The sequence below is a fragment of the Somniosus microcephalus genome, unplaced genomic scaffold (genome assembly GCF_052327205.1).
Source record: "Somniosus microcephalus isolate GS21.2 unplaced genomic scaffold, FLI_Smic_1.0 scaffold275, whole genome shotgun sequence".
NCBI lineage: Eukaryota > Metazoa > Chordata > Chondrichthyes > Squaliformes > Somniosidae > Somniosus > Somniosus microcephalus.
In genome coordinates, this window is record NW_028225462.1 from 463 (window position 1) to 144,641 (window position 144,179).

The following is a 144,179-nucleotide window of genomic DNA, read 5'->3' on the forward strand; positions in this document are numbered from 1 at the left end:
AAATGCTAACGGAAAACAGCTCCTGCAGCTCTGTCGAAGCCTGGGTCTGTACATTGTCAATGGTAGGTTATTGGGAGACTTCCTAGGAAGATCCACCTATTGCTCACCTCTTGGCTTCAGCACCGTAGACTATATGATTACAGATCTAGACCCATCCTCTTTCAGAACATTCACAGTCAAACCACAAACAACACTGTCAGACCACAGTCAAATTACTGCATATCTTGAAAGGACAGAAACAACCAACACAGAAACACAACCCAGTAAACTGTGCAACATTAAAAAATCTTACAGATGGGCCAAAAACAGCACGGAAAAATACCAGAAAGCAATTAGCAACCAAACAACTCAAGCTCTCTTGGACACCTTTCTGGAAAATACATACACACACAATAAAGAAGGCGTAAACCGGGCAGTGAATAACCTAAATAATATTTTTGATAATTTGGCATCAATGTCAAACTTGAAAGTTCGCAAGAACAAACCCAAAACAAAAAACTACGAAAAATGGTTTGACTCCGATTGCCAGAACATGAGGAAAAAACTCAGAAAAATATCAAACCAAAAACACAGACAACCAGAAAATGAGGAATTACGCCTTACTTATTGTCAGGCACTAACACAATACAAAAACACACTCAGAACCAAGAAAGAGCAGTATATTAAGAATACATTCATCTCCATTGAGGAATCCATTGATTCCAATTGTTTCTGGGACAACTGGAATACATTACACAAAAAACAACACGACGAATTGGCCATTCAAAACGGAGACACATGGGAAAACCATTTTGAAAAATTATACCAGAAAAACACACTAAGCCCAGAGCAATACCAAATATGCGAAAAACTGGCAAAGCTAGAATTTGCCATAAAAGATAACCAAAACCCGATAGACCCCATAATATCTGAAAAAGAGCTAATTGAAAAACTCAAAGACCTGCGACCAGGAAAAGCTTGCGGTGCAGACGGCATCCTAAGCGAGATGATTAAACACACGGATGATAAAATGAAATTGGCTATACTGAAACTCTTCAACTTGGTTCTGAGTGTCGGTTACTTCCCTGATATCTGGAACAAAGGACTCATAACGCCCATATACAAAAGTGGGGACAAAGTTGACCCAAATAACTATCGAGGCATCTGTGTAAACAGTAACCTGGGGAAGGTTTTCTGTAGTATCATAAACAAAAGACTTATAAACTTCCTTGAGGAGCACAATGTCTTGAGTAAAAGCCAAATTGGATTCCTACCAAACTATAGAACATCAGATCATATCTTCACCCTACAGACCCTAATTGACAAACATGTTCATCAAAACAAAAGCAAAATTTTTGCCTGCTTTATAGATTTCCAGAAGGCTTTCGATTCCATCTGGCACGACGGTCTATTCTTGAAACTTATTGAAAGTGGTGTAGGGGGAAAAACATATGATGTAATTAAATCAATGTATACAAACAATAAATGTGCAGTTAAAATTGGAGACAAAAACAAAATACTTCCCACAGGGGCGTGGTGTGACGCAGGGCTCGCCCATCTCACCGACACTCTAATATTTACATAAATGAGTTGGCAAAACTACTTGAACAATCTACAGCACCCGGCCTCACCCTATATGAATCCAAGGTTAAATTCCTCCTCTATGCAGATGACCTGGTTCTGCTGTCACCAACTAAGGAGGGTCTACAGCAGAACCTGGATCTGCTGGAGTCATTCTGTCAGACCTGGGCCCTGACAATAAACCCCCAAAAAACCAAAGTCCTTGTGTTCCAGCAAAGATCCAGACATCAGGGACCCAGAATAAATTTCACACTAGGAACAACTAAAATCGAACAAACCACTAACTACACATACTTGGGCATAAAAATCAGCTCTATGGGAAATTTTCATCTGGCTGTGAATGAACTGAAAGAGAAAGCTAGAAGGGCTTTCTATGCCATTAAAAGATCAATCCAAATAGAAATCCCAATTAGCATTTGGCTCAAAATTTTCAAATCAGTAATTGAACCAATTGCACTCTATGGCAATGAGGTGTGGGGACCGCTAACACAACAAGAATTTGCAAAATGGGACAAACACCCAATTGAGATCCTGCATGCAGAATTCTGTAAAAGTATCCTCCGGACTCAAAGGAAAACTATAAACAATGCATGCAGGGCAGAACTAGGCCAATATCCACTAATAATTACTATCCAAAAAAGAGCCACCAAATTTTGGAAACACCTAAAAATGAGCAACCCCCACTGCTATCATTACGAAGCCTTGAAATGCCAAGAGAGGACCATATAGAAGAATACCCTCAGTCAACTAGTCCTGGGACTCAGTGAAGCAACCACTAACACTACTAACAATAACCAGCCCCAGGACAGTGACATCGTAGCACAGAGAATTCGACCCAACACAATTGTCACTAAGCAAAAGGAAAAATACCTGTCATATTGGGCAGAAACAACAAAAACCCAAAACAAACTCAATTGCTACTTGGCCCTAAACAGACAATACAACATGGCTGAATACCTGATCATGGTAAAGGATAGCAAACTGAGAAAAACCTTGACAATGTACAGACTTAGTGAACATAGCCTGGCGATCGAAAAAGGCAGACACAGACAGACCCGGCTACCAAGAGAGGACAGGATATGCTCTCACTGCAGTCAGGGAGTGGTGGAGACAGAGATGCACTTCCTCACAGCTTGTGGAAAATATCAGGGCATCAGGGAGAATTTCTACCAAAAATTCTCACAAATATGCCCTGAATTCAGAAATTTGAATGACGACCAAAAACTCTCATACCTACTAGGGGAACAGAGAAACTGTGTAACCTTAGCGGCACACTATGTTACAGCTTGCCATAAACAGAGGGACAACCAGTAAATCTAAGAAGAGTATATACAAATTATACGAATGTATATTTATACACTCAGGGATATATCTGTTTATACACTGTATGAATAGATCTGCGTTTATGTGTTCAACCATAAATGTTTTTCGATGCTTTGGCAACATAAGATGTACCTTATCATGCCAATAAAACGATTTGAATTGAATTGAATTGAATTGACTGGGTGAGAGAGAGACAGGGGCAGGGAGAGATAGGGAGCGAAACAGGGGGAGAGAGCGACAGAGGAAGAGAGACAGCAAAAGAGGGAGAGAGAGAGGTGTGAGGGTCCAGAAACATCTAGTCCATTCCCGGTGACTAAGTGGCGGCCGTACTTTGGAACAACACAGGTGGAGGTGCAGCACATGTACAATGGCCGCTAGAAGTGGGCTAAAGCAAATATGTTTTAAGCCAGCGGTGAAACAGAAATGAGAATTAAAAAAAAATAATTCAGGAAGTTGTTTAAAGCCGGAAAAAAATACAGGAAAGTTATGTTGCATGTCCTGCAGTAAGTTCCAGTTAAATTTTTGAAAGAGTCTATCAGGGTTATTTAAATCATGTTGTGAAATAGGGGAAAAGTTTGTGCCCCTGTTTGTACCTCAGTGTCTGAGAAAGACGAAGGGAACGGCAGCAGAAAAAGAGGAAACAACTTCTCCAAAACTGATCCCAACTCATCGCCAAGGCTGGGGATAGATAACTTCGCCGCCTTCTTATCCACTTTCTTAATTGAGCTCCGTCTGGAATTAGAAGGGGTTTTTTGTTGTATGTTTAACAACAGCTTTGAAGAGGGAAAGAGAAACTGGGAGCAACTTCTTCTGTCAAAGCTGCAATGAGACTTGAAAGAATTTAAAGATTTTTAATGGACTTCACAAAAAATGAGTGTTAAAAGCACTTCCCCCACCCCCAAGTTTTCAATAAGATTTTGGAAGAAACAGAAGCAAAAATCAATGTTCCCCTCATCTAAACAAGTTTCAACCAGGTCTTGAAGCCCAAATGCTTTTAAAGAGGGTCTGAAATGCTTAAAACATTTTAAAATTAAAATTTCTCAATATTTGATTTTGAATGATCGACTGAAGCGAGTAGCTTTACACAAACATGCAACCATGCTGTTGAGGGGCGAGGGGCAGGGAGGATTTGTAGGAGTTACATATTACTTTTTACTGACTTTAAAAAAAATATCATTAAGACGTTTAGGAAGAGATCCAAAAATGGGGAAAAACACAAACCATTTTATTTTGTCTGTCGTTTTATAGCCCTAACAAGTCCCAGGACTAATGTAAATATAGATTTCCTCTTAATCGTTTAGTGGCATGTTAATAGAAACACGAGTTATGTAATGATGTATAAAAATTGCAGGAAGCTACTTTAGAAGAAACTACTATTTGTTTACCGAGAAAGACACAGAAAATACTTAGATTAAACTGATAATGTACAATTTTGATTTGGTATAAATGTTTGAAATAGGAGATTCAAAATTGAGAGTACAATTAAGTTTGTTTCCCACTAGTTAATTGGTAAGTAACTAAAATAATTCAACACTTTTCGTGATAAGAGCAGGGGTGAAGATGGTTTGAGAGAAAGACATTAGGAGTGAAATTTGTAAATTAACATCTTTATGTCAACATATTAATAAATATTTCCAAGTCAGTCTGATTGGTTCTTCTGTCCAGGAAGAAAGATAGAAACATAGAAGATAGGAGCAGGAGTAGGCCATTCGGCCCCTCGAGTCTGTTCCGCCATTCAATGCGCTCATGGCTGATCATCCAAATTCAGTACCTGGTCCCTGCTTTCTCCCCATACCCCTTGATCCCTTTGGCCTTAAGAAATATATCTAACTCCTTCTTGAATATATTTAATGTATTGGCCTCTACTGCCTTCTGTGGTAGAGAATTCCACAGGTTCACCACTCTCTGGGTGAAGAAATTCCTCCTCATTTCTGTCCTAAATGGCCTACCCCTTATCCTTAGACTGTGACCCCTGGTTCTGGACTCCCTGACCATCGGGATCATCCTTCCTGCATCTAGTCTGTCCAGTCCTGTCAGAATTTTATAAGTTTCAATGAGATCCCCTCTCATTCTTCTAAACTCCAGCGAGTACAAGCCTAATCGTCCCAATCTCTCCTCGTACGTCATTCCTGCCATCCCAAGTATCAGCCTGGTGAATCTTCGCTGAACTCCTTCCATGGCAAGAACATCCTTCCTCAGATAAGGCGACCAAAACTGCACACAATACTCAAGCTGTGGTCTCACCAAGGCCCTGTACAACTGCAGCAAGACATCCTTGTTCCTGTACTCAAACCCTCTCGCTACGAAGGCCAACATACCATTTGCCTTCTTAACCGCCTGCTGCACCTGCATGCTTACCTTCAGCGACTGGTGCACAAGGACACCCAGGTCGTGTTGCACTTCCCCTTCTCCCAATCTATTGCCATTCAGATAATAATCTGCCTTCCTGTTTTTGCCACCAAAGTGGATAACCTCACATCCACAGATGGATGTTTATTTCTGTTAAATCATTGCTTTTCCTGCTTTTTGTTTTTAATTCAGTGCCACAAATTGTGTATGTGTTTTTCTGCACTTGTGACTAAATGCTGCATTTCTGACATATTACATGGCGGGTGTGCTGGTTCAAGAAGACCACGTTTATTAATGGAAGTGATTGAAGTTGGAAATACAGATACCCGTTTTTGTTCAATTCTTTTTACTGCTGTGAACTAAAGAACTACAGCACTTTATACTCGTTGGTTGTCTGGTTGCATTGTGATTAATATTCTAATTACATATCTGGACGTAGAGCACGTCAGCGCCACAGGAAAGCTGCTGCTCCTGCTGCTCGTGCAGTCATTGCTATAGTGACATGAGGGATGGGCTAATACATTGAAAACTTTAAAATTAATACTAATTGCATGAATAGATATGCCTCTTTCAGCTCACCTTGGGCTATTTGATTGTTTGTCGATGCGTAACTGTGTAACTGAGTGATGTTTCTGAAGTGTTAATGCATTATTCAGTTCTTTTATATCCCAGTAATTTCTGACTAATTTTTTTTTTTTTTTTTTAAATAGAGTTTGTACATGACGAATGAAAAGCTTTTCATTAATTCTACCGTAAACAAATTTGCAGATGGGCATGTAAATGACAAATGAATTTCAATATAGATAAATATGAGGTGGTGCATTTTGGTAGGAGGAATAAGGAGGCTACTTACTCCTTGGAAGGTAAGAGTCTAAATGGGGTAGAGGTGCAAAGGGATCTAGGGGTATAGATTCACAAATCATTAAAAGTAGCAACACAGGTTAAAAAAGTCATAAAAGTGCAAATAAAGCACTGGGGTTCATTTCTAGAGGAATAGAATTCAAAAGCAGAGAAGTTATGTTAAACTTGTATAGAACCTTGTCTGATTGTCTCATGATTTTGAGACGGTGGGGTGGCAATATGGCATTACTGCATCTATGCTTCTAAGTTGTTGTAAATGTTGTTGTTGTTGTAAGATCTGCTCATGCACGAAAAGGTCGTGCTCAAAGGAGTTCGTGGCCCGCTCAGTACAAAAAGAAATTAGAGGGAACATTGATTGTAGCTCCCCTGTATAACTACATTTGTGATTGTGCTGAGTTTTTATCTGCTTATATATGTGACTGTTGTATGAGCTCATTGGATAGTGCTCGCAAGTGTGACTGAAAATGCATTAGAACATTCTGTTCATTATTAAATGACATAGAAACATAGAAGATTGGAGCAGGAGTAGGCCATTTGGCCCCTCGAGCCTGCTCCGCCATTCAATGAGATCATGGCTGATCATCCAAATTCAGTACCCTGTCCCTGCCTTCTCCCCATACCCCTTGATCCCTTTAGCCTTAAGAAATATATCCAACTCTTTCTTGAATATATTTAATGAACTGGCCTCCACCGCCCTCTGTGGCAGAGAATTCCACAGGTTCACCACTCTCTGGGTGAAGAAATTCCTCCTTGTTTCAGTCCTAAGTGGCTTACCCCTTATCCTTAGACTATGACCCCTGGTTCTGGACTCCCCGGCCATCAGAAACATCCTTCCTGCATCTAGTCTGTCCAGGCCTGACAGAATTTTATAGGTTTCGATGAGATCCCCTCTCAATCTTCTAAACTCCAGTGAGTATAAGCCCAATCGACACAATCTCTCCTCATACGTCATTCCTGCCATCCCAGGTATCAGCCTGGTGAACCTTCGCTGCACTCCTTCCATGGTAAGAACGTCCGTCCTCAGGTAATGAAGGATATTAGCTCTGATGATGTGGAATCTGTATGGGTATAATTGAGAAATACTAAGGGGAAAAAAACGTTAGTGGGAGTGGTATATAGACCTCCAAACAGTAAGGCGGAGGTTGGGGATGGCATTAAAAGGGAAATTAAAGAAACATGCAATAAGGGCACAGCAGTCATCATGGGTGACTTTAATCTACATATAGATTGGGCCAACCAAATTAGTAACAATACTGTGGAGGAGGAATTCCTGGAGTGTTTACGGGATGGTTTCCTGGACCAATATGTCGAGGAACCAACCAGAGATCAGGCCATCTTAGACTGGGTATTATGTAACGAGAAAGGATTAATTAGCAATCTTGTTGTATGAGGCCCCTTGGGTCGGAGCGATCATAAGATGATCGAATTCTTCATTAAGATGGAGAATGAAGTAGTTGACTCAGAGACTAGGGTCCTCAATTTAAATAAAGGAAACTACGATGGTCTGAGGAGCGAGTTGGGTAGGATTGATTGGGGAATGGCACTCAAAGGATTGACGGTGGATAGGCAATGGCAAACATTCAAAGACCGAATGGATGAGCTACAGAATTTGATCATCCCAGTTTGGCATAAAAATAAAACAAAAAAGGTGACTCAACCGTGGTTAACAAGGGAAATTAGGGATAGCATAAGATCCAAGGAGAGGACATATGTAGATTAAAGTCACCCATGATGACTGCTGTGCCCTTATTGCACGCTTCTTTAATTTCCCTTTTAATGCCATCCCCAACCTCCGCCTTACTGTTTGGCGGTCTATATACCACTCCCACTAACATTTTTTCCCCCTTAGTATTTCTCAATTCTACCCATACAGATTCCACATCATCAGAGCTAATATCCTTCATTACAATTGTGTTAATCCCTTCTTTAACCAGTAATGCTACCCCACCTCCCTTTCCTTTTTGCCTATCTTTCCTGAATATCGAATACCCCTGGATGTTGAGTTCCCAGTCTTGGCCATCCTTGAGCCACGTTTCCGTAATCCCAACCAAATCGTATTCGTTTATCTCTATTTGCGCAGCCAATTCATCCACCTTATTACATACGTGCTATTGTGACATACAATTAATAGGGACACAGGAATTTGTGGATTCAACAACAACAACAACTTGTATTTATATAGCGCCTTTAATATAGCGCTTCACAGGAGCATTATCAAACAAAATTTGACACTGAGCCACATAAGGAGATATTAGGATAGATGAGGTAGGTTTTAAGGAGCATCTTAAAGGAGGAGGGAGAGATGGCGAGGTTTGGGGAGAGAATTCCAGCGCTTAGGGCCTAGGCAGGTGAAAGCATGACCGCCAATGGTGGAGCGATTAAAATAGGGGATGTGCAAGAGACCAGAATTGGAGGAGCGCAGATATCTTGGAGGGTTGTAGGGCTGGAGGAGATTACAGAGATAGGGGCAAAGCCATGGAGGGATTTGAAAGCAAGGATGAGAATTTTAAAATTGAGGTGTTGCTGGACCAGGAGCCACTGTAGGTCAGCGAGCACAGGGGTGATGGGTGAACGGGACTTGGTGCATGTTAGGATAGGAGCAGCAGAGTTTTGGATGAGCTCAAGTTTATAGAGATAATAGACAAAACAGAGTGGAAGTGAGCGTGTATAATCACAAGTCCAGCAACCATTTATACTGTACACTTCCAAACAGGTCCTGGAACAAAACATTGCACAGCAGTAGATTTACTTTATATCGTGAGTGACCTGGAGCCAAGGATTTATTACATATATAGACTGCCAGAGCTGGTATAAATGGGATATAACCCTGCTCAATGGATTACATTGTGACAGAAGAAAAAGCCATACCAGTGCTAAAAACTACTAGCTAGTTCTGAAATGAGGAGTTGTGGTTCAAATTCGCTTGGAATTTCCATGGGAATTTCCCTCCATAATTTCAGACGAAGATCAGTGGAAATCCCAGAGAAATGGCGTAAAACGCTGTTTATGCCACTTGTCCAGGGTTTCCACCCTGGACAAATGGCACAAAAGTTACAGTGGGAGATCGGGAAAACCGTACGTAAATTCTCCCTCTATTTCTACTGCTGTAGTACTTCAAGAATATTATTTGTTCTTTTGTGTATTGTTCATGGTAAGGTCCCGTATAAGAGATTAGCGTGCAAAATTAAAGCACATGGGATTGGGGGTAAGGTACTGACTTGGATAGAGAACTGGTTGGCAGACAAGAAGCAAAGAGTTGGAATAAACGGGTCTTTTTCCAAGTGGCAGGCAATGACTAGTGGGGTACTGCAGGGATCGGTGCTAGGACCCTAGTTATTCACAATATATATTAATGATCTAGACGAGGGAACTAGATGTAATATCTCCAAGTTTGCAGATGACACAAAGCTGGGTGGGCGTGTGTGCTGTGAGGAGGATGCAGAGAAACTCCAGTATGATTTGGACAGGTTGGGTGATTGGGCAGATGCATGGTAGATGCAGTATAATGTGGATAAATGCGAGGTTATCCACTTTGGTGGCAAAAACAGGAAGGCAGATTATTATTTGAACGGCAATAGATTGGGAGAAGGGGAAGTGCAACGAGACCTGGGTGTCCTTCTGCACCAGTCGCTGAAGGTAAGCATGCAGGTGCAGCAGGCGGTTAAGAAGGCAAATGGTATGTTGGCCTTCATAGCGAGAGGATTTGAGTACAGGAGCAAGGATGTCTTGCTGCAGTTGTACAAGGCCTTGGTGAGACCACACCTTGAGTATCGTGTGCAGTTTTGGTCGCCTTATCAGAGGAAGGATGTTCTTGCCATGGAGGGAGTGCAGCAAAGATTCACGAGACTGATACCTGGGATGGCAGGAATGACGTATGAAGAGAGATTGGGTCGATTGGGCTTATATTCGCTAGAGTTTAGAAGAATGAGAGGGGATCTCATTGAAACATAAAATTCTAACAGGACTAGACAGACTAGATGCAGGAAGGTTGTTTTCAATGGCGGGGGAGTCCAGAACCAGGGGTCACAGTCTAAGGATAAGGGGTAAACCATTTAGGACTGAGATGAGGAGGAATTTCTTCACCCAGTGGTGAACCTGTGGAATTCTCTACCACAGGAGGCCGTTGAGGCCAATTCATTAAATATACCCAAGAAGGAGTTAGATATATTTCTTAAGGCTAAAGGGATCAAGGGATAAGGGGAGAAAGCAGGGACAGGGTACTGAATTTGGATGATCAGCCAGGATCTCATTAAATGGCAGAAGAGGCTCGAGGGGCCGAATGGCCTACTCCTGTTCCTATCTTCTATGTTTCTATGTAAGTCCGATAATACACTGTTAAATAATGACAGGAGCACTATTCCATGTAATGCACAATGTATTACTCTGCAGCTGAGCTGGAGCTGTGCTTAAGTGATCTGTCCCTTTAAGGTCACCAGATATAAATGCTGTAAGTATACATAGCCTAAGACAAAGTTTAATTGCTGTATGGTGAGAGAAGTTTGCAGACTGGAAGATGCTTGTAAAGTTTCTAGCTTCTGTGGTAGCAAAAAGATTAGGGGGGTACAGTGGGGAAAGTGGACGGCCCCAGATGGCAACTTTTAATGAAGGGGGTAGCAGGAGTCAACAGAGGAACAAAGACCAGACAGCATGACGAGCAGCAGGCAGTGCAATAATGAAAATAGCACAGGGACCCGATAGACCTGGACGTCATGGCGAGGAGTACCTTGTCGTGATCATCTCTAGCCAATCAAAGGTAAGTATAGGCAATACAGCACTGTCGCAGTGACACCCAGCATGGAGGTTCAGCTATGAGGCTGACTCAGCACGGCATTAAAATGGGAGGAAAACTGAAGTGTGACAGAAATATTGTGACAGCAATAGTGGAGGTGCTACAGTTGGCCTCAAGTCACAACACAGTAACTCCTGCTAAAAGTGTGCATGCATGGATGCATACCAAATGATAAAAGGAGCAAGCTTGGCTATAATATGAACATACGAACAATGACAGACAGGTAAAGACCCTCTGGTCCATCGAGCCTGTCCCACACAATTGTGATACCCTGTGTATATCACTATATATACACCCCACCCAAAACCATGTGATCCCCTGGGAGAGGCAAAAAAACAGATTAAAAAACCCAGGCCAATTTGGGGGGGGGGGGGGGGAAATCTGAGAAATTCCTCTCCGACCCATCTCAGCCACTACCCACACAATACCAGCCTGCTGACAATCACTGTCCAGGCTCCCATATGAAGAATGGCAGGCTGGCTGACTGGAGGTCTGCCACCGTTTCTATGATCATACCCCCATATGTACCACTACTTTCAAGATAAGAAATGATGGGAGAAAAAAAAGTTTCATATTGACTAAACAAATACATTTTTGTACATAGTCCTATACTGGACTAGCTATGAGATTGCTTTTGCAATGTAAATATTATCCTGTGTTACATGACATTGAGGTTAACACAGTATGTTCACTAATAGTCTCAGCACTAAATGTTCCACCCACCCTTTTCACCAGAATGTAAAATGTGTGTTTATATTTCCTGTGTCAAATATTTGTATCTAAATGTGTTAATTCATATATAATAATGCAGCCACTACTGAAGCCATCATTCTTGAGCTTGTGCTTGTGAATAATGAGAGACAATTATTGAGTAATCTGCTCCCCCGACCCCCTCCTTGCAGTCTCTATTTTTTTTTAAGTTTGGAAGGGGCATTTGATTTTCACTCTATTGGGAACAAGGGTCTTTTGTTAGCTGCTTTCAGATGATTATTAAAATAATAAACATGTGTGGAAGTAACATTCTCAATACACCATGATTTTCTGTACTGTGTTACAAAAATAGAAAGTACAATTCATGGCACAAAATAAATCATTCGCATTGCTCTTTCTCATATATGTTAAAAGATCTTATAATAATTTGGCTCCTGTTCTTACATAATAAAAGCTATGCAGGGAACTCCAGAGGCAGTCACTTCATTAAGAAAAATGAATTCACTCATTTAACTTACAAATTTAGATGGGACCATAATTTGCAGACCGATGTTCATTTATTCAATAATCTGATGATAATACAGTCCAGTTGTTCCAGATCTGGATTAGGTTTTACAAACCAAACTAGAAGGCTTCCTCCTCCACACTTGCCCCCAAAACCACTATGCTCAAGTATTGTTGAAATGGCTTGAAAACATGCATTTCCCTCTGGGAAATGATTCACCTCACGATTATTTTTTTTTAGTACAAACCACTAACGAAAGCAATTTCTCTAAATGTAGAAAAGGGTACAATAGCCTGCAGACATTGGCCTAGAAATTGGGTTGGGGTGCCAAAGTGGCGCAAAAGTCGCCTGAGCACAGGATTTAGCGCAGCGTTCGAGGCTTTAGCGATCGTCAGATATTCAGTTTCATTGCTCCTCGAGGGACACGGGGCGAGGCTCAAGGTGCTCCGCGTCCCTCTTAGGGCGCTGAAACTGAATATCGCAGCGCAACGTGCCGCAGCGCCACACGCTGTGGCACGGCACGCTGCGGTACTGCAGGCCTTCCTCCCACTGTTAAGGGGGAGGTGCCTGCAACAGCGTGATCCCCGCTCTCGAGTGCCGGCAAATGAGCCCAGCACCAAGGAGAAGTGCCAGGCTCTCGGGAAACAGCCGGCAATGCTGCGGGGGGGTGGTTAGGAGGTCGGGGACGGAGATGCTGGCAGGCGGCCGCCCCGCACCTCCACCTTAACTTGCGCTGCTGCCGGCACAGTAAGGCCCCATGAACCGGGCGCGGGTAGCGAGTGGCGCAACTGCGGCGTTCGCTACCAAATATCGCGAACGGGGCACTGCGCACACCGATGACGTCATCGGTGGCGGCGCAGCGCAAATGCCTAACACCACCATTAGCGCTCCTACTGAATATTGCGGGAGGTGCAGCCAGTGGTGCTACAGCCACTGACTGCCTCTTTAGGCGCTAACAGGTGGCGCTACTCACCCAATTTCTCCCCCATTATGTTTTCCCAGAGATAACAGAGTCGTGTACCTTGGGGGGCTCAGATTACAGAATTGGAAGGTTTAACGACATTCCTACCTGTGCTGAAAATAGAGCCACAGGGTTATATAGATGGTCGTTTTGTAATATTTCTGATTTCTATCCAATATGCTGTGGATAGTTCGATGTTGCTACATTACTCATGATACAACAACAACAGCAACAACAACTTGTATTTCTAACAGACTCTCAGTTTCATTTTACCACTAATGTTGAAGAATGGGATTCAAGGTTATTTTGATGATAACTTCCTGTCCAGTGGCAATTAACTTGAAAAAAAATCACATTATGCAAGATCTTGAAAATTAGGGTTAACGTGTTAATTCAATTTTCAAGATAATTGATGGTGGACAGGAAGTTGTTGAAAAGCTTTGATGGTTTCCAAGAAATGTAGAATATAAGTTCTAGATAGCAGTATTACAAACACTGTCCTTGAGTGCTGAATTCCTCTCTGTTGCGCAAGTACTGCCTGTCTCCATTCTTGAAATACCCAACTCCTTTCAATGCAATATAACAATATATGATCAACAGAACATTCTGGTCTCATTTACATTTACTCTTTCTACACCCCCTACAACTGCCAGGATCAAATTCATGACATCTGTCTTCACTACAATGGCCTCCAGCTGCTGCAGTCTGTTGTGTCATAAAATATATAAGGGAACAAAATCCTTGTGTATTCCTTTCAGTTAAGCCCATGCACTAACGAATGGTACTTTGAAAGAATCCTGGAAACAATTCCACTGAATCTTACACATCACAGCAGTCTCAAGGCGGCATCAGGGTGGAGAATGGTTCTTCAAAGCGACACTTTACGCACTCAATAAAACCAAAATAGTTCCTCATGAGTGACACAGAATTTAGTGTCAAGAAGTGAGGACTGCCATATAACTAGGATAATCGACCAGCTCTGAGAATGAGCTGTAAATATAGGTTTGGACCAACATAAGGGTGTTACATTTCAACAGCCATGATACTGATTTTACAGGTCAGAGGCAGAGCACTGTTGCAAACCCAAGTGTCCATTTGTTGATCATTTGTCAGCTTAAAAAAAATATAGTTTACCTGCAGCACAAATAAAGTATCTGATTGTTGTACACCAACAAAGACTGCAAATTGACCAAATAAAAGAAAGTCAAACTCAATATCAGATCCACTTGTAGCTTCTAATCATTGATCATTACAGCCCATATCTGTGTATATATTATGCATATACACATATACAATAATGTTTAATTGTTAGAATTAGATTAAAATGGATTTCTTTGTACATTAAAACAGTTTTAAATGATACAGCGACAAAACTAGATCTAATAAAACTTGTTTACTGATCATTAAGTGCAACACAACATATTCAGACTGAATATACTTTAAAGACATGAGCAACATTCCATGCTTCCAGTTTTTAAAACAATTTCCAGAAGTGTTTGCTATATAACAAGTGCAAGAACGGGTTTCCTGGTTGCAGCTTGCTCTGGTTGATTTTTTTTTCTTTATTCGTTTACAGGATCTGGGCGTCGCTGGCAAGGCCAGCATTTATCGCCCATCCCTAATTGCCCTCGAGAAGGTGGTGGTGAGCCACCTTCTTGAACCGCTGCAGTCCTGTGGTGAAGGTACACCCACAGTGCTGACTTTGTCGCAGTGGCTTGCTAGGTCATTTCAGAAGGCAGTTAAGAGTCAACCACATTGCTGTGGGTCTGGAGTCACACATAGGCCAGACCGGGTAAAGACGGCAGATTTCCTTCCCTAAAGGACATGAGTGAACCAGATGGGTTTCTACGACAATCCGGTAGTTTCATGGTCACCATTACTGATACTAGCTTGTTAATTCCAGATTTTTTTTAAAAATTAACTGAATTTAAATCCCCCAGCTACCGTGGTGGGATTTGAACTCAGTCTCCGGATTATTACTCCAGGCCTCTGGATTACTGGTCCAGTAACATAACCACTATGCTACTGTACCCATAGTTTTCAAATGAAACAATTTTATTAAAATCCCATACTGAATTTTTAAATATTCTTACAATGATTAGGATTGAAAAATGACTGTGGTAGGAAGCAGAAAGTGGTGGTTAATGGAAATGCTCTGTGTGGGAGGAAACACAAATGGAAATCTGGAAAGGTCCAGTCTGGGTCCTCTGTTGTTCACAGTATTCATAAAGATTTGAGGAAAGTACGTCTTGTATTGCAAAATTTGCAAATGATAGCAAGCTAGGTAACCAGGTGACAAATATTGGGAGATAAAAATTGTTCAGAGAGGCCGATACTCATTAAACAGAAGGAAACGCAGACTGATTTTAAAGTGCTAGTTTAGGTCAGAGCAGTAATTTGTGGGATTGGATGAAGTCATTTGTTGATGGCTCTTTCCTCCTACTTGGAGGGGGCGGTGGAAGAAACAAGAAAGTGGAGTAGGGACGTAAGCAGGGTGTCTTTGGGGCTGAGTTGGATCAAAGATGATACATGCCTGATGATGGAAGATTGGAACCAAGTCAACCCTCTGTGGCAGACTCAGCAATATGAGACCTGAGCCAGAAAACCGGCAGTACTCCCAGGGCACTGTTGATGACTCAACACTCATCCTGGCTCATTAATGGGGCCTGGAGAGTTAGACCCATTACTTGGGGGATGGGACTCTTCCCTTTTGTATTTGGATAATCCTATAAACCAATACCCTAGTGAGTCGGATAATATTAGCTAGATAAACAGTAAGAAGCTTAACTGTGCTTTGCACTGGTAGGCTGTGCAGTTTTAACTGCTTAAACTCCAGCAGTAGCCTTGTGCACTTTGGAGTGCCCCTAAAACTTGGATCTTGCCAACCCGCATCCGCGCTCTTGATTACTTAAATAAGTGGGCATGTCCTTTCAGAGAAATTGTACACACTCCATATTAGACAAACAGAATTTAGAGATTCTTTCCAGTGTGGCACCCTCTACAGGGGATCTGTGGCGTGTGAGAGCAGGGAAAGCAACACCGTGTCACTTCAACCAATCAGATTGAAGAATCCTCATTGAGACATGCAGGCTGGAATTTTACCGGCACTGAGAGAATGAGATCGGAGGCGGGTCAGCTGTGAAAATGGAAATGATTGACAGTGGGTAGTGTGGTGTATGTGCCTTTAAGAGCCCCTGTGTACTGTAATGCCGGTAGTGGCCACTCGGGCTATATAAGCCTGTATAGTGTCTTGTATCTGTTAGTTCACCTCCAGACTTTGTTCAGTAAACACCTGTAAACCAACTCCTGCATTCCGTGTCTCCATTAACACATGGATACAACAGTGGCGACGAATTGGAAACGAACTTACCTGCAATTCGGCAGCACCTCAAGGAGATCGATTCCTCAGACGAAGGTTGAAGAAAAAAAAAGAAAAAACTGTGGTTTCACCAGCTAGCCGGGCTGGTGGCAGGTACTGCAATAATCCTTCCTGGGCGGCAGGCTGGGGCTCGATCGGCTGGCTCTGCAGCGGGGCCGAGCAGCGGAGGCGGAGGCAAACAGAGACGGAGGGTGGAGCACTCGGGAGATGGCCAGCGCTGCAAAGCAGGTCGGCGTTCGGACCAAGCAGAGGGAGGGAAAAGTCCCAGAGAGTCCGGCGGGAACGAGTCTCCAACTATTAAAAAATCTGTATAAATAAAAACCGTGGAGAACAGCGTTGTCAGCAGCGGCAGCGGCGGGAGGCGCCATTTTTTCTTGGCAGGGAAGAAAGGAAAGCGCGGGAGGCGCCATTTTTTTTTCAGGATGCCTAAGACTGGCAATATTACTGCTTTCGATAGTGATGTAGAAGATTGGACCACATATGTGGAAAGAGTGGAGGTATATTGCACAGCAAATGAAATAGAGGATGATAAAAAGGTATCGGTACTTCTAAATCTAATGGGCGCAAGGACATACGGGCTGTTACGAAACTTAATCACTTCAGCCAAACCGATGGACAAGAATTTTAAGGAGATTGTTGATACCCTACAGGAGCACTTAAACCCAACACCGCTGCTGATAGCGGAACGATTCAAATTCTTCAGGAGGAATCAGCACAAGAATGAAAGTAACGCTGATTACCTCACCGAATTAAGAAAGCTGTCAAAGCACTGCCAATTCGGGGCAGGACTGGCAGATTCTCTACGAGACAAATTCGTCTGCGGTCTCCTAAGTGAAGGAACACAGAAAAGGCTACTTTCTGAGAAAGATTTGACACTGGACAAGGCTTTCAGTGTGGCTGTATCATACGAAGCAGCAGCAAGAGGAGCTGCAGAGATACAGCAAAAGCCACAGGACTTCGGCACCCATAAAATTACACAGTGTTTCGAGAGATGTTATCGCTGCGGCAGATCCACCCATGACCAGAGGGACTGCTGGTTCAAGGACAAAGCATGCAGGCAATGCGGAAAGATGGGACACATTGCACGTGTATGCCGATCTGGAAACAAAAAATCCACTGACAGAAAAAAAATCAATAAGGAAAAGGACAGAAAGGTACAAATGATGACGGACAGTAGCTCCGAAGACCAGAAGAGCGATAGCGACTCCAGAAACAAGAGACTAAAGCTGTCTCAAATTACATAATGTAATTGCCAACGAAGATTACCAGACCATTTGGGTTACCCTCACGATAGCGGGGTGCCCAGTTAAAATGGAGCTAGATACAGGATCAGCTCTGACCGTCATAAGTCGACGGGATTACGAGCGGCTATTTCCGCATATACCTTTGAAAGACACATCCATTATCTTGAAAACATATACGGGGCAGAAAGTATACCCCAGAGGGAAAATAAGGGTGCCTGTTGTATACAACGGCAAGGAAATACAGAAGTTGTATTTATATGTTCTGCAAGATGGTGGTCCACCGCTGTTGGGACGTGAATGGATCAGGAAGATACGTTTAGACTGGCACTCCATTCAGGCACTGATGGTGACCAGTAAGAAAAAAAATTATGATGTCATACCTGAACGATTAAAAGACATCTTGGCCAACGCCAAAGAAGTGTTTCAACAGGAACTAGGAACCTTGAAAGGCATCACCGCCTTGATAAAAGTGGAAGATGCGGCAATTCCCAAGTTTTTTAAGGCAAGGCCGGTGCCATATGCAATTCGTCCAGCAGTCGAGGCAGAGCTGGAGAATTTGGAAAAGGCAGGCGTGTTATCCAAGATAGATTGGAGCGAGTGGGCAACACCCATCGTCCCGGTCATGAAGAAAACGTTGAATAATGATAAATCTGAAGAACAGAGAAAAATTCGCATCTGTGGGGACTTCAAGGGTAAACCCGGTCCTTCACACGGTACAGTATCCTCTTCCGAGGATAGAAGATATTTTCGCCTCACTATCCGGAGGGAAACGTTTCACCAAAATTGACTTGGCGCAGGCATATCTACAGATGGAGGTTGAGGAGGCCTCTAAAAAGTATCTCACAATAAACACACACAAAGGCCTGTACCAGTACAATCGACTGGTTTTCGGAGTAGCATCAGCTCCAGCTATCTGGCAAAGAGCTATGGAGCAAGTCCTGCAAGGGATTCCGGGGACTCAATGCTACCTAGACGACATCCTTGTAACAGGAGAAAACGACAACGAGCACCTTGCCAATTTGGAGCAGGTGCTCACGAGGCTGAGAGAACGGGGCCTACGAGCAAATCGCCCCAAGTGCGAATTTTTCCAGAAACAAATATCATATTGTGGCCACATAATTAATGAAGAAGGGTTGCATAAGTCACCTGAAAAAATTGAAGCGGTCATAAAAGCCCCAGCACCTGAAAATGTCTCACAATTAAGGTCGTTCCTGGGATTGATAAATTACTATCATAAATTTTTACCGAACTTGTCAACTGTTCTGCACCCTCTTAACGAACTGCTACAAACGGGAGTAATTTGGAAATGGAGCGAAGACTGTAAACGTGCCTTCCATAAATGCAAAGGCTTGATCACGTCCAAGGAAGTTTTGGCTCATTACAACCCATCACTGCCAATCAGACTGGCGTGCGATGCATCCCCTTACGGCGTAGGAGCGGTATTATCGCATAGATTCCCTGATGGCTCGGAGCAGCCGATAGCTTCTGCATCACGCTCATTGAACTCAGCTGAGCGTAACTATGTCCAGATCGACAGGGAAGCACTCAGCCTGGTATGGGGAGTGAAGAAATTCAACCATTACCTACACGGACAAAAATGTACCTTGTTGACTGACCATCAACCCCTCGTCTCCATATTCAACCCTAAAAAGGGCGTTCCCATTATGACAGCGCAAAGGCTACAGAGGTGGTCCCTTTTCCTAGGGGCACACCAATATGACATAGAATACAAAGGATCAAAACAGCATGGAAATGCTGACGGTTTATCGCGTCTACCGTTGCCAACGGTAGAAGAGGCACCTACAGTGGACCCAGTGGAGATGTTCCACTCAACCATAGTGGAATGTCTACCAGTAACAAATTCTACCATTGAAAAGGAAACGAGAAATGACCCGACTCTCTCACGAGTCTACGATTTAACGGTGAAGGGATGGCCAGCACATGGCGAACCACTGTTGCCAGCATTCTCGCAAAGAGAACAGCTGTCAGTGTGCCGAGGAACCTTGATGTGTGGATCCAGAGTGGTGATTCCACCCAAACTCCAGGATAAAGTGCTAAAGGAGCTTCACGAGGGGCATCTGGGTGGAGTGAAAATGAAGAACCTAGCCAGAGCGTTTGTGTGGTGGCCAGGTATCGATGGAGACATCGAAGAAATGACCAAGGGCTGTCTAGGATGCCAGAAGGTCCAAAACGCCCCACCACAAGCCCCTCTACATCCATGGGAGTGGCCCTCATCTCCATGGCAAAGGGTACACATCGACTTTGCTGGTCCATTAATGGACTCAATGTTCTTAATCGCGGTTGATGCACACTCCAAGTGGCCGGAGGTAATAAAGATGTCCTCCACCACCACAGAAAAAACCATCACAGTATTAAGGACCATATTTGCCAGGAATGGGCTGCCTGAACAGATCTGTTCTGATAATGGACCGCAATTTGTGTCCGAAGAATTCAGGAAGTTCTTAAAAAACAATGGGGTTAAGCACTACACGTCCGCCCCATACCATCCCGCCACCAATGGATTGGCTGAAAGGTTTGTCCAGACCTTCAAGAAGGCCATAAAGGCCATGGGTAATGAAGACATAAATCTACAGCATAAGGTAGATAACTTCTTGTTTGCATACAGGAATGCAACACATGTGGTTACAAACCAAACTCCCGCCATGATGTTTTTCAATAGAAGACTAAGATGCCGGCTGGATTTGATCAAGCCAAACATCAGAAGGGACGTAGGGAACCGGCAATTTCAAGGCATGAATGAAAGGCCAACTAGAACCTTCCAGGTAAGTCAACAAGTTTTGGCCTGGGACTACCGTACCGAGAAATGGCAGCCTGGAACTATTTGCACATGACTAGGACCGCTGATGTATACCGTGGACATTGGAGAAAGCATAATAAGGTGCCATGCTGACCAGATCATAGAGTCATCCGAAAAGGGACAACCTACACCACAACTCTATACGCCTAATGATGAAGCAGAGATACCCATAGTATCTACCTCCGATCCGGTGATACTGGAACCAGATGAACCCAACACTGGCATTCAAGCCAAATCGACCTTGCCAAAAGAACCTACTACACCACCGAAAACTACTACACCACCGAGGCGTTATCTGGACCGAGTCAGGAAGCCTCCAGAGAGACTGACTTATAATTGATTAACTGCAGCAAATGTGTAGATTATTGTTCTTGTAAACATGTTAATTAATGATTACTTAAAATGTTATGTACTGGTTGTCTAAAAGGGGAGGAATTGTGGTGTATGTGCCTTTAAGAGCCCCTGTGTACTGTAATGCCGGTAGTGGCCACTCGGGCTATATAAGCCTGTATAGTGTCTTGTATCTGTTAGTTCACCTCCAGACTTTGTTCAGTAAACACCTGTAAACCAACTCCTGCATTCCGTGTCTCCATTAACACACGGATACAACAGGTAGGGAACCCGCTGTCAAACCGCCTCCATGCGAGTCTCCCAGGTGTCGGGTCTGTCAGCACTGAACAGACCCGACACCAAGCGGCGGGGGAGGTAATTGACATCATTAAATGCATTGTTAAGAGGCAATTAAGTCTTATTTAAAGCTTACTTTTATATTTTTAGAGTTCACCAATGGCTTCCCCGCTGCTCGGGGATCACATCAGGTAAGGAGGTCGGGTGTTGTGTCAGCATGGGATGATTTACTAACTTGACAGCTGCAAATAGTCTATAAGAACTCCCATTTCATAGGTCTTCACTTTCCAAGGTTAGAAGCTGTTGCTTACTGCATTTGGAAGACAGATTGAGCTTTATGCAGCTAGCAAGTGTTTGGAGCAAACTCTCTATCCAGTGCCACCTCAATGGAACAACCTCTCTCACCGCTGACAGATCGCTTCTGTCATCTCAACTTCACCTGCCATCTATTCCATCAGCATCGATGCCCTTGAAAAAATCTCACCTTGGTCCTCAGAATCCCACCACGATCAGCCCCAACACCAGCATCACCAGGCACACCAGCATCACCAACACCAACCTTCTCCGCAATCAACTGATGCTGCACAGGACACAGGGCATCAGCACCTGACCACATTGCTGCCTGGGACGTCAGGGATGGCCTCACCACGGCCACATTTACTTCACTTGATGCTGTACACCCTGGCTGCCACATTGTAATGAAATCTGTTTGTCTTGCCTGTATTCGTTTTGCACTCATGTATATTACCCTGCCCCACACAGTGTATAGTTTCACTTCCTCTTTCCTGACTAACCTGGAAGGTTCCAGGTCTTGGCTCTTGGCTCTGCCCCTGACTTCTCTTACTTAAAGATCCCAGGATCTGTATGACTCATTCCTGTGAGCCAGTCGGGGTGTTGAGATGTTAGCTCTGACCTTAGTGATTAAAAGCCAACTTGTTAAAGTCTATAACTTCTAGTTTTGTGGTTATTGAAGGCACATCAATTTTAATCACTAAAGAATACTAGGATGGATCGACTCCTAAAACCAGAGCGTCTGGACTTGGATCCACATTCTGCTGAAGCATCAAATCAATTTGGACACTGGCTCAAATGCTTCGAACTCTTCGCGAGGGCCTCATCCGCTAGCGAGGTAGATAAACTGAGTCTACTGACTACTCGCGTTAGTCATCGGATTTATTCGTTCATCCGGGACGCCACCTCTTACACGGAGGCCATCACTATCCTGAAGGCCCAATACCAGAGGCCAGTAAACGAAGTGTACGCCAGGCATCTGCTGGCTACACGCAGGCAGCGACCTGAGGAATCAATGGACGATTTCTTACAGGGCCTAAAGGACTTGGTCCGGGACTGTAACTGCAAGGCCGTGACGGCCAACGTGTACTCTGACGAATTGGTCCGCGATTCCTTCATCACGGGCCTCAAATCGAATTATATCCGGCAGAGACTGCTGGAGAAGGAGGTCCTGGACTTAAAAAAGGCAGTGGCCACTGCGCGATCGCTGGACGTGGCCCAGAAAAACTCTGACTCTTATTCTTCCGGCCATGCGGCCCTCACCACCTCGTGCGCGCCGAGCGGGCCGCCATCTTGGAATCAGCCATCTTCCCCATCCAGGTCTCAGACCAGCTCTACACCGCCGGAGTCCCCACACAGAAGTTTACCCAGGAGTCCTACTACAGCGGCAATGTCTCGAGGCCCGAAATGCTACTTCTCCTGGCCAGGCCAAGCACCTGAGACAACGATGCCCAGCGAAGGACGCTACATGCTTCAAATGTAAGAAAAAGGGGCATTTTAGCAAAGTCTGCAGGGGGAATCCGATTTCCAACTCCGTCACCGCCTCATGCGTGCCGTGCGGGCCGCCATCTTGGGATCCGCCATCTTTTCCCGACTCAACGGCCGCCCAGGGCCCAACAGTGGCTTCGATCACGGTGGATCAATCCAGGCCACACCCGTTGACAAAATCCATGATGGACATACAGGTAAACGGGAATTTAACGAAATGTTTAATTGACTGTGGGAGTACCGAGAGTTTTATCCACCCTAGCCTGGTACGGCGGCACTCATTAACGGTAACCCCTACATGGAGCAGAATTGCTATGGCTGCTAAGCCCCACACTTCGGACATTTTGGGCTACTGTGTGGTAACACTGACTGTAAAAGGCACGGACTACAAGGATTTTAAACTCCTCGTGATGCCAGAACTCTGTGTTAATGTAATCTTGGGCCTGGACTTCCAGTGCCACCACGAAAGTGTCACGCTAGCATATGGCGGGTCCCAGCCGCCACTCACAGTTTGTGGCCTATCAACCTTAAAAATCAGCCTGCCTTCTTTATTCGCTAATCTCGCTCCGAACTGTAGGCCCATAGCGACCAAAAGTAGACGGTACAGTCTGGAAGACAGACACTTTATCAAGGCGGAAGTGGACAGGCTCCTGCGGGAAGGCATTATTGAATGCAGTACCAGTCCGTGGCGTGCCCAAGTAGTCATAGTTAAAAATAGCGAAAAGAAACGGATGGTAATTGACTACAGCCAGACTGTTAATATTTATACCCAGCTGGACACCTACCCTTTACCCCGCATATCAGAAATGGTCAACCAGATTGCGCAATACCGAGTCTTCTCGACTATCGACCTCAAATCCGCGTATCACCAGCTCCCCATTAGAACGGAGGACCGCCCATACACCGCCTTTGAGGCAAACGGACGCCTCTACCATTTTCTCAGAGTGCCCTTCGGGGTAACAAATGGGGTCTCGGTCTTCCAACGTGAGATGGACCGCATGGTTGACGAGAATAAACTACAAGCTACCTACCCCTATCTGGACAATGTCACTATCTGCGGGCACAACCAGCAAGACCACGATCTAAATCTTGCGAGATTTTTAAAAACTGCCCTAAAGCTGAATCTAACCTACAACGAAGACAAATGTGTCTTCAACACAACCCGTCTCTGTATCCTCGGCTGTGTGGTGGAAGATGGGGTAATTGGACCGGACCCTGACCGATTACGCCCCCTAAAGGAACTGCCCCTGCCACACAATCCCAAAGCTTTAAAAAGGTGCCTGGGATTTTTTTTCGTATTATGCCCAATGGGTGCCCAATTACTCTGATAAGGCCCGACCCCTCATTAAATCGACGTCCTTCCCACTATCAGCTGAAGCTCGGGAGGTTTTCACCAGTATCAAACAGGACATTGAAAGGGCTGCACTTTGTGCAGTGGACGAAAGCATTCCCTTTCAAGTCGAAAGCGATGCGTCAGACTTTGCCTTAGCTGCGACCCTCAATCAGACTGGGAGACCTGTGGCCTTCTTCTCCCGAACCCTTCAGGGACCTGAAATCAGGCACTCTTCTGTCGAGAAGGAGGCACAGGCTATAGTGGAGGCAGTGCGGCACTGGAGACACTACCTAGCCGGCAAACGTTTCACCCTGCTCACCGACCAGCGGTCGGTGGCTTTCATGTTTAATAACAAAGGGGGAAAATCAAGAATGACAAAATACTCAGGTGGAGGATCGAACTATCCACGTTCGACTATGATATTATGTACAGGCCGGGAGCCCTTAATGAACCCCTAGACGCCCTATCGCGGGGAATGTGTGCCAGCATTCATACGGACAAATTACAGGGTCTCCACAACGACCTCTGTCACCCAGGGGTCACCCGACTATACCATTTTATAAAGTCCCGCAATCTGCCCCACTCCATCGAGGAGGTCAGGGCAATGACCAGAGCCTGTCGCATCTGTGCGGAATGCAAGCCTCGTTTCTACAGGCCTGACCGTGCACACCTTATCAAAGCCACACGGCCATTCGAGCGCCTAAGTCTGGACTTTAAGGGACCCCTTCCCTCTGCCGACCGTAACGTATACTTCCTCAATATCATCGATGAATATTCCCGCTTCCCCTTCGCCATTCCCTGCCCAGACATGACCAGTGCCACGGTCATCAAGTGTCTCTGTAATCTATTCTGCATGTTTGGCATGCCGAACTACATACACAGCGATAGGGGGACGTCATTTATGAGTGACGAACTGCGCCAGTTCTTGCTCTCAAAGGGGATAGCCACTAGCAGAACCACTAGCTACAACCCCCGGGGTAATGGGCAAGTGGAAAGGGAGAATGCTACTGTTTGGAAGGCTGTCACGTTAGCCTTAAAGTCAAAAGGCCTTCCGACCTCCCGCTGGCAGGAAGTCCTCCCAGACGTGCTCCACTCCATAAGGTCTCTGTTATGTACAGCCACTAACGCTACCCCTCACGAAAAGATGTTCGTTTTCCCCCGGAAATCCACCTCGGGCATATCTCTACCCGCGTGGCTGATGTCTCCGGGGACAATACTATTGCGGAAGCACGTGAGAGGCCATAAAACGGACCCCCTTGTGGAAAAGGTACAGCTCCTCCATGCAAACCCTCAGTACGCCTATATCGAATACTCTGACGGGTGAGAGGACACTGTTTCCATAAAAGACCTCGCTCCCTCGGGGAGCGGAGAGAACGATGAGAGACTACCTGAGGAAGACCTACACCAAAAGGAGACAGGACGCCCAGAGGTATCAATACCCAACTTTAACCTGGAGGACACTGCAGATAACCTGGAAGACACTGCGGAGGCCCGGACAGCGGAGGAACCAGAATCCACTCCCCTAGAGGCACCCCAACCGGCTTTGCGCCGATCACCGAGAACCGCAAAACCTCCTGACAGACTCACTTATACCAACTTTTAAGAAACATCACCCCGATGGACTAAATCTAAAGAAGAGGTGAATGTAATGAAATCTGTTTGTCTTGCCTGTATTCGTTTTGCACTCATGTATATTACCCTCCCCCACACGGTGTATAGTTTCACTTCCTCTTTCCTGACTAACCTGGAAGGTTCCAGGTCTTGGCTCTTGGCTCCTGGCTCCGCCCCTGACTTCTCTTACTTAAAGATCCCAGGATCTGTATGACTCATTCCTGTGAGCCAGTCGGGGTGTTGAGATGTTAGCTCTGATCTTAGTGATTAAAAGCCAACTTGTTAAAGTCTATAACTTCTAGTTTTGTGGTTATTGAAGACACATCACACATGATGCGCCAGGTTGGCACCACCCCACACCAACACCATAAAGCATCCCTACAATGTCCAAGCCATTCCTTTCACACTCATCACCATTGCGGGGGGTACCATTATGTCTCACCAGTCACTGCAACTCACTAAGCCACTTCCAAAGGTGCACACAAATCTGTCCAAGAACGCAGTGTTGAAAATAAAGATTTCAATGTTTGACAGCACATTAACAGAAACTTCACATGAACATTGGCTAAAACACTTAAGTGCTTATCCTTGTGTGTTGTTAGTTGGTATGCTTGCAGTAGGATGGGGGTGAATGTGAGGGGTGGCTAGTGAGATGGGGAAGTGATAATGTAGATAGAGAGAGATTGGTGGAGGTGCAAGGTAAGTTGGTGTGAGTGAAGATGTGCAGGAGTAGGGTAGGGAAGGCAGAGTGATGGGGATGTGATGGGGTTGAGTGTGGCTTTGCAGTAACATTTCGTGATCTACTGAGATCATTGAAAGGTTTGCGTCACTGCAGCCTGGTCTTCCGGATGATATCCCTGCTTGTGCCCTCTTGTGCAATGTGCAACCAGGCTGTGTTGGTCTCCTGGAGAGGTCTCTTCCGCCCATGGGAAGGGAAGATAACCTTCCTGCGTGCTGTGACTCCCTCCATAAGCATATGGAGGGAGTCATGGAAGAGCCTGGGTGCAACCATGTGCCGTGCTTGTCAGTGTTTGTAGCACCTCAATGCTGTAGAACACTGACAGCAGAACTGTCAAAATCAGTTTGGACATGGTCCCTTTAAGGAAACCGGCTGATGACGCGTCACCAAATGATGTCATCAGACCCACTTCCCTTTAATTGGCTGAGAACCTCGCTGGGCGAGCTTAACAAGCCCCATCAACGTAAAATCACTTCAACAGAGCGGGATGGAGCAGGCAGTGGGCTGGGACTGCGCTACCGACCCCGGCTGCCTCGGACCCGCCTCAGTCGGTGAAATTGCAGTCGCAGAGTCTAAACCAGGAAGTATAAATTAGAATAAAGTATACATTTTTTCAGGCGGCAGCTGTTGATGATTCTGCCATCCCCATTTGCAACATTTAATCACTCCTGCCTTCCACCCTATCACAGACTGTCTCTTTTGTTCTTTCCTCCCCTCCCACATTACAACAGTGACTACACTCCAAAAGTACTTCATTGGCTGTAAAGCACTTTGAAATGTCCGGTGATCGTGAAAGGCGCTATATAAATGTAAGTCTTTCTTTCCCCCCTTTCCCTCCCCCTGCACCTGCTTAAAATCTGTTACATCTCTCACTTTTTCCAGTTCTGATGAAGGGTCACAGACCTGAAACGTCGTTTCTCTCTCTACAGACACTGCCTGACCTGCTGAGTGTTTCCAGCATTTTCTGTTGTTATTTCAGTATAAATTAGGATATTGAATTCAATGTAAAATCATGTACAGAAAACTAAATAGAGGGAAAGCTCCAATAATTAAATTCTGAAGGAATGAGACTCCACACTTGTAAAATTAAATTTTTAGTGCCAGAAAGGTTGTTTGGCAGTAATTAAGACTTATCACGCCATTAAAAGTTCACTTACACCTGAATGCACCAGCCCTAACATTTTCTGGCGTGTTCAGTGGGTAACTGGTGGGTAAGTACCACAACTTTACGCCCTTCATATGTTTTAATGCCGAGTCTCTCGGTGAGGTACTGGTGTAGCGAAGCTTGTGGAGGAGCTGGACAACTCAGACAGCAACTTCCTGATTTCCACATTTAATTGCGCATGTAAGGAGGCCGGAAGTTGCTTTCTGATTTACTCCATAGTAATGGTGAGCGCCGATAGCCTCACCACTATTCCTATCACAAAATCTGGGCAATGTGTTGCTGTAAGTTACATGCACAAAACTAGTGTTGGCAGGTTTTACAACAACAACAACTTGCATTTATATAGCACCTTTAACGTAGTAAAACATCCCAAGGCGCTTCTTCTTCACAGGTGTATTATAAGACACAAAATTTGACACCGAGCCACATAAGGAGAAATTAGGGCAGGTGTCCAAAAGGTAGGTTTTAAGGAGCGTCTTAAAAGGAGGAAAGAGAGGCGGAGAGGTTTAGGCAGGGAATTCCAGAGCTTAGGGCCTTGGCAACAGAAGGCACGGCCGCCAATGGTTGAGTGATTATATAATCAGGGATGCTCAAGAGGGCAGAATTAGAGGAGCGCAGATATCTCGGGAGGTTGTGGGGCTGAAGGAGATTACAGAGATAGGGAGGGGCGAGGCCATGGAGGGATTTGAAAACAAGGATGAGAATTCAGTGGATTAGCGATTTAGTAAATTTAGAAAATTTTGAGGTTTTCGTGCGTGAAATCCAGAATTGGTCTCAAACATCCAGGGTGGTTTTGTTTTTTAGCCAGTGCTGCTCTGTAACCTGTCGGTCAAGGTGTCAAAGTATAACTTGGAGTGCCTCTACTTTGGAATTTCCAACATAAAGCTTTTTCTTCATGTACAGCATTACTGAGACCAGGAGCTCACTGTGTGGAAAACCCTGTTGTAGCACCAGCACACCATTCTTAAGTGTAACAATTTCAAATACTGAATCATGCTACAACATTACTAAATAAAAAAATAAATTAAATACATAGTACCTGTAGCACACTTCAGAAAAAAAAAATTAAAGGTTCAGGTTGTCAAGTTGTAAAGAAGCCAATACATATTTGATCCATTTGCTTTGTTTGAATTGTACTATGCGCCTTTTAACATATAGTGTCTAGAAATTGGGGTGAGGCGCCAAACTGGTGCCAAGTTTGCCTGGGCGCAGATTTTTGCGCAGTGTTCGGAGCAGTAGCGATCGTCAGATATTCAGCCTCAGTGCCCCTAGAGGGAGACGGGGCGCGGCTCAAGGCGCTCCGCGTCCCTCTTAGGGCGCTGAAAGTGAATTTTGCAGCGCAACGTGCCGCAGCGCACGCTGCAGGCCTTCCTCTCATTGTTAAGGGGGAGGGGCCTGCAGCAGCGCGAACCCTGATCGCGAGTGCCGGCAAAAGAGCCCGGCACTGTGGAGAAGTGCCGGGCTCTCGGGAAACAGCCGGCAATGCCGCGGGGGGGGGGGGGGGGGATCTGGAGGCCGGGGACAGGGGTGCTGGCAGGCGGCCGCACCTCCACCTTAACTTGCACCTCTGCCGGCGCAGTAAGGCTCCATGAACCGGGCGCGGGTAGCGAACGGCACAACAGCGGCGTTCGCTACCAAATATCGCGATCGGGGCGCGAATGGGGTGCTGCGCACACCGATGACATCATCGGTGGCGGCGCAGCGCAACAGGCTAATGCCACCATTAGCGCCCCAGCTGAATATCGCGGGAGGCGCAGCCAGTGGCGCTACAGCCACTGGCTGCCTCTTTAGGCGCTAACAGGTGGCGCTACTCGCCCAATTTCTCCCCCCTAGTGTCTTGTTACAGCAGAAACCGTAAGTTACTTTATGTTCCCCTTGTCCTCACCTTTCACCCCACCAGCCTCCACATTCAACGGATCATCCTCCGGCATTTCCGCTACCTCCAAAGTGATCCCACCACCAAACGTATCTTCCCCTCCCCTCCCCTTTCAGCATTCCGCAGGGACCGCTCTCTCCGAGACACCCTAGTCCACTCCTCTATCACCCCAAACAGCCCTTCCCCTTCGCCTGGCACCTTCCCGTGCAAGCGGAGATGTAACACCTGCCCCTATACCTCCCCCCTCCCCACTGTCCAGGGCCCCAAACACCCCTTCCAGGTGAAACAGCGATTTACTTGTACTTCTCGCAATCTAGTATACTGTATTCGCTGCTCACGATGCGGTCTCCTCTACATTGGGGAGACCAAACGCAGATTGGGTGACCGCTTTGCGGAACACCTCCGTTCAGTCCGTAAGGGTGACCCCGAGCTTCCGGTCGCCTGTCATTTCAATTCACCGCTCCATTCCCACTCGGACCTCACCGTCCTTGGCCTCTTGTACTGTTCCACGGAAGCTCAACGTAAACTCGAGGAACAGCACCTCATCTTCCGATTAGGCACTCTGCAGCCTTCCGGTCTCAATATTGAGTTCAACAATTTCAGATCATAACCTCGGCCCCTATTTCATTTTCACTTATATTTTTCCACTCCTTTCCTTCCCCCCCCCCTTTCCTTTTGTTTCTCTCTCACACCTGGCAGCTATCTTTTACCCTGCCAGTACACTTTACACCTAATCACAGCCTATTACCATCTCGTCTAGCTTCTAATCTCTTTTACTTCTTTTGGTTCTTTTATTCTTTTGTCCGATCGCAGCCCTGCCTTCGATCTAGTTCCTTTTCTCTCCAGTTTTGAAGAAGGGTCAAACCCGAAACGTCAACTCAAATTTCTCTCCACGGATGTTGCCTGACTTGCTGAGTTTTTCCAGCATTTTCTGTTGTTATTTCGGATTTCCAACATCTGCAGTATTTTGCTAAGTTACTTTATGTACTACCTCTGGCTGTTTAGATAGTTTTGTAAAGTTACTTTATATACTTTACAAAACTATCTAAACAGCCAGAGGCAGTACCATTCTGCAATTCAGAATTGAACAGTGCCCTCTAGAGCTAGAAAATGTAAGAACAAAATGCAAAAGAAACAAAAGATAAAAGTCCACTGATTAAATCCCAAATCTGTGCCTGCCTTTTCCACAACTCCGTTTGAATCTCTTCAATCAAATTTCTGCCCTTGCCACAGCACCGAAGTGGCCCTAATCAAAGTTATTTAGGACTGTGGTGCATCATTTTCCCCACCGTCTTCTCTGCTGCCTTTGCGTGTCAGCCATACCATCCTCTGCCAACACCTCCTTGTAGTGCCGCTCAGTGGGACTTTGCTAGTTTCCACTCTATACAACTGTAGCCAGAGCATCTCCAGCAATGGTTTCTCTTCCCACCTCCACACCGTTGCTTCTGGAGTCCACCAAGGATCTATCCATGGCCCCCTCCTCTTCCTCATCTACATGTTGCCCCTTGGCGATATCATCCGAAGACATGTGGTGAACTTCCACTTGTATGCTTACAACACCCAGTACTATCTCTCCACCACTTTCCTCGGCCCTTCCACTGCTTCTGTGTTGCCAGACTGCTTGTCCAACGTTCAGTCTTGGATAAGCAGCAATATCCTCCAGTTAAACATTGATAAGACTAAAGCCATTGTCTTTGGCCCCACCACTAACTCCACAACCTTGGCACCGATTCCATCCTGCTCTTCAGCCACTATCCTAGGCTCAACCAGACTATTTGCAGCTTGGATGTCCTATTTGACTCCGAGTTGAGCTTCCAACCTCTTATCCTCTCCATCACAAAGACTGCCTACTTCCACCTCTGGAACACCACTTGCTTTTGCCCTTGCCTCAGCCCATTTGCCATCCTCATCCATGCTTATGTCACCATCAAACTCCACTCTTCCAATGCTTTCCTGGCTGGTTTCCCATTATCCAGCTCATCAAAAACTCTGCTGCCCATATCCTTTCCCACACCAAGTCCCATTCACCCATCACCCCTATCCTTGCTGACCTAGATTGGGTTAGGGTTAGGGTCCCCTAATGCCTCCAATTTAAAATTCTCATACTTGTGTTTAAATCCCTTCATTACTTTGTCCCACCCTACATCTGTAACTTTCTCCAGCCCTATAACTCCACGCTCTCTGGTTCTCTGACTCTGGCCTCTTAGGCTTTCCCATTTCTCTCTGCCTCACCATTGGCAGCTGTGTCTTCAACCACCTAGGTCCTTCGCTCTGGAGTTCCCTACCTAAACACTTCCTACTCTCCACCTCCTTCTCCTCCTTTAAGACCCTCCTTAAAACCCACCTCTTATACCAAGCTTTTGGTCACCTTTACTAAATAGCTCCTTTGATTCAGCATCCATTTTTTCCTTACACCTTTGCAAAATACCATGGGATTTTTTTTCTGCATTAAAAGCACTATATAAATGCAAGTTGTTAATAGAAAAAATCTGAAATAATTAAGAAAAAAGTGTATAGGAGGCAAATATCCAAAAAGGAAAAGCTAGGTTAATGTTCTAGGTGTAATGCTACATCAGAACTCCAGTCACACCTGAAGCATTAACCTAGCTTTCTCTCTCATTTTCTAAATGATCTATTTTTATTACAGAATGAACACTATCCTTTTTGATAGCATGTATCTGGTTAACATTGAGTTCCACAGCATTCTATTATCATTAATAATGACCTGAACAATAGCTTGGTCTCTTTAGATTTTACTGACCTTAATTGTTTCTTTATGGCAAAAATGTAGTACTTTTTGAGGAAGTGACCTTTTCTGCACTTATCAGCAACAAGAAACCACTTCTGAGGAGAAGAGAGTTATGAACAGCAGGAACATTGGCAGAAAAGCTAGTGTAGCCACAGCAAAGGATAGCATGAGATCCCAAAACATTCAGTAAGTCAAATATTTCATGTTGGTCCATTAAGAATGTGTACTGTGCTCAGAGCCACAATCATTTAACAGTTTCAAGTAGAAATCAACACCACATTTGCATTGGAGACCTTAAATATTACAACAATATGATCTGGTGGTCAACAAGCTAAGTTTCAAAATGTGGGTTTGTACCCAGAGTTCCCAACATTAGCTTAGCTGGGGAGGCCATTACAGTCAATCACAGACAAAGACAGACCCATTGCCAAATACTGTAAATCCAGACATTTACATCGTCAAATACATTTTGCTATATTTGCACATTAAAATTTATTGCAAATATTTTTCAGAAAAAAAGAACTTGCAGTTATATGGCACTTTATCACATCCTCAGAATGTCCCAACATGTTTTACCACTGAAATAACAACAGAAAATGCTGGAAAAACTCAGCAGGTCAGGCAACATCCGTGGAGAGAAATTTGAGTTGACGTTTCGGGTCGAACCCTTCTTCAAAACTGGAAAGAAAAGAAATTAGATCGAAGGCAGGGCTGCGATCGGACAAAAGAAGTGAAAGAAACAAAAGAGCTAGACGAGATGGTAATAGGCTGAGATTAGGTGTAAAGTGTACTGGCAGGGCAAGAGATAGCTGCCAGGTGTGAGAGAGAAACAAAAGGAAAGTGGGGGGGGGGGAAAGGAGTGGAAAAATTACAAGAAAAAAATGTGTAATAGGGGCCGAGGTTATGATCTGAAATTGTTGAACTCGATATTGAGTCCGGAAGGCTGCAGAGTGCCTAATCGGAAGATGAGGTGCTGTTCCTCGAGTTTACGTTGAGCTTCCGTGGAACAATACAAGAGGCCAAGGACGGTGAGGTCCGAGTGGGAGTTGACGTTTCAGGTCGAAACCCTTTTTCAAAACTGGAAAGGAAATAAAATCGATCGAAGGCAGGGCTGCGATAGAACAAAAGAAGTAAAAGAGACATTAAGAGGTATTCAAAACCAGACGAGATGGTAATAGGTAACAGTTTAGAAAAAGGGTTTCGACCCGAAACGTCCTTGGCCTCTTGTATTGTTCCACGGAAGCTCAACGTAAACTCGAGGAACAGCACCCCTCATCTTCCGATTAGGCACTCTGCAGCCTTCCGGACTCAATATCGAGTTCAACAATTTCAGATCATAACCTCAGCCCCTATTACACATTTTTCCTTGTAATTTTTCCACTCCTTTCCCCCCCCCGCCCTTTCCTTTTGTTTCTCTCTCACACCTGGCAGCTATCTCTTGCCCTGCCAGTACACTTTACACCTAATCTCAGCCTATTACCATCTCGTCTAGCTTTTTTGTTTCTTTCACTTCTTTTGTCCGATCGCAGCCCTGCCTTCGATCTAATTTCTTTCCTTTCCAGTTTTGAAGAAGGGTTCGACCCGAAACGTCAACTCAAATTTCTCTCCACGGATGTTGCCTGACCTGCTGAGTTTTTCCAGCATTTTCTGTTGTTATTTTGGATTTCCAACATCTGCAGCATTTTGCTATCGTACTAATGTTTTACCACTGAAATGCAGTCACTGTTATTATTTAGGCAAACCTGGCAGCCAATTTGCACATAGCAAAGTCCCACAAACAACAAATGAATGCTTATATTTTTTTCCACCCCTTTGTTTTGGGTCTTCCCTCCCCCCCCCTTTCCTTTTTGTTCTCTCTCCCACATGGCAGCTGTCTCTCATCCTGCCAGTACACTTCACACCTAATCTGAGCCGTCTTTTGTCTCCACGTGTCCTATTAGCATCTCGTCTGGTTTTGAATACCTCTTAATGTCTCTTTTACTTCTTTTGTTCTATTGCAGCCCTGCCTTCGATCTATTTTATTTCCTTTCCAGTTTTGAATAAGGGTTTCGACCCGAAACGTCAACTCTAATTTCTCTCCACAGATGTTGCCTGGCCTGCTGAGTTTTTCCAGCATTTTCTGTTGTTAAATGAACGAAGCACCACTTAGTCTGTTTTTAGTGGTGCTGGCTGAGGGATAAATGTTTGCCATGACACTGGGAGAACTACTCTTCTTAAAATAGTGCCATAGGATCTTTTGCACCCACCTAAACTGGCAGGCATGGCCTTGGTTTAACAACTTATCCAAAAGACAACACCTCCAACAATGCAGCACTCCCTCAGTACTGCACTGAAGTGTCAGCCTAGATTAGGTGCCACATCCATACTGGGCTTGAAGACACAAAAAGATAATTTTGTGCAAATGAGCTGGAAGTCTCAGATTGCATTATATATTCTATGGGCTAATATTTCCCAATATACAGTACTGACAGATAGCTGGCAGTAGGTTGTTTGCCCATTCACATGACTGAGTAACATGGCTGCACTTTTAAAAGGCTATTATCACACTTTTGAGTAGACTCAACTCGTAAAACAGTCTGGAGTCATCAACTCAGGTGTTGCTCCACTAGATTACTGGCTGCAACAGGTTTGTGATGAAGATAATCTGCTACAATGCAAATTTGTACAAAGCAATTTCCTTATCTTAGATTTTACTAAAAATAAGTAACAGCCACACAATCAGTGGTGAAGTGGCAATTTTAGAAGTGGGTATATCTGAGGAAGGATGTCCTTGCCATGGAAGGAGTGCAGCGAAGATTCACCAGACTGATACCTGGGATGGCAGGAATGACGTATGAGGAGAGATTGGGTCGATTGGGCTTGTACTCACTGGAGTTTAGAAGAATGAGAGGGGATCTCATTGAAACTTATAAAATTCTAACAGGACTAGACAGACTAGATGCTGGAAGGATGTTCCCGATGGTCGGGGAGTCCAGATTCAGGGGTCACAGTCTAAGGATAAGGGGTAAGCCATTTAGGACTGAGATGAGGAGGAATTTCTTCACCCAGAGAGTGGTGAACCTGTGGAATTCTCTACCACAGAAGGCAGTAGAGGCCAATTCATTAAATATATTCAAGAGGGAGTTGGATATATTTCTTAAGGCTAGGGGGATCAAGGGATATGGAGAGAAGGCAGGAACAGGGTACTGAATTTGGATGATCAGCCATGATCTCATTGAATGGCGGAGCAGGCTCGAGGGGCCGAATGGCCTACTCCTGCTCCTATCTTCTATGTTTCTATATTGTATAAGCAACCTCCCCAGGAAATGTTGATGGTTGATACTTTGTTTGGTGCATTTTTCAACATTTTGGAGTAGACTTTATGGCCCTGAAATTCCATGGGGGTTCTCCTGGTCCCCCACTGTGACTTCACTGGTGGGCTGACAAAACCCCCAGGGATCCCTGAAAGAGTTTATGCTGTTTCCGTGTTTCTGTCGGCCTACCACCGAAGTTATGGCGGGAGACAAGGAGAACCCGTGCGGAATTTCAAGGCCAATGCATCTATCTATAGTGCACTTCCTGTCTACGAAACCTTACCTTCTATTGTCACATTTTGTTACACTTTTGTGTCAACTTTCTAAATTGCTGTGTTCCACTTTTAGAATGGAAGCAGCCTATATAAAGTTGTCGTGCTGCCTCCTGCCTTTGGTGGCACTATAACACCAAGTTTTGCATCTCCCAGCTCCTCAGCCTGTACTTCAGAGAAATTCATATATTCCAACCAACCTCCACTTCTTTGCTTCCCAAATAGCTGTACATTTTGCTATTTAACTATAAGTCTATTATATTCCGTCACAAAACATTCCACCTCAAAATAAATTGAAAACTCCTGTCGGGTTTCTCAAAGGGAAACCCATTTAAAAACTGTCGACATTTACCTGTGATGCCTGCAATTGGCCGATTGTCATGTTAAATGTGTCAGAGATATTGATCAGAAAAGCAAGAGGTGTTATAAAGAATGAACGGTTGTTAATTTCCCCGCAGTCCTGCACACTGGCCAATTGCTCAGCACAACAGGTAACGTAAGGAAGCTTAAATACCTCCTTTCTAACCTCGCAAAGTTTAGATGGACATTCAGGTAAATGCATAAGCATAGCCTCGTGATGCTTAACCCAGTCCCTCCCCCCCCCCTCCCAACATCTCATGTTGACAGCCATAAGACTGAGCGTGGTTTCTGTATTCTTAATGTGTACCAACCCTTAGGGATGGTAGTCCTGCTAGCCAATGAACGCATCAGTCGCTGATCATTGGGACAGATAGGAGTGGAACCATTAGAGAGCAGTGCCAGGGAGATGGACCAGAAAATAAAGATGGGCATGGTGGACAATGGACTAAGTGGCAGAGAGGTCGAGGAGGATGACGAGGCGCAGAGAAATATAGTCTACCATGCAAAAATAGTCACACCAATGGTTTCAATTATTGTGAATGCTTATTTCCTAATCAAACCAATATCTGTATATCTAAGTCAGGTCTTATTAGTATAAGTAGGGTGATATTCTTATTAATGTAATAGAATGTTTTAGGTAGCTTTTTTATACACTTTTTCTCCCCAGTTGTTTTGGCAATGCACTACCTACAGCTGGTAAATGCTCCAGTTGGCTGGTCACTGTGAGATTACACAATTCTAACTGTAAACAGTGCAGTTTATCCAGCCCATGATGCTGCCTAAGATGGGAGAAGGCTGTGTGGGTGTATAGTGCTAACTTTCTGGGAATCAATCAACAGAGGTCAGAATTCATTACCAACACACCTGCAGTCATCTTGTTCAAGAAAGAACATGCTCTTTAACGCCAACGTGTTGTGTTCCGAAGTTAACTTCTTGCCCTTCACCTGCAGAAAGTGCTGGCGAAGGCGTTTGGTGCAGCTGCCCAACCCTCCTGCAAGAATAGTTACTGGCTCCAAATTCACAACAGGAACAAACAGGTCAAAATTATTACACATGGCTTTTGAAGAAACAAAACAGAAACTATTATACCTACTAAATACATAATAATGTTTGTTAATTAAGGGAACAGGTTGTGTTATTGAAGAGCTTATCTGTCATTATGAATATGGACAATCCCAAATGTTAGTATAATGTATTTTATAGGCGTCACTGTGCAAGTGCCACCACTAGATGGCAGTACAAGTAAAGCAAACGAGTCTGTCTCTGGTTTAAATCATAAATCCATGAATCCATCTATCAGTTTGAATAATTTGTTATTTTTCATGTTATGAGGAGCAATAGAGATTAGATAGATTTTCACTGAAAACTGTATTCTGTTCTTTAATATACATATGTATAATAAACCAGCTTGTTGGTTTACAACTTACCTCAATGAACTAGAGTACTGATTTAAGTCCACTTTCCTGATGATAGGAGAAACGTATGTTGGGCGCATGCAAAGTCATAGTATCCGGTATGCACGAGAGGCTTCATCATTACTGTAGTGTATGTACCCGTCTACCCTTAAGGAAATTATTGTATGTAACCGTTCACCTTTAAGGGAACTACTTTAAGTGTGGCACTACTTGTTTGGCTTCTGTATACTGTAATACCGACAGTGACCACACCAGTATATAAGTGTTGTGACAGGATAACTGGGGCAGATTCGCCCGGACCTTCGAATAGTAAAGACCTGTTTGTTGTTATTTCTGAAGTCTGTGTATTTATTAACTGCACAACCCACAGACTTTACAATTACAACCCCCCAGAACGATTAGGGAGCAAAGGTAAACTGCTTATTGTAAGGGGTGTGGGGTCCCCTTACAGGAGAGACCTCTGTCACTGAATCCAAGTGACTAGTGCAGACCCAAAACACAATGGGTTACGGTGTGTCCATGCTGTGGTCAGGGCATTAGTGGCAGTGCATTCATTCACACATTTTATGGTGGGTTGCATTTCTCACCATGGTGAGGAGCCTCTGGTACCTGCTGATCTCAAGGCAAGGGGCTTAAACCCATGCTCATCAGTTGTCTAATGATCAACCAATGGTTAACCTGCTGGGGTACAAAGGAGGTAAGCAAACGTCTTTTTGAGGTTGAGTTGTGGCTCCAAAATAGTGCCTGCTGATAGATGTATGGAACCGAGTGAACCCTTGGTAGAATTGGTAATCAAGGGCAACAGAAAATGCTGGAAAAACTCAGCAGGCCAGGCAACATCCGCGGAGAGAGAAATAGAGTCAATGTTTCAGGTCGAAACCCTTTGTCTGGTAATCAAGGGCACTTGTGATGATTGATCAGCCAGCCTGGCTTAATAATAGAACCTGGAGACCTATCACTAGGATCTGAGATTCTTCCACTTTGCTTCAGATTACCCTTCAAGCCTAGTGGATAGGGTGGTCCTGACTAGACAAGCAGCAAGATTACCAGTGCTTTCTGGTGATTAGGCTGTGTGGCTTTCAGTGGTTAAGCTCCAGCAGTAGCCCTGTGCCAATGTAGACACCTTTAAGCCTTCAGAAGTTTCTGCCAAACCTGTGCCTAAAGTCTCTAGACCTGGAGTGTATCTATACAGGGAGAGAATTGATACTCTATTACCAAACAATCAAAAACTACCTGTGTGGATTTCTTAGTAACTCAGTTTGTAGATTTAAACTTGGAAATGGGATTCTACGTGTATTAGACACCCAGCAGATGGTAGAAAAAAAATCAAGTGCCTTATTTGCTCAGTTACTGGTTTGTAATGGAAATATGACTGCATTCCAGTCTTGGTTAGAGTTACTGCTTCATGAACAGGATCTGTAAGCAGGCAGGTCACTTTCAATTCTATGGAAGTGGCAGGGTATTTGAGTGCTTTGTTGGTAGGGTTGACTACATTTTTCGCATCTAAAGTATAGCAGCATTAATGCTGAAGCAGAGTTTGCACCACTTACTAGTCTTTCTGTAGTCATAGCAGCCTTGTGGAGGCTTCCAGGGCCTGCTCTAGGCACCTGTGTATCTTGCAGCTGTACAAGTCCTCCTTAGTTGCAAAATGCACGCAGATCAGCTATTTAGCAAGTGGATGAACACAACTAACATGCAGCACCGATAAGCTGCACATGGGCCTGGGGAGTGGAAGAATGTCTTATACAGCATACTGATCAGCTGCTTAGGGGCCGAGAAAGTAAAGGCACACACGGATGGGGTTGTGCCATTAGGAGAGATCACTGGAAGAAAAAGGCACAGTTGGGAGAATTGAGAGATCACTGGTAGCAACAGTAAAAGCACCAGAGTCAGAGAGTAGCAGAGGGGAAAGCAACAAACACAGGGAGAAAGTAATTGATGAGGGGGAGAGACAAGAAAAAATACAGGAAGAGTAATAGAGATACTTCTATTGACCACATAAAAACTAGGATTCAGGTAGTGTCTGTCCAGGCCTCTGAGATTGATAGAGACAAGTACAGGAAACTTTCGATTTACCGGCACCTAAATAAACGGAAATCTCGGTTAACCGGCAAAATTCAGGAGTAGGTTCAGGTAACTTTTATTACTTGCCTTCCTCCATCTGTTGCTGTGCAAGGGTGTGGCTGCAGCTGTTGCTAAGCTACAGAGACGCTTGCAACTTGTGGCCATTGTTCTGAACCTGTTGCTAAGCAACAGGGTTTGTTGCTTTATACGGAGCTCTCAGCTCCGTATCTTTTACTATAGCTTTCAGTTATCCGGAATTTTTGATGAACCGGCACCACGTCGGTCCCGTCCGTGCCAGATAAAAAAAAGTTTCCTGTAGATCTTGTTTGAATATAATTGGGAGCCCCTGCCTTATGTGCTGTGCTCCAGACACCCTACAACAGTCCACTCCTTCAGTGCTGTACTACTGCAGGCTGGGGAATGGGGATTCCACTGCACAGCTCCTGTAAGGGGTCCCAATTGCTTGTACACACATTCTTATAAACTGATGCAAACTGTAAAAGGTCTGATTCAGATCAACAAAAAAGGAAAACAGACCAAATATTTTTGTTCAAAGTACTGACTTTTTTCTAGTGAGACACTGATTTGACTTCTTCAAAAATATTTATCATCAACCAAAAAGTTTACAAAACAAATACATACACAGGATATCAAAATACATAAGTACAACAGGTATTGATCCAATATTCTAGCACCTCCCCCTCCTTTAACTGACCCTGTGCTAAAGGTATATGACATTCCCCATTCACTTTGTCTTTAGTTATATTTTTCAAAAGCTTTCCTGAGGAGGTTCAATATGTTATCATTTTCTGCCCCAAAATATTTAACCCCAAAATCAGTTTAACAAAATCTAAATTGTTTTAACATTTCAAAATTGACCACCCAGGGAATGTTTGTCCATGAGGGTACAATCAGGTGAGGTGGTGTTTCAACTGATGAACCAAATAACATTTCCTGAAGTCCAGAAGATCAAAGCCCCCAGAATCTATATAAACAATCAGTCTGCTCCATTTTATGTTTAGCTTTTCTGTACCCCATATTATAAAAATCCTATCTATCCATTTGAAACAGCTTTCAGAGTGCAAGAGGAAACAAGTCCAAGATATTCATTTTAAGCCTCACCCATATCATAAGAGGCTACAGAAACAAGTCCTCAATCTTGCCGGTAAAGTCAATTATATTAAATCTCATTGCTTAACGCCATAGCAGAATCAACTTCTGATCCAAATTTCATACCATCAAGCAGGCATTGAGCAGGGCGGTTACTCCAGTTACCCAGGACTCCCACCCCATACAGTGACCTGACAGTGGCACTGGAGTGGTCTAGCAAGCTAAATAGAGCATCTGCAGGTATTTTGTGATTAAAAAGAAATACCAAAGGGATATTTCATGGAGTTAAACCGCAGGAAGATTCCCATTACCTTAGGTTGTCTTTTGTAAAAGTTGCTAATGGCTCCAATAACAGCACAAAAACCATAGGTAGAGGGATGAATCCAATTGATAAAACACCATTCTGAAGCCAAGCCTCCTTGGGGTAGAATGTAAATAAACAAAGTCTATCCAGTCACAGGCAAAGCACAGGTAAACTTACAGCTTATTAACACACGCAGGCCCATAAAAAAATACCTTGGCTGATCATAATCAGCTACCGACATATATTGGTTTGGTTTATAAACTTTATCTGCACTCATAAACATAGCCTTTAAAAGGCTGTCTTCCTGATGAAAATTGCAAGGTGAAAAGATCAACCTCTATAGCAATATTTGAGTTCCACTGTCCTGGACAGTCCCCTTTGTTTAACATTTTTTCATCTTTCTTTAATGAATCAGAAACATTTTAAAAGATTAGGCACTAGTTGCAATCAAACTTCATTACAGCAAACTAGTAAAGACCAGCAAAGCAACTCATGCTGCTGAAGCTGGAGCCCCTCCGGGATTATTGTAAATACACAAAGCGTTCCTGCTGATATTACCAAAAGAATTAGATTTTTTTAAATATAGTTCTGCTATTTTTACAATTGTACAAGCTTTAATGTAATTAAATATGTTGACAGCTCCTCTTTAAAACAATGTCTGCATTGTGCTCAAGATTTCTGCATTTACCAGCTGCTGGTAACTGAAGGCACAAAAGATACCATTAAAATCCACTCTGAATGTCACCGTCTAGTTTTCCCCTGTGCTGCATTATCCATATATGAAGAGTGAATGAACTCCCAGAGCTGTTTGGCATTGTTGGCATTCCCTACGATTTCCGCTAATTGTTCCTGGGAGATTGTCACGAGTTCAGCAATGCTTCTCACGTGGCTCATCAGTGCCCGGCAGTTTTTAGCATTCACTCCAGGCATTTTCAGCAAGAAGTCCTGTGGACCTGGATTGTATCTATCCGACTCAGAGACAATTTCAGAATCGGCTGTGACAGCCATGGCGGTGGCTGCATCAGGTTCGGGACGGTTTTGTTTCAGCTCCTCAAACAATTCAGCAGAGACATGTGGGGAGGGGCACCAGAGAATACGCAGTTTGGGAAAGTGAAGAGTCAACAGGGCGAGTTTGGATGTAATGTCATTAATGGAAATCTCTTGGTATACAGATCCTCTGGAATTCAGGGAAAAAGGCTTGTTGGGGTCAAATTCAATCAAAAGAACTGGCCGCTTATAGTACCGCGACATGGTGATGCTCTGAGTGTACAGGCGACCATTGTTCAAAGAGCCGATCAGATCACTTACACTCTTGCGTTCAACACAGATGTCAGGAGTCAGAATGTAGTCGCCAACCTCCAAGGTGACTGGATCAATGTCGATGCCACGCTGATGTATCAGGGAAGGAAGTTCACTGCGAAATTCCCGTATATCCACTATAATGCGATGCTGCTCTTTCTTCTGACCCTGGCCACCTACATAAAGACAATCCAAGCAAAAAGACAGAAGAGGAGAGAATCTATCAATTTTGACTTCCATGACTTAAAAAAAAAAATCTTTAATTGTCACTGTACCTATGCCTAAATTTGCTTGTGTAGTTTCGTCAAATTTAATTAAATTTTTAAAAAACAATTTCTCCCTCTTACAACACACACCATTTCCTTGGCTGGGCAGGGTAGCAGGAAGAGACTAGGCAATGTGCACCCAGGTTTCTGCTAATATAGTTCTTGTCTAGCTGATAAGGTGGTACATAAAAGTGGCATAGCCCTCCATTTTTCTCTCCCACTTTGTATAGAAGCCTGTGGCATCTCCCCCAGTAGCATTATCAAGATTAGGAATTTGCCATCTGACAACAAACCTGCCCCCTGATAACTGTATGGCATAACTCACTGGGGTACGAGTGTTCTGTGCCACTGGGGCATCCTAGTGCAGTCGTACAATCCCACATGGAACACAGTGCTACATGGGCTACAAAAAGCCAATAAGAGGGGCAGAGTCCTACTTATGAAAGAATTAGATTTGTTTTCTTTTAACAGTGGGTTCTAAGCAGTGTTCGAATAACTGCTCATGTTATCCGGCAAGGCACTAAACTGTCACCAGACTGTGACATTAGAAAAATTGTCAGGGGTGGGTGAGAAGTACATTTCACTACCAATTATAAAAGAATGTATAGATTTTTAAATTATTCATTCTCAGGATATGGGCGTCACTGGCAAGGCTGGCATTTATTGCTTATCTCTAGTTGCCCTTGAGAAAGTGGTGGTGGGCATTCTTCTTGAACTGCCGTAATCGGAGTAGTGATGGTATTCACGCAATGTTGTTAGGAAGGGAGTTCCAGGATTTTGGCCCAACAACAATGAAGGAATGGCAATATATGTCTAAGTCAGGATGGTGTGCGACTTGGAGTTAGTGGTGTTCCCAGTTACCTGCTGCCCTTGTCCTTCTGGTTGGCGACGATCATGGGTTTGGGAGGTGCTACCGAAGAAACCTTGGCGAGTTGCTGTAGTGCATCTTGTAGATAATACACACTGTAACCACAGTACGCCAGTGGTGAAGGGAATGGATGTTTAAGGTGGTGGATGGGGTCCTGATTAAGCAGGCTGCTTTGTCCTGGATGGTGTCGAGCTTCGAGTGTTGTTGAAGCTGCACTCATCCAGGCAAGTGGAGAGTATTCCATCACACTCCTGACTTCTGCCTTGTAGATGGTGGAAAGGCTTTGGGGAGTCAGGAGGTAAACCATTCGCTGTAGAATACCCAGCCTCTGACCTGTTTTAGTAGCCACGGCATTTATATGACTGGTCTAGTTAAGTTTCTGGTCTATGGTGACCACCCAAGATGTTGATGGTGGGGGATTCAGCGATGGTAATGCCACTGGTGGTTACGCTCTCTGTTGTCGGAGATGTTCATTGCTTGCCACTTGTGTGGCACAAATGTTACTTGCCACTTAACAGCCCGAGCTTGGATGTTGTCCGGGTCTTGCTGCATGTGGGCACGGACTGCTTCATTATCTGAGGAATTGCAAATGGCACTGAACACTGTGAAATTAACAGTGAACAGCCCCACTTCTGACCTTATGATGGAGGGAATTATCCTGATTACTAACCTTTCTGATTCAGATCCTCAAAAAAGGAAATAAAGAAATCGCCGAGTTTACACAAACCTGCTTTCCGCGTATCTGTAGTAGCAGTCGGTGGGGCAATATCTCGTGCAAGATCTAGGTTCGAGTCATCTCTTCCCTCTCTCTCTTCAGGGATAACCATTATTGCCTTCTCCCTAATAAATTTCAGGGTAGAAATTTGTAACAATTAAGAATAATTCTCATCAAGTAAAGAAAATGTTACTCATTACTGTAAGGACATTAAAAAAAAATCAATTGCATTAGTCAGTTAAGACCTGGCAGATTCAACAAATCGCATGTACCTGAAGTTAACAGCAGAACAGTAAAGAATCTAAGGTTCCATTGAGGGGCTTTTAAAAAAAAAATCAGCAAAAATTTTAGATACAGTATACATCGAGAAAAATAATTATGATAAAAGGAACTTCACAGAATGACTCATTTATAGTTTCCAATAAAGGCTCATCGAAAGCCTGCAAGAAAATGCATTGAAGCGTTCGCCTGCTATATATATATAAAATTATTATATATATATATAGGCTGTGAAATCTACAGGAATACCCAGAAAGCTGAGAGAGCAGACAAGATCCAGCCTTACTACTTGTTGTAGGGAGTGAAGTTGTAGGAAATGGAAATAGCTTTCAGATTTTTATTAGAAGACCATTCAAGCTGATGCAGCTTTCCCAGTATTCACTGTTACCTGGAGCTGCTTGTGAGGGATGCTGTTATTTTTACCAAATTAACAGTGGTTTTCTCTGTCAATCTTTTATTTATTTATTTATTTTTTGGCAATTAAATGAAATGGGCTAAATAGTTTAACGAAAGCTACATCGGAGTCATTCTCACAAAAATCAAGGGCAAATCAGTCATCACCACCCTTTTATTCAATTTAATTTTACAAAGTGTTTTGTTCACACCATCGACTCTATTGAGGCTGCATTTCCGTTAATTTACCTAATCAAATGCTCAAAGGCCGACTTCTCCTTTCTCAGATTGGTCAGGTATCGCTGTTCTTCTGCAGAGCCTCCATATATTAGGAAATAAACCCTGAAAAAAAGATATTAAATGGAGCATCAGCCTTTCAGGCACCACATATGCTTAATGATTCATGTTGAAACATGTACACAACTGCTGCTTAGGTTACGAAAAAGGCGGAATATTGAAGTTAAATTGGCTCGTCACTCCCTTTCACTCAGCTGTGCTACTCCCACTTTAAGTGTTCGGATTGCCTCATTAACTTGGTGCAAAACTGAAGTGATGATACTGATGGAAATAAAATTGATCGCCAGGCTGCTGGAAAGAAAAACATTTTCCAATTTATTCACATGAATGAGTGGGAGAGGAGGAAGGCGCACACAGAAACAGATATTCTAAAAGGCTACACAATTTCAAAGAATTTACAGCACGGAAACAGGCTGTTCGGCCCAACTGGTCTATGCCGGTGTTTATGCACCACACGAGCCTCCTCCCACCTTACCTCATTTAACCCTATCTGCATATCATAGAGTCATAGAGTCATAGAGTTTTACAGCACAGAAAGAGGCCCTTCGGCCCATCGTGTCTGTGCCGCCCATCCATCCCTGTCCAGTCTAATCCCATTTTCCAGCATTTGGTCCATAGCCTTGTATGCAATGGCATTTCAAGTGCTCATCCAAATGCTTCTTGAATGTTGTGAGGGTTCCTGCCTCTACCACCCTTTCAGGCATTGAGTTCCACATTCCAACCACCCTCTGGGTGAAAAAGTTCCTCCTCAAATCCCCTCTAAATCTCCTGCCCCTTACCCTGAATCTATGCCCCCTTGTTAGTGACCCCCCTACTAAGGGGAAAAGTTCCTCTTTGTCTACCCTATCTATGCCCCTCATCATTTTGTACACCTCAATCAGGTCCCCCCTCAGCCTTCTTTGCTCCAAGGAAAACAACCCCAGCCTGTCCAGCCTCTCTTCATAGCTGAGGCGCTCCATCCCAGGTAACATCCTGGTGAATCTTCTCTGCACCCTCTCCAAAGCAATCACATCCTTCCTATAGTGAGGCGACCAGAACTGCACACAGTACTCCAGCTGTGGCCTCACCAGCGTTTTGTACAGTTCCATCATAACCTCCCTGCTCTTATATTCTATGCCTCGGCTAATGAAGGCAAGTATCCCATATGCCTTTTTAACCACCTTATCTACCTGTTCCGCTGCCTTCAGGGATCTATGTACATGTACACCAAGGTCCCTCTGACCCTCTGTACTTCCTAGGGTCCTACCACTCATTGTGTATTCCCTTGCCTTATTTGTCCGTCCAAAATGCATCACCTCGCACTTTTCAGGGTTAAATTCCATTTGCCACTTTTCCGCCCATCTGACCAACCCGTTTATATCGTCCTGTAGCCTGAGGCTTTCCTCCTCACAATTTACCACCCCACCAATTTTCGTGTCATCTGCGAACTTACTGATCATACCTTTTACATTCTCATCCAAATCATTTATGTAGATCACAAACAAGGGACCCAGCACCGATCCCTGAGGTACCCCACTGGACACAGGCTTCCAGTCACAAAAGCAACCTTCGACCATCACCCTCTGCCTCCTACCACTCAGCCAGTTTAGGATCCAACGCGCCAAGGCACCCTGGATCCCATGGGCTCTTACCTTCTTGACCAGTCTCCTATGCGGGACTTTGTCAAAAGCTTTACTGAAGTCCATGTAAACCACATCCACAGCATTTCCCTCATCCACCCCCCTAGTCACCCCCTCGAAAAATTCAATCAGATTTGTCAGACATGATTTACCCTTGACAAAGCCATGCTGACTATCCCCGATTAATCCTTGCCTCTCCAAGTGGAGACTAATTTTGTCCCTCAGAATTTTTTCCAATAATTTCCCTACCACAGATGTTAGGCTCACTGGCCTGTAATTCCCTGGTTTATCCCTGCTACCCTTCTTGAATAATGGTACTACGTTAGCTGTTCTCCAGTCCTCTGGTACATCCCCTGTGGCCAGAGAGGTTCTGAAAATTTGTGTCAGAGCCCCTGCAATCTCCTCCTTTGCCTCCCACAGCAGCCTGGGATACATCTCGTCTGGGCCTGGGGATTTATCCACTTTTTGGCCTGCTAAAACCGCTAGCACCTCCTCCCTCTCGATGCTAATATGTTCAAGTATGTCACAGCCCCCTTGCCCGATTTCTATGTCTGCATCGTCTTTCTCCATAGTGAACACAGATGCAAAAAATTCATTTAAAACCCCGCCTACATCATCTGGCTCTACACACAGATTGCCACTTTGGTCCCTAATGGGCCCTACCCTTTCCCTGGTTATCCTCTTGCCCTTAATATACTTATAAAACATCTTAGGATTTTCCTTTATTTTGCTCGCCAGTGTTATTTCATGGCCCCTCCTCGCCCTCCTAATTTCTTTTTTAAGTATGCCCCTGCATTTTTTATACTCCTCTAGGGCTTCTTCCGTCTTTAGTCTTTTGTAACTGCCAAAAGCCCCCCTTTTATTTCTAATGCATTTTTGTATATCCCTTGTCATCCAAGGTTCCCTTTGCTTGTTGGTCCCACCCTTGACCTTTACAGGAACATGTTGGCGTTGTACTCTCTCTATTTCCCTTCTGAAAGTCTCCCACTGTTTTGATGCGGATTTTCCTATAAGTAGCTGCTCCCAGTCCAATTTGGCCAGATCCTGCCTTATCATATTAAAATCGGCCTTCCCCCAATTTAGAACCCTTATTTCCGGGCCGTCTTTGTCTTTTTCCATGACCACCTTAAATCTCACCGAATTGTGGTCACTGTCGCCAAAATGCTCTCCTACTGACACTTCCACCACTTGCCCGGCTACATTCCCCAGAATTAGGTCCAGTACCGCCCCCTCTCTTGTAGGACTTTCTACATGTTGGCTCAAAAAGCCTTCTATTCCTTTCTCCCTCGTGTACTTATCTAGCTTCCCATTAAAGGCATCTATGCTATTTGCCTCAACTACTCCCTGTGGTAGCAAGTTCCACGTTCTATTCAGTCTCTGGGTAAAGAAATGTTCAGCATTAGGAACAGAAGACGGTACAGAAAGTACAGAACAATGAAAACTGTCCACAAAACAGCAGGTCAAGGGTAAAGTGCTGGTGGGGGGTAGATGCTAAATAGTTCCCAAGTTAGACTTTTATTTTAACCCTACTTCACTTTCCCCCCCCCCCCAATGCTGGACCATTTCAGCATGAGTCATAAACCAATGAGAAGAGCCAGAACTATAGAAATTAATAAATCAAGCTGGATCAGTGGTATCCATTAAGATTGGAGCACTGAATTAAATACAGAATGGTTGGAAAGAATTTTGATTTGCAGTTACAAATGACATGCAGAATCTATGGAACTAGTCCTGTGGCACCAAGTAATTTATGTTCCTTATTAAAGCTTTAAGTTTTCCATGTATATTGAATTAATGCAGTGAGCTGCTACAGTAGTACTGTACCGATTATTTATTGCTGGGCTGAACTACCATGAGCACAATTTAGCGATAAAAACCTCACATCTCAGATTCTGTGTTTGCTGACAGCTACAAATGAACATGGTACTGCTGCGGAAGAAATAATGCCCGAGTCAATCTGAAGATTCCTTATTCACTGTAACACAGCTTCCAGGCAATAGGACTCCTATATTTATTTTCCTGCAAGATAACAAACACGTTGCAGAGTTGGGCGGTAATGATGATAAGAGGTGCAAGATGCTCCTACTCATTTCTGGAGTCCCAGATGAAAATTCATCCTAGTGATGGTAGACGGTTACTGATGGTTGCTAAAGTTGGCTACAAAAAGGCAGTCTTAGTGGCACAGTGTTCTGATGTCCAAACATAATGCTGATGCAAGTGAAGTACATACACATGGTAGTGGTTTGGCAGGGGAGGAGGGTGTGTGAGGAAAAAATAATGATAAAAATAGAATGGGAAGGTGTTTGGAGTCACTCTTCTAAAACTCATCACCCATTACCATACAAATGGGAGCAGGCTCTGGCCTGCTTTCTCAGACAGCAAACAGATGTATGGATCACATCTGGCAACTTCAAGATCATTTAACTTAAAACAATGCATAGTTTGTGCAATATATAAAATATCTTGCCATCTTCAAATTAAGAATGGTGTGAGAAAGTAGTGTTTTCTTTTCATACCAAACGAAAACCGTACATTTTTCACTGCCCATTTCAGGCACCCATTTATTCTAATGAGACAAATAACAAGTCAGCGGAAAGCAGATATGGAACTAATGAGGAAACTGAATTTTAAAAATTCTAACTTACTGAGGACTCCAGTGGATTTAAAGACGTAGGGCCGGATTTTCTGATTGGAGGCTTCCTGCGTGTGGATGCCTCCGATCGGGAAAAATCTACGAACTTACCTGCTGGCTCCGTAGGTCCCGACACTTCCGATCCTGGGCCTCTCCTGGTGTGCGTGCGCAGAGGCCCTGGTATCCCAGGGGCGCAGGTGGTTCGCAAGTGTCCCTGGGATCACGTGGGCCATGGGGAACCAAAGAAGGGAATCTCCCTTCACACTTTTGACAGGTCTCTACACATAAATCTGTCAAAAGTATGAATGGGGATCACATTAAATAGTTAAACATTAAATACATTTTTTTAAATCACGTATTTAAAATTAGTTAAAATTACATTAAATTAAATATTTTTAACAAAATTTTAATTTTGAGAAAAATAATTAAAGTTTTTTACAGGGCTAAAAATAAAGTTACCTTTTTAAAAAAAAGTATTTTAAAATTATAAATGAGTGAAATTTTTTTAAAAACTTTAAAAAAACTTTTATGCTGGTAAAAGCAGGCCTTACGTCTGCTTTTACCAGGCTTAAGATTTTTTAAGGTTTTCAGTGGGCGGAGGTTGTGCAGAAAGCGGAACTCTCCCCCCCGCAGAGGCCCTTCTCCGGGCAGGCGGGGAGGATCTGTCAAGAGAATTCTTGACAGATCGGAAGTGTCGGTTTTCAGCGCATGCGCTTCGCATGCCTGGAACCTACACTTGCGAGGTCCCTACGGTGTGTACACAGCTCGTACCCACCCGTGGGGGTCGGAAAATCCGAGCCATAGTATTGGACTAGCAACCCACAGGTTGCGATATCAAATCATATCACTGCAAATTGTGAAACAGAATTCAATGAAACAGGGTAATTTTCTAGCACCAGAAAGAAAATGACAATGAAAACTGCTGGCTTGTTGTAAAAACCCAATTGATTCACTAATAAAAAGAAAGAACTCCCATTTATATAGCGCCTTTCATGACCTCAGGATGTCCCAAAGCACTTTACAGACAACATAGCACTCTAGAAGTGTAGTCACTGTTGTAATGTAGGGAAGGCTGCAGTCAACCTGCGCACATCAAGGTCCCGCAATCAGAAATGAGATAAATGATCAGACAAGCTGTTTTAGGGGTGTTGGGTTAAGGGATAAATATTGGCCAGGACACCAGGAGAACTCCCATGCTCCACTTTGAATCGTGCCGTGGGATCTTGTACATCCACCTGAGGGGGCAGACGGGGCCTCAGATTAACGTCTCATCCGAAGGACTCCCAACAGTGCAGCACTGAAGTGTCAGCCTGGATAACGTGCTGAAGTCTCTGGAGTGTGACTTGAACCCACAAGCATCTGACTCAGAGGTGAAAGTGCTACCACTGAGCCATAGCTGACACCTACCCTTCAGGAAAGGGAATCTACTACCCCGACCTGGCATGATTTGCACATGACTAGGCAACAAAAATGAGAAAACTGAACAAAAGAAGATTCAAAATTACTTTAGGACTCCAGTGGATTTCAAGATATGGTACAATAGTCTAACGGCTATGGTACTGGACTAGCAACCCACAGGTATGTGCTCAAATCACATCATGGAAAGTTGTGAAACTGAATTCAAGAACCCACTACCCTTACCTGGCATGGTTTAGATGTGTCTTTAGTCCACAAAATGTGGTTGACTTTTAATGCTCTATGAAGTGGCCTAGCAAGCGACTCAGCTGTAAAAGAAATTGCTTTGAAAAGGAGGTGGCAATTAGGGATGGGCAATAAACCTTGCCAGTGTCACCCACATTCTGAGAACAAATAAAAAAGATAAACATCATGCTTAAAATGCCTGAAAATTAGACCTGAATTACCTAAGAGGCTTGCCAGGCCTGCTTGCCCTGTAAATCTCAAGCTGGCGAACGAACGTCAGTTCTGCATCGTACAGTACAACATAACGGGGCTCGATTTCATGTAGTACACGTGACAGACTATATGGATCACTGCAGCCCTGTAATGGATGGATGATAATGAGTGGCTCCTTTAGGATTCCATAGCAGGCATCTGTTGGCAGATTCAGTATCACACCCTCAGATTCAGTTTCCTCAGTGCTGGCTTCCAGGCTAACACTTTCTTCATAGTCCTCTTCCTCCTTGTCTTCCTTTATCTTCTTAGAACCTTCATCATTTTCTCTTCCTACCATTTGAGTCAATGTCAGTTCTGGTTTCTTCCTGTTTTTACCATTTTTAACAGTCTCTGCTTTTGCTTTCTTCAGTTTGGGCCCATTGTCAGATTTCAGTCTCGCCTTAGATTTGCCAGGCTTCCTGTCTTTTATGCAGGTTGTCCTCACATCCTCTGCCTTCTCATTCTTCTCAAAGGTTTTATCATACAGCCTCATTAACAAGTCTTCCGCTCCAACAGTGATGTACTCCTTCAGCTGAGCACAGGTTCGATCGTCACTGGCACAGATCAGCACATGACCTACAGGCAGCAAGAGAAGTAGCTTCTGCAATCACTCATCTCATCCATTGTGAAATACTTACAAACAATATCATGCCAATTATGTGTGTGTATATGTGTCTATTTCAGAGGGAAGTGTTTGGAGATGGTTTGTAGTGCATGGTTCTGTGGGCAGAAATTCCTATTCCAAAGCTATTCACCAACATTGTGCAAACTATCAGTGAGATTACTGACACTGTTAAAACAATAAAACTCAATTACCAGATCAAAACTTCCCATGTTCCAGCTCAGTGATGCAAATAATGCCTATAACTTTAGTTGTTACATATGAAGAACATAAAAAAAAGTAATGGATGAGAAACTGCTATTTGGTCCATCAAAGCTTGTCCTTTAGTGCATTAACTCTCTCATCGAGGAATCTAATCGAATTTTAAATAACCTCAATGTTTTTGCCTTGCCTCTTACCTTGCTTTCTAGATAATTCCAAATATTTACCATTACAAGTTTTCTTGATATCTGTTCTAATTTCACATTCCATTAATTTCCATTTGTGCCCAGTTCTACTGTTTTACTGTTCTTTTTGAACTATATCTGAGTTTACATTATCTAGGCTACTTAATATTTTACATACTCTAGACGATGACATATTCCCTTAACTGCCTTCATTCTAAACAGTAAAGTTTAAGCTTCTCCAAGCAGTTAAAAGACACTATAGTGGAGGGGATTGTACATTTAATGTAAGAATGAAGCAGATGAACCAATGGCCACCCTCACCTGTATCTATCTCTGATCTTATCTTTCCTCATCCCGTTTAAATTGATGATCAATCCTGTTGCACTTCTCTACCGTTTCTAAAGCAAATACTGTATATTGTTTTGTGGCGTGGGCACCAAATTGAACACAGTACTCCAAGTGTGACCTGAGCAGTGAAGCTTTAGCAGAACTTCTGTCAACTTATACTCTGCTTCTTAGCCTACAGATGATTACATTTTATCAGCTTTTTAATTGCTTTGCTACATTGAGAGATTTGTAAATGGAAATAATACTGTACCTGTTTTTACACTAAGCTATACAACTCCTACTAACATGGATTGTCCAGGTTCATAATATAATGGCTTTACCAGTCAGCTACCTAATTTGATCCAATTAGGCCCACCTCATTGTGGGAGCATGGAGCGTGCACGTTTATGCAGCAAATGTCATTGGTATAATTTATATTCCAGCAGCAGGTGCTAAAAAAAAATGCATGAATCTCATGTGCAATAAAATGAAATGTGTTTTATATAAACATGTACCCGACTCATTAATCATTTAATTCTTTTGAACAAATCCAATTTTCGTCCACATTTCAAGTACAATTTCTCTGCACATCCCAGTCCCAGCTGTCCCATAAAACCTTTCAAAAGCCTTAAAACATTTGATGTAGAAGTCTGCACCATCTGGAGTTGTCATTCTCACAGGGTTCCTACAATTACTGTCAATACATGCATTCTGGAGTTAGGCAAATGAAAGGGAGGTGTTCAATTCTTCCAGCTGTTCTGGCAGCTTACCTGAGTCTGTCAGTGCTTCATTGGGCTCATTTTCTCTTTTGATCTCTGTTAGCACTTCACTCAATGCTTTCCACTTTGGGTTCGTCTCCAGGACGAGCTCCTTCTTTCCCTCTAAACAAAGTAAAACATGAATATAATGGTTCACTCAAGGCAGCAACAGCTTCAACCAGTGTTCCAGTCATTCTGTCTTTAACTCCCTGAAGGTATTGATTGTTTTTGGAAGATATGTAATTCCCCCTTTTCTCTGTCTGCTGAGCTATACACCTACAGCAGCCAAGGCAACAGGTGGGTGACCCGCTTCTGTTTTTGACAATGTTGCTCTTTATCTGACCGCTAGGAGTCATGTAACGGTGTCCTTTTGGTGGCTCATGTTCTAAGTTTCCCTCCCCCTCTGTATGGAGGTATCTGGCCTTCACTTGGCATCACCTCATTGCAGCACTGGATGTTAGGAAAATTCAACCTGTAACCCTGTGCTCTAACTAACATGCTGGCACTTCCAGCACATCGCACACTGCAGTGCCTTCTGCCATTTATTATTTCAAAACTGCCGATGGAATAATCCAGGATCAAATCCTACAAGACTTGTGCCCTTGAATTCTCCTTGTAAAAATGAATCCAGTCAGGCATTTTTAAATCACTTCTTTGAAAGTGAAAAAGAATTACTTGTTTTTTTGCTATGGTCTTCCTGAAACTTTGAACGAATAACAAATGCAGAGCAATGTCTACTGGAGAAAATCACTAGGACTCTCTTCAGACGTGATTTAGGGCTGGATTTTCTTCTGCTGTCTGCCCAAAATCAGGCAGATAGTGGTACAGGATGATGGAAAGTTGGACGGTGAGGCATACTGTTGTGCCTCACCATCCGACCTCTGCCAGCTCCTTCCCTGCCCACTGCCTGCAAATTGTGGGGGCCGGGTCTCCAGCCACTTTCCCTCCTGTTTGCTCATGTCACCACTACATCCCCACAGGAAAATGATGTCGGCCCCAGAAGCAGCCGTACTGGCCCAGAGGCCTCCCTATGGAGGAAGAGGGCCTTGTAGCGGCCTGCACTCCTTCCAGTCTGGCCCCCACTTACCTTGTTTGTTCCGTAGAGAATGCATACTCTCTCCACGGAAAGGCATCCCACCTACCTAAAGACCAGAGAGCGTAGGTGCAACTTGGCAGAGCATGGGGTACTGAACTTTTGACAGCTAAAAGTGTACAGTCTACCAACACAGTAGTGGTCAGCTTCCCACTGCCTGTCCAGTCATGTGCACCTAATGGCTTGGGTGGGCAACGTTAACTGGAGCAGAGTGGGAAAGAATTCCAAACCCAAGTAATCAGTCTCTCATAAGAACATAAGAAATAGGAGCAGGAGTAGGCCAATCGGCCCCTCGAGCCTGCTCCACCATTCAATAAGATCATGGCTGATCTGATCCTAACCTCAAATCTTCTATCACTGTGCATCCACCCGAACCCATGTGATCTCCCGGGAGAGGCAAAAAACCAGATAAAGACCCAATGGCCAATTTGGGAGAAAAAAATCTGGGAAATTCCTCTCCGACCCATCTAGGCGATCGAAATTCTTCCAGGAGATCACTCTGTCCCTATATTTTCTACAGTACTTACCTTCTGTAAAGGCGATCTCCACCCCAGCCAGGAACAGGAATAAAACCATCTCCTGAAATCTAACACAGAATTAGAACACAGTAGGAGCAGAACCAGGCTACACGGCCCCTGGGCCCACTCCACTACCTACAGGGCCATGACCATTCCGAACCTAGACTCATGTCCAATTTCCTGCCCGCTCCCCGTAACCCTTAATTCCCTTTACTTCTAGGAAACTATCTATTTCTGTTTTAAATTTATTTAATGATGTAGCTTCCACAGCTTTCTGGGGCAGCAAATTCCACAAACCTACCACCCTCTGAGTGAAGAAGTTTCTCCTCATCTCAGTTTTGAAAGAGCAGCCCCTGACTCCAGATTCTGTAAGTGAGCCAGGCTGGCTGGTCAATCATCAAAGGTGCTGCACACCTGCCTAGCTCGGGTATCAAATTACCGAGTCTGGCAAACTTTCATTGCTAGGTGTGTCGTCTTGAAGCCACCTTGACCCCAAAGAGACCTTGAGGATAGGCACTAGTCAATCACGAAGCATAGGTTTGAGCCTTTGCTAGATAGATTGCAGGCACAAGAAGCTCCTCACGAGCAGAATGGTGGGCGGCATGACCGACCATAAAATGTGTTAGTGCATTGCCACCATTCTCCTGACCACAGCATGCCGAAGAGTGTCCACAGAACACAAAATGAAGAAACAACTGGGAATCAGGATTTCTCACTCTCTGCAAGTTAAAGTTTTACTTTTTCCTGTAACCAAAAAGTAATCCTGGAAACATACAAAAGTTTTCCACAGCAAGCAGCCACAAGAACACCAACTCATTTGAAGCCTTCGAGGCAGCAGTGACGTCAATTATATACACACACACCTGTCTTGTCCGTTTCATTTGGTTCAGTCTTTACCACATTTCTTGCGTTTTTAAGCTTCGCCTCAGGACGCTTGTAAACTCTGGCTCGAGCATTCACAAACATCGTATTACTGGCATCCAGGAATAACCATCCTGTCAGCACAAAACAATAGAAAGTAAATATTCACTAATTACCAGAGCTTTATGGCATCAAACGAGTCAATGTTTCATTAACCAGTCAAGGACACAATATTAAGGAAGCACTGGATGAACGATGTTACCTTCTGTACAATGATCTGCAGTGGCTGTCACAGTCAATACAGCTCTCAATTTTTATGCCACTGGCTCCTTCCAAGTTGGAACTGGGGACTTCTACAACAGCAGCCAGGGTATATCCCATCATAGCTTTGGAGTGTTAATCCAGATTAAGCCATGTGTTTCTTGAGGGAACATTTTATTTTGCCGAGATCAGCTTTTTGATCTCTTTTTCACAGTACTCGATGCTTTTATTAAATAAATTAAAAAATGCTGATGTCTACAAAACATTTGACAAGACTCTAAAATGCCACTTAACAAAAAGCGAGATGATCAGTCTGCCAGCACCATGGTAATATCCGTTCTTACTGCTGCTAATTCCCATCACAACTGCGGCAGCTGGGAGGGGGAGGAGTGTATGAAGATTTATTTCTGATCAGATTTTTCAGATGTCTCCCATCATCCATCCTCCACAAACTAACTTGTCCAAAATGCATTAGTGAACCAGCTGGATTTTTACAACAAAACCACATGACCACTTTTGCCGACAACAGTGTTTTATTTAAACTGAATTCAAATTCTCAAACTGCCATGGTAGGATTTGAACTCACATTCTGGATTACTGGTCCAGTAACATAACTACTACACCACTGTACCTGAGCCAAAGTATTAGCCAAGTATTATTCTGCTGCCTTTCAAAGTCAAAGAAAATTGCATGAGGGCACATGATAAAGCTAGTAAGTTGAAACAAAGCGAAGGTTTCCTGTTCGATCCTGGGAATGCTCGATATCTGGCCAAGTGAAAGCACTGTTTGGTACATATAGGGCCAAGGCTTACCTACAGAAGCAGTCAATGACGCTAAACCCCCACCACCCTACCCTAAAAAAAATGGCTTAAAACAGCAACTTGGAATGTCTTTAATGTAGAAAAACATCCCAAGGTACAATAAAAATGTTTAAAAACCCCGAAAACATTACAGTAATCTCCTCAGCCCACTGGCACACTGACAGAATTAACTGAAACATCAAAACCCTGATGAAATTGCAAAGAGAACAGATTTGTCCTGATTAACCAATTGTCCCACTTCAGGTAATTGATCTCCTCAGTCTATCAAGATTTTGCCCTGCTGTGAGATTCAATTCTTGGCAAAATGGTATGTTTGGATGACTGAATCTCATAGCTGACTAGAATCCCAGTCGACTGTAGAGATCACTAAGTCAAGGAAGCGTACAAACAGAACAGTCAACTGTGAAACTAAAGCTGTAACACTTTCATCAACCGGAAACTGTCAGCTGTGGCTCAGTTGGTAGCACTCTCGCCTCCGAGTCAGAAGGTTATAGGGTTCAAGTCCCACGCCAAGGACTTGAGCACATAAATCTAGGCTGCCACTCCAGTGCAGTACTGAGGGAGTGCTGCACTGTCGGAAGTGCCGTCTTTCGGATGAGACGTTAAACCGAGGCCCCATCTGCTCTCTCAGGTGGACTTAAAAGATCCCATGGCACTATTTTGAAGAAGAGCAGGGGAGTTATCCCCAGTGTTCTGGCCAATATTTATCCCTCAATCAACATAACAAAAAAAACAGATTATCTGGTCATTATCACATTGCTGTCTGTGGGAGCTTGCTGTGCACAAACAGGCTACCGCGTTCCCCATATTACAACAGTGACTACACTTCATTGGCTGTAAAGCGCTTTGAGACGTCCGGTGGAAGGCACTATATTGTAATTTTTCTTTTTAAATATTAACTCTGTTTCTCTCTCCACAGATGCGGCTTGACCTGCTGAGTATTTCCATCATTTTCTGTTTTTATTTCAGATTTCCAGCATCCGCAGCATTTTGCTTTTGCTCTAAAACTATAGCCATTCTCCCACACTTGCATCCTAATAGTGCAGCCAGTGATTACAATCATTGGGTACCAACGGCTAAAACATTATCTGCTGGGCTTGCCTGTTGAAATTTAAATGAAATTTGTAGAAAAATGTAATACAATAGTCCAGTTTACTGACGTTGCTTTTATAGTATTCTTGTGCTGTCAATGGCAACCATAAGCCAAATGTGCTGGTTTTGAAATCAATGGACTAGAAACAGGCTGTTCCAATAGCAATGGCAAAATCCCGTGGTGACATCATGATACAATCAATCACTTATACGCATGCGTCAATCCCCTGTAGTTGCACCAGAGCATCCCGTGCTGCTAACGGCATGATACGAGTTATTTGTACACTACCCAAATACCGGGTAGCAGGAAGACTTTGTTTACAGGGAGGTGTGGGAGAATGATGAACTTAGGTCACTCACCCGAGACTTGGCTCAAAATCATTCAACAGAGAGAAGTTAAGAAAATTTAGAGGTTTGTTAGGATGTGGATTGCCCTACAAGAAACAGTGGTGGGAGCAGAATCCCTAACAGCTTTCAGAAGTGGTTACGAATGTGAATAAGAAAAATGTTATATAGTATGGAGAAAGGGCAAGGTAATAGAACCATGTGGATAGCTCCTTCAGAAAGCTGGCATAAGTGAGATGGGCCAATGGTGTTCTTTGGTGCTTTAAAATTCTATGGGGGAAAAATTTGTTGCTTTGCGCCTCCTGTTAGTGCCCTAAGAGGTTAGCGGCGGTGGTGATAACCGCTAGCGTCCCGTGGCGCTGCGCCCCGCTCGCGATCTTCGGTAGCGCCCCCTGACTTACCGCCAGACGCTGTGTCCGATGGGGTCAGGGGGGCCTACCTGCGGCCAGGGCGGCGCTAATTAAAGACGAGATGCCGGGCAGCCATTTTTGTTGCCTACTGCCCGCCAGCACCTGCCACCATTGCCGGCCTCCTCTTCAGCCTCCCCGCGGGCTGTCGGCTGCTCTCCGTGAGCCCGGCACTTCTCGCCGGGCTCTTTTGCCGGCACTCCGATCCCTGGTGGCCTAGCTGGGCCCCGGGTCGCGCTGCACAAGGCCCCTCTCCTTTAAGAAGGGGATCAAGGCCTGCAGTACCGCGGCGCAACGTGGCGGCACATAGCACCGCGATAGTCCCTCCCAGCCCTCCAAGAGGGAGACAGGGCGCTTCCAGTAGCGCCCCGCTTCCCTCTTGGGGCACTACCAATTAATTTTGGCTGCAGAGGTGCTAATTTTTTCGGGGCGCTAAAAGTAACGCCCCAGCGGAGTTAGCGCCCCAAAGGGGGCGCGACTCAATTTTTTCCCCTATGATTCTATGATACAGAAAGCTGAGGTGTAGCCACAGCAATTATGCTTCCGGCATAAACATGGAGGGCTGACATAAATGCGAACATCTCTAATGGCGCTGACCCAGTTATAATCTTGTAGAGGCTGGCAGCCCACCTATACCCATCCTATGCTGCAGAAGGAAATATGAAACAACATACAGAACATCAAGCTAGCTGGCACATTGCAAGCTGTCTTGCAGAGGTCCATTCACCGCACTGAAGGCAAATATACTTCATAATATAGTGTTCACCACTCAGAATTCTTGGACTGCTCATGATCAGACTTGCTCATTATATCCGACTAGCATCTTTAGAGTACCTGTGCCCAACGAGTTGATCTGAATGTACAGCTCTTCATTTGTCAGACATGAACATGAGCATCTTCCTATCTCTTTCAAAACATACTTGAAAAGTACTTCAATGGCTGTATAGTGCTTTGGGACGTCCTGAGGCTGTGAAAGACGTTGTATAAATGCAAGCCTTTCTTTTCTTTTTTCCTTCCTCTATCAATATTGACTGTACTAGGATGCAGCCTTTGTTCATTGGCTGCCTGTTTATCTTTCAAAGATAACAGAAGGAAAGAACATTTCTTTCATGATCATGCATTCAAGACTATTTGATTGATCTTATTTGTTGTTAAGCAACTAACATTAGATTGGAAGAATGACCCTGGTAATTGTAATCCTTCTCCTGCCCCATATGTTTTAGCACCATTGCCTTCTAATATACCAGGTGCTAAGCAGTGCTAAAGCAGTACAAGGCAGGATTCACCATGTGGAGGCTTCATAAGCTGAACATTTTCCCAAAATCTGCAACAAACATTTGTGTGAGAAATGGCCAGAGTGCCAGCTATTTGTTGAAGAGTAGATGGTCAATTCTCTGGTTGCTCATGATATCCTTTCTGGATAATGGACACTGTACCAGCAGAATTTTCAAGACTTAATTTCACAATTACCTGAATTCTGTCCAAAAGCTTTCTCAGTGGCCCGAAGGGACTCTAGTAGATTGAGGAAGGTAACACAGTCATACTGGGTCAGATACTGTAACAGGGTGCGAAGAATCTTCAAATCCTGCACCAGAGACTTGGTTTTTGCACCAAGTTGGTGCCAGACTGGGTCCAAATAGTAACACAATGCCTGTAAAATAAGAAAATAGGGGTCATTAAACAAGTAAAAGTATTCATCAGTGATGTAACACAAAGGCTATGGAAGCGGAGATTAAGAAACTAATGATCATCGGTCTCTGAGCCTTCCTGTATATAGTTTGTTGTGTGCTTTGTCAGTTAGTTGACATAAATACAAGTATTGGGGTATATCTGCAAGATCTTTCCTACTTTAACTATGATGTGGAGATGCCGGTGTTGGACTGGGGTGGACAAATATAAGAAGTCACACAACACCAGGTTATAGTCCAACAGCTTTATTTGAAATCACAAGCTTTCGGAGCGCTGCTCCTCTTCACCTGACGCAGCACCACACGCTGCGCTGCAGTATTGCAGGCCTTACTCCCCTTCTTAAAGGGGAGGGGCCTTGTGCAGCGCGATCTGGGGCCCAGCTGGGCCCCCAGGGATCGGGAGTGCAGGCAAAAGAGCCCGGCACCCAAGAGAAGTGCTGGGCTCTTGGAGCACAGCTGGCACTCCGCGGGGGGGGGGGGGGGGGGGGGGGGGGGGGGGGGGGTTCCGGAGGCCGGGGACGAGAGTGCAGGCAGGTGCTGGCAGGCGGCCAACAACAAAAATGGCCGCCCCGCACCTTGCCTTTAATTTGCGCCTCCCCGGCCGCAGGTACGCCACCCTGACCCTGTCGGACATAGCGTCCGCTGATAAATCAGGGGGCGCTCCCGAAGATCGCGGCCGGGGCGTGAGCGGGGCGCTGCGCACACCGATGAAGTCATTGCCAGCGGCGCAGCGCTAACGGTTAGCGCCACCACTAACCTCCCGCTGAATTTGGCGGGAGGCGTGGGCAGTGCCGCGCCCGGGCGCTAGTTGGTTTGCGCCCCATTTAGCGCCCTCTTAAGGCGCTAACGGGTGGCGCAACCAACTGAATTTTTCCCCCATGGTCTACAGTCGGTTCAGTAAGATTCCAGAAAGGAGATGTACTTCATGAGAGAAAATTCACTCATCTTAAGTTCAGAGCCAGTCAGGATCAGAGGAATGATGGACCAGCAAGTGACATTTAGTCCACTGATGGGTTCGATATACTGTACTGTGATTTTTTTTTTCTATGAGGAGTCTTTAAATTAATGTGAAGCAACGCAAAATTTACTACAAATGTTACTATGTTCACTTAACAATTGTAAATTAAACCAGTTTGGAAGTGCACTGTGAGAATTTGGGTGCGAAGGTCAACATATCCTGCAGGGATTTTCTGCCAATTAGTTTTATTGGGTGGAAAATTTCATAAATTCCCAGGATGTGCAAATTATGAAAATCTACCTTTATATACTCTCTAAATAGAAGAGGTGGTATATTCAGGTCAGAACCTGGTTTGCACAGTATGCAAATCTCTACCAAACTCAGAACAGTTTGGTTGAGGGGCAGATGCAGGACCCAAGTGTCAAAAAGTGATGAGGCACAATGAGCAGGTCTTATTACTCAGCTTCAATCACTAGAGGCTGTTTTAAGCTGTAGAAAAAACTCACGGCTTCTAGTAGATAAACTGCATGTACATTTTTTTGTAAGCTGAGAGGCCAATTTTAGCAGGTCTTTTACCCAATACAAGCAGATTTACAAGCCTGTTTGTATTATTCCAAAAGTGCCTACCAATTACTCAGGCTCAGCAGCATCTACAGGTTGAAAAATAACGGAAAGTGATTCTCCACATGGCAAGTTCCAGCTCTCAACTGCGCTGTCCTGGTAATGCACCAGGTAGAAGCAAGATCCTCCCCAGAGGGAACAAGGAATTAACTAAAAGAATGGGGAAAAATGGAAAATGGAGGGCATATCACCCCAAGCAGCTCCAGGTCACCCACCAGCAGTGAGTTCAGGAGCACTTGCTGAGTCCTAGCAACATTCCTTTTAGTCAAGGAACAGGATTCTGAGACCAAAACCCATTTTACTTCTTTAAAAAATTCCGAATCACAAACCTTTTCAAATGACATCCCAACAGCATTCTCAAGAGACAGATCCTCAACATCCAAAGATGGGTTGTAGCGTTTAAGTTCTTTCAAGCAGGCATTCATTATGTCCATTATAGCAGTCTGGACAGCCAGCATGGCAGGCGTCAGAGATACGTGCAGCTCTATTACTTCAGGTTTGTGCCTTTCTAGGAAGGAGCTGACCGCTATATGGAATCTAACAGGAGAGATACACGTACCAGTGAAAGACAGCAAGGGCGATGTAGAGCATAGACAATCGGTCCTCGAGAAGTTGTTCGATCAGAAAATACTTCTATTCCTACATGCCAAAACTACTCAATTCCAAGTTTATAACTTTCATTTGCTATCTAACCAGCATTAAACTCATTTCAACAAGCTGCTTATCTCCTGTGTTGGCAATCCCTAAACGGATATTTTGGTTGGAAAATGTAGCCAATTACAGCTCCAAGTAAAGCACATTCAAAACTGGCCACGATGCCAGTTAAAATTCTTAGCTTGGTGACTGAATTGCGTGCCTGAAATTTCAATCATATTGTTTAAAAACAGTTCCACATTTCAGGCACTGAAAGTCAGCATTGGTTTTGGTACCAGCACTTAATGTTACTATAGCATTATTATGGACATTTTAAAATAATAAACATACTTGAAACATTACTTCACCTCCTATTAAGAGTAAATGATCTGGACATCTGCTATTGCCAACTGTTAGAAATTGAATTTCATAGGATCATAGAAACTTACAGCACAGGAGGCCATTCAGCCCATCGTGCCTGTGCTGACTCTTTGAAAGAGCAGTCATGCTTAGTCCCACATTCCCGCTTTTTGTCCGTAACCATGTAAATTCCTCATCCTCAAGTAACTGTCCAACTCCCTTTTAAAATGATTTCTGGAATCAGCTTCCACCATCTTTTCAGGTAGAGCATTCCAAATCCCGACAACTCAGGTGAAAACATTTTTCCTCATCTCCCCTCTAGATGTTTTTCCAATGATTTTGAATCTATGACCTCTAGTTATTGACCCACTCGCCAGAGGGAATATTTGTTATATATTACTCTATCAAAACTTCTCATTATCTGAAAACCTCTATTAGGTCACTATTTATCCTTCTCTGTTCCAAGGAGAACAGTCCTAACTTTTCCAACCTTTCCTCATAACTGAAGTCCCTCATCCCTGGTAAATCCTGGTAAACCTTCTCTGTAGCCTTTCTAATGCCTTTACATCTTTCCTGAGTGTGGTGCCCAGAATTCTCCACGATACTCCAGCTGAGGCCGAACCTGTGATTTATAAAGTTCGAGCATGATCTCTTTGCTTTCATATTCTATTCCTCTATTTATAAATCCAAGTAACCCATATGCTTTTTTAACCACCTTTTCAATTTGCCCTGCCACCTTTAAGGATTTGTGTATATGGACACCAAGGTCTCTCTGCTCATCTACACTAAATTTGAGATTGAAGGGATTGTTTAAAGAGTTTGGATCAGGATGGTGGTAAGATTAGATTTTTTTGGGAAAACTTAGGGCCAAAACCAAAGTGCAGATCATTTAAACTAACATTTTATGTGGCAATGCGCTCTAGTACACCTGCTCTTGTGAGAAGGCCCAACACTCTCTTGGATAGAAGCCTACTTTTAGACTGCATTAATGTGACAGTCATTGTAGCAAGCACTTACTGCACAAAATGCATGACTCTCAAGGGCCTTAAAAAGAATGTACATGTTATATGTACAGACTGCTCTCTAAATAATGGAGCAGCACATTTATAAGACAAGTAAACAGTTTCAAGGACAAACTACAGACTCCAAAGATCCTATTTAGTACACAGGACACACCTTCAATACCAAGCAGCAATTCATCTTCATCATTTCAGCTGTACAAATTTCAAGGTGTATTTTTATTTTGGCTAACTGAGACCAGCTGTAGAAGGAGCATTTTGTCAGCAGATCAAAACAGTAAAAGATCAAAATGTCCTTCTGGCGGCTGAAATATTAAATTCTGTGTTTTGTTTTCGTCCGTTCCTGGAGTGCAAGCTGGAAGTTAAATCTGCAAAACACACTTCTTCTGTTTAATCACACTGAAAACCTGGTCTCAATTAACTAAAGAATCTTGCCTTGACATAGGATCCTTGTGCATTTTATGTTATAAAAGCACCCAGCCAAAGTGAAGTAGGTTAAAGAATAGAACTTCAGATAAATCAGCCAGTTTATAATGACTTCACAGAACTCTTGAGCTTCCTTTGAAACTAAGAACACGTGGTGTGTACTATCTGTGTGTACTAGCAATAATGGGCTTGGAAGAAACCTATGTATCTGGTCCATATATACTTACCCAGTGCTGTACTACCTACTCTTCGAGGAGGCAGACCCATGCTGTTTAATCAGTATAGGACGGTTCTGATACATGTCCTGGCAGTGCTTTGGACTTCTGGGTATTGCTTCAGCTCCAGGCGGAGCCACCATTTGCCTCCAATATTAGAACACTGCCTTTGAGAGATGAACTCCATTCATATCAACTGGCAATGCATGTTAAGATGTTTCTCCATACTGTGCTTACCTGGGCCAGAGGTACAGCTTTCGAACAAATAAGTTTCGCATTACTCGCTCCACCCGACAGAATCCAATACTAAAGGCCACTGCATTGTCTGTGAAAGCTTTGATAAAACCCTGTTTGTTCTTTTGCCGATAAAGCCGAAGAATAAATGCTTCCTGACACGATTCAATGATTCTGTGAGCTTTGTATACCAAAATACCTGCAAAGATAAAAAGTATTTCAGCACTCACTGTGTCACAGAAGCCATTAATGCAACTAGGTCAGGTCCAGGCAATCTGGGAGTGTAACTATTATGAATTTTTCTAAAACAGAGACCCGGCTCTATACATCATACAGTACAGTTATCAAAAATGTAATAAATGCTGTATCTGGGATCACACAGATTTATATTCTCAGTTATGAAAGCTGACACCATCAACACCTTTGGAGGAGGGGATCAGAGTATTAGTTCTCTTTCTGGTGAATGCTCATGCAGGATGATTAATCCTTTCTATGAGTGGCCGACAGCCATAGACTGTATCCATCCCTCCATGTACTCACCACAGGGCAGGCTGGCAGCCACCCACAGCACCAATACCTCCATTTTACTGACCAGTTCGAACAGAGAGTCTGAATATAAAAGAGGGCAAGTCTAGACTTCGAATGCTTTATAGATTATAAAGTTTGTTTAAAAAAACCCCATAAAAAGCACTTTGATAAGGCAGACAGAGAGAGGCAACAGACAATATTTCTCAAATGCTCACGAAGGTGATGTGAAATTAAACTTATGGGGTAACTTTACTGCAGGAAGAAGAGGGTGCAATACCTAACATTTTCTAGTGAATGCATTTCATTTCAAAGCAAACTACACACAAGCTGAAACATTTCCAATAATGATCGTCTCTCAGGACTCCAGGGGAAAGTTGTATTTTATTTTTATCCTCCTGGGATTCCACAAGGAGGAAAGCAAATAAAGTAACTGAAACACAAGCACTGGGTCTGACCGATGGGACTCTGTGATCAACACCATTCATCTTTCTCAGTGACAAGGATTGGTACTTTCTCTCATCTTGCTCGAGCTCCTCCATCAGGGCAAGTTAAGAGTAAACCGTGTTTAAAGGATTTTCTTTTAAAACAACCAATGGACCACTTACCTGTAATAAGATTTGCAGGAATACGATCTGTTAAGAGGTCGACAACTAGAATCCGGCTGGTCACAAATAAGACCCCACCTTCAGTGTACACCGTATAACGCTCACTACTTGGAATTTCGTTGGTAATAATACGAGGAAGATGAGACACTCCTTCAGACCGTAACTGCTCAGTAAAATATTGCTGAAACAGAGAAAAGCAATCGTTTAACATTTCACTCTTTTTTCAGTGTCACATAGCTGCCAATATGTAGTGAACACTGCAAATGTCTCTCTACTTCAGCTAATGGCAGGGGTGCTGTTGCATGGAGTTCCCATGGTAGCAAAAGCAACCCTCAACGTGGTGACCAATGATGTCTGAAAACTGGCAACCAAAAATGAAACTAGTTTTAAAAACCATGGGGGAAAAATTGGGTCGCGCCCCCTTTGGGGTGCTAACTTTACCGGCACTACTTTTAGCGCCCCCGTGGCCGAAATTCATCGGTAGTGCCAGAGAGGGAGGCGGGGCGCTACTGGAAGCGCCCCACCTCCCTCTTGGGGCGCTGCGAGTAAATATCGCGGCGCTACGTGCCGCAGTGCCATTATTCTTCCCCTTATTAAAGGGGAGGAGCCTTGTGCAGCGTGACCCGGGGCCCAGCTGGGCCACCAGGGATTGGGAGTGCCGGCAAAAGAGCCCGGCACTCAAGAGAAGTGCTGGGCTCACGGAGTGCAGCCGGCACTCTGCAGGGGGGGTGGTGGTGGGGAGGAAGAGAGGGGGGCTGGTCAGGAGGCCGGGGATGGCAACGGGGGCAGGTGCTGTCAGGCGGCCAGCAACAAAAATGGCTGCCCGGCACCTTCCCTTTAATTAGCGCCGCCCCGGCCGCAGGTAGACTCCCCTGATCTTGTCGGACATAGCGTCCGGCGGTAAGTCAGGGGGCGCTACCGAAGATCGCGGCCGGGGCGCTGCACACAGCGATGACGTCAGCGCTGCACTAACTGTTACCGCCGCCACTAACCTCCCGCTGAATTTCGTGGGAGGCGTTGGCGGCGTCGCGCCCCGTTAGCATCCTCTTAGGGCGCTAATGGGAGGCGCAAAGCAACCGAATTTTTAGGCCCTATTGTCTGGGTTTTTGACAGATCAGGATTCCTTTTGAGGTTTAAAATAGTGAACAAATGATATGGGGGTAGGGCAGTTGAAATGGGATTACAGCAGATAACTCCAGTTGAAGATCTAGCACTGGCATAGGTGCAATGGGCAGAATGGCCTCCTTCTGTGTTGTAATTTATGATTCTATACAGCATCACACAAACCCTGGGCAGACAAATTCTATGAGCAGAGCAGGGTAAATCCTTAAGTGAATTTGTACAACAGAGGCTCCCTTCTCCTCCTTCCCAGACCTTTCAACAATGTCTCCAGAAATAGATATACAACACATATCTGGAGTTTACTACTGCCCCAAACCATGAGGCTATCAGTATCAATTCCTAGATGAAACACGTTGGCCCAGAGTTTCCACTTTGGGCGTAATCAGCGATCCGGGGGCAAATTGCGCTAGTTTTAAGAAGTGGGGTTTTTTTTGCTCAAGTTTCTGCACAAACTCATTTGCATATCGCCGCACGTAAAATCTTCCATGAACCAGCGCAATTGGGCAGCGTTTTAGAACGTAATTTAAAAAGGTCTGCATTAATAAATATTCCTCGATATTTTTAAGAGTGGTAACCTGGTGCAGTTTTATTACTATAGCTGAAAATGGGTTTATCACAAAAAATAAGCATTTTTAGTCAGAGTGTCTAGTCCACCACCTGTGAGTAACTCAATTTTAAATAACTGAAAATAACTTTAAAAAACTATACAGAACCATTTACTAGTTACATTGGTGTATAGTCAGTTTCTTAGCAAATTAAAAATATTTAAAAGCTTTTAAAATGTGCCCGTTAGTGTCCTTGTGCCTAAAAAATTCATTTTAAGAGGCTCCTCGAAGGCCCGCAAACGGGCGCAATTAGCGGAAACTCGCCATGGTGATTAACTTGATCGGGCCGTGGCCAGTTTTGAGGGCGGGGACAACTTCTGGCGTGATTTTATTAAACTAGTGCAAAAGATTACAGAAATTCCTCGATCTTTTGCGCTAGTTTGTCTGATTTTGGGCATATCGCCGCACGTAAAATCTTCAGGCCAATATATCCAAGGTACATTGCAAGTGTATTTTTTCTTATGTCTTAGAGGCTGCTGCCATGGCTTTGATGCTGTCAAAATGCTCTTATGCGCAGTAGACATTAATCTGGAGGGAATTGAGGTTGTAATGAAGTCCCAAAGGGTGATATTTGAGATTGAGTTGCTCCATGATTCTTCAGGTGATTCAGAACACCAAAAGCTGCTACACTTCATCCAGTACACAGGCATGGGCAATCCATCAGCTATTCTAAAGAATAGTGAGTGAGACCTGTGCAAAACTCTCAGTTACGACTCCATTATAGTCCATTACATGACAAGAGAATGCAGGCTGAGGCCCAAACATCTCCGCTCACCAGCCTCCAAGTTGAATTCAAGATCATTTTTCTTACCATATGTTGAGCATTTTCTGTATTCATTGAAATATCAACATGACAGATCATAGAACAATACAGCACAGAAGCAGGCTATTCAGCCCATCGTGCCTGTGCCGGCTCTTTGAAAGAGCTATCCAATTAGTCCCAGTCCCCTGCCCTTTCCCCATAGCCCTGCAAATTTTGCCCTTCAAGTATTTATCTAATTCCATTTTGAAAGTTACTATTAAATCTGCTTCTACCACCCTTTCAGGCAGCGCATTCCAGATCATAACAACTAGCTGTATAAAAAAAAACTCTCATCTCGCCTCTGGTTCCTTTGCCAATTACCTTAAATCTGTGTCTTCTGGTTACCAACCCTTCTAACATAGAAACATAGAAGATAGGAGCAGGAGTAGGCCATTCGGCCCCTCGAGCCTGCTCCGCCATTCAATGAGATCATGGCTGATCATCCAAATTCAGTACCCTGTCCCTGCTTTCCCCCCATATCCCTTGACCCTTTAGCCTTAAGAAATATATCCAACTCCTTCTTGAATATATTTAATGAATTGGCCTCTATTGCCTTCTGTGGTAGAGAATTCCACAGGTTCACCACTCTCTGGGTGAAGAAATTCCTCCTCATCTCAGTCCTAAATGGCTTACCCCTTATCCTTAGACTGTGACCCCTGGTTCTGGACTCCCCGACCATCAGGAACATCCTTCTGCCACTGGAAACAGTTTATCCTTATTTACTTTGATTTTGAACACCTCGATTAAATCTCCCATTAACCTTCTCTGCTCTAAGGAGAACAACCCTAGCTTCCCTAGTCTCTCCAAAGTACCCTGGTACCATTCTAGTAAATCTCCTCTGTACCCTCTCTAAAGCCTTGACATCCTTCCTAAAATGTGGTACCCAGAATTAGACACAATACTCCAGCTGGGGCCTAACTAGTGATTTATAAAGGTTTAGCATAATTTCTTTGCTTTTGTACTCTATGCCTCTATTTATAAAGCCAAGGAACCGTATGCCTTTTGTTTTAAAACAGCCTTTCAACTTGTCCTACCACTTTCAAAGATTTGTGTACGTATGCCCCCAGGTCTCTCTTCCTGCACCCCCATTAAAATTGTACCATTTAGTTTATATTGCCTCTCCTCATTCTTCCTACCAAAATGCATCACTTCACATATTTCTGCATTAAATTACATCCGCCATGTGTCTGTTACAATCCTCCTCACTATTTACTATATTTCCGAGTTTCGTGTCTTCTGCAAACTTTGAAATTATGCCCTGTATATATCCAAGTCCAGGTCATTAATACATATCAAAAAGAGCACCACTGTATACTTCTCTCCAATCTGAAAAACAACCGTTCACCACTACTCTCTGCTTTCTGTCTCTTAGCCAATTTCATATCCATGCTTCCACTGCCCCTTCAATCCCATAGGCTTCAATTTTGCTAACAAGTATAATATGTGGTATTTTATCGAACTTCATATACACAACATGAACCCTCTCTGTTACTTCATTAAAGAACTCAATCAAGTTAATCAAACACGATTTTCCTTTAACAAATCCGTGCTGGCCGTCATTTATTAACCCATATGTTTCCAAGTGACAATTAATTTTGTCTGGGAATATTGTTTCTAAAAGTTTCCCCACCACCGATGTTTGGCTGACTGTTCTGTAGTTAACAGGTTTATCCTCCCATTTCTTGAACAGGGGTGTAACATTTGCAATCCTCCCGTCCTTTGGCACTACCCCCATATTTAAAGAGGATTGGAAGATTGTGGCCAGAGCCTTCGCTATCTCCATCCTTACTTCCTTCAGCAACCTAGGATGCATCCCATCCAGACCGGGTGACTTGTCTACTTTGAGCGCTGACAACCTGTTAAATACCTCTTCATCTATTTGTATCCTTTCCAATTCTCTACTACCTCCTCCTTTACTGTGACATTGGCAGCACCCTCTTCTTTAGTGAAGATAGACACAAAATATTAATTCAGTACCTCAGCCATGCCTCTACAAAAAGATCTCCTTTTTGGTCCCTAATTGGCCCCACCCTTCCTTTGACTACCCTTTTACTATTTATATGTTTATAAATGACTTTTGGATTCCCTTTTGTTACCCGCTAATCTGAACAATACATTTATAGTTCAATCTTTGAAAAGGTCTTTATGGCCCATATATTTGAAACGAACAGGTAGTACCTCATGAGAAGGGAATGATGACTTCTTAATGGGGGAAGCAAACATAGGTGCAGTTTTTAAAAACAATTTAATCTGCTAGTCAGAGAAAGTCTGCAATGAAGTCTCTGTCTGGTTGCAGGCTCAAAACCCCTGTACTGGTGGGACAGTAGAAAGGTCAGACCATCTATGTTGGGTATAAGTTGGGTGAGCTTGTTAGGTATTCCAAGTTATTTACACATTGGTTCAAGTAGTCAGTGCTTGGATGGTTAATTAAAGCATGTTGACCAATACATTAGCCACTTGTCGCTAATTAGAAATGCAGGCGGTGGCAAATTGCATTTCTAATTAATAATTCAAAAATGAGTAAGAGATACCTCCATTGGGCATGTGATCTCAATACTCATTCGCACGACGCATACATGTGAACTTTAACCTTTTTGTACGCTTGCTGATAAAAGCAGAATGTGCAAGTCTTTCTTGATCATTGTGAGTGCATTACTTCCTTGGTTACTGAATGATGGTAGACATTTGCTAAGTAAATATACATGTGAAGTACATTTACTTGTAACTTGCGTGTAAGGCATTTTCTGCTAAAATTAGTGCATGTGGTTAAAACAGTATCGCTGTAGCCACACCTGGGATCGTCAGCAATTTCTATTGGACAACACTGAACTAAAGAACCTGGAAGAATTTTTTAAGAGTGTAAATTTAGGTTCGTGTGCAGCAAGTATTGAACTGTGAACAGGAGGTAGCGCTCCCTCAGCACTAACTTCTATGGGACATCGTCAGAGTTACCCCTCCATGCTAAAGCACTTGCAAGTGTGTTATTCAAAAATAATTACTGACATACAGACATCAATTCCCCATTCTCTTGTCTAGTTCATCTGACTTAGCTCATTGCCACTTACTAACTGCTACATAAATGAGAGGACAATTCACTGCAGTCCAAAATATTTTACTTTGGAGAATCGTAATTGCCTAGAGATTTTTTTCATCTCTAAACACAATGAAATTGCATAATAAAGATGTCATGCTACTTGCACATAATATTACTATGTCACACTGCAAAAATAACACTGAGCTCTTCCTCTCCTGAATGAACACTTTTAAGTGGTAGCTGAGGGACAGATACAAGCAGGAACTACCAAACACTTAAAAGGCCAGAATATTCAAAAAAATCAGCAACTCTTTTTGTCTGCAGAAAATCAATGTGTTATTTTCATCATGTCACAAAAAATATATGCTTGGTGCAATTTATGTAACTTTGTTTTATATTTAAAAAAAAACATGTTTTCGAACACTTTTTCACAAAGACTGATGCATGGTTTTCATCAGACAGAAAGCAGGAGGAGCAGTTAAATCTGAAGGCACAGCTCAGGAACAAAAAACTGCCAAAACCGTTGGCCCTGATTTTGCGATAAGAATAACGGCGAGGCTATCAGCGTCACTGCTATTATGGCGTAAATCACAGCAACGTCCAGGGTCCGCTCATGCGCAGTTAAACGTGGAGATCAGGAAGTTGCCGCCCGAGTTGCCATGCTCCTCCAGAAGCCTCGATGTAACAGTATCTCACCGAGAGACTCGGCACTGAAACAGATGAAGGGCGAGAAGCTGCTGTACTCACCCACTAAACAGGCCAGAAAAGTGAGGACTTGTCCATTCAAGTGCAAGTGAATTTTTCACAGCGTGGTAAGTCTTAATTATTGCCAAACATCCTCTCTGGCACTGAAAATTTACTTTTAAAAATGTGGAGTCTCATTCCTTCAGATTTTAATTACTGTATTGTTGGAGATTTTAAAAAATGTAAATAATTTTTTTAACTTTTTCTTTCTGTCTCTTTTATCTCTCTCTCTTAATCCTATCTTTCTTTCCCTCTCTATATTTCGCTTTCTGTACATGATTTGGTATTGAATTAAATACACTAACTTACACTTCCTGGTTTAGACTCTGCGGGCTGGATTTTACCAGCCCTGAGGAGGCGGGTCAGCTGGGAAAATCCCAAAAAATGGGAGCGGGTCCCAAACCCGCTCCAACCAATCTTCCCAGGAGTCGGGTCCCCGATTTGGGCAGAGTCCTGACTCCTAGAGGCGGGAAGAGGATTACAGCCACTTAACTGCCTGTTAACAGGCTTTTTCTCATTTATCGACTGCTGCTGTGGGCTTCCCGATGTCGGGGAACCCCGCCAGGATAAGTGAGGCGTAATGTGGGTCTACTATAATTTTTGTGTATATATGACAGCTGCAGAAGTGGTTTAAAGGATTCAAGAGGACACTGGTGAGTATCAGAAGTAAGGAAAAGTTATGAAAGTAATTTTTAATGTGTTTAGATGTTTCTGCAGGTGACAAGCTATGAAGTGTTTGTGTAGGCTCATCTGATCGGGAGAAGTGACAGATGGCTTCTGCAATCTCAGCTGCAGCTGCCATCTGTTTTATCCTAAGGAGAGAGTAATTGGAGAGCCTGGGTGCAAGGCCTCACCTTTGGACAGTGATTGTCAGTGTTTGACAGCACCTCAATGCTGTCAAATTATCTGTCAAACAAGTGTGATGCATATGCCTTTAAGAAAACTGGCAGATGAATCATCAACTGACGTCATCTGACACCAGCTTTCCCTTAATTGGCGGGCTTAACAAAGCCAATCAGGGGAAAATAGTGTCAGCTCGTCAGACAACGCTGGGGGTGGGACTGGAACCCGAAAACCAGCAGTCCCGCCTTGATTTTGGCCTTCCAGGTAAGATTCCGCCCTGTGTGTCTCAGTGAGGATTCTTCTATCTGATTGGTTAAGGAGACACACCATTACTTGCTCTGTTCACACAGGTCCCAGATCCCCTGGAGAAGGTGCTGTGCTGTCTTGGATTTCTAATTACCACCAGTCGTAGTGTAAATGCGACTGTGAGCAAGTGAAATGAACGCGAGCGCCGTTTGTTCGCCGCTAACTGCAAAATCCAGGCCAATATGTAAGCGAATAGAACAACGACGGACAAAACTTAATATGGACAAGTCTAAATTACTGTCATAGGAAGAAAACTGGATGACACACAACGAATGCTGCTAGACTTCTAGGAGTGAAGCTGAAAGAGAGCGAGGGGATCAGCCCGTCCAATCACTGTGGAGCAGCAATCAACGACGCAAATAGACAGCTGAGCTATTTAGTACAAGTCAGAGGAAGTCAGTCTCAAATAGTACTCTGGTCAGACTACACCTTGAGTACAACCCCTCACAACTTGAACCGTCTCCGGGAAATCCCCTATGCGCCTTTTCATTCTGCGCGGAGGGGTTTCCTGTACGGGCTGCTCTTGCACACCCTCCATTTTGCCATCCTCATCTGCTGTCCAGACGCCTTGGCACACCATCTTGCCGTTTGGCGGAGGCCCCAATGGAGGGCTCTCTATGCAGGAGTCCTCCCTTTTTCTATTGAGGACTTGGCCTGGAGGGTGTTGCAGAGCAGTCCCGTGCAATAAAATTTTAAGTAGGTTCACGGACTCCCAGGCTGCCTGCTTTTTCTGTGGCCTGGATGAGTCCGTGTTCCATGTATATATCGAATGTGAGAGGTTGCAGCCCCTATTCCATTATTTGAAGGGGCTGCTCCTCGATTTTTGGCTGCACTTCAGTCCCACGCTCCTGATCCTTGGTCACCCGGTGTGGAGGGGAGTGGGCAGATCGGGGAACTCCTCATAGGACTGCTCCTGGGCCTGGCTAAAGTGACCATCAACTGGTCCAGGCAGCAGGCAGTGGAGGGGGTCGTTCGGCCCGACTGTCTGCCTCTCTTCCGCGGCCACGTTCACGCCCGGGCGTCCGCCGGCATGCTCGAGGCCTTCCGCAACCGGTGGGCACCGCAGGGACTGCAGTGCATTATCACCACCGGTAATGGAATTTTAATTTAAATTTATTAAGTTTCCTTTAATGTATTTTTGTTAATTTACAGTTTATTTGTTCATATCCAAAAGAGTACACCTTGAGTACTTAAGAGTAAGTCATACCAAATTGTACTCTGGTCAGACTACACCTTGGCCCGGACTTTGCGGTGGATATGGCAGAGTACTCCGAGTATTCCTTTGAAATCCACCATATGGGCATGTGCTAAATCCTGAACTTGCGGTCTGTCAATGTATGCGTTGACAGACCATCCGCATGGCCCAGGAAAAAGCTATTGCTGGCGCAGAGTTGGGCTACTTGCCCACCAACTGCCCAGCAATTGTGTACAGAAATGTTACGGTTGATGCAAACAGACGCAGGGCCCGTTTGCATTAGCGTAAGGCGATACCGCAGGCATGATTTAAACATTTTCATCTCGAAAATCATATAGTTTAACTGTATCAAATGAGTTTTTCTTATTTATGCAAAGATTTGAGTTTTAATTATGTCAATAAAATTATCAGCAAAATTAAATTTGTGAAGTTGGTGGAATGAAGCTAATTAGGAATTAAATTACGCACAGGCTGCGTCCCTGGACCATTACACAATGCCAGACCACAAGTTTTCGCAGGAGGGCCGCCATCAGGTAGGCTCGGAGGTACGCGCTGACCGCAATTTTTGGCCCCGACTACTTAGCCAGTTCCAGTCACCAAGACACAAGCGAGATATTCAGGATCTTGAGACAGTTTAATGAGCTATGCAGTTGATCTCTGGCATCAATGGACTACGTTATGAGGAGGGGCTGTGCCTACTTGGGCTTTGAAAGGAGGGGTCTGAGGTGACCTTACAAAGGATAAGATAGGAAACAGCATGGAATAGGCTGGATTCAGATAGTTATATCAAACTAAACAAGAGTTTAAAAAAACAAACAAATGCAAGACTAGCGAATGGAAAGGACTATAGGGTTTTTCTGGAAGGGCGAGGCAAGATGAGTCGAATGCCCTTTCTCGTCCATATTTATCTTGTGAAGACAGTATCTACCTCCCAACTACAGAACTGCAAAACGTGGCCAGGGCCGAGGGATTGCCCCCCCCATCCAATAATAGCACCCTGATTTAAAACTGGGCCAAATGCTTAATGCTCCTCCCCTTTCCAATGGTGAAACGCGTCAGTGAGATGACATTACAGCCCTGTCGACTCTTGCAGGTGTCTGCGATGTTCTCGCCCACACGCTCGTCCCCCAGTCTGACAAGATCGGAGAGCAGCAGGCGGTGGGGGATGTGACAGGCGGCGAGCAAAGCTCACACCGAGCGCCCGCGCTGCTCCACTTACCTCCTCCGCCACATTAGTGTTGAGCACAAGGACCAGGTTGCCGGGGTCGCAGTACAACTTGAGGAAGTTCAGCAGAATCCGGTCTATCCCCATCCCCTTCGCCGCGATGACGAGCCCATCTTCATGGAATAAATCCAGAAAGATCTGGCTCTCGTGCTCTAGCAGCGGGGTCATGACAGCGGCAGCGCTCCCGGCTTTCGGGAGGTCGAGGAGCGGAATCCGCCCGCACAGGGAACCCTCCCCCAACTCCTCTCCTCGCTGTGCGCTTCAGCAACTGGCCTCCGGCCGCAGCGCCAACTGCAGCCCGAACGATGTATACACACGTCTCCTTGTGTTCAGGTACCGCTGCAAATCCCCGTCAGACTAGGGTTGCCAACCCTCCTGGATTGTCTTGGAGTCTCCAGGAATTGAAGATTAATCCTCTGTGAGCAATCAGGGAGAAAAATCATAGGGGTATTTAAAAAATGTTTTTTTCTCCCCCCGTTTTCTTTCAACATTTTTATTTATTAATTATAAAAATATCATATATGGGGAAAAAAGGCTGACTGACAGTCGCGAATCATGTAAGGAAGATGTTTGCTTTCTAATCAGCATCCGAAGGCGGTGTGTTGCAAGGATGGACGTGTCAGGCGAACGATGGCGGGAGTGTGCAGGCAGGGCGTTTGTATGTGGGAGGTCATGTGATGAATCCTCCAGAAATATGTCCAATCAGAGCTGGCAACCCTACGAGCCATGGTGTGAAGATGCCGGAGTTGGACTGGGGTGGACAAATGTAAGAAGTCACACAACACCAGGTTATAGTCCAACAGTTTTATTTGAAATCACAAGCTTTCGGAGCGCTGCTCCTTCGTCAGGTGAAGTGGAGAGATGCATAAAGACACAGCTTATATAGTCAGAGAATAATGCCAGATGATTACAGGTAATCTTTCTAATTGCCATTTATCACACCTCGGCAGAGAGATAATCACAGCGATCAAAGGTGTGAATGGTGTCCAAACAGGTTAGTCAGGAAAACATTACATCAAAGAACAATGAGGTGGGGTCACAAGGGGTCAAATGTTGCAGATGCTGGGGTCTGTATGAGAAACAAAAAACAGACAAAAAAACATTTTTTTTTGCTGGAAATCACAGCAGGTCCGGCCGCATCATATGACCTCCCACATACAAACGTCCTGCCTGCACACTCCCGCCATCGTTCGCCCCGACACGTCCATCCTTGCAACACACCGCCTTCGGATGCTGATTAGAAAGCAAACATCTTCCTTACATGATTTGCGACTGTCAGTCAGCCTTTTTTCCCCCATATATGATATTTTTATAATTAATAAATAAAAATGTTGAAAGAAAACAGGGGGAGAAAAAAACATTTTTTTAATAAACAGATGTGGCCGGACCTGCTGTGATTTCCAGCAACAACAAAAAAAAATTTTGTCTGTTTTTTGTTTTTCATACAGACCCCAGCATCTGCAACATTTGACCCCTTGTGACCCCACCTCATTGTTCTTTGATGTAATGTTTTCCTGACTAACCTGTTTGGACACCATTCACACCTTTGATTGCTGTGATTATCTCTCTGCCGAGGTGTGATAAATGGCAGTTAGAAAGATTACCTGTAATCATCTGGCATTATTCTCTGACTATATAAGTTGTGTCTTTATGCATCTCTCCACTTCACCTGATGAAGGAGCAGCGCTCCGAAAGCTTGTGATTTCAAATAAAACTGTTGGACTATAACCTGGTGTTGTGTGACTTCTTACATTTAACCCTACGAGCGTTAGAGTGCTCAGAAGTTTCCTGAGTTATACTGTACTACCATTTTTGGATGGGTGCAGATCCCAAACCACTTCACATTGACAAGAAAGTGCTCATTTGGATTGTGGATCCCAGAATTTATTGATATTGAAGTTGCATATCTGCAGTACAAGGGGTGAGGTTTAATGAGCACAAATCTATGTAACAAAGCGATATGCAAAGGGAAGGGCACAGAAACCATTTACAATTTTTAGGACATTGCATCTAATGCAAAGGTTTGTAGCTCACTAGAATTGTTGCTAGCCTGGCAGGTAATGAGGTCTTCACTTGGTCACACTTCCAAGCTCCAATAGCCATGAATTTGCAACCAATTTAATTTTCCAGTCCAAACCTGGCAGTGAGTAGGGAAGGGGCAGGATCGTAGGTCTCAGGGGTTTACTTTGCTGATAATAGAAATTCACTGAAAACCTTAATAACCTCAGTACCTAATGTTTCAACATTGCAGAAATGAGTAGAAAAAAATCAATCTGCATTAAAATAAAAGACTTTTAGAGGTTCTTTTAGAAATGTTGGGACATCCCATTCAAAATTGTCTGATCCAAAACTGGATGGGTGGCAACTCTGAAGCCAATTTTTATTCACTTGAGTTTCAGGACTGTACTTTACTGCAGTGCTGGCTTCTCAGCTTTACTCTGCTGATGTATTGGGTCTTGGACAGAAATCTGCTTTTCCTTGGGCTGAATTCCATTTCTCTGGTGCCTTCTGGGCTTTACTATGACCGCCATCTGCACCACCACTTTCTACTGCGACTATATTCTCTGCTGGGCTGCCTCTATTCCAGTCCTTCATCTGCTTCTGTAGGCTCAGTATTTATTTTGCTCCTACACTGGCATTTTGCACTCTACGTTGAGCTAGCTCTGATCCGTTCCAATGGTTCCAATCCTGCTCTGGATTCTGCTCCCATGCTGCTGAATCAACTCTGCTTTGCTGCTACCCATTTGCTTCCCATGACTGCTGACTCCACTCATCCTTCAGAATTCTTCTATCACCCTTCGCTGAACTGGGCTTCTTAAGCTCCTGCTGCTGTTCCCGATCTTGTGTGCTCCCCATTTCTTCCCTACAGCTGTTCCTCAGACCAGCTCCCACATCTGCACTGATTCCAATGGATTTACCTCTCGCCCTCCCCTGGTTCCCTGGACTTCACTGATCTTGGTCTGCAGTTTCAATCCCAATTTTCCTCAATCCTCTGCTTGTATCTGTTGCTGCATACGGCTAACACATGAGACCACTATACACCTCTGCTGGGCACCTGGATTACTCTTGGACAGCTCATATTGGACTTTCCACTCCTCCTCGGCCCTCTGCTTCAACTGGACAACCTCCAGCAATGCGCCTGATGACACTCTGTCCTTCGAACAGCTCCTGGCACCACAACCTCTGAACATGGACAATGGCTCCTGGGCGCTCCAAGCTGACTCCACCATGTCTACAAGTCAACTTCATTCCATCACAGGACCTCACTTTAACAACAACAACAACTTATATTTATATATCGTCTCTAACGTAGTAAAACTTTCCAAGGCACTTCACAGGAGTGTCATAAAACAAAATTTGACACCGAGCCACATAAGGAGAAATTAGGGCAGATAAGTAGGTTTTAAGGAGCATCTTAAAGGAGGAAAGAGAGGTAGAGAGGTTTAGGCATGGAATTCCAGAGTTTAGGGCCTAGGCAACAGAAGGCCCAGCCACCAATGGTTGAGCAATTATAATCAGGGATGCTCAAGAGCGCAGAATTAGAGGAGCGCAGATATCTCAGGGGGTTGTGGGGCTGGAGGAGATTACAGAGATAGGGAGGGGGCGAGGCCATGGAGGGATTTGAAAACAAAGATGAGAATTTTAAAATCGAGGCGCTGCTTATCCGAGAGCCAATGTAGGTCAGCGAGCACAGGGGTGATGGGTGAACAGGACTTGGTGCGAGTTAGGATACGGGCAGCCAAGTTTTGGATGACCTCAAGTTTATGTAGGGTAGAACGTGGGAGGCCGGTCAGGAGTGCATTGGAATAGTCAAGTCTAGAGGTAACAAAGGCATGGATGAGGTTTCAGCAGCAGATGAGCTGAGGCAGGGGCAGAGAAGGGTGATGTTACGGAGGTGGAAATAAGCGATCTTAGTTATAGTGTGGATATGTGGTCGTAAGCTAATTTGAGGGTCAAATATGACACCAAGGTTGTGAACAGTGTGGTTCAGCCTCAGACAGATGCTAGGGAAAGGGATGGAGTCAGTTGCTAGGGAACGGAGTTTGTGGCGGGGACCAAAAACAATGACTTTGGTCTTCCCAATATTTAACTTTGGACTCTTCTCCTTGTCCTCTGTTAATGACCAAGATATGTCTCTCTTAATCTCTGCCATGCCTATGTAACCTGAATTACCTCTGTGTCCATCTGCTTTCTCATTTTGGCTGCCACTCCAAACCTGAGCCTATTACTTCTATCTATGTCCCTTGAAACATATAAGATTCTGAGGGGGATTGACAGGGTAGATGCTGAAAGGTTGTTTCCCCTAGTTGGAGAGTCTAGAACTAGGGGGCATAGTCTCAGGATAAGGGGTCGGCCATTTTTAGACTGAGATGAGGAGGAATTTCTTCACTCAGAGGGTTGTGAATCTTTGGAATTCTCTACCCCAAAGGGCTGTGGAAGCTGAATCATTGAGTGTATTCAAGACTGAGATTGATAGATTTTTGGACTCTAGGGGAACCAAGGGATATGCGGATCAGGCGGAAAAGTGGAGTTGGGGGCAATGATCAGCCATGATCTTATTGAATGGCGGAGCAGGCTCAAGGGGCCGTATGGTCTACACCTGCTCCTAGTTCTTATGTTCTTATGTTTCTTTTTTTCTCTAGGCCCATTTTGAGGTCTTCACTATTGTCTCCTCCCCTTCTTGTGATCTAATCATGTCACCTTACATTACTTCCCCATTATATCCCCCATCCCTACCCCAACTCATCACTACTCATCTGCCTTCCTACACTCCTGCCAGCATCCCAGGCTTGAATCCTCCTTGCATAAGCCCACAATTACCCTATGTGCCCCTCTTGGCATTCTCCAAAGTGTCCACAGGAGCAACCGTATAAGGAACTGCTTTCTATATGAGGACCAACCCAAATGCCCCATGCTCCTCTCCCACCAACCTTCTCACCCAGCGAGCCCACTGGGAGCTAAACTTGACAAATCCCTTCATATCCAGTTCACATCACCTGCCGCTGCCCCATTGAACTAATTCCCCCTGCCTCTCTCCGCATTTCCCTCCAAAATGTCCGTTCACTCGCGAACCTTGCCATCCACAATCCTATTATGGATGATCATGTTGACGTCCTGGCTTTGACTGAAACTTGTCTCATGTTTGGTGACACCTTGCCCTTTACTGATGTCTCCCCGACCTGACTATACTTTCCACAACCTGCTACACACAATCCACTGTAGCAGAGGTGTGGCCATTATCAGCAAATCACACCTTGGTCTTCCCCCTACTCCTCTGGTACTTTCTCATTCTTCAAGGATTCCACCCTGCTCGCTTTTCTTAAATCCTCATTTTGTATCCCCTCCCAAGCCCAACCCGAGTTTGTCACTGAAATATCCTCCCTCCTTTCCTCACTCAGCCTCTGCACCGAGTGACTCCTCATTCTTAGTGATATCAATCTCCAGGTCAGCTCCCCCTGACTTCTCTCCTCTGAATTCGCTGCCTTCAGTACCTCAGTCATGCCCTCTGCCTCCTCAAGATGGTTTCCTTTTTTGTCCATAATCATCCTCAGCATTCCCTTAACTATATTTTACTTTTTATATGTTTATAAAAGAATTTTGAGTTCTCTTTTATGTTACCTGCTAATCTTTTATCATACTCTCTCTTTGCCTTTCTTATATCCTTTTTCAATTTCCCTCTGCTCTCTCTGTATTTCCGATTGTGTTCTGTACCTGACATTTGTCATAAACCTCCTTTTTCTGATTTATTTTAAACTCTGATTGAGAATAAGGAGAAGAATAGTGAGCAATCAAATTACTCAATTTTGCTTTGAAAGGGACCAATCTCAATTAGCAAGCAGAAGGATATACCAATGCCTAATGGACAAGTAGCAGGAACCATTCAATCAAATCACTCCAAAACGCTTATGAGGTTGGTTTGAGTCACTATCATGAACTTTGCCCCGCGGTGGCAAATTTACTGTTAAAAATAACATATGGAGCTTAAGAAACTCGTAAGACATTCTGAATAAAATGCTTATTTTTATTCATAGAGTTGCCGTTATGGCTTTTTAAACCCCTGGGAAACAACGGGGGGAGTTTTTCAGAAGGTCCATACGACCCTTCGAGCCTGCTTTGCCATTCAATAAGATCATGGCTGATCTTCAACCTCAACTCCACTTTCCCACCCGTTCCCCATATCCCTTGATTCCCCTAGAGTCCAAAATCTATCTACTGTATCTCATCCTTGAATATACTCAACGATTCAGCATCCACAGCCCTTTAGGGTAGAGAATTCCAAAGATTCACAACCCTCTGAGTGAATAAATTCCTCCTCCCCGAGAACCCTTCTCTCACTCCCCCTCCTCCCTCTGTGAGCAGCTTGTCCTCTTCTTCGCTGCCTCTGTTCCATCTCATTGTCATGCTGCAGGCCAAGGGGGGTGACAACTAGAGCACTCATGATGGGAGCAAGTGGTCTGACCAGAACCCTTGAAATCAGAAGCAAGGCCTTCTCCACTTGCAGCACCACTCCCTGTCACTTCACCAACTTTTAATAACTCTAGAAAACGTCGAACACTTCCACAAACTCACACAGAGCAATTGAAATCAAAAAGCAAGTTACCTGAAAATTGATGATGATCCCTTTAAATAGCACTGGTGGGGATTCTTCCTGCTACTAAATGCATGTTCAGCTGTGCGAGGTTAAGAGAGGGCGTTAGCTCCAGCGATGACAATGAAATTGGCAGCGCTGGCATCAAATCAGTGTTGCCATCCTCACCAGATGTGTGTGCGCGCTGCTCAGATGCCATTTTGGTCCCAATTTGGCAACAATTCGGAAATTAGAGACGTGTGCAATAAGGGCACAGCAGTTATCATGGGTGACTTTAATCTACATATAGATTGGGCTAACCAAATTAGTAACAATATTGTGGAGGAGGAATTCCTGGAGTGTATACGGGATGATTTCCTGGACCAATATGTCGAGGAACCAACTAGAGATCAGGCCATCTTAGACTGGGTATTATGTAATGAGAAAGGATTAATTAGCAATCTTGTTGTGCAAGGCCCCTTGGGGTGGAGCGATCATAATATGATAGAATTCTTCATTAAGATGGAGAGTGAAGTATTTGACTCAGAGACTAGGGTCCTGAATTTAAATAAAGGAAACTACGATGGTATGAGGCGCGAGTTGGGTAGGATGGATTGGGGAATGTTAGTTAAAGGGTTAATGGTGGATAGGCAATGGCAAACATTTAAAGATCGCATGGATGAACTACAGAATTTGTTCATCCCTATTTGGCATAAAAATAAAACAAAAAAGGTGACTCAACCTTGGCTAACAAGGGAAATTAGGGATAGCATAAGATCCAAGGAGAGGACATATAAATTGATCAGAAAAAGCAGCAAACCTGAGGATTGGGAGCAGTTTAGGATTCAGCAAAGGAGGACAAAGGGATTAATTAAGAGGGGGGAAATAGAGTATGAGAGTAAGCTTTCAGGGAACATAAAAACTGATTGTAAAAGCTTCTATAGATATGTGAAGAGCAAAAGATTGGTGAAGTCAAGCATAGGTCCCTTGCAGTCAGAATCTGGGGAATTTATAATGGGGAACAATGAAATGGCAGACCAATTAAATACATACTTTGGTTCTGTCTTCACAAAGGAGGGCACAAATAACCTCCCAGAGATGTCGGGGAACATAGGGTCTAATGAGAGGGAGGAACTGAATGAAATCAGTATTTGTAGGGAAATGGTGTTAAGGAAATTGATGGGATTGAAGGCTGATAAATCTCCAGGGCCTGATAATCTACATCCTAGGGTACTTAAGGAAGTGGCCCTAGAAATAGTAGTGCATTGCTGGTCATCTTCCAAAATTCTATAGATTCTGGAACAGTTCTCATGGATTGGAGGGTAGCTAATGTTACCCCACTATTCAAAAAAGGTGGTAGAGAGAAAACGGGGAATTATAGACTGGTAAGCCTGACATCAGTAGTGGGGAAAATGCTGGAGTCTATTATAAAAGATGTAATAGCAGAGCACTTGGAAAACAGTGACAGGATTTACAAAAGGTAAATTGTGCTTGACTAATCTACTGGAATTTTTTGAGGATGTAACTGGTAGAATAGATAAGGGAGAACCAGCGGATGTGGTGTATTTGGACTTTCAGAAGGCTTTCGATAAGGTCCCGCATAAGAGATTAGCGTGTAAAGTTAAAGCACATGGGATTGGGGGCAAGGTACTGACTTGGATAGAGAACTGGCTGGCAGACAGGAAGCAAAGAGTTGGAATAAACAGCTCTTTTTCCGAGAGGCAGGCAGTGACTAGTGGGGTACCGCAGGGATCGGTGCTAGGACCCCAGCTATTCACAATATATATTAATTGTGGTGTATGTGCCTTTAAGAGCCCCAGGTGTGCTGTAATGCCGGTAATTGCCACTCGGGCTATATAAGCCTGTATATTGTGTATATCCGTTAGAACCCCCCCCAGACTTTGCTTAGTAAATACCTATGAACCAACTCCTGTCTTCAGTGTCTTTATCAACACACGGACACTACAGTGGCGACGAAGTGGAAACGGACTTACCTGCAATTTGGCAGCACCTCAAGGACATCGATTCCTCGGGCGTCCAGAAGACTCAAGAGAAGCTGTGGTTTCACCAGCTGGCCAAGCTGGTGGCAGGTACTGCGCTAATCCTTCCTGGGCGTCAGGCTGGGGCTCCAGCGGCTGGCTCTACAGCTGAGACAGGCAGCGAAATCGGAGGCAAGCAATAACGGACTGGGAGGGAGCACTCGGGAGACGGCCGGCGCGGCAAGCAGGTCAGCGTTCAGACCTCCGGCGGGAACGAGTCTCCAACAGTAAATTTAAAAAAAAGAGAACGGAAACCGCAGTAAACAGCGTTGTTATCGGCAGCAGCGGCGGGAAAGCGCGGGAAGCGCCATATCTTTGCTACAGAAAAGAAAAAAAAAAGCGCGGGAAGCGCCATATCTTTTCTGAAATGCCTAAGTCTGGTAATATTGATGCTTTTGATAGCGAAATAGAGGATTGGACCACATACGTGGAAAGAGTAGAGGTATATTGCACTGCAAATGGAATAGAAGATGAAAAAAAAGCTTCAGTACTTTTGAACTTAATGGGCGCAAAGACATACGGGCTGTTACGAAATTTAATCACTCCAACCAAACCAAAGGACAAGAATTTTAAAGAAATTGTTGATACCCTGCAGGAGCACTTAAACCCAACACCACTGCTGATAGCGGAACGATTCAAGTTCTTCAAGAGAAATCAACACAAGAATGAAAGTAACGCTGATTACCTAACCGAATTAAGAAAGCTATCAAAGTACTGCCAATTCGGGGCAGGACTATCAGATTATCTTCGAGACAAATTCGTTTGCGGTCTCTTAAGTGAAGGAACACAAAAAAGACTGCTTTCTGAAAAAGATTTAACATTGGACAAAGCTTTCAGTATGGCTGTATCATACGAAACAGCAGCAAAAGGAGCTGCAGAGATACAACAAAAGACACAGGACTTCGGCACCCATGAAATGACACAGGGTTTCGAAAGATGTTATCGCTGCGGCAGATCCACCCATAACCAGAGGGACTGCTGGTTCAAGGAAAAAGCATGCAGGCAATGCGGAAAGATTGGACACATTGCACAGGTATGCCGATCTGGACAAAATAAATCCACTGACAGAAAAAAAAAAATCAATAAAGAAAAGTACAGGAAGGTACAAATGATGACGGACAGTAGCTCCGAAGACCAGAAGAGCGATAGCGACTTCGAAAACAAGAGACTAAGCTGTCTCAAATTACATAATGTACTTGCCAAAGATGATTACCAAACCATTTGGGTTACCCTCACAATAGCAGGGTCCCCAGTTAAAATGGAGCTAGATACAGGATCAGCCCTAACCGTAATAAATCAACGGGATTACGAGAGGCTATTTTCGCATATACCTCTAAAAGACACATCCATTATCTTAAAAACATATACGGGGCAGAAAGTATACCCCAAAGGAAAAATAAGGGTGCCTGTTGTATACAACGGCAAAGAAATACAAAAGTTGTATTTATACATTCTACAAGATGGTGGTCCACCGTTGTTGGGACGTGAATGGATCAGGAAGATACGTTTAGACTGGCACTCCATTCAGGCACTGACGGTGACCAGTAAGGAAAAAAACAATGATGACATCATACCTGAACGATTAAAAGACATCTTGGCCAACGCCAAAGAAGTGTTTCAAGAGAAACTAGGAACCTTGAAAGGCATCACCGCCTCAATAAAAGTGGAAGATGCAGCAATTCCCAAATTTTTTAAGGCAAGACCGGTGCCATACGCAATACGTCCAGCAGTCGAGGCAGAGCTGGAGAATTTGGAAAAAGCAGGCGTATTATCCAAAATAGATTGGAGCGAATGGGCAACACCCATCGTTCCAGTCATGAAAAAAGCATTGAATAAAGATAAATCTGAAGAACAGAGAAAAATTCGCATCTGTGGTGACTTAAAGGTGACTGTAAACCCGGTCCTTCACACAGTACAGTATCCTCTTCCGAAGATAGAAGATATTTTCGCCTCACTATCCGGAGGGAAACGTTTCACCAAAATTGACTTGGCACAGGCATATCTACAGATGGAGGTTGAGGAGGCCTCTAAAAAGTATCTCACGATAAACACACACAAAGGCCTGTACCAGTACAATCGACTGGTTTTTGGAGTAGCATCAGCTCCAGCTATCTGGCAAAGAGCTATGGAGCAAGTCCTGCAAGGGATTCCGGGGACTCAATGCTACCTAGACGACATCCTTATAACAGGAGAAAACGACAATGAGCACCTTGCCAATTTGGAGCAGGTGCTCACTAGGCTGAAAGAACGGGGCCTACGAGCGAATCGCCCCAAGTGCGAATTTTTCCAAAATCAGATATCATATTGTGGCCACATAATTAATGAAGAAGGGTTGCATAAGTCACCTGAAAAAATTGAAGTGGTTATAAAAGCCCCAGCACCTGAAAATGTTTCACAATTAAAGTCGTTCCTGGGATTAATAAATTACTATCATAAATTTTTACCGAACTTATCCACTCTTCTACACCCTCTTAATGTACTTCTACAAACAGGAGTGATTTGGAAATGGAACGAAGACTGTAAACGTGCATTCCATAAATGCAAAGACTTAGGCCTATAAATTCGGTGACGCCCCGCCAGCACGTTTGCGCCGGAAATTTAGCGCCCGCCGCCGAGCCAGTTGTGCCCGCCCCAAATTCACTTTCAGCGCCCCAAAGCGGAAGCGGGCGCTGGTACAGGGTGTGCCCGCCCCGCTTGGGGTGCTGAAAGTGAATTTCAGCGCTGCCGGTCCCGCTGCGCCACCCGATGCGGAGCGGCAGGCTGCTGTACTGCAGGCCTCCCCCTTCTCTTAAGGGGGAGGTGCCTGCAACGGCCGGAGCCCCGTTGAAAGTGCCGGCAAAAGAGCCCGGCACAACGGCGAAGTGCCGGGCTCCACGGAAACCAGCCGGCAATGCCGCGGGGGGGGGGGGGGGGCGCGTGGAGGAGGCCGGGGAAGGAGGTGCGGGCAGGCGGCCGCCGAAAAAGCGGCCGGCCGCACCTCCGCTTTAAATAGCGCCTCTAAGGCTGCAGCACGGCCAGGTTTTCAAAACGTTGTTAGCGGCCGCCAGAGAAGAGGCGGCCGCTACTGAAGATGGGGATCGGCGTGGTTTCGGGCGGTACCGGGGCGCTGCGCACACCGATGACGTCATCGGTGCCGGTGCAGCGCTACCGGCTTACGCCGATTTAAAGGCCCACCTAATTTCAGCGGCGACGAAACTTCCGGCGCAACCCACTCTTGCGCCCCTAAATGGGCGCAAACCCAAGGGAATTTCTAGGCCTTAATCACATCCGAAGAAGTTTTGGCTCATTACAACCCATCACTGCCAATCAGACTGGCGTGCGATGCATCCCCTTATGGCATAGGAGCAGTATTATCCCATAAATTCCCTGATGGCTCAGAACGGCCGATAGCTTTTGCGTCACGCTCATTAAACTCAGCTGAGCGTAACTATGCCCAAATCGACAGGGAAACACTCAGCCTGGTATGGGGAGTGAAGAAATTCAACCATTACCTACACGGACAAAAATTTACCTTGTTGACTGACCATCAACCCCTCATCTCCATATTCAACCCTAAAAAAGGTGTTCCCATTATGACAGCGCAAAGGCTACAGAGGTGGTCCCTTTTTCTAGGGGCACACCAATACAACATAGAATACAAAGGGTCAAAACAGCATGGGAATGCTGACGGTTTATCGCGCCTACCGTTGCCAACGGTAGAAGAGGCACCTACAGTAGACCCAGTAGAGATGTTCCACTCTACCATAGTGGAATGTCTACCAGTGACAAATTCTGCCATTGAAAGGGAGACGAGAAATGACCCGACTCTCTCACGGGTCTACGATTTAACAGTGAAGGGATGGCCAGCACATGGCGAACCACTGTTGCCAGCATTCTCGCAAAGAAGAGAACAGCTGTCAGTGTGCCGAGGGACCTTGATGTGTGGATCCAGAGTGGTGATTCCACCCAAACTCCAGGATAAAGTGCTAAAGGAGCTTCACGAGGGGCATCTGGGTGGAGTGAAAATGAAGAACCTAGCTAGGGCGTTTGTATGGTGGCCAGGTATCGATGGAGACATCGAAGAAATGACCAAGAGCTGCCTAGGATGCCAGAAGGTCCAAAACGCTCCACCACAAGCCCCTCTACATCCATGGGAGTGGCCCTCATCTCCCTGGCAAAGGGTGCACATCGACTTTGCTGGTCCATTAATGGACTCAATGTTCTTAATTGCGGTTTATGCACACTCCAAGTGGCCGGAGGTAATAAAGATGTCCTCCACCACCACGGAAAAAACCATCACAGTATTAAGGACCATATTTGCCAGGAATGGGCTGCCTGAACAGATATGTTCTGATAATAGACCGCAATTTGTGTCCGAAGAAGTCAGAAAGTTCTTAAAAAACAATGGGGTTAAGCAATACATGTCCGGCCCATACCATCCCGCCACCAATGGATTGGCTGAAAGCTTTGTCCAGACCTTCAAGAAGGCCATAAAGGCCATGGGTAATGAAGACATAAAACTTCAGCACAAGGTGGATAACTTCTTATTCGCATACAGGAATGCAACACATATGGTTACCAACCAAACTCCCCGCCATGATGTTCTTCAATAGAAACCTAAGATGCCAGCTGGATTTGGTCAAGCCCAACATCAGAAGGGACGTGGAGAACTGACAGTTTCAAGGCATGAATGAAAGGCCAACTAGGGCCTTCCAGATAGGTCAACAGGTTTTGGCCCAGGACTACCGTACCGAGAAATGGCAGCCTGGAACTATCTGCACACGACTAGGAGCACTGATGTATACCGTGGACATCGGAGAAAGCATAATAAGGCACCATGCTGACCAAATCATAAAGTCATCCGAAAAGGGACAACCTACACCACAACTCTATACATCTAACGATGAAGTAGAGATACCCATATCTACCTCCGATCTGGTGATACTGGAACCCGATGAACCCGACACTGGCATTCAAGCCGAATCAGCCTTGCCAGAAGAACCTACTACACCACCAGAAACTACTACACCCCCGAGGCGTTATCCGGACCGAGTCAGGAAGCCTCCTGAGAGACTAACTTATAATTAATTAACTACAGTAATGTATATTATTTTGCTTATAACATATATAATTAATAATTACTTAAAATATGATGTACCGGTTAGCTAAAAGGGGAGGAATTGTGGTGTATGTGCCTTTAAGAGTTCCAGGTGTGCTGTAATGCCGGTAATTGCCACTCGGGCTATATAAGCCTGTATATTGTGTATATCCGTTAGAACCCCCCCCAGACTTGTCTTCAGTGTCTTTATCAACACACGGACACTACATTAATGATCTAGACGAGGGAACTAGATGTAATATCTCCAAGTTTGCAGACGACACAAAGCTAGGTGGGCGTGTGTGCTGTGAGGAGGATGCTGAGAAACTCCAGTATGATTTGGACAGGTTGGGTGATTGGGCAGATGTATGGCAAATGCAGTATAATGTGGATAAATGCAAGGTTATCCACTTTGGTGGCAAAAACAGGAAGGCAGATTATTATCTGAATGGCAATAGATTGGGGAAAAGGGAAGTGCAACGAGACCTGGGTGTCCTTGTGCACCAGTCGCTGAAGGTAAGCATGCATGTGCAGCAGGTGGTTAAGAAGGCAAATGGTACGTCTTCGTAGCGAGAGGATTCAAGTACAGGAACAAGGATGTCTTGCTGCAGTTGTACAGGGCCTTGGTGAGACCACACCTTGAGTATTGTGTGCAGTTTTGGTCACCTTATCTGAGGAAGGATGTTCTTGCCATGGAGGGAATGCAGCGAAGATTCACCAGACTGATACCTGGGATGGCAGGAATGACGTATGAGGAGAGATTGGGTCGATTGGGCTTATACTTGCTGGAGTTTAGAAGAATGAGAGGGGATCTCATTGAAACTTATAAAATTCTAACAGGACTAGACAGACTAGATGCAGGAAGGATGTTCCCGATGGCGGGGGAGTCCAGAACCAGGGGTCACAGTCTAAAGATAAGGGGTAAGCCATTTAGGACAGAGATGAGGAGGAATTTCTTCACCCAGAGAGTGGTGAACCTGTGGAATTCTCTACCACAGAAGGCAGTTGAGGCTAATTCATTAAATATATTCAAGAAGGAGTTAGATATATTTCTTAAGGCTAAAGGGATCAAGGGATATGGGGAGAACGCAGGGACAGGCTACTGAGTTTGGATGATCAGCCATGATCTCATTGAATGGTGGAGCAGGCTCAAGGGGCCGAATGGCCTACTCCTGCTCCTATCTTCTATGTTTCTATCTATGTTACCCCTGTAATGCCCAAGCAATGGCCTAGCTGTAGCATTGAGGCAGACAACGTGAGTTACCAGAATGGTTTTAAGTATAGAGGGTGCTTGAGTGTTTGCCCTTTGTATCAGTGAATCCCCCGACACCGAGATGCTGAAAGAAAAAGAGTATGAGAGGTAAGGAGCTGAGTGAAGCTGCATGAGTGGTAGAGGATGTGCATTGGCACCAGTGCCTTGACTTATCTTGGCCACCCTTATGGGGTCATTGAACCTCTTCCTGCACTGTGTGGCAGGTCTTAGGGCAGTGTGAGGCTGCACTGCCTGCCTCCACCACCTCCCTGCAGCAACCCTGCACCACCGTCTTTTGGGGCTTCCTGCCTTCCGTACCCAGCTCTCTGCCTCTTATGGCCCTCACTTCAGCCAGCAACAGCTCCAGAGATGCATCTGAGAATCTGGAGGATGCTGCTGCTGCTGCTCCTGTTTTAGACATGGCTGCTGTTCTCCTTCCTGCTGCTCAGAAAGTGATACTCTCCTTTAACTGGCTGCACCCTTTTAAAGGTTGCACCAGAGCTGTATTTCCTGCCCTTCCAGAAGTGGTAACCCTATCGGGAGCGGGATTATCGCTCCAAGCCCACACTCATAGCAAATGAGGAAATCACAGTAGGTTTAGCAGCGAATTGACATTGGCGAGCAGCTATTCCACTCTATGGCTTGCTAACCCGCTAATGGGGGGTGATAGGCTCCAATCCATGGTGTCACATACAACAAGTGAGTTTATAACAAACCAACATGTAAGTACAATCAAGGTATCAACAGCACTCAGCTGAACGAAACAGAGAGCAATCGTGTAAACCTTCTGAACTTGGCATGAATTAATCAGAAGAAGCATCTCTAAGCTCTAATGTACAAATTTCATGTTCATTAGGTGGAAAATCAGGTAAGTTGTTAAGAGGAAGCCTAGCATGACATTCTGTAATTCACAACTAATTGTAATTGTCAGCATTTTCCTTCCAAAATGATTAGGCAGTAGACAGTGGAATTACCAGCATCATTTATTTGCTAAGATCAGTAGTTCATTCTTTTTTGCATTCTTCTGAAACATTGAACCTAAAATGCCAAAAGTCAGGACAGTACATGCCTCAGACTCCTACAGGGAACAACTGGGAACAAGTTCTGTAGCCTTTATTGCATCCAGTAAATGTTAGCATTTTTGACGGACTGCGGTACTATATAAGACTAGTATTCTTATTGTTTGCATCTGATTTGCTGCATAGTTGCATTTTAATATAATTATTTTCTGAATTGGATGAAAAGAAATTTGAGAAATGGCTGGTGTGAGTTTCAAGAATTATACTCGCAAGCCAATTGAGAAAAGAAGAGCTTCTCTTTCATATATAACCAGTAGGGTTAAGGGGAAGAGGAAAACAGTACCTCAGTATTGCATATGGTGTGCCCAGGAATGTCATGTGTCTTATGTTCATTAATAACTAGACATTCTTATTATGAACACAGCTAGCTTCTAGCTAGTCATTTATTCAATACACGTTCTCTAGGTACAGTATCTGTTGAGATGCAGCATGTGTGCTCCTGTGTGCAGGCTGCCATCTTGACTGTTGCCTTGTGGGTAGCCTAGTGCCTCATGGGTAATGTAGTCTTAATATATATACAGCTGGGTAGTGTAGTCTTATACATACAGCTATATACAGCTCTACACAGCTCTATGGCTCCACCTAGTGTCCACTATGGAATGACATGTTATTGATCATTACATCCCCCTTTCTTTGAGGTTTAACAAAATCAATATCAATCAACTTTCAAGAAAACAATAAAGATAATATCAGTAACACTTTTGTTAGTGCTCTATAAACATAAACATTTTCAAAACAGTCAACACATTTTCAAAGCTTTACATTGTACTCAAAGATTAAGTCTATCAGGCTTTTTTACTTCACGTGTGGATCTTCTCAACACGGGTAAGTCTGATGTGTCTTCATGAGATTGTTCTGGCGGTGAATGACAAGATGCAGTTGCGGCATTGTCATCAATCTGCTCTTGTATAGATCGAGGTCTCCTTGCGATCTTTGCTTGGAGAGGGTTTCAGTGTTTCCTTCACTCTTCGTACCATAACTCTCAATGTAGTCAATGCACTCTCAAAAAACTGCTGGCAGCTGGATCCCATCATACAGCATAGTCCTCTCAGCAGCCTCGGCTAATGGAACACCAAAGATTGGCCTGAGGGAAGAAGGAGTATCCACCGGAACTGCTTCCTGCTCTGGTGCAGGCTTCTTCTTTTTCTTTTTCTCTTTCCACTGCTTAACAACATCTGCTGTGGTTATATCTTTGGACTTTTTCTCCTTGTGTTTTTCCTCTTTGTGCTTTTCTTCCTTTGGCTTCTCTTTGACCTTAAAGTCTTTTTCTTTCTTCTTGGAGAAACTAGGCTTTTTGAAGACATGGATACCCTTTGGCCTTTTCATCCTTGATGGGCTCTCTGCTTCATCACCTGAGTCATCTGGTCTGCTGATGGCACAGTTTATACGGTAGACTCTCTTGACCAGTTCTAAGTCCTCACAAGCTTTGTCACCTAGTATCGAATCAAGTCTTTCAGCCACAACAGAAAACATGAGATGATGCACTTTGTCTTTGACTGTCACTTTAAGTCTGCATACACCTAAGCTATCTATTTTCTGTCCATTATAGTCCTTCAGTAGTACTGACTTTTTCTGTATTTTGGGCTTTTCTTTCATATTGTTAATGTCACTCATACTGATTAAGTTTGCTTTTTCCCCAGTGTCTAGTTTCAAGGTAACTAATGCTCCATTTACCTGCAGTGGGATCATCCATTTGTCCTCTTTTACTGCATTAACTTTATGTTCAGCATTGTCCATTTCTGAGGGCTGCACATTTTCTGTATCCTTTTTGATATTGTCACATGACACCATTCGTACAAAAAATGTCTCACTTAAATCAGTGTCCTCAATTACATTAACTCGTTGCCCTTTCTTAGTTTTTACTTTTGAAAAGCATTGTTTGGCAAAGTGATTCTTTCCATTACACTTTGTGCACATTTTTCCAAACGCTGGGCATTGTCTTAACTGGTGTTTGTAACCACAGCGTTTACAATTAAAAATTTAATCCTCTGATTGCTTTTCATTTCTGTTCTGCCCACGTTTCTTCCCCTTGTAGGACACAGCACCGACAGCAGCATTATCACTCATTACAATCGCATCATTATTGATTTCACTGAAAGTCTTTGCGTGCTTTCGAGCTAACTCGCTGGCTTGGCATATTTTCACCGCATTTTCCAAATTTAATTCGGTTTCTCTCAACAGATGTTCCCTGACTTTTTTATCATGAATACCAAACACAATCTGGTCACGAATCATGGATGATTTCAGCTCAGAGAAATTACATGTCTGTGCTTTCAGTTTCAGATCAGTTATAAAGCTATCAAATGTCTCATTTTGTTGCTGTGTCCGAGAACGGAAGATGTATCTTTCATACGTCTCATTCTTTTTGGGAGAGCAATGTGCATCAAATTTTTTTAGCACAATTTCTCATTTTTCTCTGTTCTCCTCTGGATTAAATACAAATGTATTAAATACCTCTATCACCTGTGGGCCTGCAACCGTAAGCAGCAACGCTATCTTCCTTGCGTCTGGCTTCGTACCGAATCCGATGGCTGCAATGTAGAGTTCAAATTGCTGTTTAAAAGTCTGCCAATTGTAGTCAATTTTTTCTGTGAGTTTCAAACGCTCTGGTGGCTTCAAATTCTCCATGTCGCTTTTCACAATTTTCAGCAGATCTTCACCACCCTGGTACCATCTTATGTTCATTAATAACTAGACATTCTTATTATGAACACAGCTAGCTTCTAGCTAGTCATTTATTCAGTACACATTCTCTAGGTACAGTATCTGTAGAGATGCAGCATGTGTGCTCCTGTGTGCAGGCTGCCATCTTGACTGTTGCCTTGTGGGTAGCCTAGTGCCTCATGGGTAATGTAGTCTTAATATACATACAGCTGGGTAGTGTAGTCTTATACATACAGCTATATACAGCTCTACACAGCTCTACGGCTCCACTTAGTGTCCACTATGGAATGACATGTTATTGATCATTACAATGTGGTACACCAAATAAAAACATATCTAGAAATATACCTTTCCATTGCAACCAGGTAAAGTTAAACATGATGGGGTAAATTTTTCTCTTCATGGGCAATAATCAGGAAAGAACAGACTATCCGCCCGTTATAGAATTCACCCGATTTCATCCCATTGATGTCAATGCTTTGAAGGTTGGACAGGTTCTATAATGGGTGGGCAACGCATTCCGCCAGATTACCGCCAATACGATGAAGGTGCAAATTACCCCAATATAACCATTTTAAAAGCAAACAGATGTGGTACTGTATTGAATTTAGAAGGCACAATTGCTTCACCTCTGAGACAAAAGGTTGTGGGTTCAAGTCCCACTCCAGAGACTTGAACACAAAAATCTAGGTTGACACTCCAGTGAAGTACTGACGGAGTGCTGCACTGTCAGAGGTGCCGTCTTTCAGACGAGATGTTAAATCAAGGCCTTGTCTACTCTCTCAGGTGAATGTGAAAGGTCTCATGGTACTATTTCGAAGAAGAGCTGGGGAGTTATCCCCGGTGTCCTGGCCAATATTTATCCCTCAATCAACATCACTGAAACAGATTATCTGGTCTTTATCACGTTGCTGTTTGTGAGAGTAAACTATCTCTCCTCGTCCTTCTTGACTTGTCCGCAGCCTTTCACATGGTTGACCACTCCATCCTTCTCCAACGCCTCTCCACTGTCGTCCAGCTGGATGGGACTGCACTCGCCTGGTTCCATTCTCATCTATCTAATCATAGCCAGAGAATCACCTGCAATGGCTTCTCTTCCTGCTCCTGCATCATTACCTCTGGTGTCCCCCAAGGATCTATCCTTGGCCCCCTCCTATTTCTCATCTTCATGCTTCCCCTTGGCGACATCATGCGAAAACACAGTGTCAGTTTCCACATGTACGCTGATGACACCCAGCTCTACCTCACCACCGCTTCTCTCGACCCCTCCACAGTCTCTAAATTGTCAGACTGCTTGTCCGAGATCCAGGTCTGGATGAGCAGAAATTCTCTCCAATTAAATATTGAGAAGACCAAAGCCATTGGTTTCGGTCCCCGCCACAAACTCCGTTCCCTAGCCACTGACTCCATCCCTCTCCCTAACATCTGTCTGAGGCTGGACCACACTGTTTGCAACCTTGGTGTCATATTTGACCCAGGAATGAGCTTCCAACCACATGTCCACGGCATAACTAAGACCGCTTATTTCCACCTCCATAACACCGCCCGTCTCCGCACTTGCTTCAGCTCATCCGCTGCTGAAACCCTCATCCATGCCTTTGTTACCTCTAAACTTGACTATTCCAATGCACTCCTGGCTGGCCTCCCACATTCTACCCCACGTAAACTTCTGGTCATCCAAAACTCGGCTGCCCGTGTCCTAACTCGCACCAAGTCCCGGTCATCCATTACCCCTGTGCCCGCTGACCTACATTGGCTCCCGGTTAAGCAATGCTTTGATTTCAAAATTCTCATCCTCGTTTTCAATTTCCTCCATGGTCTCACTCCTCCCATCTCTGTAATTTCCTCCAGCCCCACAACCCCCCAAGATATCTGCGCTCCTCTAATTCTGCCCTCTTGAGCATCCCTGATTATAATCACTCAACCATTGGTGGCCGTGCCCTCTGTTGCCTCAGCCCTAAGCTCTGGAATTCCCTGCCTAAACCTCTCCGCCTCTCTACCCCTCACTCCTCCTCCTTTAAGATGCTCCTTAAAACCTATCTCTTTGAACAAGCTTTTGGTCACCTGCCCTAAATTTCTCCTTATGTGGCTCGGTGTCATTTATTTTTTTGTCTTATAATACCGCTGTGAAGCGCCTTGGGACATTTTACTACATTAAAGGTGCTACATAAATACAAGTTGTTGTTGAGTTTGCTGTGCGTAAATTGGTTGCCGTGTTTCCTACATTACAACAGTGACTACACTTCAAAAGTACTTCATTGGCTGTAAAACGCTTTGGGATGTCCGGCGGTCGTGAAAGGCGCTATATAAATTCAAGCCTTTCTTTTTTTCCTTGTTTCCATATTTCTCCCTAATCATTGCTCTTTTGAAGACTGGGCTGCTGAGATCTGCTTCCCCTGGCTCCTCAGCTGATGGCAGTTGTCTCCCCCCCCCCCCACACCCGTGGAAGAATGGCCCACTTCCTTCCTTCCACTCCCAGGTCCGCATTCTTATTGGTGTTTCAGCTGGTGACAATCCTTCTGACTCAGAAAGTAATTCCTCACAAGTGTCTCTGTGTTGGTGCTTGCTTAAGTAAGATGTCATAATGTTGGTGAGAAGTGACAGGAATAGCTGATCCAGGTTTGGAACTGCCTGAGTGGTCATGGCTGTGTCTGGCCTCTTCCTACAAGGCACTCCCTATGAAGTGAAAGATAAAGAAGCTTGTTTAGACATTGCCCCTTGAAGAACTAGTTGCTGCGTGTAAGGGCATAGCAATCTTTGAGAAAACACATGAAACCGAGTGGAGTTCTGATGCGCTTTACCCTGCCTGAAACAACATTCCACTGTCAGTTAATGTCCAACCTTACCCTCTCCTGGAGGTTCTCCTGGGCATCTGCTCAGAATTTGGAGAGCTTCCTCCTCCCATGGACTCGAGGGGTAGATTTTACCTTTTGGGTGGCTGACCGATGGAGTTTGTCGGCCAGTCGCACATTCTGACAGCGAAGAGTCTGGAGCCGTTTCTTGGCCTGTGCCTCGTTTAAATAGAGCCAGTGGGCTGTCCACCCCAAATTAGATGTCCCATCGTGATGGTGCTCCCCTGGTGGTATTTCTCTGGTGCTGGTTGTAGGGCAGCTTTTCCATTAGTGGGAGAGAACACAACGGAGCCAATTTTTACTCCTGGGTGGTGTTAAGTCTGTGTGTTATATTGAGAATTACTACACAGACCACAAGAGTAAACTTTAACAGGTTTTTACTAGTCGAAGGTCAGGGCGGAACTGCCCAATAAATCATTACACAGCACTTATATACCGGTGTGGTCACCACCGGTATTACAGTATACAGCAGCCAAGATAAAGTAGTGCAACTCTTAAAATAGCTCTCTTAAAGGTGGAACGGTTACATACACCACAATCCTCCCTTTTTAGCTTAACAGTATATATTCCCCATTAACATAAAATAATAACATATATACACAACTTCATGTACCACAGTTCACAGATTCAGTCTCTCTGGAGGCTTCCTGACTCGGTCCGGATAATGCCTCGGTGGTGTAGTAGTTTTCGGTGGTGTAGTAGGTTCTTTTGGCAAGGTCGATTCGGCTTGAATGCCAGTGTCGGGTTCATCTGATTCCAGTATCACCGGATCGGAGGTAGATACTATGGGTATCTCTGCTTCATCATTAGGCGTATAGAGTTGTGGAGTAGGTTGTCCCTTTTCGAATGACTCTATGATCTGGTCAACATGGCGCCTTATTATGCTTTCACCAATGTCCACGGTATACATCAGCGGTCCTAGTCATGTGCAAATAGTTCCAGGTTGCCATTTCTCGGTACGGTAGTCCCGGGCCAAAACCTGTTGACCTATCTGGAAGGTTCTAGTTGGCCTTTCATTCATGCCTTGAAATTGCCGGTTCTCTACGTCCCTTCTGATGTTTGGCTTGATCAAATCCAGCCGGCATCTTAGTCTTCTATTGAAAAACATCATGGCGGGAGTTTGGTTTGTAACCGCATGTGTTGCATTCCTGTACGCCAACAAGAAGTTATCTACCTTATGTTGTAGATTTATGTCTTCATTACCCATGGCCTTTATGGCCTTCTTGAAGGTCTGGACAAACCTTTCAGCTAATCCATTGGTGGCGGGATGGTATGGGGCGGACGTGTAGTGCTTAACCCCATTGCTTTTTAAGAACTTCCTGAATTCTTCGGACACAAATTGCGGTCCATTGTCAGAACAGATCTGTTCCGGCAGCCCATTCCTGGCAAATATGGTCCTTAATACTGTGATGGTTTTTTCCGTGGTGGTGGAGGACATCTTTATTACCTCCGGCCACTTGGAGTGTGCATCCACCGCGATTAAGAACATTGAGTCCATAAATGGACCAGCAAAGTCGATATGTACCCTTTGCCATGGAGATGAGGGCCACTCCCATGGATGTAGAGGGGCTTGTGGTGGGGTGTTTTGGACCTTCTGGCATCCTAGACAGCTCTTGGTCATTTCTTCGATGTCTCCATCGATACCTGGCCACCACACAAACGCTCTGGCTAGGTTCTTCATTTTTACTCCACCCAGATGCCCCTCGTGAAGCTCCTTTAGCACTTTATGCTGGAGTTTGGGTGGAATCACCACTCTGGAGCCACACATCAAAGTTCCTCGGCACACTGACAGCTGCTCTCTTCTTTGCGAGAATGCTGGCAACAGTGGTTCGCCATGTGCTGGCCATCCCTTCACTGTTAAATCGTAGACTCGTGAGAGAGTCGGGTCATTTCTCGTTTCCTTTTCGATGGTAGAATTTGTTACTGGTAGACATTCCACTATGGTAGAGTGGAACATCTCCACTGGGTCCACTGTAGGCGCCTCTTCTACCGTTGGCAACGGTAGACGCGATAAACCGTCAGCATTCCCATGCTGTTTTGATCCTTTGTATTCTATGTCATATTGGTGTGCCCCTAGGAAAAGGGACCACCTCTGTAGCCTTTGCGCTGTCATAATGGAAACGCCCTTTTTAGGGTTGAATATGGATACCAACGGCTGGTGGTCTGTCAGCAGTGTAAACTTCTGGCCCTGCAGGTAATGGTTAAACTTCTTTACTCCCCACACCAGGCTGAGAGCCTCCCTATCTATCTGAGCATAGTTGCGCTCAGCGGAGGTCAATGATCTGGATGCAAATGCGACTGGCCTTTCCGAGCCATTTGGCAACTTGTGTGAGAGTACTGCTCCAATACCATAAGGAGAAGCATCACAAGCTAAACGAATAGGTAGCGTTGGGTTGAAGTGAGCCAACACTTCCTCTGAGGTGATCAATGCCTTGCTTTTGCGAAAGGCCTTCTTACAGTCCTCGCTCCACTTCCATGGTACTTCTTTCTGCAAAAGAGCATTCAGCGGGCGCAGCACCGTGGATAGATTTGGCAGAAACTTATGGTAATAGTTAATCAACCCTAGGAACGACCTCAACTGGGATACATTTTCCGGAGCGGGAGCCTTCACAACAGCTTCGATCTTGTCAGGTGACTTGTGCAGCCCCTCCTGGTCAATGACATGACCACAGTACGAGATCCGTTTCTGAAAGAACTCACATTTCTGGTGATTAACTCGAAGGCCATATTCCTTCAACCTGGTGAGCACCAGTTTCAAATTTGCAAGGTGTTCCTCATCGTCATCTCCTGTAATCAGGATATCGTCCAAGTAACATTGAGTGCTTGGAATTCCCTGTAATACCTGCTCCATGGCCCTCTGCCAAATTGCTGGAGCCGAAGCCACTCCAAAAACCAGTCTATTATATCGATACAAGCCTCTGGGCAGCACGGTGGCATAGTGGTTAGCACTGTTGCCTCACAGCGCCAGGGACCCGGGTTCGAATCCAGCCTCGGGCGAATGTCTGTGTGGAGTTTGCACATTCTCCCCGTGTTTGCGTGGGTTTACTCCGGGTGCTCCGGTTTCCTCCCACAGTCCAAAGATGTGCGGGTTAGGTTGATTGGCTATGATAAATTGACCCTTAGTGTTAGGGGGATTAAATACGTGGGGTTACGGGGATAGGGTGGGATATGTGTTGGTGTAGGGGTTACGGAGATCGGGTGGGATATGTGTCGGTGCAGGCTCGATGGGCCGAAATGGCCTCTATCTGCACTGTGTGGTTTCTGTGATTTCTGTGACTTCTGTGCGTGTTGATTGTGAGATACTGGCGCGACTCTTCCTCAACTTCCATCTGTAAGTACGCTTGCGCCAGGTCTATCTTGGTGAAGTGTTTCCCGCCAGACAATGAAGCAAAGATATCCTCAATCCGCGGAAGCGGATATTGCACCGTGTGAAGCACCAGATTAACTGTGATCTTGAAGTCTCCACAGATGCGGACCTTCCCCGGTTCCCCTGGCTTGTTACTCGATGAACGCTTCATGACGGGAACAATGGGCGTGGCCCACTCACTCCAGTCCACCTTAGACAGTACTCCTGAACGTTCAAGCCCTTCCAGCTCAGCTTCCACAGCAGGTCGTATCGCATAAGGTACCGGTCTGGCTTTGAAAAATTTTGGGTTTGCATGTTCTGCAATCTTGATTTTTGCCTTAATTCCTCTCAGTGTTCCCAGTCCCTGTTGGAACACCTCTTTAGCTTCATCCAATATTCTGGACAATCGTTCAGGTTTGACATCTTTTTTTCCGGAATCTACCGTTATTGCATTTAGGGAGTGCCAGTCCATATTTATTTTCCTGATCCACTCCCGTCCCAGAAGTGGTGGACCTCCCTCAGGTAGTACATATATGTCCATTCCTTGGTGTTCTTTGCCCTTGTGTACCACCTTGACTTTTATCTTTCCGATGGGGTATACTTTTTGCCCCGTGTATGTCTGCAATACTATCTCCGTATCCCGTAGGGGAATATGTGTGAATAACTTTTTGTAATCTTGCTTATTCATGACCGTCAACGCCGATCCGGTGTCCAATTCCATCTTCACTTGGACTCCTGCTATCTGAAGTGTGACCCAGATAGTTTGTCGGTCAGCTTCCTTACTCACATTGTGAATTCTCAGACTACCCAGTTCCTTGCTGTTGGAGTCTGAATCCGAATTCTGTTCATCCGAATTCTTCTCAGCCACCTTATGTACCTTTCTGCACTTTTCCTGCGGTGACTTTTTGTTGCTGGTCTTCTTTCTTGACCGGCATACTTTAGCTATGTGACCAAGCTTGCCACATTTTCTACATTCCTGGTTTTTAAACCAGCATTGGTTCTGATCGTGTGTTGTCTTCCCACAACGATAACATTTCAAAATGGCGGTTTCCCGCGCTTGTCTTCTTCCCCCGCCTATGAAAATGGCGGCTTCCCGCGTTTCCCTCGGCTGCGGCTGAGTTCTCCGCGGTTTTTAAAAAATTTTCTCCCGCGCCTTACGCTGACCCGGTCGCTGCGCCTCGCGGCCTCGGTAGCTGCCCGGCCTTTTTCACCGGTCGCGGTCGAGCTCTCTCTCGACGCTGTTGCGTCTCCCAGCCCGCTTGCAGCCCGGTCTTTTACACCGGCTGCGTTTGCATTCACCGCGGCTCCCGTGCCTTACGCTGCCCCAGTCTCAGCGCCTCTGGCCCCGACTTCTGTCCGGCTCTTTTCCCCGGCCGTGGTCGAGTTCTCCGCCCTTATATCCTCCGTTTTTCCCTCCCCTATTTCACAGCCAACATGGCCGACTTGCTGCTCGTCGCTGATCGGCTTACCCACCACCGTGATAGAGGGGACGATCACTGCCTGTTGCTGATGGAAGGCTTCGTGTCAGAATTCTTCCTTTGCTCTGCAGACCCGAGTCTTTTCTCAGCAGAATGATGAGGGCGGATGCCTCCTCTCGACGCCCGTTAAACTGCCTTGGATGTATCTCTGCCGCAGGGTAAGATCGTACTCGTCGCCACTGTTAAGTCTGTGTGTTATATTGAGAATTACTACACAGACCACAAGAGTAAACTTTAACAGGTTTTTACTAGTCGAAGGTCAGGGCGGAACTGCCCAATAAATCATTACACAGCACTTATATACCGGTGTGGTCACCACCGGTATTACAGTATACAGCAACCAAGATAAAGTAGTGCAACTCTTAAAATAGTTCTCTTAAAGGTGGAACGGTTACATACACCACAGGTGGGAACACAGCAAAGGGAGCCAAGTGCTTGTCTGTCAGGCAGCAGGCAGCCGTGGCCAATTTTTAACGACCGGGCCTCATTAGCATGCCGCTTCCTGACTTCCTACCAAAATGGCCAGAAATTTGTCAGGAAGCAGATGCCCAGCAGCCAACATTGTGCTGCTGCAAGGCTGCCGGAGACGAATGAAAATGACTTCCCGGCACAAGGTCCACCGAAGGGGAATCCCAGTCAGCGGGTGAAGCCTGGGAGAGGGGAGGCCCAAGGCTTCCTTGTGGAGCCCGGAGGAACACCCCTGCTCCTGCTGGCCCAAAAGGAAACAATTTTTTAAAAACTTACCTTGCTGGGCCTCTTCTGACCCTGGCTGCTGTTCCCGGCAGGTTTGACTTGGTGGGGAAGTCACCTGGAAGGGCATTCAGGGCCGAAAAGAGGCCCAGCCAAATTTTTAGCCCTTAGCCATAAATTTTAAACTACATCCATGGCTGTAAATGCTTTAATTACCTATCTGTTGCCAGAGGGTGCCTTGATCGTGAACCATTGAGGATCCACACGATTGTTAGTCTGTGCACACATACAAGTTTTGCACATACATAGAAGTGATTTGTGGATAATCTTGAGGTGACCTTGGGGCAGTGGTGATGTATCAAGAGGTTTATCTCCTTTGCTGATTTTTGTCAAGAAACACTAAGAAGCAAATATGGACCAAGAAACACCTGCCGGATATTTTCGGGGAGGTGGGGAGGGTGTGGGGGAGCATGGGGAAAACCTGTCGCGGTCGGTTCACGGAGGCAGGACCTTATTAGAATTTTTTTCTTTCAATTCCCGCCTGGCAGCCGGCCAAATTGACAGGCTGGCCAGCTGTTGGGCAGGAAGACCAGCAGCAGGGACCCTTGGGGACGGTTCCCAGCAATCGTGACCCCAGGGCCGGCTTCAGTTGGCATGGGGCGGGGCGGGCGTTAATATCAAGGCCCCTGTGCAACATGCCAACCATCTGCGCTTCACAATTACATGGCATTTTCGGCAGCAAGAAGCGTGTCAGGTTCAATTGAGGAGGAAGAATGAGAAAAAAAATCTGATTAAGGGGGGGAAGGAGTGCCAGTCTGAATAGTGAAGATTGGAGGAGGAGAGACAGTCTCCGTTAAAGGGAAGGGAGTTGTAACAAAAACCCAACAGCAGGGAGTTGGATAGGGTTGAACTGAGATGGTGGGGTTGGTTGTGGGAGTGTGACATTTGAGACAACTTTTGGGGAAGTGATATTCTGGTTGATCTGTTGAAAATTCAAATGTCATTTTGCTTTTTCCTTAAAATATACCAATTGTACGGTGTAAATGTGCTTAAAATGCAATGGGCCAGAAATTGGTGAACGGGGCTTGCCACGCGTGCAAGCCCCGTATATGCACTTACCCCGCGCTACTGCCGATCAGCTCCAGGGACGCCTGGACTTGGTGTTTGAAAAAGAAGAATCCCGGGCAGCGTATGACGTCACGCCGCCCAGGAGTGCAGCCAGCGCGAAGCCAGGAGCGTGCAGTGCAAGTGAGACACGCCCCTTGAGGTCTCAGTTTCACTGGACACGCCCCCAATGTTTCTGTCAAGCTGCTAAGCATTTTTACATGCAAAGCAGCAGTTTAAATAGGTTTTTGGAAGTTTTTTGAAGATTTTGGTAACTTTTATAAACTTTTTAAAATGTTTACATTATTTTGAGTAATCTGAAGTAGTTTTAAAGAGAATTAAAGCAATTTAAAGACTTTTAAAAGCCCTAAAAGAATTTTTTAAATTCCATTTATTTATTTAGCAATGTCGTCGTCATACGTATCTTCACACTGTTCCCTTTGGGGAACTGTATGAAGTGGTGGAAGGATTTATGGCCATGATTAACGCTCATTCCGTGACCGTAACCATCTTTGAACCAGCCATTAGGGCGGTTAGTCCTATGGCGGGAGGGTTTTACGGGCTGCCACAAGCTATACAAGGAGGGGGGGCCACCCACACCCACGGACGCAAATATCCCACTGGATGTCAACCCAGAATTTAGAGCCGGAGCTCCGACTCCACTTGCTGGGACTGTCTGGAGCGGGGTTCGAAACCCTACCCTGATCTGGCCCAGCGGCGGGGATCCTACCGCTATGACAAAGGCCCAATCCGATTAGCAACGTGAAATGGCAGCATAGGGCTCCAGTCACGGGGAGGGAAAAGGCGCAGGAAACGTATGGGTGTCACCTTTTGTGCGGAGTGGGCCTTTTGCGTAGCAGTAAGCATCCCCGCCGCTGGGCCAGAAGGAGTAGGGTTTCGAACCCCACTCCAGACAGTCCCGGCAAGTGGAGTCGGAGCTCCAACTTTAAATTCTGGGTGGACATCCAGCGGGATACTTGCGTCCGTGGGTGTTGGTAGCCCCCCCCCCTCAGATGGGTTGAGGGAGCCCGTAAAACCCTCCCGCCGTAGGACTAACCACCCTAATGGCTGGTTCAAAGATGGTTACGGTCACGGAATGAGCGTTAATCACGGCCATAAATCCTTCCACCACTTCATACAGTTCCCCAAAGGGAACAGTGTGAGGATACGTACGATGATGACCTCTTGCGCAATGCACCTCCTTGGACCCTCAGTCGCAGATGCGAGGGGGCAAGTCGTGCAATTGTTAAATTTTTCATTTTATTGACATGTAAAATGTTGGCCCAGTAATTCCCTTCCAAATGCGCAAGTACAGTCGGGGTACTTACGCATCTGGCCGGATGAAATGCCGGTTTTCAGCATGCACAGTGCATGTGGGGAAAACCGGCATTTCCTGTCCTCTGAACGAAGGGGTTCAGAGGCAGAACGCGTGCGACTGCACAGGCAGCGCGTGCGCAGTATAATTCGCCGCTTTCATTAATGCTTTCAGTGAGGTCAAGTCATTACAACTTACACATGAAAAAAGCATGGGTACAGTTGCTCCAGAGGCTGCGGAGGAAGATATTTATTATCGTGGAGCTTCTGAAAGTATGTATGTCTGTATATATTCCTTTGCGTGTTATGTATATATTCCTTTACTTATGTGTATGAATGTATTATTTAATTATGACTTTCAGAGAAAGTAACTTATTGGAAAATCATAATTAAAAACATACATTCATACACATTAGTAAAGGAATATAAAACATACATACATATACGTAAAGGAATATATGTGGACATACATACATAACTCATTCTCACATTCCATTCACACAGCCACAATTGCTCCTTCTACCTACCGTTCTGAAAACCCTTTAAAAAAAAAAAATTTTTAACTTTAAAACGTACTTAAAATTTCTTAAAATAACTTCCCTCCCTTTCCCAAACAAAACTATTGCATTTCAGAAGCTCCACGATAAAATATATCTTCCTCCGCAGCCAATGAACAACTTTACACTTGCTTTTTTCAAGTGTAACTTCTAAGGACTTACCCTCACTGAATCCATCATTGAAATCCACAAAGTTCACTGCGCAAGCGCTGCCTGTGCAGTCGCACGCGCTGTGAATAGACCTCGGGTCTGGAAATGCCGGCGTTCCCCGCATGCGCTGTTCCTGCTGAACGCCGGCATTTCCAACGGCCAGATGCGTGAGTACCCCGACCGTACTCACGCTTCTGGCCGCGAATTTCTGGCCCATTATTTTTAATGTAAGAATTCAAAGCGTTCTGGAGAAACATGCCCCCAGCCCCCTCCCCCCACACACGCACCACCAATTTCATACCTTCAACATTTAGATTTCACAATTCAGACTTTCATTTATTTATGTTTTATTTCCTCCAAAGAGAAGAATGATTTGTATACCTACAGCTTACGCTCCAAAACCCATGCACTTAGTGTTCACATTTCATAGGCTTAGAATCAACAAAATTCTTCAGCTGACAGCTTTTTGGGGTATAACAACTCTTTTGATACTGTTTTTTAACATATGCTAGTTTTCTGGGTTGGCATGAATGTGACAAGTAGGTACTTCTACCTTAACAAGAATTTAGTACACTACAAAAAAAAATGTAGATCTTGCATCTATGCTGTACTGGGATCGAGCAAACCTGGATATACAACTCTTTATTTCTTCATCCAAGTCATTTAAATTTATGGTGAAAAGCTGAGGCCCCAGTACAGATCCTGGGGAACACCACTTGTCACATCCCACCAATCAGAGAATATTTCCTTTATCTCTACTTTCAGTCTCCTTCCTCCCAACCAATTTCCAACCCATGTTACAAATGTTACCGCTAATTCCATGCACTTTCATTTTTGATAATTATCTCTTGTGTAAAACCTTATCAAATGGCTTGCAAGAGTCCATATAGGCAACATCCATAGACACTGCCCTGTCCATCATGCTGATGACTGTCTCAAAAAGTTTAACGAGATGTCTGACGTGACCTACCCTTCAGAAATCCATGCTGACTCTTTTTGATCAGCTCACACTTGTCCAAGTGCTCAGTTACTCTGTCCCTGATGATAAATTCCAGTAACTTCCCCCAAACTAATGTTAAACTGACAGGTCTATAGTTACCTGGTTTCTCTCTCCCGCCCTTTTTAAATAATGGAGCGACATTTGCAATTTTCCAATCCACAGACACAATTCCGAAAACTAGAGAGCTTTATGGGAGGCCATATGGGTTTAACTGAAGAACGAAAAAGGGGCAATCACACTGCTGGGCGTGTACTACAGAGCCCCAATCAGTCAGAGGGAGATAGAAGAGCATATATGTAGGCAAATTTCTGAGAAGTGCAAAAACAAAAGGGCAGTAATAATAAGGGATTTCAACTACCTAAATATTAACTGGGATAGAATCAGTGTTAAAGGCATAGAGGGCGGAGAATTCTTAAAATGCATTCAGGAGAACTTTTTTAGCCAGTACGTAGCAAGCCCAACAACACAGGGGGCAGTTCTGGACTTCGTTTTAGGGAATGAAGTTGGGTGGGTGGAAGGGTTATCAGTTGGAGAGCATTTTGGTGGTAGTGATCATAATTCAGTTAGATTTAGCATAGTTATGGAAAAGGACAAAGATAGACCAGGTGTAAAAGTTCTCAATTGGGGAAAGGCCAATTTTACTAAGCTGAGATGTGATTTAGGCCGCGATTTTTCCGGCGCTCAGAGGGCGGGTTTGGAGGCGGGTCAGTAGTGAAAATCTAAATGATTGACGGCGGGTTGCGAACCTGCCGCTATCCCACCTCCACGCAACTTTGCCGATCAGACCCGACACCAAACGGCAGGAGAGGGACTTAAGTCAGTTAACAACTTGTAAGCTGCCTGGATAATCCCATTTGTATAGGCTCTTCCCATTTTACTACATTTTCAGCATGTTGCACGTCGTGCACCAAACACGCCAGCTGATTGTGTCGGGTTCAGCAAGTAGCTGAATTCTTGACAGCTGCTCCTGCAGCATAAAAGTGGACCTGTAATATGGCTGACTTTCAGATGACAGAACTTTGTGTTTTGAGGATTTGGAATACATTTTGCAGGTCTATTGAGCTTGTAAGTGTTTAAGCTGAGATCCATATGCACTGTGACCCCCTTGGAAAATCCTCTCCCCACATTGACTGAGTGCTTATAACATCTATTCCTCAACTGAGATAAAAACCAGCGGCACGGGAACCATTTATATCCTCTCATCCTGGTCCTCAGAATTGGAAGAAGAGCAGCCGTGGCAGCAGCAGAACCAGGCACAACAGCAGCAGCAACAACAGGAGTGCCAACTTTCTCCTCACCCACCTGATGCTGCACAGGGCAGAGGGCATCAACGCAGGGCTCCTCTGCGCCACAGGAGATACCCCCAACACAGGGTTTACAGGCCGAGGATAAGCTTCCTCAACATGAGTGAGCAGCAGTGCCAAAGGAGGCTGAGACTTTCGCGAGAGGTAGTCGCTGACATCTGCGCAATGCTGCACCAACACCTGGCGCCCAGAGGAGCAGGTGGACACTCCTTACCAGTGGCTGTCTAAGTCACCACCGCACTCAACGTCTTTGCTTCAGGGTCCTTCCAGGGATCAGCAGCAGACATCAGCGGCATCTCCCAGTCGGCCGCACGCACCTGCATCACGCAGGTTACCGATGCCCTCTTTGCAAAGTCGCACAATTACATCCACTTCTCCACGGATGAAGCAAGTGTAACCACGCGTGCGGTTGGTTTTGCAAATATGGCAGGCTTTCCAAGGGTGCAGGGCATCGTAGACTGCACACATGTGGCCATTAGGGCACCCCATCACAACCCAGCTGTATTTGTCAACCGCAAGGGCTTCCACTCCCTTAATGTCCAGCTGGTGTGTAACCACAGGAAGAACATTATGCACGTTTGTGCCAAGTTCCCTGGCAGTTGCCATGACTCATTCATCCTGCGGCAGTCTACTGTGTCTCAGCTGTTAAAACCGCCAACACAATTTTCCGGATGGCTACTTGGAGACAAGGGCTATACCCTGAAGATGTGGCGAATGACATGGACAAGGAGACCATCAAATGAAGCTGAGGAGCGCTACAATGTGAGCCACATTTCCACCAGAAGCATAATAGAGCAAATCATCGGCTTGCTTAAAATGCGATTCAGATGCCTCAACAAATCTGGCGGAGCCCTGCAGTACTCACCAGCCAGAGTCTCTAGAATCATCGTGGTCTGCTGTGTGTAATGATCAATAACATGTCATTCTATAGTGGACACTAGGTGGAGCCGTAGAGCTGTGTAGAGCTGTATATAGCTGTATGTATAAGACTACACTACCCAGCTGTATGTATATTAAGACTACATTACCCATGAGGCATGAGGCTACCCACAAGGCAGCAGTCAAGATGGATGCCTCTACAGATACTGTACTTAGTCCACATGTGCTCAATAAAAGTGTCTAGCAAAAGCTAGCTGTGTTCATAATAAAAATGTCTATTTATTAATGAACATAAGATGGTACCAGGATGGTGAAGATCTGCTGAAAATTGTGAAAAGCGACATGGAGAATTTGAAGCCACCAGAGCGTTTGAAACTCACAGGAAATATCGACTACAATTGGCAGACTTTTAAACAGCAATTCGAACTCTACATTGCAGCCATTGGATTCGGTACGAAGCCAGACGCAAGGAAGATAGCGTTGCTGCTTATGGTTGCAGGCCCACAGGCGATAGAGGTATTTAATACATTTGTATTTAATTCAGAGGAGAACAGAGAAAAATGAGAAGATGTGCTAAAAAAATTTGATGCACATTGCTCTCCCAAAAAGAATGAGACCTATGAAAGATACATCTTCTGTTCTCGGACACAGCAGCAAAATGAGACTTTTGATAGCTTTATAACTGATCTGAAACTGAAAGCACAGACATGTAATTTCTCTGAGCTGAAATCATCCATGATTCGTGACCAGATTGTGTTTGGTATTCATGATAAAAAAGTCAGGGAACGTCTGTTGAGAGAAACCGAACTAAATTTGGAAAATGCGGTGAAAATATGCCAAGCCAGCGAGCTAGCTCGAAAGCACGCGAAGACTTTCAGTGAAATCAATAATGATGCGATTGTAATGAGTGATAATGCTACTGTCGGTGCTGTGTCCTACAAGGGGAAGAACAGAAATGAAAAGCAATCGGAGGATGACATTTTTAATTGTAAACGCTGTGGTTACAAACACCAGTTGAGACAATGCCCAGCGTTTGGAAAAATGTGCACAAAGTGTAATGGAAAGAATCACTTTGCCAAACAATGCTTTTCAAAAGTAAAAACTAAGAAAGGGCAACGAGTTAATGTAATTGAGGACACTGATTTAAGTGAGACATTTTTTGTAGGAATGGTGTCATGTGACAATATCAAAAAGGATACAGAAAATGTGCAGCCCTCAGAAATGGACAATGCTGAACATAAAGTTAATGCAGTAAAAGAGGACAAATGGATGATCCCACTGCAGGTAAATGGAGCATTAGTTACCTTGAAACTAGACACTGGGGCAAAAGCAAACTTAATCAGTATGAGTGACATTAACAATATGAAAGAAAAGCCCAAAATACAGAAAAAGTCAGTACTACTGAAGGACTATAATGGACAGAAAATAGATGGCTTAGGTGTATGCAGACTTAAAGTGACAGTCAAAGACAAAGTGCATCATCTCTTGTTTTCTGTTGTGGCTGAAAGACTTGATTCACTACTGGGTGACAAAGCTTGTGAGGACTTAGAACTGGTCAAGAGAGTTTACCGTATAAACTGTGCCATAAGCAGACCAGATGACTCGGTGGATTCTGCAGTGAATAATTTCCAGGATGTGTTCAAAGGATTTGGAGTTCTACCATTCACTTACAAGATCCAGCAATAGGAGGATGCTCAGCCAGTGGTACATGCTCCACGAAGAGTTCCAGCACCCCTGCGTGACCGGCTCAAGAATGAACTGGACAGAATGACCACACTAGGAGTCATCAGGAAAGTCGAAGAGCCAACAGACTGGGTTAATTCCATGGTATGTGTAAAGAAAAAGAACAATGATCTAAGAATATGCATGGTTCCAAAGGACTTAAATGCAAACATAAAACGTGAACACTACCAGATTCCCAAGCGAGAAGAAATCACCAGTGAAATGTCAGGTGCCAGATACTTTACAAAGCTCGATGCCTCACAAGGATTTTGGCAACTAAAACTGGATGAAGAGAGCACCAAATACTGTACCTTCAACACACCATTTGGCAGGTATTGTTTCCTCAGAATGCCTTTCGGGATAATATCTGCATCTGAAATGTTTCATAGAGCGATGGAACACATAATTGAAGGTCTGGAAGGAGTTCGGGTCTATGTTGATGACATCATCATCTGGGGCTCCACACTGAAAGAACACAATGAGAGACTGACTAAAGTGCTACAGAGCATACGCCGGAATGGACTGAAGCTCAACAAAGCCAAGTGTCAGTTTGGCGTCCAGGAAGTCACTTTCCTAGGGGATAATCTATCTGGTAAAGGAATAGAGCCAGATATGGAAAAAGTAAATGCCATACTCAAAATGCCCCGACCCACTGACAAAAAAGGAGTGCTACGCATCATGGGGATGATAAACTTCATTGGAAAGTTCATTCCTAACTTGTCAGCCAAGACCTGCTACATATAACAAATGAGTTCGCATGGACAGAAAGACATGAACAAGAGTGGATAAACCTCAAAACAGTGCTGACAACCACACCTGTACTCACCTTCTTTGACCCAACAAAAAGCATCAAAGTGTCAACGGATGCATCAAAAGATGGCCTAGGTGCGGTCTTGCTACAAGCAGAGGGTGAAGATTGGAAGCCTGTTGCCTATGACTCCAGGTCTATGACTGATACTGAGTGTCGATACGCCCAGATTGAAAAGGAATGTCTAGGCTTGGTAGTTGGACTAGAAAAGTTTCATGGCTACATGTATGGACTTCTCACCTTCACAGTTGAGACAGACCACAGCTCTCTGGTTGCCATCATAAAAAAAAAACCTGAATGAGATGTCTCCAAGGATTCAATGACTCATGATGAAGCTGCAAAGATATGACTTTGAACTGATCTACACACCAGGCAAATACATAGTGTTAGCAGATGCACTATCCCGAGCACCCACAATGAGTCATGTGAGCTCTACTGAAGAAGACGTGGATGTTCATGTGAGTATGGTCACTGCTGCGCTGCCCGTGTCAGACACAAAATCAAAGCAAATAGCAGAAGAAACAGTAAAAGATACAGTATTACAAACAGTAATAGAGAACATTCATCATGGTTGGCCAAAAGGTTCCTGTCCAAAATATTTTCACATAAGGTCAGAATTGAGTGTCGCAAGTGGATTATTACTAAAACAGAGCAGAATAGTCATTCCACAGGCTCTACGTCAAGACATGCTCAAAAGGATTCATGAGGGACACCTCGGAATTGAAAAATGCAAAAGGAGAGCAAGAGACACTGTTTATTGGCCTGGCATAAATAATGACATTGAGAACATGATAGGCAAATGTGAGACATGTCAGAAACACCAAAACAAACAAGCAAAGGAACCAATGATAGTAGCTGACATACCAACAGCACCATGGCAAAAGATTGGTATGGACCTTTTTCATTTAAATGGTAAAGACTATCTAATAGTGATTGACTACTATTCTAACTATCCTGAGATGGCGCTGCTCTCAAGCACCACAGCAAGCAGTGTCATAATGCATGTGAAATCCATCTTCGCCAGACATGGAATTCTCAGGATTGCCGTTAGCAACAATGGCCCGTGCTTCAACTGTAAGGAGTGGCAACAGTTTGCAGCACATTATGACTTTCAGCACATCACATCCAGTCCTTTGTATGCTCAGTCAAATGGTAAGGCAGAGAAAGGTGTTCAAGTTCTCAAGCAGCTACTGAAGAAAGTGACAGAAAGCAAGTCTGATCCTTATCTCGCCCTGCTGAGCTACCGAGCCTCACCTTTAGACTGTGGTTCTTCACCTGCTGAACTACTAATGGGTCGCAAGTTGCGCACCACGCTACCCTGCTGTGCAAAAGAACAGCAAAGTGAGGAACTGAGACAGAGACTTCAACTGTTAAAGCTGAAACAGAAATCATACTATGACAAGTCATCCAAAACTCTAAAACCATTGACAAGGGATGATGTTGTCAGGATTGAGGATCCAGATGCATGGAACAGGAAAGCTACAGTTCTTGAGGAAGTAGGACCAAGGTCATACACTGTTAGAACTGAGGAAGGACAGATTCTCAGGAGGAACCGCCGTTCCCTCCTAAAAAACACAAGAGACTATTCAAGACCAGATTGATGATAATGCCGCAACTGCATCTTGTCATTCACCGCCAGAACAATCTCATGAAGACACATCAGACTTACCCGTGTTGAGAAGATCCACACGTGAAGTAAAAAAGCCTGATAGACTTAATCTTTGAGTACAATGTAAAGCTTTGAAAATGTGTTGACTGTTTTGAAAATGTTTATGTTTATAGAGCACTAACAAAAGTGTTACTGATATTATCTTTATTGTTTTCTTGAAAGTTGATTGATATTGATTTTGTTAAACCTCAAAGAAAGGGGGATGTAATGATCAATGACATGTCATTCTATAGTGTACACTAGGTGGAGCCGTAGAGCTGTGTAGAGCTGTATATAGCTGTATGTATAAGACTACACTACCCAGCTGTATGTATATTAAGACTACATTACCCATGAGGCACGAGGCTACCCACAAGGCAGCAGTCAAGATGGATGCCTGTACAGATACTGTACCTAGTCCACATGTGCTCAATAAAAGTGTCTAGCAAAAGCTAGCTGTGTTCATAATAAAAATGTCTATTTATTAATGAACATAAGACTGTGCACTGCACAATACCGCACAGCAGCATGGCTTACCGATGCCTGAGGAACAAGTGGCTCAGCGCACAGCCTCCTCTTCATTGGATGCAGATGAGGAAGACCTTGCGGAGGCGCATGTGCCAGTTCCACCAGTATGCGAGCACATTGCTGGCCGTGAGGCAAGGGATGCTCTAATCCATGCCAGATTCACGTAAGTTTATGCAGTCAACACATGTGGCTGGAACATGGAACTGGGTGTCTGGCCGACCTTCTTGACAAATCATACAGCATCTGTACAATAAAATGTGGGTTCCTATCACTCTCACCACCATCATTACAGATGAAAGGCACCCTGACCCCTCACTGTGACACTTCCATTTCTGAGCACACATAGGCCAACTCTTTGAATCTTTGCCATTGTATCTCTTTATTACACTTGAAATAACGATGACAATCTTCACTTTGTTTTATATCAAAACACCCAAGTGACTACCCTTGTGACTATTTGTGTGTTCACTTTCTCTTACGTGTGCTTCTATATGGTGCTTCCCCTATGGCTTCAGCAGATGTTGAGGCACCTTGCTCACTTCCATGTACGGCAGATGCTGGAGCTGTTTCATTTCCGGTGTTTTCTCTCAGTCCTGATGAAGGGTTTCGACATGAAACATTGACTCTATTTCTCTCTCCATGGATGTTGCCTGGCCTGCTGAGTTTTTCCAGCATTTTCTGTTGCTCACTTCCATGCTGTGCTAGCTTCGACACCTTTGGCGGGCGTCCTCTGGGCTTGGGAGCCTGTGAGGACTCGGCAACAGTGTGCTCCTCCTGCGGCTGTGCAGGGGCTGAGACAGCCATCTCAGTTGGGACTTTGAGCGAGGGCTCCACAGTGGCATGGGAGTGTGAGCGCTTGGAGAGGAGCCCCCACTTCCTTGTTGTTGACCACCAACATCCCTCTCATGGGTCACCTGCACTTCACTGCTAGAAAGCATCTGGAGAGCACCTTGCTGCAACTCAGTGGGGCCATGAGGACCCGTCTCTGTACTGACAGTCCTCATAATGGGGACGTCCATGTACCTCTGCTTCCTCTCCTCAATAGATGCCCATCTACCCTGCATAGCAGACCATCTATTTAGAAGAGTCACCATGTTCATTTGAGTCTGGTGATTTATGTCCTCCATGGAGGTTGCTATCCTTTCCATGGCGGCACCTACATTCGCCATTGAGTGCACCACGGCATTGCTCATGCTTGAGACGGTCTCCTCCATTCTCTGCACACTCGCAGTTACAGTGGTTGCAAACCCTGTCAGAGAGCCCTGCACTTGTTCCTGAAGTTCCAACACCGCTCTCTTTCTGGATGGCCCCAGAGGCACAGTGTCCACATGCAGCTGAGCAGTGCTAGGAACGCCCTGCAGCCTCCGATGAGGACTCTCCACTGCTGTCCCTGTCTCCACCATCTGCTGATGCTCACTTGTGAGCTGTGATACACCAGGTGACAACACTAGTCAATCTCACGAATGACCGACCGAGGTGTGAGTGTCTGCGCTGGTGCTGGGTGCGCTCAATTCTGCTGACGCTGCTCCCTCAGAGGTTGCAGCTTCCTCTGAGGAGTCTTCCAGCTCTTCCTCCTGGACAGTGGGGAGGGGGGCTCTCGATGGTCCTGTGGGGAAGTAAAGGCATGTGCTAGACATGTGATATTAACGTAGCAGACACATCCCATTGTGCAGATGATCAGAACTCAATCTGTATGGACATCAGATGCCATATCAGTCACTCATGCAATCTAAATGAGAGGGTTGCAAATCTATTCTGTCACCAGCTTGTTCTACTGCGTCCGTCACTCCGTCCCTCACTTCCAGATCCACAGCACCTCTGACAATGTCGATTGCAGCCTCCTCAGTGGTGGTCAAGTGCGCCAACGAAGGTGGCCCTCCTCCTGTCCTGCCCCTCTCACTCTTATTGTGGGCTCTCTTTTCCTGCAATGAGGGAGACAAGTGGAGTTTGAGCGAGAATGTTGGAGTGAGTGTAGAGAATCCATAGCATAGATGCTTAGAGGGAGACAAAGATGGAGTGAGCTGCCAATACCAAGGGCCCTTCCTGTGCGTTGTTAGTTGTTGCCATTACATATCAGTGATAGTGAGTGTGAGGGGTGCATAGTAGGATGGTGGAGTGATTCTACAAATAGAGAGAGAGGGATGGTTAAGGGTGCAAGGGATGTAAGGGTTGGTTGGGATGTGCAGGAGCAGGTTGACAATGCAGAGTGCTGGTGATGAGAGGAGATGGGGAGCAGATTGAAGGTAAGTGTGATGTTAGACTCACTTTTGCTGAGCGGAGCAGATCATTGAACCTTTTGCGGCACTGAACCCAGGTGCGTGAGCACAAGGACCTGGCACTCACCTCCTCAGCAATTTGCAGCCAGGCTGCTTTGGTTTGCTGAGGAGGCTTCCTCCATCCATTTGAGGGGAACATTACCTCTTTGCGCCCTCTCCCTCCCTCCACAAGAGCATGGAGGGTGTCATCATCAAATCGTGGAGATCATGACCCACTCATCTCTCTATGTGCCACACTGAAAAGTATCAGAAAATGAAGGAGAAATCACAAGACTGCATGGGCCCCTTAAATGCAGCTGAAAGGAAGATGTCAGCAGAGGCGAGCAGCAGACCCAAACCCACTGATTGGGCCAGGCAATGCGCCCAGTTAAGGCAAAATACTTAATGTGGAGCAGATTAAACGAGCAGTGGGACTGGAACCCGCCAACAAGCCAACCCAATTCCAACCCGTCTCCACTTGGAAAATCACGGTGTTCGTGAAAGTGGACATTTTTAATGTGGAAGCAAGTCATCCTCGGTTCCGAGGGACTGCCTAAGAAGGAAGAGAAGGACTGGAAACAGCTACTTGAAGGTAAATCAGTGTCAGAGCGATGGGAGGCTTTCAAGGAGGAGATAGTGAGGACTCAGTGCAAATATGTTCCCACAAAGTAAAAGGGTGGGGCTTTGAAATCTAGTGCCCCCTGGATGTCAAGGAGCATACAGGGTAGGATAAAGCAAAAAAAGGAAGCTTATGTCAGATACGGAGAGCTCAATACTGCAGAAAGCCTAGAGGAGTATAGAAAGTGAAGGGGTGAAATTAAAAAGGAAATTAGGAAAGCAAAGAGAGGGCAAGAAAAAATATTGGCAAGTAAAATCAAGGAAAACCCAAAGATGTTTTAAAAATACATAAAGAGCAAGAGGATAACTAGCAGAATAGATGAGCGGGAACTGGTGGATGCAGTGTATTTGGATTTGCAGAAGGCATGCGATAAGGTGCCACACAAGAAGTTATTAAACAAAATCAAGGCTCGTGGGATGGGGGTAATATACTAGCATGGATTGAGGATTGGTTAACAGACAGAAAACAGCATAGGAATAAACGGGTCATTTTCAGTTTGGCAGACTGTAACTAGTGAGGTACCGCAAGGATCAGTGTTTGGGCCTCATCTATTCACAATCTATGTAATATATCCAAGTTTGCTGATGATACAAAGCTAGGTGGGAATGTAAGTTGGGAGGAGGATGCAAGGAGGCTTCAAGAGGCTATAGACAGGTTAAGTGAGTGGGCAAGAACATGGCAAATGGAATATAATGTGGAGAAATGTGAAGTTATCCACTTTGGTAGGAAAAATAGAAAAGCAGAGTATTTTTTAAATGGTGAGAGATTGGGAAATGTTGGTGTTCAGAGGGACCTGGGTGTCCTTGCACACGAATCACTGAAAGTTAACATGCAGGAACAGCAAGCAATTAGGAAAGCAAATGGCCTTTATTACAAGAGGATTTGAGTATAAGAGTAAAGACATCTTACTGCAATTATATAGGGCCCTGGTGAGACCGCGCCTGGAGTATTGCGTACAGTTTTGGTCTCCTTACCTAAGAAAGGATATACTTGCCATAGAGCAAGTGCTACGAAGGTTCACCAGACTGGTTCCTGGGATGGGGGGTTGTCCTATGAGGAGAGATTGAGTAGACTAGGCCTATATTCTCTAGAGTTTAGAAGAATGAGAGGTGATCTCATTGAAACATAAAAAATTCTTACAGGACTTGACAGGGTAGATGCAGGGAGGATGTTTCCCCTGGCTGGGGAGTCTAGAACCAGGGGTCACAGTCTCAGAATAGGGGTCAGCCATTTAGGACTGAGATGTGAAGAAACTTCTTCACTCAGAGGGTGGTGAATCTTTGGAATTCTCTACCCCAGAGGGCTGTGGAGGCTCAGTCATTGAGTATATTCAAGACAGAGAGCGATAGATTTTTGAATATTAAGGGAATCAAGGGATATGGGGATAGTGCAGGAAAGTGGAGATGAGGTCGAAGCTCAGCCATGATCTTACTGAATGGTGGAGCAGGCTCGTGGGACCGAATGGCCTACTCCTGCTCCTATTTCTTATGTTCTTATAACTATGGAAAGAGTAGGGCCTATTAGAGACCAAAAAGGTAACCTGTGTGTGGAGGCGGAAGATGTGGGTATGGTTCTTAAGGAATACTTTGCGACTGTCTTCACAAAAGAGAGGGACGATGCAGACATTGTAGTTAAGGAGGAGGAGTGTGAAATATTAGATGGGATAAACATAGTGAGAGAGGAAATATTAAGGGGTTTAGCATCTTTGAAAGTAGATAAATCGCAAGGCTCGGATGAAATGTATCCCAGGCTGTTAAGTGAAGCAAGGGAGTGTTAGAAACTAGGGGTGCCTAAAAATGTATATGGCTACATGAATAATACTGTGTTGAAATGATTGTATGTTTCATCTTGAGACAAGTAAGGGGATTGCATAAGTTTCGTTTCCTGGAAAACTTGCATTAGAATTTGAGACAGTCTTTTTAATCAGTTAGATTAGGTGAGGCATAAACATTGCACAGAGGGGCCCACAGGATGGCCCTGCCAGGCTATAGCTGGCTGTTGTTTGTAAGTTAGGGTCTTGATTTTGTTAATGTATCTTTAATTTGGCCAGTGAAGGCCCAACCTATGTTTCTTCCATTATTACTAATAACCATATTATAATCTCTATAGATAGAATTTGGAGTTTGCTTAGCAGAACTGCTTGCGAAGATAATTAAAAGTTAATTAGGAAAAGACATAGAATGAAAGAAACTTGAGGAGGCTAAGGTATCCATCTTAGAATGGTCATTTGCTAGATGAAGGTGAGATAGCGACTGGCTAACGTGCGACAGCTCTGGCTGGGGCCATGATTAAGAGTGACAGGGCTGGGCCTTGTACTTGCTGGGTCAAGGAGGATAGAGTCAAGAGAGATAAGACACAAATTGCAAAGGAAGAACCTTCAGAAAGATTAAACAATAAGACAAATTGGATGAAGTAATGAGACCCCCTTTTCGGGAGGGCTTTCATCCAAGAACCAAGACAAAGGACTTGAGCTGCCATTGGATGATGAGGTTTTAGAGGAACCTCTAGAGGTTAAATGGTCTTATCAATAACTTGGCCGCAGGCCCACCCCTAAAAATAAAATAAAAGTGACACCCCAAGGGCTTGCCCACACAGACGGTGGAGGGGAGCGCTGAGCAGAAGTTGCAAAGAGAAGTTGGGCTGGTCGAATGCTCTTTTGAGAGTGATCCCATGCTCACCATCGGAGATTTGAGAGAGAGAGCGAGAGAGGCCGGAAGCTAGAGAACTGTTCATGCACGCCAGCCATCTGTCTGACTGGGTCCGGTACCAGCTGCTTGTCACGGTCGTGTGTTTTTGCTGTATTACTGGTGTGTTATATTCCGTCCTAAACTCCAATTAAACACAATATACCCACCATATTGGTTTGCACTCGATCCTGTTTACCAGAGATACGTGAATCTCTACAGGAGGAAATAGAGGAGGTTCTGACCATCATTTTCCAATCCTCTCTGGCTACAGGCGTGGTGCCGGAGGATTGGAGAACTGCTAACGTTTTACCATTGTTTAAAAAGGGAGTAAGAGATGGACCGAGTAATTACAGGCCAGTCAGCCTAACCTCGGTGGTGGGAAAATTATTGGAAAAAGTTCTGAGGGACAGTATTAAACATCATTTAGAAAGGCACGGATTAATCAAGGACAATCAGCATGAATTTGTTAAGTAAAGGTCGTGTCTGACTAACTTGATTGAATTTTTTGTGGAGGTAACAAGGAGGGTCAATGAGCGTAGCGTTTTTGGTGTAGTCTACATGGATATTAGCAAGACTTTTGACAAGGTCCTGCATGGCAGACTGGTCAGAAAAGTAAAAGCCCATAGGATCCCAGGGAAACTGGCAAATTGGATCCAAATTTGGTTCAGTAGCAGGAAGCAAATGGTAATGGTCGATGCGTGTTTCTGTAACTGGAAGGCTGTTTCCAGTGGGGTTCTGCAGGGCTCGGTGCTGGGTCCCTTGCTTTACATGGTATATATCCATGATTTAGGCTTAAATGTAGGGGGCATGATTAAGAAGTTTGCAGATGATACAAAAATTGGCCGTGTGGTTGTTAGTGAGGAAGAAAGCTGTAGACTGCAGGAAGATATCAATAGACTGGTCAGGTGGGCAGAAAAGTGGCAAATGGAATTCAATCCAGAGAAGTGTGAGGTAATGCATTTGGGAAGGGCAATCAAGGTAAGGGAATGCACAATAAATGGTAGTATACTGAGAAATGGTAGGATACTGAGAAGTGTAGAGGAACAGTGTGAGGGTGCCAGTCAGTTCCTTTTGTAACCTCTAGATGGCACCTTCACTGTTCCTTTTGTTAATTGTTTCTCCTCTTGTGTTAAACCAATAAAACAAAAACATTAAACAAATACACACAATCCAATAAACCCCGAAACAAAACTTAACCCCTTAAATTAAAGTCTGGTTGTTTAAACCAATTATGCACTCCAGTCCCCGCGGCGCCCACCGGTCACGAAAGAGCTCGAGCTCGCCGGCGGACACCGCGTGCTCCATCTCCAGGGCCACCCGGCCGCGAACGTGGCCGCGGAAGAGAGGGAGGCAATCCGGCCGGACGACCCCCTCGACCGCCCGCTGCCTGGACCAATTAATGGCTTTCTTGGCCAGGCCCAGGAGCAGGCCCACGAGGAGGTCCTCCGACCTGCCCGCTCCCCTCCGCACGGGGTGACCGTAGATCAGGAGCGTGGGACTGAAGTGCAACCAAAATTTGAGGAGCAGCCCCTTCAAAAAATGGAAGAGGGGCTGCAACCTCTCACACCCCGTGTAGACGTGAAAGACGGACTCCTCCAGACCGCAAAACAAACAGGCGGTCTGGGAGTCCGTAAACCTACTTAAAAATCTATTGCACGGAACTGCTCTGTGCAACACCCTCCAGGCCAAATCCCCGATAGAACAGGGGAGGACTCCCGCATAGAGAGCCCCCCATTGGGGACCTCCGCCTCCGTCCGGAGGTAAAACGGCACGCCACGGCGTGTCCGGACGGCAGGCGAAGATGGCAAAGTGGAAGGTGTGCAAGAGCAGCCCGTACAGGAAACCCCTCCGCGCAGAATGAAAAAGCACGGAGGGTATTTCCTCGAGACGGCTCAAGTTGTGAGGCGCCGATCCCCGAGGGGAGTCTCGGGGAAAGGCGCCGATAAGGAATTCCATCCGAACGGGAGTAAGCTCGGACGGGATCTCCCCACGTGCCCGAGCCGCCTCGACGCACCTCGTGGCGCCGGGGGGCAGCATCGCTTTCACCGCCCCGATGGCATTGACCGCGAGCCGGACGTCGTCCCACGACATGCGCCTCGCCAGCTCCTCTGGCGCCATCCAGCCCGCTCCTCCGCCATCGAGTAGGTCCCCGACTCTAGTCACCCCGGCAGGCACAGCCCTCCGTTCCGCCAGCCACCCGAACTCGCGGACGTGGAGGTGCGGATTCCTGAACAGCGGCTCCCGGAGGACAGCCGCCGCTCCTGACGGGGGAGAGCTCCGCCTGGAGGCGACGTGATTCCAAACCCATAGTAGTTCCTGGTAAAAGACAGGCAGCTCCCGCAGGCTCTCACGCCTGCCGCTCCCCTCCAAAAACAGGAGCTGCGTGTCGTAATTGAGGCCGTGCAGCTGGCGGAAAAAATACGTCGCCAGCGCACACCATCTTGGAGGATTCTCGACGTACAGGTATCTCTGCAGCGTCCGAAGACGGAAAGTCGCAATCTGGGTGCGGAGGCACACCAACGCCTGACCGCCCTCCCTAAGCGGGAGACTCAGAACCGCGGCAGCGACCCAGTGCATCCTGTTGTTCCAGAAGAAGTCGACGAGCCTCTTCTGTATCCTGGCGACAAACGCAGGGGGGGGGGTCAGAGTAACCAACCGGTACCACAACATGGCGGCCACCAGTTGGTTTATGACCAACGCCCGACCCCTGTAGGACAACACTCGGAGCAATCCTGTCCAGCGTCCTAAGCGAGCGGTGACTTTGGCCTCCAGCTCGTGCCAGTTCGCCGGCCAGGCGTCCTCGGCCGGGCTGAGGTAGACTCCCAAGTAGAGGAGGTGCGTAGTACTCCAGGCGAAGGGCCTGAACTCCTCCGGCAGAGAGTCCACCTGCCACTGACCCACCAGGAGTCCGGAACATTTCCCCCAGTTGATCCTGGCGGAGGATGCGTCCGAGTAAATCTGCTGGCATTCCCGCATCCTCCGCAAGTCAACGGGATCCGTGACCACGAGGAGCACGTCATCGGCGTAAGCCGAGAGGACCACCTCCACGCCCGGCCCTTGCAGAGCCAATCCCGCCAACCTCTTCCGCAAGAGGCGCAGGAAAGGCTCCACGCAAATGGCGTATAACTGGCCGGACATGGGGCATCCCTGACGCACCCCCCTCCCGAAGCGAAGGGGCGCCGTCAAGGACCCGTTAACTTTAATCAGACACTCCGCGGCAGCGTACAGAAGTCGGAGCCGGGCGACGAAATGCGTCCCGAACCCGAAAGCGCGCAGAGTCCCGAAAAGATACTCGTGATCCACCCTGTCGAACGCCTTCTCCTGATCCAGGGAAAGGAAGGCGACCGACAGACCAGCCCTCTGGGAATGGTGGACCAGGTCCCGGACCAGATGGATATTATCGTGAATGGTCCGGCCCGGGACCGTGTAGGACTGGTCGGGATGGATCATGCGGGCCAGCACGGTGCCAAGGCGAACAGACATGGCCCTGGCAAAGATTTTATAATCCGTGCTGAGGAGGGAGACCGGGCGCCAGTTCTTAAGGAGGCGGAGATCACCCCTCTTAGGCAGCAGGACGATCACCGCCCTGCGCCACGAGAGGGGCATCTCCCCGGTCGCCAAACATTCCCCCAGGACCCGCACGTAGTCGCCCCCCAGGACGCCCCAGAACGCCCTGTGGAACTCCACGGTCAGCCCGTCCAGCCCCGGGGACTTCCCCCTAGAGAGCTGGCGGAGGGCGCCGGACAGCTCCTCCAAACTCAGAGGAGCGTCCAATTTTTCGGCGCCCTCCAGGCCGACCTTCGGCAGGTCCTCCCACAAAACTCCGCGCGCGTCCTCGCTGGACGGATCCGGAGAGAACAGAGCCCCGTAATAGGCGCGGGTCTCCGCGCGGATTCCCTCCGGATCCGAGACCGGAGATCCGTCGTCGGCCAGCAGCTCCAAAAGCTGCTTACGGACCCCCCGTCTTTTTTCCAGCGAGTAGAAGAAGGGGGAGCCGCGGTCCAGGTCCCGCAGGAACCGGATCCGCGACCTCACGTACGCGCCTCGGGACCCGACGAGCTGCAGGTCCTTCAGCGCGCCCCTCTTCTCTTCGTACGCCAGCCGCAGGGCCGGGTCCTCGGCGACTTGACCGAGACGGGACTCCAGGTCGAGCACCTCCTTCTCCAACTGCCCGACCCTGGCCTCCCGCCTCTTGGTCGACCCCTTCGCGTACTCCTGACAGAAGAGACGGATGTGAGCCTTGCCCACATCCCACCATAGCCTCAAGGAGGGGAAGCCCCCCTGCTTCCTTCTCCAGCCGGCCCAGAACTGACCGAACGAATCCCGGAACCGCGCGTCCTCCAGCAGCAGGTTGTTAAAGTGCCAGTACGCGGACCGCCCCCCGGCGCGCGGCGGCACGAGCTCCGCCCACACCAGGTGGTGGTCCGTGCACGGCACCGGCCGCACGGAAGCCGTCGGAACGCAGGAGACGTACGCCCGGGAAATGTAGAGGCGGTCGATCCTGGACGCTCCTCCCCCAGACCTCACAAAGGTGAAGGCGCTGGAGTCGGGATGGAGATTACGCCAGACGTCCACCAAGTCGAGGGACCCGACCAGGTCCCTCAACTTCCCCACCGACGCCGGGCTCGGCTGGGTACCCGTGCGGTCCCTGGCCTCGAGGGTACAATTAAAATCCCCCCCGAGGACGACGCACTCGCCCGCGTCGATGGAGCCCAAAAGAGTGGACACTTCTTCAAAGAAGCGCGCTTGCTGCGCACCGGCCCCGGGGGCGTACACGTTCACTAGATGGAACGGCACGCCCCCCAGGCGAACAGTGACCTGGAGCAAGCGGCCCGGCACGAGCTCCTTGACCCCCAAGATCTCCGGCTGAAAATGCGGGGCCAACAAGATAGCCACCCCACTGGAAACATTGGAGAGGTGACTCATGTTGACCCCTCCTTGCCACTCCAGGAGCCACGTGGCCTCGTCTCCCGGAACGGTGTGGGTTTCTTGCAGGAAGCACACCGCATACTTCCCGTCCCGAAGGACCGAAAAGTTATTAAATCTGCGGCTAGCCTCCCTGCTGCCGTTGACGTTGAGGCTGGCTATGGTTATCTTCATTTCAGAAGCACAACCAACCCCTACTTAAACCTAACGGGGGAAGGGAGGGCGGCCGCTAGCCGACCGCCACTCCCTTAGCAGCCCGGTGAGGAATGCCCGGAACCGACACAGCTCGGACGGGCTCACGCCCGCGTCCGCACCCATGGTCTTGTAGGCGACGCGGGCCGACCCGATGAGCAGCGCCAGCCCCGACCATCTGTCGAGGGCCTGCTGGGTCCTGCGGCGACCCTGGCTCGTGGCCACAAATTCCCGGAGCTCCCTGATGGGAATGAGAACGAGGGGGGTCCCGGCGAGGGGCGCGAGGTCATCCATCGCCTCGTCGGCGACGGACTCTAAGTCCACCTCCGCCCCCACCACCGAGTCCCCGTCCTCCTCCGGGGGGTCGCCACCGGCGGCCGAACCGTCCACCACGCAATGCGCATCGGGCGGCCCGGCCGCGACAGCCGGCCCCGCCTCCGCCCGGATCCCACCCCCAGGATCGGTAGCGGAGGATTCCCCCCCGGGCTCCTCTAGGGGGGCCGGGCCAGCAGGCGGCGGCGGTTCGGAGACCCCCTCCGCCCCAGGCGCCGGAACGACCGGAGAGGCCGGAGAGAACGGAGAATACAAAAACCGGACCTCCTCCAAGTCGCCCGGCGCCGGAGACACAGACCGAGGGCCCTCCTCTGCGACGCCACCGGCCTCCGACCCAGCAGACGGGGTGAATTTTTGACACACCTCGACGAGGTCGAGCAGCACCTGGGAAAAATCTGGGTCGCTCTGGGCGGGCTCGTCCTCAGACGACCCGCCCGACCCGGTCCCCTGGCCGCCCGACCCGTCGAGGGGCAATGCCACCAGTACTGGATGAATACCCGCCGTGGGTTGCTCCGCGACCCCCCCCACGGGCAGGGTCTCGTCCCCATCCCCGGGAGGCACGAGCTGGGCAGACGCTTCTGCCTCAGCCTCCTCAGGGACAGGCGACCCCTGCCGTTCGCCCGTAATGGTGTTAGCGGTGGGGTGGGGCGCAGCGCCCGCGGCGGGCGACGACTCCCCCTGACCGGAGGGACCTTCCTCCTCCCGGTCCTCCTCCTCATCCAGGGGGTCGCGCCTTCTTTTTAGCGCGGAGGGGTAAAGGGAGGCCTCCATTTCTTCAGGGGCCTCCCCTGCTCCTTCAGGAGGAGCGAGTTCTTTGGGTCCCCCGGGCCCGAGCCCGGCCGCGGGTTCTGGCATTACCGCCTCGGCGGTCGCGGCCACAGGCTCGGCCACGAGGGCCCCCCCCCCTCCGCACTCCGCGATTAGCGCGGCGACGCTCTCCGGCGTCAGGGGCTCCATGTTGTGGGGGACGCCCTCCGCGGGGGGACCCACCCCACGGTTTCGCGTCTTGTCCCGCGCCTTCTTTCGGACGGGACCTCCCTCCTCCCCCCCGCCGGAGGCCAGGATGGCATCGACCTCCGACGACGACCGCGCCCCGGTAGCGTTGGATCGAGCGGGGGCGCGGCTAGACCCGGAGGGAGGAGCGGCGGCGGCGCCAGCCTTGGCCACGGCAGATGACTTGGCGGCCTTGGAGGCGGGGCAGTTTTTGCGCACGTGCCCCACCTCCCTACAGGCGTGGCACCGCACGCCGTCCGTCGTCCAGAAGACGCGGTACGAGGTCCCCCCGTGGAGGACCGTGAAAGCCCCGTCCGTCTCCCCCTCCCGCGCCAGCTGGACAAAGGCCTGGCGCCGGAAGGAGAAGACATGGCGAAGGCTGCTCTCCCGGAGTCCGAGCGGGATCGGGGAAATCCCCGACCTCACCTCCCCGAGTTGGCGTAGGTGGGGGAGGAGGAGCTCACAGGTGATATAGGGCGGGACGTTCGACAAAACCACCCTCTGCGCGGTGGCCTCCAGCGGGTCCACCGGCAGGAAAGTCCCGCCCACGGTGAGCCCCTGAGCGATGGCCAGGGCCACCGCCCGCTCGGACTGCAGGAAGAAGACAGCCTTCCCATACATTTTTGAGGCGGCGACTATGGCCGGAGGGCCGACAACCCCGGCCATAGCCTTGACGCACGCCTCAATAGTCATGTCGGGGTGGGTGTAGCTCTTCACCCCGAGCTTGACGGTCATCAATCGGAACGGCGACGGGGCAACGGCAGCAGCGGGAGCGGCCGAGGCTTTGGCCGCCGCCGCCGCATATGTCATTGCCGGCCCCGTCGCCGCCGAAGAAGTGCTCGCCATCGTGGGGTGGTTTTCAGGAAGAGCCACACCCACCCCAAAAGTCACAGGCCCCAAGATGTTTAATGGCCTTGGTCGTTAGGTCCTTCCCCAGAGCAGAGGGAGTGTAAATTAACTGGCCCGCCTCTCCCCTTGATGGTATTAATTGGGAGGGGGGCCCTTCCTTCCCTCTGCTCAATGGGTCAATAGGTAAATAAAAAAGAGGTGCCTTTTGGAGAGGCAGAGCGAGGACAAGGAGAGAGAAAGAGGGGGATGGGAAGAAGGGGGGGCCGCAAAGGCAGGGTCCCCACTTAAAGGTGTTGGTCGGTGGGTGGGCGTCGGCTGGGTGTACTCCCCCGATGGAACAGCAAAGTCTTTTGAGGTGGTCTTCGGGCAGGGGGAGAAGATGTCTTCGCCTGGGCAGACTGGAGACAGCCCAGGTTCAGCCCACACCAGGTCTTTTTGATGAGGGAAGCAGCTTCACCTGGGCAGGCTCCAGCCAACCCAGGCCAGGCTTTCGAACCGTCTTCTTTTCCTCCCCCCGCCTAGAATGCAAAAGTCTTTAGGGGGAATACACAGGGACACCCACCTGCAGATGTTGAAGTTGCAGCTCCTCCCCTCCTTCCAAGTGGAGCTGTTTGTATCCTCTCTCCCTCTCTCCCTCTCCTGGGCTGGAGGCCGAATTGGGAGGCAGTGCTGGAAAAGAGGCCTCTCCCGTTCTAATGCTGGCCTCCTCCTCTGTCCTCCACTCCTTCCTCTCCAGGCACCTCTGTAGTTGATGGTTGTGGGTAGGTCTCTCTCCCCACAGCAGCTCAGCAGCACAGCAGCACAGCCTTCTCCACTCACAGCTGCCACACGTCAGGAGCCGTTCCTTGGGGAGGGGGTCCTGTGAGGGTGCCAGTCAGTTCCTTTTGTAACCTCTAGATGGCACCTTCACTGTTCCTTTTGTTAATTGTTTCTCCTCTTGTGTTAAACCAATAAAACAAAAACATTAAACAAATACACCCAATCCAATAAACCCCGAAACAAAACTTAACCCCTTAAATTAAAGTCTGGTTGTTTAAACCAATTATGCACTCCAGTCCCCGCGGCGCCCACCGGTCACGAAAGAGCTCGAGCTCGCCGGCGGACACCGCGTGCTCCATCTCCAGGGCCACCCGGCCGCGAACGTGGCCGCGGAAGAGAGGGAGGCAATCCGGCCGGACGACCCCCTCGACCGCCCGCTGCCTGGACCAATTAATGGCTTTCTTGGCCAGGCCCAGGAGCAGGCCCACGAGGAGGTCCTCCGACCTGCCCGCTCCCCTCCGCACGGGGTGACCGTAGATCAGGAGCGTGGGACTGAAGTGCAACCAAAATTTGAGGAGCAGCCCCTTCAAAAAATGGAAGAGGGGCTGCAACCTCTCACACCCCGTGTAAATGTGAAAGACGGACTCCTCCAGACCGCAAAACAAACAGGCGGTCTGGGAGTCCGTAAACCTACTTAAAAATCTATTGCACGGAACTGCTCTGTGCAACACCCTCCAGGCCAAATCCCCGATAGAACAGGGGAGGACTCCCGCATAGAGAGCCCCCCATTGGGGACCTCCGCCTCCGTCCGGAGGTAAAACGGCACGCCACGGCGTGTCCGGACGGCAGGCGAAGATGGCAAAGTGGAAGGTGTGCAAGAGCAGCCCGTACAGGAAACCCCTCCGCGCAGAATGAAAAAGCACGGAGGGTATTTCCTCGAGACGGCTCAAGTTGTGAGGCGCCGATCTCCGAGGGGAGTCTCGGGGAAAGGCGCCGATAAGGAATTCCATCCGAACGGGAGTAAGCTCGGACGGGATCTCCCCACGTGCCCGAGCCGCCTCGACGCACCTCGTGGCGCCGGGGGGCAGCATCGCTTTCACCGCCCCGATGGCATTGACCGCGAGCCGGACGTCGTCCCACGACATGCGCCTCGCCAGCTCCTCTGGCGCCATCCAGCCCGCTCCTCCGCCATCGAGTAGGTCCCCGACTCTAGTCACCCCGGCAGGCACAGCCCTCCGTTCCGCCAGCCACCCGAACTCGCGGACGTGGAGGTGCGGATTCCTGAACAGCGGCTCCCGGAGGACAGCCGCCGCTCCTGACGGGGGAGAGCTCCGCCTGGAGGCGACGTGATTCCAAACCCATAGTAGTTCCTGGTAAAAGACAGGCAGCTCCCGCAGGCTCTCACGCCTGCCGCTCCCCTCCAAAAACAGGAGCTGCGTGTCGTAATTGAGGCCGTGCAGCTGGCGGAAAAAATACGTCGCCAGCGCACACCATCTTGGAGGATTCTCGACGTACAGGTATCTCTGCAGCGTCCGAAGACGGAAAGTCGCAATCTGGGTGCGGAGGCACACCAACGCCTGACCGCCCTCCCTAAGCGGGAGACTCAGAACCGCGGCAGCGACCCAGTGCATCCTGTTGTTCCAGAAGAAGTCGACGAGCCTCTTCTGTATCCTGGCGACAAACGCAGGGGGGGGGGTCAGAGTAACCAACCGGTACCACAACATGGCGGCCACCAGTTGGTTTATGACCAACGCCCGACCCCTGTAGGACAACACTCGGAGCAATCCTGTCCAGCGTCCTAAGCGAGCGGTGACTTTGGCCTCCAGCTCGTGCCAGTTCGCCGGCCAGGCGTCCTCGGCCGGGCTGAGGTAGACTCCCAAGTAGAGGAGGTGCGTAGTACTCCAGGCGAAGGGCCTGAACTCCTCCGGCAGAGAGTCCACCTGCCACTGACCCACCAGGAGTCCGGAACATTTCCCCCAGTTGATCCTGGCGGAGGATGCGTCCGAGTAAATCTGCTGGCATTCCCGCATCCTCCGCAAGTCAACGGGATCCGTGACCACGAGGAGCACGTCATCGGCGTAAGCCGAGAGGACCACCTCCACGCCCGGCCCTTGCAGAGCCAATCCCGCCAACCTCTTCCGCAAGAGGCGCAGGAAAGGCTCCACGCAAATGGCGTATAACTGGCCGGACATGGGGCATCCCTGACGCACCCCCCTCCCGAAGCGAAGGGGCGCCGTCAAGGACCCGTTAACTTTAATCAGACACTCCGCGGCAGCGTACAGAAGTCGGATCCGGGCGACGAAATGCGTCCCGAACCCGAAAGCGCGCAGAGTCCCGAAAAGATACTCGTGATCCACCCTGTCGAACGCCTTCTCCTGATCCAGGGAAAGGAAGGCGACCGACAGACCAGCCCTCTGGGAATGGTGGACCAGGTCCCGGACCAGATGGATATTATCGTGAATGGTCCGGCCCGGGACCGTGTAGGACTGGTCGGGATGGATCATGCGGGCCAGCACGGTGCCAAGGCGAACAGACATGGCCCTGGCAAAGATTTTATAATCCGTGCTGAGGAGGGAGACCGGGCGCCAGTTCTTAAGGAGGCGGAGATCACCCCTCTTAGGCAGCAGGACGATCACCGCCCTGCGCCACGAGAGGGGCATCTCCCCGGTCGCCAAACATTCCCCCAGGACCCGCACGTAGTCGCCCCCCAGGACGCCCCAGAACGCCCTGTGGAACTCCACGGTCAGCCCGTCCAGCCCCGGGGACTTCCCCCTAGAGAGCTGGCGGAGGGCGCCGGACAGCTCCTCCAAACTCAGAGGAGCGTCCAATTTTTCGGCGCCCTCCAGGCCGACCTTCGGCAGGTCCTCCCACAAAACTCCACGCGCGTCCTCGCTGGACGGATCCGGAGAGAACAGAGCCCCGTAATAGGCGCGGGTCTCCGCGCGGATTCCCTCCGGATCCGAGACCGGAGATCCGTCGTCGGCCAGCAGCTCCAAAAGCTGCTTACGGACCCCCCGTCTTTTTTCCAGCGAGTAGAAGAAGGGGGAGCCGCGGTCCAGGTCCCGCAGGAACCGGATCCGCGACCTCACGTACGCGCCTCGGGACCCGACGAGCTGCAGGTCCTTCAGCGCGCCCCTCTTCTCTTCGTACGCCAGCCGCAGGGCCGGGTCCTCGGCGACTTGACCGAGACGGGACTCCAGGTCGAGCACCTCCTTCTCCAACTGCCCGACCCTGGCCTCCCGCCTCTTGGTCGACCCCTTCGCGTACTCCTGACAGAAGAGACGGATGTGAGCCTTGCCCACATCCCACCATAGCCTCAAGGAGGGGAAGCCCCCCTGCTTCCTTCTCCAGCCGGCCCAGAACCGACCGAACGAATCCCGGAACCGCGCGTCCTCCAGCAGCAGGTTGTTAAAGTGCCAGTACGCGGACCGCCCCCCGGCGCGCGGCGGCACGAGCTCCGCCCACACCAGGTGGTGGTCCGTGCACGGCACCGGCCGCACGGAAGCCGTCGGAACGCAGGAGACGTACGCCCGGGAAATGTAGAGGCGGTCGATCCTGGACGCTCCTCCCCCAGACCTCACAAAGGTGAAGGCGCTGGAGTCGGGATGGAGATTACGCCAGACGTCCACCAAGTCGAGGGACCCGACCAGGTCCCTCAACTTCCCCACCGACGCCGGGCTCGGCTGGGTACCCGTGCGGTCCCTGGCCTCGAGGGTACAATTAAAATCCCCCCCGAGGACGACGCACTCGCCCGCGTCGATGGAGCCCAAAAGAGTGGACACTTCTTCAAAGAAGCGCGCTTGCTGCGCACCGGCCCCGGGGGCGTACACGTTCACTAGATGGAACGGCACGCCCCCCAGGCGAACAGTGACCTGGAGCAAGCGGCCCGGCACGAGCTCCTTGACCCCCAAGATCTCCGGCTGAAAATGCGGGGCCAACAAGATAGCCACCCCACTGGAAACATTGGAGAGGTGACTCATGTTGACCCCTCCTTGCCACTCCAGGAGCCACGTGGCCTCGTCTCCCGGAACGGTGTGGGTTTCTTGCAGGAAGCACACCGCATACTTCCCGTCCCGAAGGACCGAAAAGTTATTAAATCTGCGGCTAGCCTCCCTGCTGCCGTTGACGTTGAGGCTGGCTATGGTTATCTTCATTTCAGAAGCACAACCAACCCCTACTTAAACCTAACGGGGGAAGGGAGGGCGGCCGCTAGCCGACCGCCACTCCCTTAGCAGCCCGGTGAGGAACGCCCGGAACCGACACAGCTCGGACGGGCTCACGCCCGCGTCCGCACCCATGGTCTTGTAGGCGACGCGGGCCGACCCGATGAGCAGCGCCAGCCCCGACCATCTGTCGAGGGCCTGCTGGGTCCTGCGGCGACCCTGGCTCGTGGCCACAAATTCCCGGAGCTCCCTGATGGGAATGAGAACGAGGGGGGTCCCGGCGAGGGGCGCGAGGTCATCCATCGCCTCGTCGGCGACGGACTCTAAGTCCACCTCCGCCCCCACCACCGAGTCCCCGTCCTCCTCCGGGGGGTCGCCACCGGCGGCCGAACCGTCCACCACGCAATGCGCATCGGGCGGCCCGGCCGCGACAGCCGGCCCCGCCTCCGCCCGGATCCCACCCCCAGGATCGGTAGCGGAGGATTCCCCCCCGGGCTCCTCTAGGGGGGCCGGGCCAGCAGGCGGCGGCGGTTCGGAGACCCCCTCCGCCCCAGGCGCCGGAACGACCGGAGAGGCCGGAGAGAACGGAGAATACAAAAACCGGACCTCCTCCAAGTCGCCCGGCGCCGGAGACACAGACCGAGGGCCCTCCTCTGCGACGCCACCGGCCTCCGACCCAGCAGACGGGGTGAATTTTTGACACACCTCGACGAGGTCGAGCAGCACCTGGGAAAAATCCGGGTCGCTCTGGGCGGGCTCGTCCTCAGACGACCCGCCCGACCCGGTCCCCTGGCCGCCCGACCCGTCGAGGGGCAATGCCACCAGTACTGGATGAATACCCGCCGCGGGTTGCTCCGCGACCCCCCCCACGGGCAGGGTCTCGTCCCCATCCCCGGGAGGCACGAGCTGGGCAGACGCTTCTGCCTCAGCCTCCTCAGGGACAGGCGACCCCTGCCGTTCGCCCGTAATGGTGTTAGCGGTGGGGTGGGGCGCAGCGCCCGCGGCGGGCGACGACTCCCCCTGACCGGAGGGACCTTCCTCCTCCCGGTCCTCCTCCTCATCCAGGGGGTCACGCCTTCTTTTTAGCGCGGAGGGGTAAAGGGAGGCCTCCATTTCTTCAGGGGCCTCCCCTGCTCCCTCAGGAGGAGCGAGTTCTTTGGGTCCCCCGGGCCCGAGCCCGGCCGCGGGTTCTGGCATTACCGCCTCGGCGGTCGCGGCCACAGGCTCGGCCACGAGGGCCCCCCCCCCTCCGCACTCCGCGATTAGCGCGGCGACGCTCTCCGGCGTCAGGGGCTCCATGTTGTGGGGGACGCCCTCCGCGGGGGGACCCACCCCACGGTTTCGCGTCTTGTCCCGCGCCTTCTTTCGGACGGGACCTCCCTCCTCCCCCCCGCCGGAGGCCAGGATGGCATCGACCTCCGACGACGACCGCGCCCCGGTAGCGTTGGATCGAGCGGGGGCGCGGCTAGACCCGGAGGGAGGAGCGGCGGCGGCGCCAGCCTTGGCCACGGCAGATGACTTGGCGGCCTTGGAGGCGGGGCAGTTTTTGCGCACGTGCCCCACCTCCCTACAGGCGTGGCACCGCACGCCGTCCGTCGTCCAGAAGACGCGGTACGAGGTCCCCCCGTGGAGGACCGTGAAAGCCCCGTCCGTCTCCCCCTCCCGCGCCAGCTGGACAAAGGCCTGGCGCCGGAAGGAGAAGACATGGCGAAGGCTGCTCTCCCGGAGTCCGAGCGGGATCGGGGAAATCCCCGACCTCACCTCCCCGAGTTGGCGTAGGTGGGGGAGGAGGAGCTCACAGGTGATATAGGGTGGGACGTTCGACAAAACCACCCTCTGCGCGGTGGCCTCCAGCGGGTCCACCGGCAGGAAAGTCCCGCCCACGGTGAGCCCCTGAGCGATGGCCAGGGCCACCGCCCGCTCGGACTGCAGGAAGAAAACAGCCTTCCCATACATTTTTGAGGCGGCGACTATGGCCGGAGGGCCGACAACCCCGGCCATAGCCTTGACGCACGCCTCAATAGTCATGTCGGGGTGGGTGTAGCTCTTCACCCCGAGCTTGACGGTCATCAATCGGAACGGCGACGGGGCAGCGGCAGCAGCGGGAGCGGCCGAGGCTTTGGCCGCCGCCGCCGCATATGTCATCGCCGGCCCCGTCGCCGCCGAAGAAGTGCTCGCCATCGTGGGGTGGTTTTCAGGAAGAGCCACACCCACCCCAAAAGTCACAGGCCCCAAGATGTTTAATGGCCTTGGTCGTTAGGTCCTTCCCCAGAGCAGAGGGAGTGTAAATTAACTGGCCCGCCTCTCCTCTTGTGTTAAACCAATAAAACAAAAACATTAAACAAATACACCCAATCCAATAAACCCCGAAACAAAACTTAACCCCTTAAATTAAAGTCTGGTTGTTTAAACCAATTATGCACTCCAGTCCCCGCGGCGCCCACCGGTCACGAAAGAGCTCGAGCTCGCCGGCGGACACCGCGTGCTCCATCTCCAGGGCCACCCGGCCGCGAACGTGGCCGCGGAAGAGAGGGAGGCAATCCGGCCGGACGACCCCCTCGACCGCCCGCTGCCTGGACCAATTAATGGCTTTCTTGGCCAGGCCCAGGAGCAGGCCCACGAGGAGGTCCTCCGACCTGCCCGCTCCCCTCCGCACGGGGTGACCGTAGATCAGGAGCGTGGGACTGAAGTGCAACCAAAATTTGAGGAGCAGCCCCTTCAAAAAATGGAAGAGGGGCTGCAACCTCTCACACCCCGTGTAAACGTGAAAGACGGACTCCTCCAGACCGCAAAACAAACAGGCGGTCTGGGAGTCCGTAAACCTACTTAAAAATCTATTGCACGGAACTGCTCTGTGCAACACCCTCCAGGCCAAATCCCCGATAGAACAGGGGAGGACTCCCGCATAGAGAGCCCCCCATTGGGGACCTCCGCCTCCGTCCGGAGGTAAAACGGCACGCCACGGCGTGTCCGGACGGCAGGCGAAGATGGCAAAGTGGAAGGTGTGCAAGAGCAGCCCGTACAGGAAACCCCTCCGCGCAGAATGAAAAAGCACGGAGGGTATTTCCTCGAGACGGCTCAAGTTGTGAGGCGCCGATCTCCGAGGGGAGTCTCGGGGAAAGGCGCCGATAAGGAATTCCATCCGAACGGGAGTAAGCTCGGACGGGATCTCCCCACGTGCCCGAGCCGCCTCGACGCACCTCGTGGCGCCGGGGGGCAGCATCGCTTTCACCGCCCCGATGGCATTGACCGCGAGCCGGACGTCGTCCCACGACATGCGCCTCGCCAGCTCCTCTGGCGCCATCCAGCCCGCTCCTCCGCCATCGAGTAGGTCCCCGACTCTAGTCACCCCGGCAGGCACAGCCCTCCGTTCCGCCAGCCACCCGAACTCGCGGACGTGGAGGTGCGGATTCCTGAACAGCGGCTCCCGGAGGACAGCCGCCGCTCCTGACGGGGGAGAGCTCCGCCTGGAGGCGACGTGATTCCAAACCCATAGTAGTTCCTGGTAAAAGACAGGCAGCTCCCGCAGGCTCTCACGCCTGCCGCTCCCCTCCAAAAACAGGAGCTGCGTGTCGTAATTGAGGCCGTGCAGCTGGCGGAAAAAATACGTCGCCAGCGCACACCATCTTGGAGGATTCTCGACGTACAGGTATCTCTGCAGCGTCCGAAGACGGAAAGTCGCAATCTGGGTGCGGAGGCACACCAACGCCTGACCGCCCTCCCTAAGCGGGAGACTCAGAACCGCGGCAGCGACCCAGTGCATCCTGTTGTTCCAGAAGAAGTCGACGAGCCTCTTCTGTATCCTGGCGACAAACGCAGGGGGGGGGGTCAGAGTAACCAACCGGTACCACAACATGGCGGCCACCAGTTGGTTTATGACCAACGCCCGACCCCTGTAGGACAACACTCGGAGCAATCCTGTCCAGCGTCCTAAGCGAGCGGTGACTTTGGCCTCCAGCTCGTGCCAGTTCGCCGGCCAGGCGTCCTCGGCCGGGCTGAGGTAGACTCCCAAGTAGAGGAGGTGCGTAGTACTCCAGGCGAAGGGCCTGAACTCCTCCGGCAGAGAGTCCACCTGCCACTGACCCACCAGGAGTCCGGAACATTTCCCCCAGTTGATCCTGGCGGAGGATGCGTCCGAGTAAATCTGCTGGCATTCCCGCATCCTCCGCAAGTCAACGGGATCCGTGACCACGAGGAGCACGTCATCGGCGTAAGCCGAGAGGACCACCTCCACGCCCGGCCCTAGCAGAGCCAATCCCGCCAACCTCTTCCGCAAGAGGCGCAGGAAAGGCTCCACGCAAATGGCGTATAACTGGCCGGACATGGGGCATCCCTGACGCACCCCCCTCCCGAAGCGAAGGGGCGCCGTCAAGGACCCGTTAACTTTAATCAGACACTCCGCGGCAGCGTACAGAAGTCGGATCCGGGCGACGAAATGCGTCCCGAACCCGAAAGCGCGCAGAGTCCCGAAAAGATACTCGTGATCCACCCTGTCGAACGCCTTCTCCTGATCCAGGGAAAGGAAGGCGACCGACAGACCAGCCCTCTGGGAATGGTGGACCAGGTCCCGGACCAGATGGATATTATCGTGAATGGTCCGGCCCGGGACCGTGTAGGACTGGTCGGGATGGATCATGCGGGCCAGCACGGTGCCAAGGCGAACAGACATGGCCCTGGCAAAGATTTTATAATCCGTGCTGAGGAGGGAGACCGGGCGCCAGTTCTTAAGGAGGCGGAGATCACCCCTCTTAGGCAGCAGGACGATCACCGCCCTGCGCCACGAGAGGGGCATCTCCCCGGTCGCCAAACATTCCCCCAGGACCCGCACGTAGTCGCCCCCCAGGACGCCCCAGAACGCCCTGTGGAACTCCACGGTCAGCCCGTCCAGCCCCGGGGACTTCCCCCTAGAGAGCTGGCGGAGGGCGCCGGACAGCTCCTCCAAACTCAGAGGAGCGTCCAATTTTTCGGCGCCCTCCAGGCCGACCTTCGGCAGGTCCTCCCACAAAACTCCACGCGCGTCCTCGCTGGACGGATCCGGAGAGAACAGAGCCCCGTAATAGGCGCGGGTCTCCGCGCGGATTCCCTCCGGATCCGAGACCGGAGATCCGTCGTCGGCCAGCAGCTCCAAAAGCTGCTTACGGACCCCCCGTCTTTTTTCCAGCGAGTAGAAGAAGGGGGAGCCGCGGTCCAGGTCCCGCAGGAACCGGATCCGCGACCTCACGTACGCGCCTCGGGACCCGACGAGCTGCAGGTCCTTCAGCGCGCCCCTCTTCTCTTCGTACGCCAGCCGCAGGGCCGGGTCCTCGGCGACTTGACCGAGACGGGACTCCAGGTCGAGCACCTCCTTCTCCAACTGCCCGACCCTGGCCTCCCGCCTCTTGGTCGACCCCTTCGCGTACTCCTGACAGAAGAGACGGATGTGAGCCTTGCCCACATCCCACCATAGCCTCAAGGAGGGGAAGCCCCCCTGCTTCCTTCTCCAGCCGGCCCAGAAAAGACCGAACGAATCCCGGAACCGCGCGTCCTCCAGCAGCAGGTTGTTAAAGTGCCAGTACGCGGACCGCCCCCCGGCGCGCGGCGGCACGAGCTCCGCCCACACCAGGTGGTGGTCCGTGCACGGCACCGGCCGCACGGAAGCCGTCGGAACGCAGGAGACGTACGCCCGGGAAATGTAGAGGCGGTCGATCCTGGACGCTCCTCCCCCAGACCTCACAAAGGTGAAGGCGCTGGAGTCGGGATGGAGATTACGCCAGACGTCCACCAAGTCGAGGGACCCGACCAGGTCCCTCAACTTCCCCACCGACGCCGGGCTCGGCCGGGTACCCGTGCGGTCCCTGGCCTCGAGGGTACAATTAAAATCCCCCCCGAGGACGACGCACTCGCCCGCGTCGATGGAGCCCAAAAGAGTGGACACTTCTTCAAAGAAGCGCGCTTGCTGCGCACCGGCCCCGGGGGCGTACACGTTCACTAGATGGAACGGCACGCCCCCCAGGCGAACAGTGACCTGGAGCAAGCGGCCCGGCACGAGCTCCTTGACCCCCAAGATCTCCGGCTGAAAATGCGGGGCCAACAAGATAGCCACCCCACTGGAAACATTGGAGAGGTGACTCATGTTGACCCCTCCTTGCCACTCCAGGAGCCACGTGGCCTCGTCTCCCGGAACGGTGTGGGTTTCTTGCAGGAAGCACACCGCATACTTCCCGTCCCGAAGGACCGAAAAGTTATTAAATCTGCGGCTAGCCTCCCTGCTGCCGTTGACGTTGAGGCTGGCTATGGTTATCTTCATTTCAGAAGCACAACCAACCCCTACTTAAACCTAACGGGGGAAGGGAGGGCGGCCGCTAGCCGACCGCCACTCCCTTAGCAGCCCGGTGAGGAATGCCCGGAACCGACACAGCTCGGACGGGCTCACGCCCGCGTCCGCACCCATGGTCTTGTAGGCGACGCGGGCCGACCCGATGAGCAGCGCCAGCCCCGACCATCTGTCGAGGGCCTGCTGGGTCCTGCGGCGACCCTGGCTCGTGGCCACAAATTCCCGGAGCTCCCTGATGGGAATGAGAACGAGGGGGGTCCCGGCGAGGGGCGCGAGGTCATCCATCGCCTCGTCGGCGACGGACTCTAAGTCCACCTCCGCCCCCACCACCGAGTCCCCGTCCTCCTCCGGGGGGTCGCCACCGGCGGCCGAACCGTCCACCACGCAATGCGCATCGGGCGGCCCGGCCGCGACAGCCGGCCCCGCCTCCGCCCGGATCCCACCCCCAGGATCGGTAGCGGAGGATTCCCCCCCGGGCTCCTCTAGGGGGGCCGGGCCAGCAGGCGGCGGCGGTTCGGAGACCCCCTCCGCCCCAGGCGCCGGAACGACCGGAGAGGCCGGAGAGAACGGAGAATACAAAAACCGGACCTCCTCCAAGTCGCCCGGCGCCGGAGACACAGACCGAGGGCCCTCCTCTGCGACGCCACCGGCCTCCGACCCAGCAGACGGGGTGAATTTTTGACACACCTCGACGAGGTCGAGCAGCACCTGGGAAAAATCCGGGTCGCTCTGGGCGGGCTCGTCCTCAGACGACCCGCCCGACCCGGTCCCCTGGCCGCCCGACCCGTCGAGGGGCAATGCCACCAGTACTGGATGAATACCCGCCGCGGGTTGCTCCGCGACCCCCCCCACGGGCAGGGTCTCGTCCCCATCCCCGGGAGGCACGAGCTGGGCAGACGCTTCTGCCTCAGCCTCCTCAGGGACAGGCGACCCCTGCCGTTCGCCCGTAACGGTGTCAGCGGTGGGGTGGGGCGCAGCGCCCGCGGCGGGCGACGACTCCCCCTGACCGGAGGGACCTTCCTCCTCCCGGTCCTCCTCCTCATCCAGGGGGTCGCGCCTTCTTTTTAGCGCGGAGGGGTAAAGGGAGGCCTCCATTTCTTCAGGGGCCTCCCCTGCTCCTTCAGGAGGAGCGAGTTCTTTGGGTCCCCCGGGCCCGAGCCCGGCCGCGGGTTCTGGCATTACCGCCTCGGCGGTCGCGGCCACAGGCTCGGCCACGAGGGCCCCCCCCCCCTCCGCACTCCGCGATTAGCGCGGCGACGCTCTCCGGCGTCAGGGGCTCCATGTTGTGGGGGACGCCCTCCGCGGGGGGACCCACCCCACGGTTTCGCGTCTTGTCCCGCGCCTTCTTTCGGACGGGACCTCCCTCCTCCCCCCCGCCGGAGGCCAGGATGGCATCGACCTCCGACGACGACCGCGCCCCGGTAGCGTTGGATCGAGCGGGGGCGCGGCTAGACCCGGAGGGAGGAGCGGCGGCGGCGCCAGCCTTGGCCACGGCAGATGACTTGGCGGCCTTGGAGGCGGGGCAGTTTTTGCGCACGTGCCCCACCTCCCTACAGGCGTGGCACCGCACGCCGTCCGTCGTCCAGAAGACGCGGTACGAGGTCCCCCCGTGGAGGACCGTGAAAGCCCCGTCCGTCTCCCCCTCCCGCGCCAGCTGGACAAAGGCCTGGCGCCGGAAGGAGAAGACATGGCGAAGGCTGCTCTCCCGGAGTCCGAGCGGGATCGGGGAAATCCCCGACCTCACCTCCCCGAGTTGGCGTAGGTGGGGGAGGAGGAGCTCACAGGTGATATAGGGCGGGACGTTCGACAAAACCACCCTCTGCGCGGTGGCCTCCAGCGGGTCCACCGGCAGGAAAGTCCCGCCCACGGTGAGCCCCTGAGCGATGGCCAGGGCCACCGCCCGCTCGGACTGCAGGAAGAAGACAGCCTTCCCATACATTTTTGAGGCGGCGACTATGGCCGGAGGGCCGACAACCCCGGCCATAGCCTTGACGCACGCCTCAATAGTCATGTCGGGGTGGGTGTAGCTCTTCACCCCGAGCTTGACGGTCATCAATCGGAACGGCGACGGGGCAGCGGCAGCAGCGGGAGCGGCCGAGGCTTTGGCCGCCGCCGCCGCATATGTCATTGCCGGCCCCGTCGCCGCCGAAGAAGTGCTCGCCATCGTGGGGTGGTTTTCAGGAAGAGCCACACCCACCCCAAAAGTCACAGGCCCCAAGATGTTTAATGGCCTTGGTCGTTAAGTCTTTCCCAGAGCAGAGGGAGTGTAAATTAACTGGCCCGCCTCTCCCCTTGATGGTATTAATTGGGAGGGGGGCCCTTCCTTCCCTCTGCTCAATGGGTCAATTGGAAAATAAAAAAAGAGGTGCCTTTTGGAGAGGCAGAGTGAGGACAAGGAGAGAGAAAGAGGGGGATGGGAAGAAGGGGGGGCCGCAAAGGCAGGGTCCCCACTTAAAGGTGTTGGTCGGTGGGTGGGCGTCGGCTGGGTGTACTCCCCCGATGGAACAGCAAAGTCTTTTGAGGTGGTCTTCGGGCAGGGGGAGAAGATGTCTTCGCCTGGGCAGACTGGAGACAGCCCAGGTTCAGCCCACACCAGGTCTTTTTGATGAGGGAAGCAGCTTCACCTGGGCAGGCTCCAGCCAACCCAGGCCAGGCTTTCGAACCGTCTTCTTTTCCTCCCCCCGCCTAGAATGCAAAAGTCTTTAGGGGGAATACACAGGGACACCCACCTGCAGATGTTGGAGTTGCAGCTCCTCCCCTCCTTCCAAGTGGAGCTGTTTGTATCCTCTCTCCCTCTCCTGGGCTGGAGGCCGAATTGGGAGGCAGTGCTGGAAAAGAGGCCTCTCCCGTTCTAATGCTGGCCTCCTCCTCTGTCCTCCACTCCTTCCTCTCCAGGCACCTCTGTAGTTGATGGTTGTGGGTGGGTCTCTCTCCCCACAGCAGCTCAGCAGCACAGCAGCACAGCCTTCTCCACTCACAGCTGCCACACGTCAGGAGCCGTTCCTTGGGGAGGGGGTCCTGTGAGGGTGCCAGTCAGTTCCTTTTGTAACCTCTAGATGGCACCTTCACTGTTCCTTTTGTTAATTGTTTCTCCTCTTGTGTTAAACCAATAAAACAAAAACATTAAACAAATACACCCAATCCAATAAACCCCGAAACAAAACTTAACCCCTTAAATTAAAGTCTGGTTGTTTAAACCAATTATGCACTCCAGTCCCCGCGGCGCCCACCGGTCACGAAAGAGCTCGAGCTCGCCGGCGGACACCGCGTGCTCCATCTCCAGGGCCACCCGGCCGCGAACGTGGCCGCGGAAGAGAGGGAGGCAATCCGGCCGGACGACCCCCTCGACCGCCCGCTGCCTGGACCAATTAATGGCTTTCTTGGCCAGGCCCAGGAGCAGGCCCACGAGGAGGTCCTCCGACCTGCCCGCTCCCCTCCGCACGGGGTGACCGTAGATCAGGAGCGTGGGACTGAAGTGCAACCAAAATTTGAGGAGCAGCCCCTTCAAAAAATGGAAGAGGGGCTGCAACCTCTCACACCCCGTGTAAATGTGAAAGACGGACTCCTCCAGACCGCAAAACAAACAGGCGGTCTGGGAGTCCGTAAACCTACTTAAAAATCTATTGCACGGGACTGCTCTGTGCAACACCCTCCAGGCCAAATCCCCGATAGAACAGGGGAGGACTCCCGCATAGAGAGCCCCCCATTGGGGACCTCCGCCTCCGTCCGGAGGTAAAACGGCACGCCACGGCGTGTCCGGACGGCAGGCGAAGATGGCAAAGTGGAAGGTGTGCAAGAGCAGCCCGTACAGGAAACCCCTCCGCGCAGAATGAAAAAGCACGGAGGGTATTTCCTCGAGACGGCTCAAGTTGTGAGGCGCCGATCTCCGAGGGGAGTCTCGGGGAAAGGCGCCGATAAGGAATTCCATCCGAACGGGAGTAAGCTCGGACGGGATCTCCCCACGTGCCCGAGCCGCCTCGACGCACCTCGTGGCGCCGGGGGGCAGCATCGCTTTCACCGCCCCGATGGCATTGACCGCGAGCCGGACGTCGTCCCACGACATGCGCCTCGCCAGCTCCTCTGGCGCCATCCAGCCCGCTCCTCCGCCATCGAGTAGGTCCCCGACTCTAGTCACCCCGGCAGGCACAGCCCTCCGTTCCGCCAGCCACCCGAACTCGCGGACGTGGAGGTGCGGATTCCTGAACAGCGGCTCCCGGAGGACAGCCGCCGCTCCTGACGGGGGAGAGCTCCGCCTGGAGGCGACGTGATTCCAAACCCATAGTAGTTCCTGGTAAAAGACAGGCAGCTCCCGCAGGCTCTCACGCCTGCCGCTCCCCTCCAAAAACAGGAGCTGCGTGTCGTAATTGAGGCCGTGCAGCTGGCGGAAAAAATACGTCGCCAGCGCACACCATCTTGGAGGATTCTCGACGTACAGGTATCTCTGCAGCGTCCGAAGACGGAAAGTCGCAATCTGGGTGCGGAGGCACACCAACGCCTGACCGCCCTCCCTAAGCGGGAGACTCAGAACCGCGGCAGCGACCCAGTGCATCCTGTTGTTCCAGAAGAAGTCGACGAGCCTCTTCTGTATCCTGGCGACAAACGCAGGGGGGGGGGTCAGAGTAACCAACCGGTACCACAACATGGCGGCCACCAGTTGGTTTATGACCAACGCCCGACCCCTGTAGGACAACACTCGGAGCAATCCTGTCCAGCGTCCTAAGCGAGCGGTGACTTTGGCCTCCAGCTCGTGCCAGTTCGCCGGCCAGGCGTCCTCGGCCGGGCTGAGGTAGACTCCCAAGTAGAGGAGGTGCGTAGTACTCCAGGCGAAGGGCCTGAACTCCTCCGGCAGAGAGTCCACCTGCCACTGACCCACCAGGAGTCCGGAACATTTCCCCCAGTTGATCCTGGCGGAGGATGCGTCCGAGTAAATCTGCTGGCATTCCCGCATCCTCCGCAAGTCAACGGGATCCGTGACCACGAGGAGCACGTCATCGGCGTAAGCCGAGAGGACCACCTCCACGCCCGGCCCTTGCAGAGCCAATCCCGCCAACCTCTTCCGCAAGAGGCGCAGGAAAGGCTCCACGCAAATGGCGTATAACTGGCCGGACATGGGGCATCCCTGACGCACCCCCCTCCCAAAGCGAAGGGGCGCCGTCAAGGACCCGTTAACTTTAATCAGACACTCCGCGGCAGCGTACAGAAGTCGGATCCGGGCGACGAAATGCGTCCCGAACCCGAAAGCGCGCAGAGTCCCGAAAAGATACTCGTGATCCACCCTGTCGAACGCCTTCTCCTGATCCAGGGAAAGGAAGGCGACCGACAGACCAGCCCTCTGGGAATGGTGGACCAGGTCCCGGACCAGATGGATATTATCGTGAATGGTCCGGCCCGGGACCGTGTAGGACTGGTCGGGATGGATCATGCGGGCCAGCACGGTGCCAAGGCGAACAGACATGGCCCTGGCAAAGATTTATAATCCGTGCTGAGGAGGGAGACCGGGCGCCAGTTCTTAAGGAGGCGGAGATCACCCCTCTTAGGCAGCAGGACGATCACCGCCCTGCGCCACGAGAGGGGCATCTCCCCGGTCGCCAAACATTCCCCCAGGACCCGCACGTAGTCGCCCCCCAGGACGCCCCAGAACGCCCTGTGGAACTCCACGGTCAGCCCGTCCAGCCCCGGGGACTTCCCCCTAGAGAGCTGGCGGAGGGCGCCGGACAGCTCCTCCAAACTCAGAGGAGCGTCCAATTTTTCGGCGCCCTCCAGGCCGACCTTCGGCAGGTCCTCCCACAAAACTCCACGCGCGTCCTCGCTGGACGGATCCGGAGAGAACAGAGCCCCGTAATAGGCGCGGGTCTCCGCGCGGATTCCCTCCGGATCCGAGACCGGAGATCCGTCGTCGGCCAGCAGCTCCAAAAGCTG

The 144,179-nt window shown here is 47.8% G+C and overlaps 1 protein-coding gene across 1 annotated transcript; it reads right to left on the reverse strand.

The window, feature by feature from the left end:
• Window positions 1-40,367: 40,367 nt before the first annotated feature.
• LOC147081950 (DNA repair endonuclease XPF-like) lies at window positions 40,368-76,370 on the reverse strand. The gene is made up of 11 exons (XM_085980576.1): window positions 76,107-76,370; window positions 66,237-66,417; window positions 65,107-65,302; window positions 62,546-62,753; window positions 60,420-60,600; window positions 56,026-56,157; window positions 53,564-53,674; window positions 51,428-52,034; window positions 45,267-45,359; window positions 44,358-44,470; window positions 40,368-42,672 (listed from the first exon to the last, which is right to left on the reverse strand). Exons 1-11 carry the CDS (start codon window positions 76,278-76,280, stop codon window positions 41,939-41,941), a joined length of 2,730 nt encoding a protein of 909 aa, XP_085836702.1. The 5' UTR covers window positions 76,281-76,370; the 3' UTR covers window positions 40,368-41,938.
• Between the last annotated feature and the right edge of the window lie 67,809 nt (window positions 76,371-144,179).

Bases quoted from the DNA above. Each gene is read 5' to 3' on its own strand.
- LOC147081950 (XM_085980576.1), bottom strand. From the start codon at position 76,280: ATGACCCCGCTGCTAGAGCACGAGAGCCAGATCTTTCTGGATTTATTC. The intron at 60,601-62,545 runs GTTTGTGATTCG...CTTATTTTACAG, and splicing joins TTGGGATGTCATTTGAAAAG to GCATTGTGTTACTATTTGGA. The intron at 52,035-53,563 runs GTAAGCTGCCAG...TGCTGCCTGTAG, and splicing joins TGAAGCACTGACAGACTCAG to GTCATGTGCTGATCTGTGCC.